General features: G+C 48.0%; 6 protein-coding genes, 2 long non-coding RNA genes and 3 pseudogenes across 18 annotated transcripts in view; 6 read left to right on the top strand and 5 right to left on the bottom strand.

Annotated features, from left to right (window-relative positions):
- Positions 1-12250: 12250 nt before the first annotated feature.
- On the bottom strand, positions 12251-13680 carry LOC109572385 (etoposide-induced protein 2.4 homolog; annotated as a pseudogene).
- Positions 13681-14084: 404 nt separating this feature from the next.
- LOC139177288 (uncharacterized) lies at positions 14085-17958 on the bottom strand. Of its 2 annotated transcripts, XR_011561780.1 has the most exons (4): positions 17902-17958; positions 16715-16825; positions 16172-16317; positions 14085-14515 (listed from the first exon to the last, which is right to left on the bottom strand). It is a non-coding gene; the product is annotated as an uncharacterized lncRNA (long non-coding RNA). The 2 variants fall into 2 exon arrangements; XR_011561779.1 differs by lacking the exon at positions 14085-14515 and having other exon boundaries at positions 16130-16317.
- A 13343-nt stretch (positions 17959-31301) lies between these two features.
- On the top strand, positions 31302-34512 carry LOC109572386 (hypoxanthine-guanine phosphoribosyltransferase pseudogene; annotated as a pseudogene).
- On the bottom strand, positions 31345-31670 carry LOC109571698 (small integral membrane protein 10-like protein 1; annotated as a pseudogene).
- Positions 34513-55078: 20566 nt separating the features above from the next.
- On the top strand, positions 55079-56053 carry PMIS2 (PMIS2 transmembrane protein). Its single transcript, XM_070772152.1, has 2 exons — positions 55079-55396; positions 55609-56053. The coding sequence occupies exons 1-2, from the start codon at positions 55181-55183 to the stop codon at positions 55735-55737; spliced, it is 345 nt and encodes a 114-aa protein (XP_070628253.1). The 5' UTR covers positions 55079-55180; the 3' UTR covers positions 55738-56053.
- An 11516-nt stretch (positions 56054-67569) lies between these two features.
- LOC109572403 (uncharacterized) lies at positions 67570-69100 on the top strand. The gene is made up of 3 exons (XR_011561782.1): positions 67570-67697; positions 68041-68297; positions 68673-69100. It is a non-coding gene; the product is annotated as an uncharacterized lncRNA (long non-coding RNA).
- Positions 69101-90290: 21190 nt separating this feature from the next.
- On the top strand, positions 90291-103188 carry ATP4A (ATPase H+/K+ transporting subunit alpha). Its single transcript, XM_019978219.2, has 22 exons — positions 90291-90302; positions 90395-90535; positions 90631-90690; positions 91072-91275; positions 92586-92699; positions 92904-93156; positions 93450-93718; positions 94377-94575; positions 94948-95057; positions 95161-95295; positions 95766-95958; positions 96975-97150; positions 97634-97770; positions 97858-98008; positions 98104-98272; positions 98364-98518; positions 99705-99828; positions 100262-100407; positions 101749-101882; positions 102293-102394; positions 102486-102577; positions 102786-103188. Exons 1-22 carry the CDS (start codon positions 90291-90293, stop codon positions 102812-102814), a joined length of 3105 nt encoding a protein of 1034 aa, XP_019833778.1. The 3' UTR covers positions 102815-103188.
- A 2550-nt stretch (positions 103189-105738) lies between these two features.
- On the bottom strand, positions 105739-107634 carry TMEM147 (transmembrane protein 147). The gene is made up of 7 exons (XM_019979159.2): positions 107442-107634; positions 107294-107363; positions 106679-106738; positions 106456-106592; positions 106231-106315; positions 106019-106140; positions 105739-105936 (listed from the first exon to the last, which is right to left on the bottom strand). The coding sequence occupies exons 1-7, from the start codon at positions 107516-107518 to the stop codon at positions 105813-105815; spliced, it is 675 nt and encodes a 224-aa protein (XP_019834718.1). The 5' UTR covers positions 107519-107634; the 3' UTR covers positions 105739-105812.
- Positions 107635-107663: 29 nt separating this feature from the next.
- On the top strand, positions 107664-126192 carry SBSN (suprabasin). 8 transcript variants are annotated; one of them, XR_011561771.1, is made up of 9 exons: positions 107664-107851; positions 108170-108382; positions 108883-109021; positions 112913-113339; positions 113914-114047; positions 120950-121036; positions 125016-125081; positions 125199-125243; positions 126103-126192. XR_011561771.1 is itself a non-coding variant. In XM_070772163.1 (5 exons), the coding sequence occupies exons 1-5, from the start codon at positions 121571-121573 to the stop codon at positions 126124-126126; spliced, it is 1728 nt and encodes a 575-aa protein (XP_070628264.1). In that variant the 5' UTR covers positions 121061-121570; the 3' UTR covers positions 126127-126192. The 8 variants fall into 8 exon arrangements, 1 of the variants encoding a protein (XP_070628264.1); XR_002182788.2 differs by lacking the exons at positions 112913-113339; positions 113914-114047; positions 120950-121036; ... (1 more) ...; positions 125199-125243; positions 126103-126192 and adding exons at positions 110040-110159; positions 111789-112731; XM_070772163.1 differs by lacking the exons at positions 107664-107851; positions 108170-108382; positions 108883-109021; ... (1 more) ...; positions 113914-114047; positions 120950-121036 and adding exons at positions 121061-122875; positions 122930-123217.
- On the bottom strand, positions 107851-116779 carry GAPDHS (glyceraldehyde-3-phosphate dehydrogenase, spermatogenic). Its single transcript, XM_019979197.2, has 11 exons — positions 116620-116779; positions 114348-114510; positions 113229-113325; positions 112938-113044; positions 110691-110781; positions 110492-110610; positions 110045-110126; positions 109604-109755; positions 109280-109442; positions 108167-108264; positions 107851-108076 (listed from the first exon to the last, which is right to left on the bottom strand). Exons 1-11 carry the CDS (start codon positions 116684-116686, stop codon positions 108004-108006), a joined length of 1212 nt encoding a protein of 403 aa, XP_019834756.2. The 5' UTR covers positions 116687-116779; the 3' UTR covers positions 107851-108003.
- Positions 126193-132176: 5984 nt separating the features above from the next.
- DMKN (dermokine) overlaps positions 132177-139713 on the top strand; it is a 14757-nt gene continuing 7220 nt past the window's right edge. For 2 of the 3 annotated variants that reach the window (XM_019979099.2, XM_019979098.2), the window contains exons 1-10: positions 132211-134563; positions 134832-135023; positions 135135-135188; positions 135460-135504; positions 135878-136156; positions 136833-136868; positions 137006-137068; positions 137261-137299; positions 139269-139319; positions 139472-139519. In XM_019979099.2, coding sequence (XP_019834658.2) covers positions 134162-134563; positions 134832-135023; positions 135135-135188; positions 135460-135504; positions 135878-136156; positions 136833-136868; positions 137006-137068; positions 137261-137299; positions 139269-139319; positions 139472-139519 — 1209 coding nt within the window. In that variant the 5' untranslated portion in view covers positions 132211-134161. Of the gene's footprint in view, positions 134564-134831; positions 135024-135134; positions 135189-135459; positions 135505-135877; positions 136157-136832; positions 136869-137005; positions 137069-137260; positions 137300-139268; positions 139320-139471; positions 139520-139713 lie in introns of all 3 variants that reach the window. The other variant, XM_070772085.1, reaches the window with a different exon arrangement.

The following is a 139713-nucleotide window of genomic DNA, read 5'->3' as shown; positions in this document are numbered from 1 at the left end:
GGTTCAGGGTCAGGGCCAGCATGGAGAGGGAGGGGAGGGTGAGGACTGACACGATGCACATTCCCACCTGGAAAGAATAGTACAAGGCTGCAGTGCCTAAAGGACAGCACAGGAGATAGGCCAAGATCGCCAGCAAGAGGTGGTCGCTTGGGGGCTTGTTAGACCTAATTTCAAAAGCCTGGGGAGAAGGAGTGGGTTATGGTTCAGTGTGGCTCCTGGACTCTATGATTCCCAATACCTCCTACCCTTCACCCTGCTTGGCTTCTATAAAATCTTTACTGGCACTCTTTAAAAACGTCTTATTGACCCCCACTAGTTGTGCCATACCCCCTTTAACCTTACTATAGTACCTTGATGTTCCCTAGAACTCATTTACCCCCACCCCACCCCTACACCCTCTAATCCCTCTCTGTTCTCTATAACCCTTTCTCTGCCTCCTACAACCTCCTCACCATCTTCTCTAACTGCCTTGCACACCCCTACAGCATTCCTCACTTGACCCCTTCCACTGTCCCCACAAAACTGTTCATTTTATTTTTGTGGCATCTTGTCTGAGTTTGAGAGGAGAGGCAGAACGGGAATAGATGAGCTTATAAGGGTTACTGAATGGGGGTGAGCCATTGGGAGTGTACAGACCCAGGGTGGGGGTCTGAAACCAAGAAGGAAGGACAAGGAAGAAGGTGGTTCAGGGTCACAGCCAGACAGAGGGAGGGGAGGGTTTGGATTCGCAAGATGCAGATTCCCACCTGGGAAGAGTAGAACATGGCTGCCATACATAAGGGACAACACATGAAGCAGGCCACGGTTGGCAGCATGATGTTGTCCTCGCTGGGTGATGCCTCTGACATAATTTCAAACACCTGGGGAAGGAGTGGGTTATGGCTCAGTATGGCTTCTGGTCTCTCTCTTTTTACACCAACACATCTCTCTGTGGCTCCTATAAGTTCTTCACTGACCACCCCCTTAGCCCTTGCAAATTCTCACTGTCTCCCCCTAACATCTCCCTCTCTCTTTTGATACCTCCCTGACCACTAGACCTGGTAGCAGCCTCCCACCCCACCCCCATGCCCTAGAATCCCTCTTTGTTCTCTGTAACATTTCCCCCTTCTCCTGTAAGCTCCTCTCTGTCTTCTATAATTGCTTGGTGATCACTACAGCTTGTCCCACGTGACCCCTTCCACTGTCCCCCTAAATTCCCTACTGATTCTGATGACTCTCATTTGGCCTCCCTGTACCTCAACTGACTCACTGTCATGCTTTGTTTCCATTAACACTCTCATAGTCCTCCAAGCAACCTTCTCTTTGCCCCTATAAACCACCCAACTAAGAAGACCCTCACTCAACACCTTTCATGTGTAAAACCTCCATTGTCCCCTTAAAATCTTTCACCCTATAATACTTTGAATGTCTTTTTAAAAACATTTATTTATTTGGCTGTGCTGGGTCTTAGTCGTGACACTTCAGATTTTTGGTTGCAGCATGTAGGATCTTGTTCCTTGACCAGGGATTGAACCTAGGCCCACTGCATTTGGAGCAAGGAGTCTCAGCCACTGGACCACCAGGGAAGTCCCTATAATACTTCTCATGTCTTTAATAATTTTCTGCTTGTCCCCTTTATAGCTTCCCTGCTGGCTCAGACAGTAAAGAATCTGCCTGTAATGCAGGAGATGTAAGAGATGCAGGTTTGAACCTTGGGTCGGGAAGATCCCCTGGAGAAGAGTATGGCAACCCACTCCAGTATTCTTGCCTGGAGAATCCCATAGATGGAGGAACCTGGAAGTCTACAGTCCATGGGATTGCAAAGAGTTGGACATGAATGAGCAACTAACATTTCATTTCATTGTCCCTTTTATAATAATACCACTCATTTTGTCCTTGTGAATGTGTCATGATCCTGTTATGACCCTTATATTCATCCATAAACTTCTCCCTTCTCCCCCTCACACCATAACTTTTCACTTGGCTCCTCTGTTATTTGACCAACTGTGAACTAAAGTTCCCTCCATTTCCACTTACAGCCTCTTCTCTATCCCTTTATAAAGACTTGCCCTGTCCCCCACTGAAACCTTCTACTTCTGAAACCAACTTGGTGATCCTTTGAACTCTTTTTCCCACCACTGATTACAACCTCCATGCTTTCCTAAACTTGTGCTCCCTCTAGATACTTCTTTACTTATAAAACTGTCTCTGTCCCTTTTTAAACCTCCCCACTTTATTCCCCCCACCCTCTCTAACTCTCTTCCTCCCATCTGTCACCCCATAAATTCTCTCCCTGCCCTTTCAAACACCCCATTAGAGCAACTGGATCTGGTACTACCAAGGCTACATAGAGCCTTTCCTTCACTATCCAGAGATTACCATGGAGACCAGGCAGGCCCCGCCTCCTAGTCTATCTTTCTACTTCTATTGGCTGATTAGAGGTTGTGTGTGATGACTAGGGTAAGCCAAATACTCAGGAGGCTGCTGATTGGTCTGAAGGAGCTCAGGCTCTTCCTACTCTCTCTGGTGACTGATCAATTGCAGGAGTGCCTTGAGGGTCCATCTAGTCAAAGCTATGGTTTTTCCAGTAGTCTTGTATGGATGTGAGAGTTGGACTAAAAAGAAAGCTGAGCAGCAAAGAATTGATGCTTTTGAACTGTGGTGTTGAAGACGACTCTTGAGAGTCCCTTGGACAGCAAGGAGATTCAACCAGTCCATCCTAAAGGAAACCAGTCCTGAATATTCATTGGAAGGATTGATGCTGAAGCTGAAGCTCCAATACTTTGGCCACCTGATTCGAAGAGCTGACTCATTTGAAAAGACCCTGATGCTGGGAAAGACAGAAGGCAGGAGGAGAAGGGGACAATAGAGGATAAGGTGGTTGGCTGGCATCACCAATTCAATGGACATGAGTTTGAGCAAAGTTTGGGAGATAGTGAAGGACAGAGGAGACTGGTGTGCTGTAGTCCATGGGGTCGCAGAGGGTCAGATGACTGAGCAACAGAACAACAGCAACAACATTATATCCCAGTAATTATTTGTCTTATAACTGGAAGTTCATACCTTTTACCACTTTCATCCAATATCCCCTCCCCGATTCCCTTCCTTTGGTCACCACAAATCTGGTCTCCCTTTTTTTTATGAGCTTGTTTAAAGTATAATTGACCTATCCCTGGTGCACAATATTATGATTTGATATTTCTATACAGAACAAAATAATCACTGTGATGTCTAGTTATCATCCATCACCATAAAAAATATTACGTTACTACTAACTATATTCCCCATGCTGTACATAAATGTGATTCATTTATTTTTTAACTAGGACTTTGTACCTCTTGGTTTTCCCTTACCTATTCCACTTATTTCCACACCCCCTTCTGTATCTATGATTCTTTTTCTGTTTTGTTATGATTGTTCATTTGTATCATGTTGGTAGTAAAATTATTACCATAATCAAATTAATTAACACATCTATCAGCTCACACAGCTACCTCTTGATTGTTTTGGGGGAGTGTTGAATGCTTAAGATTTACTTTCTTAGCAGATTTTAAGTACAAAATGCAGTATTGTTAACCATAGTTAGAATGTTATATATTAGACCTTCAGACAAAATTCACCTTACAACTGAAATTTTCTACTTTTTTTTTTTACCAGCTTGTCCCCTACCTTCCAGCCCCTGACAACCTTCATTCTATTTTCAGTTTCTATGTTTTTTAAAAAAATATTCTATATATAAATGATCGGAGAAGGCAATGGCACCCCACTCCAGTACTCTTGCCTGGAAAATCCCATGGACCGTAGAGCCTGGTAGGCTGCAGTCCATGGGGTCGCTAAGAGTCGGACACGACTGAGCGACTTTCCTTTCACTTTTCACTTTCATGCATTGGAGAAGGAAATGGCAACCCACTCCAGTGTTCTTGCCTGGAGAATCCCAGGGATGGGGGAGCCTGGTGGGCTTCCATCTATGGGGTCGCACAGAGTCGGACATGACTGAAGCGACTTAGCAGCAGCAGCATATATAAATGATACCGTACAGTATTTATATTTTTCTGATTTGACCTATTTCACTTATAGTAATTCCCTCAAGGTCCATTTGTGTTGTCTTAATTGGAAGAATTTCATATTTCTCAAGGCTTAATAATATTCATTTCTGTACATATAACACATCTTCTTCATCCATTCATCCATTGTCAGACACTTGAGTTGTTTCCTTATCTTGCCTATTGTGAATAACGCTGCAATGATCAAGGGAGAGCAGATATCTCTTTGAAGCAGTGATTTTATTTCTTTTGTACATATGCCCAAAAGTGAAATTGCTGCATCATATTATAGACAATCATAGTTAATATTTAAATTATATTTTTGAGGATCCTCAATTCTGTGTTTTATAGTGGTTGTCCAAGTTCACATTCCCACCAACAGTGTACAAGTGTTCACTTTCAGGCCAGGGATTTAAAAAAGCCAGTGGAGGACCTCTATGGTGGTCAGATGATTAAGAATCCACCTGCCAAGATCGAGGACATGGGTTCTATCCCTGGTCCAGGAAGATCCCACAAGCCACAGGGCATCTCAGCCTGTGCTTTACAACTACTGAAGGCCGCATGCCCTAGAGCCCCTACTCTGCAACAAGAGAAGCCATTGCAATGAAAAGCCCACACACCACAAGTAGAGAGAGCCCATGTGCAACAATGAAGATCCAGCACAGGCAAAAATAAATAAAATTAAAAAGCAAATGTCTTACTGTCTTATCTGCCTGAGTTCAAAGGATTCTGAGCCCTCTGGATATGGTGGAATCACCAGGCAGAAGGAGATGGGATTTGTGAACTATAAGTGGGTCACTTGAAATGCCCACATTTTGAGGTTGTGATAATGTGAAATAAACTTGTATCTTGTGAGCCCTTGATTTGAGGGGGTTTATTTGTTACAGCCTCTAGCATGACTCTAAACAGTATACTTTCTAGACCTTGGTGCCCACTAGCCCAGTGCATCTCAAACTAGTTTTGATTGTGGCATTGAATCTGTTTCATATGTCTCCAGTCTGTCATGTATTGATCCTTTTGGGTAATACTTTGTTCAAGAGGACAAAACTCTTGATCTTGTACTTGGAGGCCATGACACTGTCAAATTGCTGTAAATTTCAATGCACCTACTGTAAATTTCTGCCTAGCTTGTTGTAATTAACATTAACAGTCAGTGGACCAGTACTGGCACTGCTCTAGCTTATTACACTGTGTTATTTTTCTCCATAGCATTTACATTCCCTGTAACTATCTTGTTTATTTAGAGCTCTGTCTGTAAGCTCCATCAGAAAGGAGTATGATTTCTTTTGCTCTTTTGCATTCCTAGTTCCTGTTATCATGGCTGATAAATAGTAGATGCTCAGAAAGCATTCGGAGAAGGCAATGGCACCCCACTCCAGTACTCCTGCCTGGAAAATCCCATGGATGGAGGAGCCTGGAAGGCTGCAGACCATGGGGTCGCTAAGAGTCGGAAACGACTGAGTGACTTCACTTTGACTTTTCACTTTCATGCATTGGAGAAGGAAATGGCAACCCACTCCAGTGTTCTTGCCTGGAGAATCTCAGGGACGGGGGAGCCTGGTGTGCTGCCGTCTATGGGGTTGCACAGAGTCGGGCACGACTGAAGTGACTTAGCAGCAGCAGCAGCAGCAGGAAGCATTTTTGAATGATGCCTAAATCACAAGCAATGGTGTTGGTGGAAAAAGGAGGAGGCAACCGTAACTGTTATGGGAACTCTCTACAATCCTACCTGACTTGAATTCTAGCCAGTTCACTCACAGATGCTTGATTCCCTAGTTTTCTGATAGACGACAAGTACCCGGATTAAGTCCAGCCTCACTTATCCCCTACTAGATTTCCCTGATTACAGATAGGTCCACTGTGGATGGTCACTATCTGGTGATATGTCTTCCCCCCTGGTTTATAAGTTCTGAGAGGGTGGGGATTTGATTTGAAGTTGACTGCTGTATCCCCAAAGTTAGGCAGCTCAGTCAAGGCCCTTGGTGGACATAAACAAGTTTGTGGCATGTACTTGGGCAGGAGGGGAGACTGCCCTCGGGAAGCAGTGCCCTACACTGTCTCCCATGAGCCCCACCCCTCAGCAGGGTTCCAGGGTTGGTTTGAGCTCTGGCCTGACTTATCACTTCCTTTCTCCGTCAACCACCTCAAGGTGCTTCAGGTTAAAACTACTGGCACAGCAGACATTGGCCCATATGGATACTGAGAGCCTAGGTTAATAACTGTTGTATATTTTGGCAGTTTTCTTCATGAGCTGGAGATGAGGTCACCATTTAAAAGTGGCTATTATTAATATAATCCAGCTGTTGAGTGCAGTGATGCATGCCACAATAATTCCCGCTAGTGCAAAACTGAAGACTTTGTGGGAGGTCTCGGCTGCCAAGGCTCGTTCATTCCTATGGTTGTGGCGCCTTGTCTGAGTTTGGGAGGAGAGACAGAACAGGGATAGATGGGCTTAAAAGGGTTACTGTGGGGGGTGTGGAGGGGTGAAGGCGCTGCAAGGACTCAGGGTAGGGTCTGAGCCAACAGGATGGAGAACATGGATGAGATTGGTTCAGGGTCAGGGCCAGCGTGGAGAGGGAGGGGAGGGTGAGGGCTGACACGACGCACATTCCCACCTGGGAAGAACAGGACAAGGCTGCAGTGCCTAAAGGACAGCACAGGAGACAGGCCAAGATCGCCAGCAAGAGGTGGTCACTGGGGGCCTCGTCAGACACTTTCAGATTCCTGGGGTGAGGCAGTGAGTGATGGCTCAGCATGGTTTCTGGACCCTACCATTCCCTGTAACTTCTTTGACTGTCCTTGATCCCTATAAAATCTTCACTGACACTCTAAAAGTCTCACTGACTCCCTCTAACTCACACCATATTCCTTCAAACCTTATTACCCACTCTAATAAATACCTTTATGCCATAACTCCCAGACCCTCTCTCCTCCCCACCCCATGCCCTATAACCCCTCTGTTCTCTGTAACATTTTCTCCATCTCCTATAAGCTCCTCCCTGTCTTCTGTGACTACTTTGCTCCTCTCTACAGCATGTCTCACTTGACCCCTTCCACTGTTCCCCTAAAGTCCCTACTGACTCTGAGCACTCTCACTCTACCTCCTTGTACCTCGACTGACCCACTGTTCCAGTTTGTTTCCATTAACACCCTTATTGTCCCCCAAGCAACCTTCTCTTTGTCCCTATAAACCACCCTACTAAGAAGACCCTCACTCAACAGTAACACACTTTTCATGTGTGAAACCTCCACTGTCCCCCTAAAAGCTCTCACCCTACGACACTTCTAATGTCTTTAATAGCTCTCTGCTTGTCCCTTTTATAATAATACCACTCATTTTGACTTTAAGCATCTGTCATGGTCCTGTCATGACCCTTATTGTTCACCTATAAATTCCTCCCTTTCCCCCACCCCCATATCCTCTCACTTGGCTCCGCTAAGATGTTATTTGAGCAAATATAAACTCTAAGTCCTTTCCTTGTCCACTTATAGCCTCTTCTTTGTCCTCTTTTAAAGACCTAACCTGTTCCTCCTAATCCCTTCTCTCTGCCTCTAAAACGAGCTTGGTGATCCTTTGAATTCCTTCTCCCTCCACTAATTACAACCTTCCAGTTCTCCAAAATCCATGCTCCTTGAATAACTTTCTACACCCTCTCTGCCCTCTAATGAAGCCCTCCTTGAGCCTCCACTCCCCACTCCCTCTAACTCTCGTTCTCCCTCCTGTCACCCCATAAATTCTCTCCCTGCCCCCCTCACCTCCATTAGGGCACATGGGTCTGGCACTACTAAGGTAGCATACAGCCTGTCCCTCACGCCAATCTGCCAGGGATTACCATGGAGACCAGACAGACCCCACCTCCTATCCTAGAACATTCTATCATTCTACTTCTATTGATTGATTGGAGGTTGTGTGTTAGGGTTGAGGAAGCCAATTCTCATCTGGCTGCTGGTTGGTCTGAAGGAGTTCAGGCTCCTCCTAGTCTCTCTGATGATTGATCAGTCCCAGCAAGGGAGAGACACCGCTTGGTGCAAGAGTGATATGAACCTGGGAGTCTTAGGTTGCTTCAGACACCTTGAGAGGGATCATTTAGCAGTGACAGGTGGAGGGTGATCTTTGCAAGAACGAACAGCTTTTCACATGCTTATTTGCCACTTGTACATCCCCTTTGACGAAGTGTCAGTTCAGGTCTTTTTCCCATTTAAAAATAGTTTTTGTTTTTTTTTTAATTACAGTTAGGTTTGAGGGTCATATATATATTTGAATCCAGATATCAAATTTGTGACTTGAAAGTATTTTCTTTGGGTCTGTAGCTTAATCTTTTTATTTTCTAACAGTGTCCATTGCAGAGCAAAGTTTTTAATTTTGAGGGAGTCTAAATTACTTTTTTTTCTTTTATGGAGGTGTTTTTGGTATCATGTCTAAGAACTCTTTGCTTAACTCAGGAGGATTTTTTCCAATGTTTTCTTCTAAATGTTAGATTTACAATGTACATTTAGCTCTATGGTCTGTATTGAGTATATCTGTATAAGATATGAGGTTTTAGTTGAGATTAATTATATTTTGGTTATAGTGATCCAATTAAACACCATGAATACCCTTTTTTATTCATAAATTGCTTTTGGACTTCTTTTAAAAATAAATTGACCGTATTTATTGTGTGTCTCTTTCTGCATTCCTTATTCTATTCTGTTGGCCTATGTATTTATCTGTTTGCCAATACCACACTGTTTTATTAATGTAGCTTTATAATGATTCTTAAAATTGGGTAACATGAGTTCTATAACTTTATTCTTATTTTTCATAATTGTTTTGACTATTCTTGTCTAGATCTACAAATTTTGTTGGTCTTTTAATATGAATAGTATTAAAATTTCATATCTACTTGAGAGATGTTGAACCTTTCAACTAATGATTGTGGGAACACTTTTAAGTCTTCTTTTATTTCTTTCGTCAGCTGCTGTTGTTTAAATAGACAGTGCATACACATAATCTCTTAGATATACACTCTACTAGTTTTTTTTTTAAACTATTTAAAATGGTATTTTAAAAAGATATGCATTCTTATTGTTCATTGCTAGCATTTGCTAATATCTTAGATTTTTGCTTGTTGATATTGTACCCTGTGATCTTCTAAACTCATGTTACCAATTCCAGAAATATATATGTATGCATGTGTTTTTTCTTCCATTTTTATTGAGATATAATTGACATATAGCACTGCATAGGTTTAAGGTGTACAGCATGATGATCAGACTTACATACATCATGAAATGATCACCGCAATAAACCTAGTGAACATCCATCATCACATACAGATACAAAATAACAGAAAAAAATTTTTTTTGCCTTGTGATGATTTACTCTTAGGATTTAGGATTTACTCTCTTAACAATTTACATATAGAACTTACAGCAGTGTGGATTGTATTATCACATTATATATAATATTCTAGTAATGATTTGTCTTATAACTGGAAGTTTGTACCTTTTACCACTTTCATCCAAGTCCTCCTCCCCCTACTCCCATCCTTTGGTCACCACAAATCTGATCTCTTTTTTATGAGTTTGTTTGAAGCATAATTGACCTATGCCTGGTACACAATATAGTGATTTGATATTTCTATACATTACAAAATAATCATTGTGATAAGTCTAGTTTCATCAGTCACCATACAAAGATATTTCATTACTACTGACTATATTCCCCATGATGTACATAGATGTGATTCACTTATTTTTTAACTGGAAGTTTGGCTCTCTTAACCTCCCTCACCTGTTCCACTTATCCTCCTTTTGGCAACTATTTGTATCGATGACTCTGTTTCTGTTTTGTTATGATTATTCATTTGTATCATATCTGTAGTGAAATTATTACCATAATCAAATTAATTAACACATCTGCTAGCTCACACAGTTACCTCTTTATTTTTGGGGGGGGGGTGTTGAATGCTTAAGACTTACTTTCTTAGCAAGTTTTAAGTTCACAATACAGTATTGTTAATGGTAGTTACAATGTTATATATTAGACCCTCAAACCTTATTCACCTTGTAACTGAAATTTTCTACTTTTTAAAAAGTTTTTACCAGCTTGTCCCTTTCCCTCCCACTTTCCAGCCCCTGGCAACCATCATTCTACTTTTAGTTTCTATAAGAATATATTTTAAAAAGTTACATATGTAAGTGGTATCATACAGTATTTATCTTTCTCTGTTTGACCTGTTTCATTTATGGTAGTTCCGTCAAGGTCCATCTCTGTTGTCTTAATTAGCAGAATTTCATATTTCTCATGGCTTAATAATATTCCTTTCTGTACATGTATCACATCTTCTTTATGTGGATGATATTCATCCTTTATCAGACACTTGAGTTGTTTCCTTATCTTGCCTATTGTCAATAATGCTGCAATGATCAAGGGTGAACAGATATGTCTTTGAAGCAGTGATTTTCTTTCTTTAGGACATATGCCCAAAAGTGAAATTGTTGCATCAGTTGATAGACAATCATAATTAATCTATAAATTATACTTATGAGGGTCCTCCATTCTTTTTTCTATAGTGGTTGTCCAAGTTTACCTTCTTACCAACAATGTACAAGTGCTCACTTGCAGGCCAGGGATTTTTAAAAATCAAGTTGGGGATCTCACTGTCTACTTCAACCTGAATTCAAAAGACTCAGTCCTCTGGGGATGGTGGAATTACCAAATAGAAGGAGACGGGATCCCTGAATTATTTGTGGGTCAGTTCAGTTCAGTTCAGTCGATCAGTCATGTCTGACTTTTTGTGACCCCATGAATTGCAGCACGCCAGGCCTCCCTGTCCATCACCAACTCCCGGAGTTCACTCAGACTCACGTCCATCAAGCCCGTGATGCCATCCAGCCATCTCATCCTCTGTCGTCCCCTTCTCCTCCTGCTCCCAATCCCTCCCAGCATCAGAGTATTTTCCAATGAGTCAACTCTTCGCATGAGGCGGCCAAAGTACTGGAGTTTCAGCTTTAGCATCATTCCTTCCAAAGAACACGCAGGACTCATCTCCTTTGAAATGCCCAAATTTGAGGTTCTGGGAATGTGAAATACACTTCTATTTTGTGAGCTAGTATATTTACTATGGCCACTAGCATGACCTGAAACAATGTACTTTCTAGACCTCAGTGTCTACTAGCTCATTGCATCTCAAGCTATTTGTGACTATAGTATAGGATCTGTTTTTGCTATCTTCTCCAGTCTGTCATGGATCGATACTTTGGGGCTGTACTTTTTTTTTTTTCAGGTTTAATGGGTTTAATAAGTTTACCCATTCACTTCCTATTTGCAGCACCCAGTATTCCTTTGAAATACCAGACAGACCTGGCAGTGGCCAACAGTCAGGTTCTCTGAGCATTCCACGTTGCTGTGGCACTTGTCCAAAATTGGTACCTCCCTGTCGTCAAGCGAGCTTTAAATGTACCAGTGAAAAAAGCTTTTCTCCTTCACGGGGAAGAAAGAAAATCACTCCTCAAAACCCAGCAGATCTGGCTGTGCAGTCTTTCTCCCTGTCCCATCTCTTCAGGCTTGTTTCTCCTTTTTTTTTTGCAGTGGAGCAAGAGACCAAAATCTAACTTGAGTTAAAGAAACAAGACAGTGATGGCTATAAAAGGGAGTGACCAGGAGCAGCAGAGCCTCCTGTCCCTCCCACAGCCAATATATGTGCATCACAGAAAAACAAAAATAATAGATCCACAAAATACAGCAGCCAGAATCACAAAAATCCATTCATCCAAGGGTGGTGGGAGGCAGGAAGGGTAAGTGGAAGGGGAAATGGCACAGGGAGAAAGAGTATTCAAATCAGTCCAGGCATGAGGCTGGCAAATGTTGGAGAAGAGCTGCAGAAAAACCTGAGGTCCTTTCAGACCCACCAGTGCTTAAAGTCCGTAGTGGTGTCAGGAAGAGTCTGCCTTACGTGCACCAGAGACAAAAGTCCGGATTCCTCAGAGAGAAGGGAATGTATCTAGGGCCTTTGGCATGGTGGGCCCCAGCTTCCCTGGGAGGGGATGGAAGTGAACCAGGAAAAGAGCTGCTGCAGCATCCTTCCAATCCCTCCCATCTCCTCCAGATGGCAGGTGATGGACTCAGGGGCCCACAGCAGCCTTCAGTTCAGGCAGGAGATGGGTGTGGTGAAGAAACTCTGCAGAAGTGGAAATTACTGCAGGTTCACCCATCTTGTGGAAGAGTCTGCTGCTTAAGAAAATTACTAAGGAGAAGAGCTGCAATTTGAAAAGGTTTGCTTTGCCAGGGATCTTTGCTTCATTGGCATTGATAAGGAATAAAGGGAAGAGGACAGAGAAGGGTCAGCCACTGACAATGTTGGAGACTGCCTTGCTGTGAGGAAAGCCAGGGGCAAACCAAATCCAAAGCAAGGCCAATTCCTTTCTGTGTTTGACAACTGCTGGTGCATTTCAATTCCTTTATGGAACCATCCATTCAAGCAATATAGTGAGTAGAGCTTCCCTAATAGTTCAGTTGGTAAAGAATCCGCAGGAACCCCAGTTCGATTTCTGGGTCAGGAAGATCTGCTGGAGAAGGGATAGGCTACCCACTTCAGTATTCTTGGGCTTCCCTTGTGGCTCAGCTGGTAAAGAATCCTCCTGCAAAGCAGGAGACCTGGGTTCAATCCCTGCGTTGGGAAGATCCCCTGGAGAAGGGAAAGGCTACCCATTCCAGTATCCTGGCCTGGAGAATTCCATGAACTGTGAGTAGTGAGTAGAAAAGAGACATATGCAGAAGACTAACCAGACTAACCAGCCAGATGGGAAAAAGACTCACAAACATCCCCTGGAGGAAGAAGAGAGCCTGCAAAGAAAGGCTGAAGAGCATGTCAGCAATTATTTTGCTACACTAGGGAATGTGGGTGGAGAAGGCAATGGCACCCCACTCCAGTACTCTTGCCTGGAAAATCCCATGGATGGAGGAGCCTGGTAGGCTGCAGTCCATGAGGTCGCTGAGAGTCAGACACAACTGAGTGACTTCACTTTGACTTTTCACTTTAATGCATTGGAGAAGGAAATGGCAACCCACTCCAGTATTCTTGCCTGGAGAATCTCAGGGACGGGGGAGCCTGGTGTGCTGCCGTCTATGGGGTCACACAGAGTCGGACATGACTGAAGGGACTTAGCAGCAGGAGCAGCAAGGAATGTGGGAGGCTTCCTTCCTGATACCTCGGATGCCAGGTCAGCTATATCATGGAACCAAATTGAGCTTACGACTTTGGTGAGCGCAAAGAGAGAGTGCACCGAGAGAGCTCTGAAAGTTGACCCAGGGAAAATCTCCAGCCATGACCAAACATCCCTGTGTAGTGATGGGATCACCAATAATCTGGGCTGCTACTGACTGAAGCACAGGAATAAACACGTGATGAAACAAGAGGAGATTGAACCAGAAAACTCCACCATTCCAAGTGCAGCACTGAAAAATTCTCCTAACAACATGTGGTTCACGCTCCTGCTTCCTCTCAGTGCTCTGGGCTCTCCTCTGAGCCAGGACACTGCTTGCCTTTCTTGGACACTGCTCTTCTCTCTTTTGTTGAATTTGAGCATCTAGCTTTGAGATGGTACAAATTCCCCAGATGGAGGTTTTGATTCCCCTGGCAGGGTCCTGCAGAAAGGTTTTGATACTGTAAGCCATTTCCTCACTGCTCAAACTATCAACTACACAAAGGATAGAGAGTTGTCCCCAGACCTTTCATCGTGAGGGACACAGCTGCTTTGCCCCCGGGGCTCCAGATCTAGTCAGGCCTCTCACCCCATGTGGACCCACTCAGCACCTCCCAGCCCAACCTGCCTGGCCACCCACTCCTGCCCCCGTGCTCCGGGGCCAAGGCCGCTGCACCCGTACTCTGGCCTATACTTGGTTCAACCAGACAAGACTCTTTCAGTTCAGTTCAGTTCAGTCGCTCAGTCGTGTCCGACTCTCTGTGACCTCATGAATCGCAGCACGCCAGGCCTCCCTGTCCATCACCAACTCCCGGAGTTCACTGAGACTCACGTCCATTGAATCAGTGATGCCATCCAGCCATCTCATCCTCTGTCGTCCCCTTTTCCTCCTGCCCCCAATCCCTCCCAGCATCAGAGTCTTTTCCAATGAGTCAGCTCTTCGCATGAGATGGCCAAAGTATTGGAGTTTCAGCTTCAGCATCAGTCCTTCCAAAGAACACCCAAGACTGATCTCCTTTAGAATGGATCTCCTTGCAGTCCAAGGGACTCTCAAGAGTCTTCTCCAACACCACAGTTCAAAGGCATCAATTCTTCAGCACTCAGCTTTCTTCACAGTCTGACTTTCACATCCATACATGACCACGGGAAAAACCATAGCCTTGACTAGATGGACCCAAGACTCTTTATTTTTTAATTTTTGATTGAAACAAGATTCTTGACCTTATACTTGGATGCCATGACAATGTCAAACTGCTGTAAGTTTCAACGTATGGCTTCCCTGGTGGTTCAGAAGGTAGAGGATCTGCCTGCAATGCAAGAGACACGGGTTCAATTCCTGGGTTGGGAAGATTCCCTGGAGAAGGGAATGGCAACCCACTCCAGTACTCTTGAGTGGAGAATCCCATGAACAGAGGAGCCTGGTGGGCTACAGTCCATGGGTGTCACAAAGAATCAGGCCCAAAAGACTAACATTTTCACTTTCAACATGAGTGGGTGTGTGAAGTCGCTCAGTCGTGTCCAACTCTTTGTGACCCCATGGACTCTAGCCCCCAAGGCTCTTCCATCCATGGGATTCTCCAGGCAAGAATACTGGAGTGGGTTGCCATTTCCTTCTCCAAGGGATCTTCCCGACCCAGGGATCGAACCCAGGTCTCCCGCATTGCAGGCAGACGCTTTACCGTCTGAACTGAAGGGTTTAGAGGCTGTCAAATGGACATGACCTATAAAGGCAATTTTGATGGTTTTACATAGAAATGACCTCTAATGGAAGAGAACACAAATTGGAACTATTTGAGATACATTTCTATGTAAAATGTAGTTTGCACATAATTCAGCATTTTAAATGAGCACTCTGCAACTGAGACCAAATATCAATCACCTCTTGAGGTTTTCTACTATGTACCAACATTAAATCTACATAGGAACAAATGTTACTCCTGCACTTTCAACATACCTACTGGCAATTACTGGTGATGGACAGTGAAGCCTGGCGTGCTGCAGTCCATGGGGTCGCAAGGAGTCGGACACGATTGAACGACTGAACTGAACTAAACTGGCAATTTCTGCACCTATCTTGTGTAATTAACGCTAACACTTGCTGGACCAGTACTGGCATTGCTTTAGCTTATTACCCTGTGATATTTTTCTCCGTAGTATTTATATTCCCTGTAATTACCTTGTTTACTTAGAGGTCTATTTGTTTATGGTTTTCTTCTCACTGGAGCATAAGCTCCATTAGAAAGAGGTCTGATTTATTTTGCTCTGTTGCTTTCCCAGTTAGTGGCCGAGATATAGTAGGTGCTCATAAAGTATTGTTGAATGATGCCTAAGTAACAAACAATGGTGTTGGTGGGGAGAGGAGGCAACCATAGCTGTTATGGAAACTCTACAATCCTACCTGGCCTGAATTCTAGTCAGTTCACTCACAGCTGCTTGACTCTCTGGTTTTCTGTTAGACCACAAGTACCCCAGATTAGGTCCAGATTAGGTTCAGCCTCCAATACCCAGCACTGGATTTCTTCAATTACAGATAGTTCTAATGTGGACGGTCACTATCTGGTGATATGTCTTCCCCCCTGGTTTATAAGTTCTGAAAGGGTGGGGATTTGACCTGAAGTTGACTGCAGTATCCCCAAAGTCAGGCAGCTCAGTCAAGGCCCTTGGTTGACATAAACAGGTTTGTGGCATGTATTTGGGCAGGAGGGGAGACTGCCCTGGAGAAATAGTGCCCTACACTGTCTCCCATGAGCCCCACTCCCTTGGCAGAGTCCCAGGGTTGGTTTGAGCTCTGGTCCAATAGGCTGCCTGAGTTACCACTTCCTTCCCCCATCAGCCACCTCAAGGTGCTTCAAGTTAGAACACCTGGCACACCAGACACTGGCCCAGATGGATACTGAGAGCCTTGGTAAGCAATGCTGTTGTATATTTTTGTGGTTTTCTTCATGAGCTGGAGATGAGGTTACCGTTTAAAAGTGGCTATTAGAAATACAATCCAGATATTGACAGCAGCGATGCATGCCAGAATAATTCCCGCCACTGAATAACTGAAGACTTTGCGGGAGGTCTTGACTGCCAAGGCTCGTTCATTCCTGCGGTTGTGGCGCCTTGTCTGAGTTTGAGAGGAGAGACAGAACAGGACCAGATGAGCTTAAAAGGGTTATTGGAGGGGGTGAAGGCACTGCAAGGGTGGGGTCTGAACCAACAGGATGGAGAATATGGATGAAATTTATCCAAGGTCAGGGCTTCTGTGGTAGCTCAGATGGTAAAGAATCTGCCTGCAATGCAGGAGACCCAGGTTTGATCCCTGGGTCGGGAAGATCCCCTGGAGAAGGGAATGGCTACCCACTCCAGTATTCTTGTCTGGAGAGTTCCATGGACAGAGGAGCCCAGTGGGCTACAGACCATGGGGTTGGAAAGAATTGGATATGACTGAGCAACTAACACACACACAGGGCCAGGATGGAGAGGGAGGGGAGGGTGAGGACTCACACGACACACATTCCCACCTGGGAAGAATAGTACAAGGCTACAGCGCCTAAAGGAAAGCACAGGAGATAGGCCAAGATCGCCATCAAGAGGTGGTCACTGGGGGGCTTCTCAGCCATAATTTCAAATGCCTGGGGAGAGGGAGTGGGTTATGGCTCAGCTTGGCTTCTGGACCCTACCATTCCCTGTAACTTCCTTCCTTGATTGTCCTTGATTCCTATAAAATCTTCACTGACACTCTTTAAAAGACTCACTGACTCCCTTGAATTCATGCTGTATTCTCTTAAACCTTACTATCCATTTTAATAAATCCATTTACCCCATAACTCCCAGACCCTCTCTTCTCCCCACCCCCATGCCCTATAAGCCCTCTGTTCTCTGTAACATTTTCTCCATCTCCTGGAAGCTACTCCCTGGCTTCTACAACTGCTTTGCTACTCTCTGCAGCATGTCTCACTTGCCCCCTTCCCTTGTCCCCCTAAAGTCCTTTCTGACTCTGAGGACTCTCACTTGACCTCCTTGTACCTCAACTGACCCACTGTAATACTTTGTTTCCATGAACACCCTCATTGTCCCCCAAGCAACCTTCTCTTTGTCCCTATAAACCACCCTTCTGAGAAGATCCTCACTCAGCACTAACACATTCACTTTTCATGTGTAAAACCTTCATTGTCCCCTTAAAGACGTTCACCCTATAATACTTTAATGTCTTTAATAGCTCTCTGCTTGTCCCTTTTATAATAATATCACTCATTTTGCCCCTAAGCATCTCTCATGGTCCTGCTATGACCCTTATTGTTCACCTGTAAACTCTTCCCCTCATCTATCCCCCACGCCCATATCCTCTCACTTGGCTCCTCTAAGACCTTCTTTAAGCAACTGTAAACTCGAAGTCTCTTCTTATCCACTCGTAGCTTCTTGTCTGTCCCTTATACAGACCTGCCCTGCGTCCTCCTAACGTCTTCTTTCTACCTCTGAAACCAGCTTTGAACTCCTTTTTCCTCTACTAATTACACAACCCCCCTGTTCTGCTAAACTTGTACTGTCTCTAAATACTTCTCTTCTTAATAAACCCTCTCTTCCGGCTCATGAAACTCTCCTTCCGCCTGATTCTCCCCTACCCCTCCTAACTCTCTTCCTGGCACTTGTCACTCCATAAATTCTCTCCCTACCTCTTCTAATCCCCCACCTCCCTCCTTTAGGGCACCTGGATTTGGTACTACCAAGGCTACATAGAGCCTTTTTCCCACTCCGCCCTGCCAGGGATTACCATGGAGACCAGGCAGGCCCCGCTCCTGTAGTTCCACTTCTATTGGCTGATTGGAGGTTGTGTGTGCTGGGCAAGCACTCAAGTGGCTGCTGGGGAAACACTCAAGTGGCTTCTGATTGGTCTGTAGGGGTTCAGGCTCCTCCTACTCTCTTAGGTGATCAATTCCCGAGGTGCCTTGAGGGAAAAAGCGCCGCTTGAGCAAAGAGTGATATAAGCCTAGGAGTCTTGGGTTGCTTCAGGTAGCTTGAGAGGGGTCATTTAACGATTTGAGTCTGGTTCTGCAGCAGTGGCGGCTGCTGTGTGTGAGAATTAACGTCTTTTCATGTGTTTACTTAACACCTACATATCCCCCTTGAAGAAGGGTCAGTTCATCTCTTTTGCTCATTTTAAAACAATTGCTTTGTTTTTTATTACAGTTAAGTTTGAGGGTCTTTTATAGTCTAACTTCCATGGTGGCTCAGACGGTAAAGCGTCTGCCTACAATGCGGGAGTCCTGGGCTCGATCCCTGAGTTGGGAAGATCCCCTGGAGAAGAAAATGGCAACCCACTCCAGTATCCTTGCCTGGAGAATCCCATGGACAGAGGAGCCTGGTAGGCTACCGTCCATGGGTTTACAAAGAGTCGGACACGACTGAGTGACTTCACTTTCACTTTATATATTTTGGATACAAGTCGTTTGTCAGATGTAAGATTTGCAAATATTTTCTCTGATTCTGTAGTTCATCTTTTCATTTTCTAATAGTGTGCACTGCAGATCAAAAGTTTTTAATTTGGATGGTATCTAAATTTTTTTTTTTTTTATGAAGGTGCTTTTGGTATAATGCCTAAGACTCTTGCTTAACCAGGGCCAGAAAGATTTTCTCCTATGTTTTCATCTTAAAGTTTAATAGATTTATAATACAATTTACATTTGAATCTATGCTCTATATTGAGTTTCAAATGTGAAGTTTTAGTTGACATTATGTTTTGCGTGTGGTGGTCCAATTAATCTAACACTGTTTCTGTTTCTTTGGTAAATTACCTTTGCACTCCATTCTAAATAAAATGGCTGTATTTATTGTGGGTCTCTATATGCACTCCTTATTATGTTCTGTTGACTTATGTGTTTATCCATTTGCCAGTACCGTACTGTCTTATTCATGTAGCTTTATAATGATTCTTAAAGTTGGGTCATGTGAGTACTTAATTACTTAAAATTATTCTTAATTTTCAGAATTTCTTTGACTATGCTTGTCTAGATCTACAAATCTTTTTTGTCTTTAGGAATTTCATAATCTCAAAAATAATATATGTGTATATGTATAACTGAATCACCTTGCTGTGTACCTGAAACATTGTAAATCAACCATACTTCAATAAAAAATATTTATTAAGGAATTGCCTAAAAAATTTCAGAATGAGTTGAGAGAGGTGTCAAACCTTCCAGTTATCAACTGTGGGCAAACTCTCCATTTGTTTAGTTCTCCTATTTTTTTCATCAGCCATCTAGTTACACACACAACTTATACACATGATACATTAGGTTTACACCCAATGTGTGTATGCTCAGTTGTGTCTGACTCTTTGAGACCCCACGAACTGTAGCACGCCAGGCTCCTCTGTCCATGGGATTTTCCAGGCAAGAATACTGGAGTGAATTGCCATTTCCTACTTCAAGGGGTCTTCCCAACCCAGGGGTAGAACCCGCATCTCTTGTGTCTCCTGCATTGGAAGGCAAGTTCTTTACTACTAACGCCACCTGGGAAGTCTCGGATTTACACCCAACTACTTGCCTATTTGGGAGCTACTGGAAATGGTATTTTAAAAACATTTTAAATTTTGGTTTCTGATTGTTTATTGCAAGCGTATGGAAATACAGTAGATTTTTGAATATTGATTATTGCTACCTGCATCTTGCTAAACTCATCAATTTTAAGAGTTTTATTTCATTTTATTTTATTTTTTCAGATTCTTTGGGCTTTTCTACACAGAGAATCATGTCATCTGCAAATAAGGTAGCTTTAATATCCTTTTGTATGCCCTTTTAAAGTTTATGTATCTGACTGCACTGGGCCTTTGTTGCTGCATGAGGGCCTTCTCTGGTTGTGGCAAGCAAGGGCTCCTCTCTAGTTGTAGCGCACAGGCTTCTCGCTGAGGTGGCTTCTCTTGTTGCAGAGCAAGGGCTCTTGATGCACAGGCTTCAGTAGTGGTGGCATGTGAGCTCAGTAGTGGTGGCACATGAGCTTAGCTGCTCTGCAGCATGTGGAATCTTCCTGGACCAGGGATTGAACCTGTGTCTCCTGCACTGGCAGGCAAATTCTTTACTACTGGACCACCAGTGAAGTCCTCTATGCCCTTTCCTCACCACCCCCCGCCTTTTTCTGACTTATTGTGCTAATTAGGACTTCCAATCTGATGCAGCATAGGGGTGATGAGAGTGAATATCCTTGCCTTGTTGCATATATGAGGGAAGAAAGCTTTCGCACTTTCACCACCACATATGATGTCAGCTATAGGTTTTCTGTAGACACTATCAGGATGAGGAAGTTTCCTGTTCTGGTTTGCTGAGTTTCTAATCTTAATGGATATTAACTCTTCTCAAATGCCTTTTGTGTATCGATTGATCATGTGGTTTTCCTTTTTTTAGACAGTTCATATAGTGGATTACATTGATTTTCTAATATTGAACAAATTTTGCATTCTCGGGAGAAACCCCAGTGGGTGATGCTGTATTCAATTTATATACTTCTGTTTTTGGTTTTCTATTATTTCTTTGAGAATTTTCATATCTATATTCATAACAGATATTGATCTGTAATCTTTGGTACATTTTTTTTTCTGATTTTAGTATCATGATAATGCTGGCTTAATGAAATGATTTTGGAAATATTTCCTCTAATTTTTTCTTTTACTGGAAGAGCTATTTTCTGTTTGATGGTGATGGATATTTTCATTTCCTTGATTGTAGTAATGGTTTCATGGGTGTATACATATGTCAAAACTTAGCTATCTGTATACTTGAAATATCTATACTCTTGTGAATTATACCTCAATAAATCCCCCCCAAATTAGTAAAGAGTAATAAAGTAATTTCTGAAAGAAAGGAGATATCAAAGGCAAGATTAAATTTCTTTCTTTAGGGCTTAAGAAGCTAAATGTCTAATATCCAGTCTTCACCTGGATATTAGACATCCAGGTGAAGACTACAGCTCTGAGTTTCCCTGACCCCAGATTGTAAATGATTCATCCTGTACTTAAGAAACACAGACACTGACTCAATATTCCAGATATTCCTCTGGAGAAGGTAACCCACTCCAATATTCTTGCCTGAGAAATCCCATGGACATGTAGAGCCTGGCGGGCTATAGTCATGGGGTTTTAAAGAGTCAGACATGTCTTAGGAACTAAGCAACAAGTTAATTAATACATCTATTACCTCTATAGTTATCTATAGATAGTTACCTCTGGTGAGGATACTTACCCTCTTAGCAATGTTAGTACTGATATATACAAAGGTACTGTTAACCATAGTCATCGTGTTACACTTTACATCCTCAGACCTCATTCATCTTACAACTGAAAGTCTGGATACTTTTACCAGTCTGTCTCCATTTCCTCCATCACCCAGCTCCTGGAAAACACTATTCTACTCTCTGTGTCTGTGAGTTTGGCTTTTTCAGATTCCACAGAAGTGATATCATACATTGTCTTTCTCTGTCTGACTTATCTCACTTATCATAATGCCCTCAAGTTCCATTCATGTTGTGGCAAATGGCAGGATTCATATTTCTCATTAATTTCTCAAATTAATAATTTTTATTTGTATATTGCCCACTAGCCCAGTTGTGAAGTAGTTATCTGTTTTTGATATCTCCAGTCTGTCATGGACTGATCCTTTTGGTCTACACCTTGTTAAACAAGACAAGACTCTTGATCATATACTTGGATGTGATGATGTCAGATTGCTATTTCTGAGCACCTCCTAGCAATTTAAGTACTTACCTTGTTGCGCACCATTAGCAGGCCACTAGCAGTTGGTGGGGAGAAAGCAATGGCACCCCACTCCAGTACTCTTGGCTGGAAAATCCCATGGATGGAGGAGCCTGGTAGGCTGCAGTCCATGGGGTCGCTAAGAGTCGGATACGACTGAGCGACTTCCCTTTCACTTTTCACTTTCATGCATTGGAGAAGGAAATGGCAACCCACTCCAGTGTTCTTGCCTGGAGAATCCCAGGGATGGGGGAGCCTGGTGGGCTGCCGTCTATGGGGTCGCACAGAATCAGACATGACTGAAGTGACTTAGCAGCAGCAGCAGCAGCAGTTGGTGGACCAGTACTGGCACTGCTTTAGCTTATTACCCTGTTTTATTTTCTCCAAAATTACAGCATTTTCCATTCACTATAATTATCTTGTTTATTTAAAAATCTTTTTGTTTATGATTCTCTTCCTACTAGAACGTAAGCTCCATCAGAAAGGTGTCTTGTTTATCTTGCTCTTGAAAGTTTCCTAGTTCCCAGCACAGTATCTGGTAGATCATATGCCCACTCAGTATTGTTGAATAATGATTAAATCACAAGCACTGGTGTTGGTGGGGAGAGGAGGCAACCAAAGCTGTTATAGAAGCTCTCTACAATCCTAATTTGACCCTAATTTTAACCAGTTCACTGATAGATGTTTGACTCCCTGGTTTTCTGGTAGGCCCCAGGTTAGGTCCAGACTTTTAGAACCCATTTCCCTATGTTTCCCCCATTAGAGATAAAACCACTCTGGAGTGTCGCTGTCTGGTTAACAGTTCTGAGGGGTTGGGGTTGAGTCCGTAGTGATGACTACTGTGTCCTGAGAGTCATGCAACTCAGTCAAGTCCCTTGGATGGCATAAGTAGATTTATGGCATGAATGCATGCATGTAGATAGGAGGGGAGGCTGCCCTGGGGAAAGAGTGCCCTCTCTTGTCTCCCATGGCCCGTGTCCTGGTGGGGTCCAGAGTTGGTGTTGAACTCTGGTCCAGTGAGCTGTCTGACCTCCCACTTCCTTTCCCCATCAGCCACCACAAGGTGCTGGATCAGGCTGGCAACACCTTTTACTTCCAACCATGAGATGGTGTGGGCTTCCCTGGTGGCTCAGCTGTAAAGAATCCTCCTGCAATGCAGGAGATGTGGGTTCAATCCCTGGGTCAGGAAGATCCCCTGGAGGGGACGTGGCAGCCCACTCCAGTATTCTTGCTAGCAGAATCCCATGGGCAGAGGAGCCTGGTGGGCTACAGTCCATACGGTCGCAAAGAGTAAGGAACGACTGAAGTGACAGCACACACGAATGCACGAAATGATGTCCCATTTGGCCAAATGGATACTTAGAGCCACGGTAAGTCACACTTAAATATATTTGGTGTTTTTCTCATGAGCTGGAGAGGAGGTTACTGAGAAATTATGAATAGTAGGACTGCAATTGAGATGAAGACTAGGACGATGCAGATCAGGCAGACAGATGCTATAACAATTGCTGAGACTGCAAATGTGAAGGCTTTCCGGGAGGAGTTGGTGGCCAAGGCAAGTTCATTGTTATCGATGTAGTTCCTTGTCTGAGTTGGATGGGAGAGGTGGAGCAGGAATAGTTGGACTTAAAAGGATTATTGAATAGGGGTGAGCCATGGGTCTGTGGGGGCACAGGGTAGGATCTGAAGAAACAGGAGGGAGGACATGGATACAATTTGTTCAGCATCAGGGCCAGGATGGAGAGGGAGGGGAGGGCGAGGGTTGGCATAATTCGAATTCCCACCTGTAAAGAGTAGTACAAGGCTATGGTGCCTAAGGGGCAACACATTTTGCAGGCCAAGACCGACAGCAAGATGTGGTCACTGGGGGTCTCAGACACAGTTTGGGATGACTGGGGGCAGGGAGTGGGTTACATAGCTTAATATGGCTTCTGAATTCTAATGTCTCCTCTGACCTCTCAACACGTCTCTTCTTGGTGCCTATAAAAATTTCACTGACCCCCTTGAAAACTCTCACCAACTCCCTCTAACTCCCACCATGTCTCCTCTTAGCATCTCCCTGTCCTCTTTAATACCTTCCTGTCCCCAGAACTCTCAGCCTGTGGCCCCTGCTTCATGCCTTATAACCCCTCTCTGTTCTCTGTAAGATTTCCCCCACCTCCAGTCGGCTCTTCTCTGTCTTCTATAACTGGTTTGTTGGTCCTACAGGATGTCTCACATGACCCCTTCCACTGTCTCCACAAAAATCCCTACTGATTCAGATGACTCTCACTTGGCTTCCTTGTACCTCAACTGACCCACTGTTATACTTTGTTTCAATTAACACTCTCATCATCCTCCAAGCAACCTTTTCTTTGTCCCTATAAACCACCTTACTAAGAAGACCCTCACTCAACACTAGCACACTCACTTTTCATGTATAAAACCTCCATTGTCTCCTTAAAAACTTTCACCCTATAATACCTGTAATGTCTTTACTAGCTATTTGCTTGTCCCTTTTATAATAATATCACTCATTTTGCCCCTATGAATCTGTCATGGTCCTGTTCTGACCCTTATTGTTCACCCCTAAACTCCTGCCTTCCTCAATAACCTCTCACTTGGCTCCTCTCAGACCTTCTTAGAGCAACTATAAACTTTGAGTCCTCTCCTTGTCCACTCATAGCCTCTTCTCTGTCCCCTTTTAAAGACCTGACCTGTTCCTCCTAACACCTCTGCCTCTGAAACAAGCTTGGTGATCCTTTGAATTTCTTCTCCTTCCACTAATTACAACCTTCCAGTTCTCCAAAATCCATTCTCCCTAAATAATTCTCTACACCCTCTCTACCCTCTAAACTCTTCTTGCCCCTTCATTCCCCACTCCCTCTAACTCTCCTTCTCCCTCCTGTCACCCCATAAATTCTCTCCCTGCCCCCTCACCTCCATTAGTGCGTATGGATCTGGCACTACTAAGGTAACACAGGGCCTGTCCCTCACGCCAATCTGCCAGGGATTACCATGGAGACCAGACAGACCCCGCCTCCTATTCTATCATTCTACTTCTATTGACTGATGGAAGGTTGTCTGCTAGGGTTGAGGAAGCCAATTCTCATCTGGCTGCTGGCTGGTCTGAAGGAGTTCAGAATCCTCCAATTCTCTCTGATGATTGATCAATCCCAGCAAGTGAGAGACACCACTTGGTGTGGAGAGATATGAGCCTAGGAGTCTCAGGTTACTTCAGACACCTTGAGAGGAATCATTTAACAAGTTGGTACTTCAGCAGTAAAGGGCGATCTTTGCAAGAATGAACAGCATTTTATGTGCTTATTTGCCTCCTGCCCTGCGTCGGGAAGATCCCCTGGAAGAAGATATGGCAACTCACTCCAGTATTCTTGCCTGGAGAATCCCATGGACAGATGAGACTGGTGAGCTATAGTCCATAGGGTTGCAAAGAGTTGGATACAGCTGAAGTGACCTAACACACATATCCTCTCTGATGAAGTGTCAGTTCAAGTCTTTCTTCCATAAAGAAAAGAAATTGGGTTTTTTTTTATTGCAGTTAAGTTTGAGGGTCATTTGTATATTTTGCGTAAAAATTCTTTATCAGATGTATGATTTGCAAATATTTTCTCTGGGTCTGTAGCTTAATTTTCTCATTTTCTAACAGTATCCATTGCAGATCAAAAGGATTTAATTTTGATGTAGTTTAAAAGTGAAAGTGAAAGTTGCTCAGTCCTGTCCAACCCTTTGTGACCCCATGGAATTCTCCATGGAATTCTCCATGGAATTCTCTACAGTCCATGGAATTCTCCAGGCCAGAATACTGGAGTGGGTAGCCTTTCCCTTCTCCAGGAGATCTTCCTAGCCCAGGGATTGAACCCAGGTCGCCCGCATTGCAGGCAGATTCTTTACCAGCTGAGCCACCAGGGAAGCCCTTGGGGTAGTTTAAATTACTTTTTTTTTTTTTTCTTTTCTGGAGGTGTTTTGGTATCATGCCTAAGAACTCTGCTTAATTCAGGGTTTTCGCTTATGTTTTCTCCCATAAGTTTGATAGGTTAAAAATTTACATTTGGATCTATGATCCATGTTGAGTTTATACTTGTATAAGGTGTGACGTTTTCATTGGGATTAGTTGAGTTTTACATATGGTGGTCCAATTAAACACCATAAAACATGATTATTTCTTTGATAAGTTGCCTTTGGACACATTTCTAAATAAATTGACCAAAGACGGCCAGTAAATAAATTATGGGTCTCTTTCTGCACTCATTCTGTTCTGTTGACCTGTGTTTATTCATTTGCCAATACCACACTCTTATTAATGTAGATTTATAGTGATTCTTAAAACTGGGTAATGTGAATACTCTGACTTTATTCTTTTTTTTCAGAAGTGTTTTGACAATGCTTGTCTAGATCTATAAATCTTGCTAGTTTTTTTTTTTTTTTAAGTGGGAATTGCATTAAAATTTCCTATCAGTTTGGGAGAGATGTTGAGTCTTCCAATTCATGACTATAGAAAGGCTCTCCATTTATTTAAGATTTCTTTGATTCTTTCTTCCTTTTTTTTTTGGCCATGCCACACAGCTTGTGGGATCTTAGTTCCCTGACCATGGATCAAACCTGAAACCTCAGCAGTGAAAGCATGGAGTCCTAACCACTGAACTGCCAGGGAATTCTCAGACATCTTTGATTTCTTTCAGCAGCAGCCAAAGTTACACACACAGCTTGTAAATGTAACATTTTAGATTCACATCCAATTAATTGCTTATTTGGGGGCTAACTGAAAATGTATTGCAACCTGAATCTTGCTTAACTCATTTTACCAATTCTAACTTTGTGTGTGTGTGTGTGTACGGATTCCTTGGGATTGTCTACTTAGACACTTATGTCATCTGCAAATAAGGGTAGTTTTTATTTCTTCCTTTACTATTTGTATGCCCTTTCTTTTTTCTTTTTCTGACGTACTGTGCTGATGAGGACTCCCAGTCTGACGTGGAACAGGGATGGTGAGAGTGGACATCCTTACCTGTTGCATATATTAAGGCAGAAAGCCTTCCCACTTTCATCACCACATATAATATTAGCTAGAGGTTTCTGTAGATGCCCTTTTCAGGATGAGGACGTTTGCTTTAGTTCTGGTTTGCCACTTTTATTGTAGATGTATGTTGACTTTCCTCAAATGCCTGTTCTGCATCACTTGATCATGTGGTTTTCCTTTTTTCAGTAGTTCATAGAGTGGATTACATTGATTGACTTTCTAATATTGAACCAGCTTTGCAGTCTTGGAGAAACCTCAGCTGGTGATGGTGTGTTCTATTCATAAACTTCTATTTTAAATTTTCTAATATTTCATCAAGAAATTTGCATCTATATTCATAAGAGGTTTTGGTCTGTAGTGTTCTATTCATAGTCTATATGTGGTTTTAATATCAAGACAATGCTGGCCTCAAAAAATGAGTTGGGAAATACTCTCTCCTCTTCTATTTTTCTGGAAAAGATTGTGTGGAAATGATGTTATTTGTTTGGTAATAATTTACCAGTGAAGCCATCTGGATCTAGAGATTTTTATTTCAGGAGATTATTAGTTACAAAACAAATTTCTTCTCTTTTTAAAAAATATTTATTTGGCTGCGGCAGGTCTTAGTTGACGCACATGGGATCTTCGGTCTTCGTTGTGGCATGGGGGATCTTTAGTTGTGGTATGCAGGATCTAGTTCCCTGATCAGGGATGGAACCCCTTGTCCCCTCTATCCCCACTGCATTGGGAGCGTGGTGTCTTAACTACTAGACCACTACGGAAGTTCCAAGGGTCGACTTTTAAATGTGAATTATTGTGTTATTGAAATAGACTGCAAAACATTGTGTTCATTATGCGATGATAATGTGACTATGATGAAAGATTACACTATATGTTGACATTATCAAACTAAGTACTCAATGCAATATCCCTAGCTCACAGGAAATAAATATTCAGAAAAATTTAAAAATGAAAAAGAGAATATCTCATCACAGTAGAATTTCTTCACAAAAAAAGGAAAACATGAAAATGAGGCTGCAACCAAAGTAGGTTTCTGAATGGCTCATTTGTGAGTCAAGCAAGGAAAGCATTTACCAATGGTGCGTTAATTAAATTATGTTTGATGGCAGCAAAAAGAAAATCTGTCCAGAGGAAATAAATTTATCTAAGAGTATTAGCCCTTCATGAGAAGGGTTGCTAGAAGAGTAGAAGACATTGAAAGCAGCATCACTGTCAATTACTAAAACAAGACATATTCAACAGCATACAGAACAAAAGTAGAAAAGCAGTTGCCACAAATCAATAAATGGTATAGACTAAATGAACAGAATGAAAGAAAAAAATCATATGATAATCTCAAAACATGGAGAAAAAGCATTTGACACAATACAACAGTCTTTCATAATAATACTTTCTTTTAAAAAACCTCTCAATAAATTGTGTATAGAAGGAGTAACCGCAACACAATAAACGCCATATATGACAAGCCCACAGCAAACATCACATTCAGTGGTGAAATGTTGAAACTATTCCTCTAAGATCAGGAACAAGAAAGGGTGACCACTTTCACCACTCTTATTTAACATAATGCTGGAAGTCCTAATAGAGGAATCAAGGAATGAAAAGAAGTAAAAGGCACTCTTACACATAAGCCTTAGCAATATTTTTTTAAACTCTGTCTCTGCAAGCAGGGGAAACAACAGCAAAATAATAAATGGGACCCAATCAAACTAAAAAGCTTTTGCATAGCAAAGGAAACAATCAATGAAATGAAAAGGCTACTTACTGAATAGAAGATAATCTGCAAATAATATATCTTAAAAGGGATTAATATCCAAAATATATAAAGAACTCATATAACTCAATATAAAAAGTTTAAAAATGGGCAGAGGGCCCAAATAAGCCTTTTTCCAAAGATGTACAGATGGCAAACAGGCATGTGAAAAGATGTTCAATATCACGAATCACCAGGGAAATGCAAGTCAAAACCACAACGAGATATCACCTCACACCTGTCAGAATGGCTGTCATCAAAAAGACAAGGAATAACGAAGGTTAGTGAGGATGTGGAGAAAAGCAAACCCTAGTATAGTGTTTGTGGGAATATAAGTTGGTACAGTCACTAAGGAAAACAGTATGGAAGTTCCTCAAAACATTAAAAATATGACCCAGCAATCCACTGCCGGGTATATAGTCAAAGGGAATAAAAAGAGGCTTTGGAAGAAAGATCTTCACTCCTGTGTTTACTGCAACATTATTCACAATAGCCAAGATATGGAAATAAGAAATAATAAATGTCTGTCAATAGATGTTGCTCAAAAGGACCAAATTTCAAGTTAGAAGATGAATAACTTCTGAGGATTTAATGCACAATGCAGTGATTACAAATAATGATATCATACTACGTACTTGAAAGTGGCTAAGAGAATAGATCTTAAATGTTCTCTCCACAAGAAAGAACTAATAATTATCTGTTGTGATGCAATTGTTAGCTACACTACAGTGGTAATAATATTAACACTACAGTATAGAAAGGATATCAAACTAACACACTGTACACTTTAAAATGACACAATTTCATCGCAATTATATCTCAGTAAAGCTGGAGGGGAAAGTAGTTGCCAGAGACTATGGGGAGGGGGAAAGGAGGATTTACTACTTAAATGGGTACATTTTCATTTGGGATCTGTAACTTCTGAAGTTGAGCAGCAGTGATGGTTGTACAGCAAAGTAAATGCACAAAATGCCACTGGATGTTTCACTTGAAAATGATTAAAATGGCAAATTTTATGTGTGAAAGTGTAAGTCATTCAGTCCTGTCTGACTCTTTGCGATCCCATGGATTATACAGTCCATGGAATTCTCCAGGCCAGAATATAGAGTGGGTAGCCTTTCCTTTCCCCAGGGGATCTTCCCAACCCAGGGATTGAACCCAGGTCTCCCACATTGCAGGTGAATTCTTTACCACCTGAGCCACAAGGAAAGCCCAAGAATACTGGAGTGGGTAGCCTATCCCTTCTCCAGCGGATCTTCAGGACCCAGGAATCAGACCGGGGTCTCCTGCACTGCAGGTGGATTCTTTACCAACTGAGCTATCAGGGAAGCTCTAATTTTATGTGTATTTAACCTCAAATTTTAAAAGGTTAATGATTTCTAATGATTTTTTCAGCTTTTACATGATCATGATTATTTAAATGTGACTCAATATATCACAATGCTTTGTGCTATGACTAGATTTCCTTCTCGTTGGCTCCAAGGTCTAGAACTGCATGCTACTAGTTGGGACCCTAAAATAGAGTCCACTTTCATACATTCCAACCCTCTGCTCAAAATTTTGCAACACTTTACATTGTTTGGTATTTGAAGGATGAGTTCCTGTACAGTTGTTGTTTTATTTTTGATTTCCTTGTTATTTTTTCACTGAAAGTTTCTGATTATCATTGTTTTCACTTGTGGAATGAAAAACTATATGCCTTCCACAGTATATCCTTAAGATCTCCAGCTTCTTACTCAATTAACGCCCAGTTTATAATCCAGTCTCATGTTCCCAAAATCTACTGATTTATTAAACTAATATGTACCTTGAGCTTGTACATTTTTGTCCTGAAAATTTTGGTAGCCTTCTCTTTTATAACACATCCTGTTCATTCTGTTTTTGTTTTAAGGATGTACAGTTTCTTAAATATGGTTGTGGGTCTTAATTGGGGAAACAGTGGCTGACTTTATTTTTCTGGGCTCCAAAATCACTGCAGATGGTGATTGCAGCCATGAAATTAAAAGACGCTTACTGCTTGGAAGGAAAGTTATGACCAACCTAGACAGCATATTAAAAAGCAGAGACATTACTTGTCAACAAAGGTCGGTCTAGTCAAGGCTATGGTTTTTTCCAGTAGTCATGTATGGATGTGAGAGTTGGACTATAAAGAAAGCTGAACGCCGGAAAATTGATGCTTTTGAACTGTGGTGTTGGAGAAGACTCTTGAGAGTCCCTTGGACTGCAAGGAGATCCAGCCAGTCCATTCTAAAGGAGATCAGTCCTAGGTGTTCATTGGAAGGTCTGATGTTGAAGCTGAAACTCCAATACGTTGGCCACCTGATGTGAAGAGCTGACTCATTGAAAAGACCCTGATGCTGGGAGGGATTGGGGGCAGGAGGAGAAGGGGACGACAGAGGATGAGATGGTTGGATGGCATCACCGACTTAATGGGCATGGGTTTGGGTGGACTTCGGGAGTTGGTGACGGACAGGGAGGCCTGGCGTGCTGCGGTTCATGGGGTCGCAAAGAGTCGCACGAGTGAGCAACTGAACTAAACTGAACTGGGTCTTAACTGAAGTCGTCTCTGTTCTCGGAATCGCGTCATTTCCTCTACCTCATTCTCTCTCGGCCGTGTCTCAGTGACAGCCCAGGAGCTCTGCTAAGAGTGGAGAGCGCAGCCGCAGAGGGAGCCCAGGCACTCTGGCGAGACAGCGGGGCTCATCGCTCTCAGCTCTCCACTTCTTGGGAGTCGGCCATAACGGTGGTTTGAAATGTTGGCGGCTTCATCAGGGTTCTGAAAGCGTAACTGCAAGCACATGTTGAGGACCACGGAGCCAGCGAGGTAGAAGTACGGCAAGTTCTTGTGCAGACGCCAGGGTGGGCAGGGTGCGGCAGGTCCCCTCGCAAGACCCCGTAGGAGCTGGGGGCCGCCGCCAGACGCGAGGTCCTGAGAACCAAGGATGACGGAGACGCGGCGGAGGCCATGAACCTGGTGTCGCCACGCACCCCCGATGCGGTACCTGGAGCCGAGGGTGACCACGGACCCGAGGACCCCCACCTGGCGGCAATGACCGGAAGGGGCAGGTGGGGGGCGCTAAGCGGCCACCGAGTTCACACTCGCTCCCCAACAATCGCCACTTCAAACCCTCTTAATGATTTTTCTTTGACGCGATGTTGTCTTATGTTACCAATACTCCTCGGCTGATACTTCTTCAAGAAGGCAGTTCTGAGTTTGAAGTAACTTGATAATAGACTTTCTTGAATAGTTTGCTTGGAGTGACAAAAATTTAAATGAAATGGCTTATCAGAAATCAGACTTTCAGCTCCTCCCCATACTTCCTTCAGCCCTTGTGCCAGCTGGCTGCGTTACCGCGACCAGCAGCCCCAGCGTCATGATTAGTGATGATGAACCAGGTTTATTTTGTATACTCAGCCATTATGCTGAGGATTTGAAAAGGGTGTTTATTCCTTGTGGACTAATAACGGACATGACCGAACGGCTTGCTCGAGATGTGATGGAGATGGGATGCCATCACATCGTGGCCCTCTGTGTACTCAATGGGGGCCTATAAATTTTTTGCTGACTTGCTGGATTACATCAAAGCACTGAACAGAAATAGTGACAGATCTATTCCTATGACTGTGGGTTTTATCAGACTGATAAATCCTGTAGTTACCGTAATGACCAGACAACAGGTGACATAAAAGTCCTTGGAGGAGATGATCTCTCAACTTTAACTGGTAAGAATGTCTTGATTGTTGAAGATTTAATGGACACAGGCAAAACAATGCAAACTTTGCTTTCTTTGGTCAAGCAGCGTAATCCAAAGATGGGCAAGGTTGCAAGCTTGCTGGTGAAAAGGACCCCTCAAAGTGTTGGATATAGACCAGACTTTGTTGGATTTGAAATTCCAGAAAAGTTCCTTGTGAGATATGCCCTCGACTATAATGAATACTTCAGGGATTTGAATCATGTTTGTGTCACTAGTGAAACTGGAAAAGCAAAATACAAAGCCGAAGGTGAGCGTTCAAGCTGAGTTTGGAAACATCTGGAGTCCCACTGAAATCACCAGTGAAATTAACCAATGTTCTAGTTCTGTGGCCAGCTGCTTAGAAGAACTTACTGTGTGTCTCCTAAGAATTTTGTCTGTTTCCTGTTTTAGAAATGTCAGTTGTTGCATTCCCAAACTCTTCATTTGCACTGTGAGCCTATAGACTATCAGTTCCCTTTGCGCAGATTGTTGTTTGGCTCGTGAATGAAAAATCTCTGAAGCCACACTGCTATTGACTGAAAATATGGAAATTGTATCTGTAACATTTAAAGAGAAGACTGTATTAGTTTTTTAATTGGTATTTTAATTTTTATATAGTCAAGAAAGAACAAAAGTGATTGAATGTTGTTAACTATACTGCTGTGTGTCTAGAAGAGCAGTCAGTTTCATATCTGTGACAGTGCTTAAGAGGTATCATTGTGTCATAGAAACCATATGTCCTGGAATTCTTTTAGTAGGTTTCAGTAGTATTAACCGTATTTTCTTGCTTGTTCAGATTATTTCTGGTGAATATTTGTCAACAGTTCCTTTTAAGTACAGGTCAATCAGTTCCAGAACTTACCACATTTTGAATTCTTCAGTGTAAAAATATTTCAAATAAAGGCTGTCTCTTTAAAAAAAAAAAAAAAACAAAAAACCAGACCTTCAGTAGAAAGAGAAACATTATTTATAAGTGCTGAGAGAAAAGAACGGTCAATCTAGAATTCCATATCTGGGGGAAATGCCCTTTGGGAATAAAGGTGAAATAAGGATAGTTTCAGATGAAAAAAGCCAACACCATACATTGGCATGGACCTGCTCTGAAAGGAAAACCAAAGTTAATTCTTTAGTAAAGGAAAACTTGGAATGTCAGGAAGAAGTAGAAGCAATAGAAATGGTGAAGATCTGGGTAAACATGATAGACTGGTTGCCTTTTAATTCTTGAAACTGTGTATTACAGTTGAAAGCAAAAATTATAACACTGATGAGATTTTCATTGTATGTAGATGTAATACATATGGTTAACTTTTTAAAATATAAAGGAGAGGGAGTGAAGGGACCAACATGGTGGGAGGTTGCTATATTCCACCTGAGTTGTGAAATATTTTGGTTAGGCTAGCATGTTTATTGTATTCCCTACAGCAACCACGAACAAAATTTGCAAAGACATATACTCAAAAATCACGAGATCAATTAAAATGGAGTAGTGAAATAATACTCAAACAATCCAAAAGGGAGCCAGAAAGGGAAAACAGAGGAACAAAAAACAGAGGGAACAAATAAAACAAATAATAAAGTGGTAGACTTAATGCCAAACATACCAGCCATTACATTAAATGCACATGTGAGAAACACAAAAATTATAAAGATTTTCAGAATTCAGTTTTTAAAAAGATCCAATTATATCCTGTCTATAAGAGTCACATTAAAGATGCATATAGGATAAAAGCAAAGATTTGGGGGAGGGAAGGTATGCAACACAAACACAAAACAGAGATGTGTGGTTATATTGATGTCAGGCAAAGTGGAGGTTTTAACTCTTTCATCCTCTGCCCAGACTCAAAGGACTCTGAGCCCATAGGAGATGGTGGAATCACCAAGTAAAAGGAGCATGGATCCCTGGCTTAATCTATGGGTCACTAGAAATACTCACATTGAAAGGTTGTGATAGTGTGAAATAAACTTGTATCTTGTGAGCTGCTGATTTGATGAGGGTTTATTTTTTACAGCCTCTAGCATGACTCTAAACAATATACCTTTTAGACCTCAGTACCCACTAGCCCAGTGCATCTCAATCTATTTGTGACTATGGCATAGATTCTGTTTTTGGTATCTCCAATCTGTCATGGAGGGCCTCCCTGATAGCTGAGTTGGTAAAGAATCCAGCTGCAATGCAGGCTTGATTCCTGGGTCTGGAAGATTCAGTGGAGAAGGGATAGACTACCTAGTCCAGTATTCCTGGGCTTCCCTTGTGGCTCAGCTGGTAAAGAATCCACCTGTAATGCAGGAGACCTGGGTTTGATCCCTGGGTTGGGAAGATCCCTTGGAGAAGAGAAAGGCTACCCACTCCAGTATTCTGGCCTGGAGAATTCCATGTATTGTATCGTCTATGGGGTCACAAAGAGTCAGACACGACTGAGCGACTTTCACTTTCATCCTGCAAGGAAAAGAGGATGGCCTCAGTCCCCAAACCACAGGGAACTGAGTTTAGCCACAACAACATGAGCTTGGAAGAATGTCCTGAGCTCCAGAGGAGACCACATTTCAGCTGACACACTGATATATCAGCCTTGTGAGAACCTAACCAGAGAATTCAACCACACTATTCCAAGATTTTGAACCAGTAGAACTGTGAGTTAATGAATGACTGTTGTTTTAAATCACTAAGTGTATGGTGTTTGTTACATACACGTGGAAATTTTTTTCCAATTTTATTGCAAAATAATTATCACTGTATAAGTTTAAGACATGCAAGTTAACAATTTGATTAATATGTATTGTGAAATGATTACCACAGTAGGTTCAGCTAACATTCATCTTCTCATACAGATATCATAAAAAGAAAATAGGAAAAGAATAAAAAAATCCTTGTGATGAGAACGTGTAAGATTTAATGTGCTAACCTAGTAAAAGTAAACTAAAATCTTAACAAAAAATTTTTCCAAATACTTGGAAAATAAACCATATAAGTCAGAATAACTCATGAATCAAGGGAAATTAGACAATGTTTTTAACTGATCAAAAATAAGGTATAGAACATAGCAGAATATATAGGATGCAGCTAAAGCAGTGCTTAGAAATGTACAACTTCACATCTTATATCAGAAAATAAAAATGTCTCAAATTAACAATCATGGCTGCTAATCTAAGAAACTGGAAAAATGTAAGAGCAAAATAAAGCCAAGGCAAGGAGAAGGAACATGGTATAAGACTAGAAGTAAATGAAATTGAAAAGGGAAAAAAAGTAGAGAAAAGCAATGAAATGAAAAATGGTTTCTTTGAAAAGAGCAAAAACTGATAAATCTCTTATAAGACAGGCAAAATAAGGGAGAAGATACAATATTAGAAATGAAGGAGAAAATATCTTCGCACATAAATTGTATACCTTTGGAATAAATTGTCCCATTCTTGAAAAACAAAAACTCAGTTCAGGGACTCACAGGTTACTCAAAGATTATTTGAGTAACTTTGTATCTATTGAGGAAGGTAAGGGACGTTCCTGGTGGTCCAGTGGCTAAGACTCAGGACGGAGACCCTAAGAATATAGAGGTAAAGTTTTCCATTCCCTATGTTCAGGACCCTCAACTCCACTCAGTCACTGTTTGATCTGAAATTTGTCTTTCTCATTCCCTGGGCTTCATTCCTTAGTCTGCATAAATGGAAACTATGGACTGGTAATGGAAATTCACAGGGTGTTAAGAACAGTGGCTGAAGTTCCTCATACTGCATGAAGAAGAAAAAGTAGTCAAAATTTACTTACTGGAGAAAGGCCCCAGACTCAGGAGATTCTGCAGGCTTGTTCCAGCTTTAGGAAGCAAAGAATTCCCACTGTAATAGGAATGGTTTCAGAGCACAGAAAAACCGGGAATGCTCTTTAACCCATGTGATATTGCCAGCACAGCCCCAATGCAAACTTGAGAGATTGGCCCCAAAATGGAAAGTAATAAATTCGTTTACAAATAGAGGCACAAAATGAGATATAAGTAAATAATATCCACCATGCATTAAAAGAATATAATTTACACTTGAACAGCATGAGTTTGAACTGTGCAGCTCCACTGATATCCAGGTATTTTTCAGTAGTAAGTACTACAGTACTACATGGTCCATGTTTGGTTGAATCTGCAAATTGGAGGAACTGCAGATACGGAGGCTGCTGCTGCTAAGTTGCTTCAGTTGTGTCTGCCTCTATGTGACCCCATAGACGGCAGCCCACCAGGCTCCGCCATCCCTGGCATTCTCCAGGCAAGAGTACTGGAGTGGGTTGCCATTGCCTTCTTCGGCAGATATGGAGGACTGACTCTTAAGTCATACACAGATTAACCTCCTCCTTGTTCAAAGGTCAACTGCAATGGATAGTGAACCAGTAAGCCATGAAATTAAAAGGCGCTTGCTCCTTGAAAGGAAAGTATGACCAACCTAGATAGCATATTGAAAAGCAGAGACATTACTTTGCCAACAAAGGTCCATCTAGTCAAGGCTATGGTTTTTCCAGTGGCCATGTATGGATGTGAGAGTTGGACTGTAAAGAAAGCTGAGCGCTGAAGAATTGATGCTTTTGAACTGTGGTGTTAGAGAAGACTCTTGAAAGTCCCTTGGACTGCAAGGAGATCCAACCAGTCCATCCTAAAGGAGATCAGTTGTGGGTGTTCATTGCAAGGACTGATGCTGAAGCTGAAACTCTTATACTTTGGCCACCTCATGCGAAGAGTTGACTCACTGGAAAAGACCATGATGCTGGGAGGGATTAGGGGCAGAAGGAGAAGGGGACGACAGAGGATGAGATGGCTGGATGGCATCACCGACTCGAGACATGAGTTTGGGTAAACTCCGGGAGTTGATGATGGACAGGGAGGCCTGGCGTGCTGCAATTCATAGGGTCGCAGTGTCGGACACAACTGAGCAACTGAACTGAACTGAACTGAAGGTTTTTTCAGGAGTACAAGGATGGTTTATAATTTTGTTAATGTGCTGAATTAAATTTTAATCAGTGCTGGAAAATGTTTGATATAATCAACAAATTTTTATTTTAAAAAATCTTGGCAAGCTGAGATCAGAAGAAAATGTTTTGAACAGATGGAATTTTTATTAGAAATCTATATCAGTTATGTGACTGGTAAAACATTAGAACAATTTCATACAAAAATAAAAATGCAATTAGGATGCTTGCTTATACTTCATATTGTACCAGATAGGTTAGCCAAGGAACTAAAATAAAAAATATAAAATGAAGTATTAAATTGTTAAAAAAATTCAAATTTTACATAGAAAATTCAAGGTTCTTAAATGATGGGTTATTACACCAAAAAGTTCAGTAAGATAGCCAAAATGTCAACATTAAAAACTCAGTTCCTTTCTCCTACCCCAGTAATAAGTTAGATTATACAATAGAAAGAAAAGTCCATTTATAATAAAACTAAAGTTCTATAAGTCCTGTATGGAATACCATGTTTATGAGTAAAAAGACACTGTAAGCCTCAACATGTTGAACCACCTCAACTGATAACTAGATTCGTTATAATACAAATGAATTCAGATAGGAATTTTTCCTTTATCTTTTAAAATTGAAATATAGCTGATTTACAATATTATATTAGTTTCAGGTGCACAACATACTGATTCAAAATTATTATAGCTTATACTCCATTTAAAGTTATAAAATATTGACTATATTCTCTGTGCTATAAATATATCCCTGAAAATTTTCCTAATTTTATACCTAGTAGTACCTCTTAATTCTCTCCTTCTTGCCCCTCCTCTTCCCTCTGGTAACCACCACTGGTCTGTTTGCTCTATCTGTGAGGCTGGTTTATTATAATCATTCAGTTGTTTATTTTTTAAGATTCCACATATAAGTGATGACATACACTTTTCTTTTTTTTGTCCGACTTACTTCACTAGGTGTAATACCCTCCAAATCCATCCATGCTGTTGCAAGTGTCAAAATTTCATTCTTTTTTAGGGCTGAGTGGTATTCTATTCTCTCGCTATATATATATTTGAAGGAAATGACAACCCACTCCAGTATTATTCTTGCGTGTTCACACACACAGACAGTGGAATACCACTCAGCCATATGTGTGTGTGTATAACACCACCTCTTCTCTATTCATCTATCTGTTGATGGACACTGGGTTGCTTTCATATGTTGGACAACAAAGAAGGCTGAGTGCCAAAGAATTGGTGCTTTCAACTTTGGTGCTGGGGAAGATTCTTGAGAGTCTCTTGGACTGCACAAACTAGTCAATCCGAAAGGAAATCAACCCTGAATATTAATTGGAAGGACTGATGCTGAAGCTCCAATACTTTGGCCATCTGATCCGAAGAACTGACTCATTGGAAAAGACCCTGATGCTGGGAAAGACTGAAGGCCAAAGGAGAAGAGAGTGGCAAAGGATGAAATGGTTAGATAGCATCACTGACTCAATGGACAAGAATTTGAGCAAACTTTGGGAGATAGTGGAGGACGGGGGACCTGGTGTGCTGCAGTCCATAGGGTCACAAAGTCACGTGGACATGACTTAGTGGCTGAACAACGACAACAACAATCAAAAAAGCAAGAGAGTTCCAGAAAAACATCTATTTCTGATTTATTGACTATGCCAAAGCCTTTGACTGTGTGGATCACAATAAACTGTGGACAATTCTGAAAGAGATGGGAATACCAGACCACCTGACCTGCCTCTTGAAAAACCTGTATGCAGGTCAGGAAGCAACAGTTAGAACTGGACATGGAACCATAAACATGGTTCCATAAGTTTTTGGAACCATAAACTTCCAAATTGATAAAGGAGTACATCAAGGCTGTATATTGTCACCCTGCTTATTTAACTTATATTCCCATCATGAGAAATGCTGGGCTGGAAGAAGCACAAGCTGGAATCAAGATTGCCGGGAGAAATATCAATAACCTCAGATATGCAGATGACACCACCTTTATGGCAGAAAGTGAAGAGGAACTAAAGAGCCTCTTGATGAAAGTGAAAGAGGAGAGTGAAAAAGGTGGCTTAAAGCTCAACATTCAGAAAACTAAGATCGTGGCATCTGGTCCCATCACTTCATGGGAAATAGATGGGGAAACAGTGGAAACAATGAGAGACTTTATTTTTTTGGGCTCCAAAATCAGTGCAGATGGTGACTGCAGCTATGAAATTAAAAGACGCTTACTCCTTGGAAGGAAAGTTATGACCAACCTAGATAGCATATTAAAAAGCAAAGACATTACTTTGCCAACAAAGGTCCATCTTGTCAAGGCTATGGTTTTTCCAGTGGTCATGTATGGATGTGAGAGTTGGACTATAAAGAAAGCTGAGCGCTGAAGAATTGATGCTTTTGAACTGTGGTGTTAGAGAAGACTCCTGAGAGTCCCTTGGACTGCAAGGAGATCCAACCAGTCCATTCTGAAGATCAGCCCTGGGATTTCTTTGGAAGGAATGATGCTAAAACTGAAACTCCAGTACTTTGGCCGCCTCATGCAAAGAGTTGACTCATTGGAAAAGACTCTGATGCTGGGAAGGTTTGGGGGCAGGAGGAGAAGGGGACGACAGAGGATGAGATGGCTGGATGGCATCACTGACTCAATGGACGTGAGTCTGAGTGAACTCTGGGAGCTGGTGATAGACAGGGAGGCCTGGCGTCCTGCGATTCATGGGGTCTCAGAGTTGGACACAACTGAGCGACTGAACTGAACTGAACTGAATGACAGCATGCTGGCTGTTGTAAATAAATCTGCTGTGAACATTGGGGTGCATGTATCTTTCTGAATTAGTGTTTTAATTTTCTTCAGACATATACCTAGGAGTGGCTGGGGCCCTGGAGCTGGCTTGCTGGTGTGTTAGCTGGGTCCTGACAAGGCAGGATGTGGAGTGGCAGTGATCCTGGGACTGATGTTCAGACACCCCATGGGCTGAACTGTGTCCCAAGGTCTTTGGCTTCAGGGACACGGGGTCCAGGGGCTAGTGCCAGTGTACTGGTGTAGGCTGCGTCCTGGGCCTTGTGGTGATCAGGGCCATGTCTTCAGGGTGGCTGTGGGCTCAGGAGATCTTAAGGCAGCCAGCCTGGTGGTGGGTATGGCTCATCCTGCTGCACTATTTGCTTGGCCTGAGGCATCTCAGTACTGGTGGTGTGGGCAAGATGGGATCCTGGTGCTACTAAGCTAGGAGGGTTCCAAAATATCTTCTGTCAGCAGCAGTGGCCACATGGTAGAATGAGCTCCCCCAAATGGCAGCTGGCAGTGTCTGGGTCCCCAGGGGGAGCTCCAGTTGCCTCCTGCCTCTCCAGATGGCTCCCTAAGATTAGCAGATGAGTCTGATCCAGGCTCCATTCAATCTGCTGCTCTTGCCCTGGATTCCAGAAAAGGTGAGATTTTCTGTGTGCCTTTTAAGAGGGGAGTATCTATTTCCCACAGCACGTTGGCTTTCCCAAAAGTAAGCCAAACATTCTTTCCATCCTACCAAGCTTAGCATATCCCAGTCTTAAGTAGAACTGCTGATTACTGTCACATTCCTCTGTTTCCTTTGTAGGGCTTAACGCTATCTGAAACTATTTACGTATATTCTGTTTATGTGTTTGTCTTGTGTGGAGAAGAAATAAGTTCTTTTCCTGTCTTGTTCAGTGCAGTGTTCCTGGGCCTAGAACAGTACCTGACACACAGTAGGTACTCTGTGATGTTTATTGAATGAAAGAATGAATGAACCCCAAGGGAACTCGAACACACAGGAAAAGAATCACCCAGCAGGCAGAAATATCCTCATATGGTTTATTGTCCTTGAATGTGCCAGGAGAAGGGAGACTTTGTCCAAGGGACAGAGTTAAGACATGGACATCTGAGTCCACAGGGTATGCAAGGAGAAAGGAGGGCCCCCATCCCTGACACCTTGAGGGAGAGGGGACCAGGGCATTCTCAGGCTCTCCTGGGTTGTGGGGGCATCTGTCACGAGGCACAGTGGGGAGAGAAAGTGAAGAACATGAACAGCCACCACACGATGATGCTCGTGATGCCTGTGGCCAAGAAAAGGTTTAAAGGTTGAACATAGAGAAACCAACTTAAACATGGACATGTAGCTTGGCTTCATCCATCCTCTGATGGGTGGGCATCACCCATCAGTCTCACGTGTTGTACTTACATATATATCCCAGATGGATAGACCTCCTTCCTTCATTTGAAAGAAAAAAGTGGAAATCCATTCTGGAGGAAAATAATATTACCCTAGGCCTCAAATTATTTTTAGAGATACCTTCAAATACAATGCCAAACTCATAACCAGACCCATACGAAGATAAAGACCTGTGAGAGAGAAAACAGAAACAAAATAGAGAAACATAAAGACTTCAAATATTGGCATTATTAGATATAAGCCTGCAAACCATATGCAGAGACATAAACCTAAGTTTGAAAATTTTAGTGAAGAAATTGGAAACTCTTTGAAGCGACAGAGATTGGAGAGAAAACCAAACAAATTCTAGAACTGAGAAATATTGGGAATTGATATTAAGAATCCCACGGATGAGATTAGCAGGGAATTAGACATAGACAAAGAGAGAAATGGTGACCAGAAGATAGGTCAGGAAAAAAACTATATCGACCATAGTATGGAGGGGAAAAAAAGGAAGAGGTTCTGTCGTAAATATGACTAGAATCCCAGAAAGAAGAGAAGAGAATGGCACATAGCATACATTTGAAGACATAATGACAAGGAATTTTCCAGACCTGATGACTGACATCAGACTGTGGACTGACACAAGAAGTCTGATGAACCCCAAACAGAATAATTACAATCCACCCCTAATTATATTTTAGGAGAACTGCAGAAAACCAAGGCAAAGAGAAAATATTAAGAATGGTTCCTTCAGTGAAATGACAGATTGATGGCTGATTTTTAAACAGCAAGGAAACAAAGCTTAGAAGATGGTAGAATGATATCATCAATGTCTGAAATACATTAACTGCCAGCAAAAAAAAAAAAAAAAAAATTCAAGCACAGCAAAAATATTCTTCAAGAATGGAGAAATTGTGTGCCTGTTGTGAGGCTCTACAGCCGCAGGAATGCACATGGAGAGCCAGGGCTCCCACAGCTGCTTGTCAGCCCAGTCTGCTGAGCCCTGTCTCTTCTCACTGGCCTGCATGGCTGACATCCCCTGTGGCAGCCCCTCCAGCCAAGTCAGTGCATGCTGCTGGCTCAACCCCATCCCCAGTCTGCACTGCCATGCACTTGGGGCAAGACCTGGCAGCCACAAGTGCCTGCCAGGAGCCAGGAGCCCGGAGCCCTGCAGCTGATAGTGTGCCTAGAATCAGCCCTGGCACACAATCTCTTCCTTTTCTTTCCCCTCCATACTATGGTCTATTTTTTCCTGACCTGTCTTCTTCTCACCATTTCTTTGTCTATGTCTAATTTCCTGATAATCTCACCCATGGGATTTTTCATAACAATTCCCAGTTCAGTTCAGTCGCTCAGTCATGTCTGACTCTTTGTGACCCCAAGGACTGCAGCATGCCAGGCCTCCCTGTCCATCACTAACTCCCGGAGTTTACTCAAACTCATGTCCATTGAGTCGGTGATGCAATCCAACCATCTCATCCTCTGTTGTCCCCTTCTCCTCTCGCCTTCAGTCTTTCCCAGCATCAGGGTCTTTTCCAATGAGTCAGTTCTTCGCATCAGGTGGCCAAAGTATTGGAGTTTCAGCTTGAGCATCAGTCCCTCCAATGAATATTCAGGACTGATTTCCTTTAGGATGGCCTGGTTGGATCGCCTTGCTGTCCAAGGGACTCTGAAGAGTCTTCTTCAACACCACAGTTCAAAAGCATCAATTCTTCGGTACTCAGCTTTCTTTATGGTCCAACTCTCACATCCGTACATGACTACTGGAAAAACCATAGCTTTGACTAGATGGACCTTTGTTGGCAAAGTAATATCTCTGCTTTTTAATATGCTGTCTAGGTTGATCATAACTTTTCTTCCAAGGAGCAAGTGTCTTTTAATTTCATGGCTGCAGTCACCATCTGCACTGATTTTGGAGCCCCCCAAAATAAAGCCTGTCATTGTTTCCACTGTTTCCCCATTTATTTCCCATGAAGTGATGGAACCAGATGCCATGATCTTAGTTTCCTGAATGTTGAGTTTTAAAAAAGCTGGCTTTTTCACTCTCCTCTTTAACTTTAATCAAGAGGCTCTTTAGTTTTTCTATTTCTGCCATAAGTGGTGTCATCTGCATATCTGAGGTTATTGATATTTCTCCAAGCAATCTTGATTCCAGCTTGTGCTTCATCCAGTCCAGCATTTCTCATGATATATTCTTCATATAAGTTAAACAAGCAGGGTGACAATAAACAGCCTTGACGTACTCCTTTCCCGATTTGGAACCAGTCTGTTGTTCCATGTCCAGTCTAACTGTTGCTTCTTGACCTGCATACAGATTTCTCAGGAGGCAGGTCAGGTGGTCTGGTATTCCCATCTCTTGAAGAATTTTCCACAGTTTGTTGTGATCCACAGAGTCAAAGGCTTTGGCATAGTCAATAAAGCACAAGTAGAACAATTCCTGATATTTCTCAATTCTAGAATTTGTTTGGTTTTCTCAAATCTCTTTGACTTCAAATAGTTTCCAGTTTCTTCACTAAAATTTTCAAACTTGTTTGTGTCTCTGCATATGGTTTGCAGGCTTATATCTAATAATGCCAATGGTGATGTTTGGCCCCTGCCCCTTAGTGTGTCTCTCAATCTGATCCCTGTCACTACACAGGCACCTGCAGCTAGCCTGCCAAATCCATGGGTGTGCACACCACTGGCTTTGGTCAGCACAGATCCCTACTCTGGTACCTAACCACTGGACACACAGGTGTCGCTGAGAACTGCTGCAGTACTTGCACTGTAAATGCCTCCCTCCCGCCCTGCAGGTGTTGATGTGGGCACAGTGGCCCACCCCCACACCACCCCACTGCCCCCATATGCTGCCTCAGTGTCCTCTATTGATATAATTCAGTTAGAGCTGTCTGATCTCTCTCCCTTCTTGATTTCCCCTTCTCATCTCCCACAGTCCTTCCCAAGACCCAGTGACCCTATCCGTGTCCTCCGTAACACCGTTTCTGCCCCTTGTGAATTTTAACTTATCCCTGCCCTCTAGAATGCTTTATTGTTCCCTGATGACCTCTAGACTTTTGCAGCTATAAAGACATCTATCTACTTGAAATACCCGCATCCTTTACTCTGTCCCCCTTCATGACCTTCCCATGAAATCTGCAGCGTGTCCCCCTAACAACTTTCATTTGCACCCTTTAATCCTCTGCATTCTCCTGTGCAGGTCCTCCCTTAATTTTAGCCTGGTCCCCTACCAGTCTTTTTTTTTTTCTACATTCCCTAACCAATTCTCTTCCTTCTTATCCCCTTCTCTGTCCAAACTGGATCCTACTAGCTCAATCCCTTAACTTACAGCACTCTTTCTAGATAGCACTCCACTTACCTCATTAAAGCCAAAGGGCCATGCCTCCAATTCCTCAGGACAGGAGAGAACATCAGGGCGTGATGCCATCAGGGCGGGCTCTAATCACTGATATTGACTTCGATTGAAATATAAAGGGCAGAGTCCCAAATGTTTAGTCCAGATTTCTGCTCTATTAGAGGAATATTGGGCTCTGTCACCTAGGAAACTTCTGAATGAATGAATGAATTGGGTGGGATTTCAGTTATTGGCATTTATCCTCCAGTTGGAACTCCTAACTGGTTCAGCATATAGAAAATGTGAGTCTAAGTCACAAGTATGTTCCTGATTGAACCTCTGATTGGTTGCAGGCATGCGGAAGGCAGGATTTATTAATTCATTGAACATATTTGTGGGTCTTTAAAAAGTATTTATTTATTTTGGCTGCATCAGATCTTAGTTGCATCACGTGGGAACTCCACTGAGTCATGTAGGATCTATCCTTGCGAAACATAGCTCTCTAGTTGCGGCATGCAGGCTCAGTAGTTGTGGTTCTGGGGTTTAGCTATGAGTAGCTATGAGGCATGCGGGGTATTAGTTCCCCTTTTTTGTTGTTGTTTAGTCACTCAATCCTGTCTGATTCTTTGTGACCCCATGGACTGTAGCCTGCCAGGCTCCTCTGTCCATGGGGTCTCCCAGGCAAGAATACTAGAGTGGGTTGCCATTTCCTTCTTCAGGGGATCTTCCTCACCCAGGGATCAAGCCCACATCTCCTGTATTGGCAAACAGATTCTTTACCACTGAGCCACCCAGGAAAGCCCCATTAGTTCCCCTGCTGCTGCTGCTGCTGCTGCTGCTAAGTCACTTCAGTCGTGTCCGACTCTGTGCGACCCCATAGACCACCAGGCTCCCCCATCCCTGGGATTCTCCAGGCAAGAACACTGGAGTGCGTTGCCATTTCCTTCTCCAATGCATGAAAGTGAAAAGTGAAAGTAAAGTCGCTCAGTCGTGTCCGACCCTCAGCGACCCCATGGACTGCAGCCTTCTGGGCTCCTCCGTCCATGGGATTTTCCAGGCAGGAGTACTGGAGTGGGGTGCCATTGCCTACCAGGGATCAAACCTGCATCCCCTGCATTGCAAGGCAGATTCTTAACCATTGGACCACCAGGGAAGTCCCCATTGATCATATTTGAATTTAGGAGCTTACTGTGTGCCCGGCCCCATGTTCAGCCCCCAGGGAACAAGTGGTGGCCAAGGGAGACAGGACTGTGGCTCTCCTGGAGTTCACAGTTCACAGGGGAGATGGAGATCAACAGCCGAATAAACAAGGTGCCTTCAGGGTGGACCGATGACTGTGAAAGGAATAACTAGAGAGGCACTGAGGACAAGTGGAAAAAGAGAAAGTTCTCAGCAGAGGGGCCACCTGAGCTGAGATTTGCTGGGTGAGATAGCCGTGAAGAGATCTGTGGGAAATGAAAGGGTTCCAGGCAGGGAAATAGCAAGTGCGAAGGTCCTGAGTTGGGAGTGAGGTTTGAGTGGCTGGAGTCAGGGAGGCCTGAGGGGAGGGTGTGAGGGGGGTGGGGCAGAAGCAGACCAATCAGGGCGTGGCCATCAGAGTGCGAGATTGGAATTTCATCCTGTGAGCCATGGCAACCTATGGGAGGATGTGAACCTGAGAGATGTGTCGCATGATTTAGGTTGTGGAGAAACTCTGGCTGCCCTGTGCAGAATGGAGAGTGGGGAGCAGCAGTTCTTGATTTTCCAGGAACCTCAGACCCTCCTAAGGCAGACCCTGGGGCTGAGGATGAGCAGAGCAGGCCTCAGAGAGGTGTCCCCTCACTTCCAACCTTTACAGGAGTATTCTCTGAGATAAGGCATGACTGGCTGTGGCCTGTCTGCTTTCTGCCCTTGGGCTAAGCTGGGGACCTCTTCTTCCCCTCTCCCAGCCAACTTAAGTCTGTAAAGTTCAGAGTCCTCCCCAGGAAAAGCCAGCATTACCTTGGCCAGATGATCAAGGTTAACATTATTTGTGACAAATCATGTTGATACGACGTAGTCTTTGATAATATGTGATGAAGGGTACACTCACCTCTGGATGTTCTTCCCCAAACCTATAATCTCCAGCTAAGTGTGATGAAAACATTAGACCAACCTGAAGTACAAATTAAAGGACATTATCCAAACACCTGACTCCAAACAGGTTTTTAAATTTTAGCTATGAGTGTGTAATGACATTATCACTTTGATTGCATTTTCAAATTAGCATGCAGTAAAGCTGACTTAGTATACAGTTCAATGACATTTATACACCTAGATATAGATTTAACTACCATCAGAATCAGGATTCATCACCCCCAAAATATCTCCCTTGTGCTCTCCCTTCACAGTTATCCTCCCCTTCCTCTACCCCTGGCCACCACTGACCTGACAATATAGTTTTGTCTTTGTGAGAGGACCCCATCAAGGGAATCACACAACATTAACCTTTTATTAGTCTATGCCCTGACCAATAATGCTGAAGAAGCTGAAGTTGAATAGTTTTATGAAGACCTATGACACCTTCTAGAACTAACACCCAAAAAAGATGTCCTTTTCATTATAGGGGACTGGAATGCAAAAGTAGGAAGTCAAGAAATACCTGGAGTAACAGGCAAATTTGGCCTTGGAGTACAGAATGAAGCAGGGCAAAGGCTAACAGAGTTTTGCCAAAAGAATGCACTGGTCATAGTAAACACCCTCTTCCAACAACACAAGAGAAGACTCTACACATGGACATCACCAGATGGTCAATACCGAAATCAGATTGACATATTCTTTGCAGCCAAAGATGGAGAAGCTCTATACAGTCAGCAAAAGCAAGACTGGGAGCAGACTGTGGCTCAGATCATGAACTCCTTATTGCCAAATTCAGACTTAAGTTGAAGAAAGTAGGGAAAACCAGTAGACCATTCAGGTATGACCTAAATCAAATCCCTTATAATTATACAGTAGAAGTGACAAATAGATTCAAGGGATTAGATCTGATGGACAGAGTTCCTGAAGACTATGGATGGAGGTTCGTGACATTGTTTAGGAGGCAGTGATAGAGACCATCCCAAGAAAAACAAATGCAAAAAGGCAAAATGGTTGTCTGAGGAGGCCTTACAAATAGCTGAGAAAAGAAGAGAAGCAAAAGGCAAAAGAGCAAAGGAAAGATATACCCAATTGAATGCAGAGTTCCAAAGGATAGCAAGGAGAGATAAGAAAGCCTTCCTCAGTGAACAATGCAAAGAAATAGAGGAAAACAGTAGAATGGGGAAGACTTGAGATCTCTTCAAGAATATTAGAGATACCAATGGAAATTTTCATGCAAAGATGGGCTCAATAAAGGACACAAACGGTATGGACCTAACAGAAGCAGAAGGTATTAAGAAGAGGTGGCAAGAATACACAGAAGAACTATACAAAAAAGATCTTCATGACCTAGATAACCATGATGGTGTAATCACTCACTTAGAGCCAGACATCCTGGAATGCGAAGTCAAGTGGGCCTTAGAAAGCATCACTATGAACAAAGCTAGCGGAGGTGATGGAATTCCAGCTGAGCTTTTGCAAATCCTCAAAGATGATACTGTGAAAGTGCTGCACTCAATATGTCAGCAAATTTGGAAAACTCAGCCGTGGCCACAGGACTGGAAAAGGTTAGTTTTCATTTAATCCCAAAGAAAGGCAATGCCAAAGAATGCACAAAGTACTGTACAATTGCACTCCTCTCACATGCTAGTAATGCTCAAAATTCTTCAAGCCAGGCTTCAACAGTACATGAACCGTGAACTTCCAGATGTTCAAGCAGGATTTAGAAAAGGCAGAGGAACCAGAGATGAAATTGCCAACATCCGTTGGATCATCAAAAAAGCAAGAGAGTTCCAGAAAGCATCTATTTCTGCTTTATTGGCTATGCCAAAGCCTTTGACTGTGTGGATCACAACAAACTGTGGAAAATTCTTCAAGAGATGGGAATACCAGACCACCTGACCTGCCTCCTGAGAAATCTGTATGCAGGTCAAGAAGCAACAGTTAGAACTGGACATGGAACAACAGACTGGTTCCAAATCGGGAAAGGAGTACGTCAAGGATGTATAGTGTCACCTGCTTGTTTAACTTCTATGCAGAGTACATCATGAGAAATGCTGGGCTGTATGTAGCACAAGCTGGAGTCAAGATTGCCAGGAGAAATATCAATAACCTCAGATATGCAGATGACACCACCATTATGGCAGAAATTGAAGAAGAACTAAAGAGCCTCTGGATGAAAGTGAAAGAGGAGAGTGAAAAAGCCAGCTTTTTTAAAACTCAACATTCAGAAAACTAAGAATGGCATCTGGTCCCATCACTTCATGGGAAATAGATGGGGAAACAGTGGAAACAGTGACAGACTTTATTTTGGGGGGCTCCAAAATCACTACAGATGGTGACTACAGCCATGAAATTAAAAGACTCTTGCCCTTGGAAGAAAAGCTATGACCAACCTGAACAGCTTATTAAAAAGCAGAGACATTACTTTGCCAACAAAGGTCTATCTTTTTTTTTTCCAGTAGTCATGTATGGATGTGAGAGTTGGACCATAAAGAAAGCTGAACACTGAAGAATGGATGCTTTAGAACTGTGGTGTTGGAGAAGACTCTTGAGAGTCCCTTGGACAGCAAGGAGATACATCCTAAAGGAAATCAGTCCTGAATATTCATTGAAGGACTGATGCTGAAGCTGAAACTCCAATACTTTGGCTACCTGATGCAAAGAACTGACTCATTGGAAAAGACCCTAATGCTGGGAAAGATTGAAGGCAGTAGGAGAAGGCAGAGGATGAGATGGTTGGATGGCATCACTGACATGAATTTGAGTCAACTCTGGGAGTTTGTGATGGACAGGGAGGTCTGGCGTGCTGCAGTCCATGGGGTCACAAAGAATCGGGCACAACTGAGTGACTGAACTTAACTGAACTGAAACTTTGAGACTGGCTTTTTGTCACTTGGCATAATGCCTTAGAGATTCACCCAAGCTGATGCATGTATGATGTTCATTCCTCTTTTTTAAACCTTTGTTTTTAAAAACAATTTTTATTTATTTATTTTTGGCCATGCTGGGTCTTCATTGCTGTGTGGGCTTTTTCTAGTTGTAGAGATAAAGGCCACCTTCTCACTCTGTCCTCATATGGTGGACAGAAAGGAAGCAAGCTCTCACAGTCTCTTCTTATAAGGGCACTAATCCCACCAGGATTACCCCACCCTCATGACCTCATCTAATCCTAATTATGTCCTAAAATTCCTATCCCTAAATATAATCACACTAGCGGTTAGGGTTTCAACACATCAATTTTTTGGGACACAACTCCATCCATTGTAATGATCAAACTCCCTACTCATCTCTTTCTTCTTCTTTTAGACACTGAGTTATGTCCAACTCTTATGCAACTCCATGGACTGTAGCCCGCCTAGGCTCCTCTGTCCATGGGATTTCCCCAGGCAAGAATACTAGAGTGGATTGTCATTTCCTTTTCCAAGGGACTTTCTTGACCCAAGGATTGATCTCCATGCATCTCCTGCATTGCAGGTGGATTCTTTACCACTGAGCCACTTGGGAAGGCCCCCTATTCATCATAGAAATGTAAGTTAAAGCAATACAGAGCTATTGTATAACTTTTCACCCACTCAGCACATTGCGTGCTGACAAGAAGAAAAGAACAATCATTTCACACGCTGGAATTGGAAGTGTGACTTAGTGAAGCCTTTGCAGAAGTCATTATAGTATGATGACCACAAAGTCCTTATACTTTGACCCTACAATCCCACTTCTTGGATCTATTTTTAAGTGGTACTTGCTCACTTGCACAGAGAAGCATGCCCATGGGTGTTCTTTGCAGGATTGTTTGTGGCAGCCAAAAGATGGAAATCACCTTTATATCCACCTGGAGGGTCCCCATAGTGAAGTTTGTAATTCCTGATGTGACCCCCAAAGCAGTTATTAAAAAGAGGAAGAGAAAATTAGGGTGTAGGTTCTCATCTGTGGGAAGTAACTGGAAGAGGGCATGGGGGGGTCTTTGGTCTGGGCCTTGTTTTCAGGAGCAGGTTCCATGGGTATGCTGTGTGTGAAAGTGTATTGGTATACATGTATGATTAGGCATGCTTATGCACTTCCATAAAATTATTTTTAAAAATAGGAGATTCAGTGTACTCTTGATTTCAGTGAGCCTTGGATTCCCAAACTCTTCATTTCAATAAGAAATCTAGGTCTCTCAAGGGTTCTTAGGGAGTATTTCTTGAGTGGGAGAGAACTGGTTTTCTCTTCTTAATTCACATATCTGTGAGAAAAGAGGAACCATGCGTACAGTTCTCCTTCTGACTTGAAAATTCAAAAGCATCTCTCGTTCAGGAAATGAAGAATATCAATTCAAGGATTGTGAAGTCACTTGAAATAAGTATTGTTAATACACTTGAAATAAGTTAGATGTGTTATCAAAACTGAACACTGAAGTTAAAAATCACAGTCATAGGACATGGTAATAATGTTGCAGTCTGAGTGTCTTAAAGTTTGTTCAGTTTTCTGGGGTTAGATATAAACTTGGATGAGGCCAGCTCATGGTATGGAAGAGAATCTGCTTTCCTGCAGCTGCTTATTCTTTTGCGATTGTCCCTGTTATCCTTCTAATAGTTTTTTCACCAGAAGGAAGAAAGGCACACAGGTTCATGCCAGTTGGAATCACACCCTCTCCCCTTGTTGCTCAGATGAGAGAGAATCGGCCTGCAATGCAGAGACCCGGGTACAGTCCCTACATTGAAAAGATCCCCTGGAGAAGGGAATAGCTACCCATTCCAGTATTCTTGCCTGGAGAATCCCATGGATATAGGTGACTGGAGGGCTACAGTCAGTGGGGTCGCAAAGAGTTGAACAACTGAGTGACTAACACTTTCACTTTCCTCTAAAACCAAGGGAACCATTAATATCAGCTAAAACCCAGTGGCATTAGCATCCATTGATGGTTTTCACCTGAGTTAGTAGTTACTATGGTGTTTGAATGATTGTCAGTTTTCTAATGATGCATAAGAAATTTCCACAAACTTAAGTTTGTTAACTTAGAGTTCTGTGTAGGTCAGAATGGCTGGGTTCTCTGCTCACCATTTTATAAGGTTAAAATCAAGGTATTGGCTTGCATTCTCATTTGGAGCTAGGACACTCTTCCAAATGAATCATGGTTATGTAAGGATTCAGATCCTTATTGTTGTGAAACTAAAATCCCCATTTCCCTCCTGGCTTTTAGCTGGGGGCCAGTCTGAGTTAAAGGTTGCCTGCATTTCTTGCCACGTGATCCTTACTGAGTTAAAGCCAGCTGGGGAGAGTCCTCCTTGCCTCTAAGCTGCCTCATGCCTGGGAATCTTTGCCAGTAAAATCCAGTCCTTTTTAGGAACTCATCTGATAAGGTTAGACCCTTTGAAGATATTCTCCCTATTTTACCATTAACTGATTGGGGACTTTAATTACAGATACAAAATCCTCTCACAGCAGCACACAGATTGGTACTTAATGAACAACTGGGAGCAGGTACATATGTACCAGAGAGCAGGAATCTTGGAGTTATCTTAGATTCTGCCTACCACAATGGTGATTTCTTATTTCCATCATTCCATCAATATGTATTCAGTTCAGTTCAGTTCAGTCGCTCAGTCGTGTTCGACTCTTTGCGACCCCATGATTCACAGCACGCCAGGCCTCCCTGTCCATCACCAACTCCCAGAGTTTACTCAAACTCGTGTCCAACAAGTCGGTGATGCCATCCAGCCATCTCATCCTCTGTCGTCCCCTTCTCCTCCTGCCCCCAATCCCTCCCAGCATCAGGGTCTTTTCCAATGAGTCAACTCTTCGCATGAGGTGGCCAAAGTATTGGAGTTTCAGCTTCAGCATCAGTCCTTCCAATGAACTCCCAGGACTGATCTCCTTTAGGATGGACTGGTTGGACCTCCTTGCAGTCCAAGGGACTCTTAAGAGTCTTCTCCAACACCACAGTTCAAAAGCATCAATTCTTCAGTGCTTAGCCTTCTTCACAGTCCAACTCTCACATCCATACCTGACCACTGGAAAAACCATAGCCTTGACTAGATGGACCTTTGTTGGCAAAGTAATGTCTCTGCTTTTCAATATGCTATCTAGGTTGATCATAACTTTCCTTCCAAGGAGTAAGCGTCTTTTAATTTCATGGCTGCAGTCACCATCTGCAGTGATTTTGGAGCCCCCCAAAATAAAGTCTGATACTGTTTCCACTGTTTCCCCATCTATTTCCCATGAAGTGATGGGACCGGATGCCATGATCTTTGTTTTCTGAATGTTGAGCTTTAAGCCAACTTTTTCCCTCTCCTCTTTCACTTTCATCAAGAGGCTTTTTAGTTCCTCTTCACTTTCTGTCAAAAGCGTGATGTCATCTGCATATCTGAGGTTATTGGTATTTCTCCCGGCAATTTTGATTCCAGCTTGTGCTTCTTCCAGCCCAGCATTTCTCATAATGTACTCTGTGTATAAGTTAAATAAGCAGGGTGACAATATACAGCCTTGACGTACTCCTTTTCCTATTGGGAACCAGACTGTTGTTCCATGTCCAGTTCTAACTGCTGCTTCCTGACCTGCATATACGTGTCTCAAGAGGCAGGTCAGGTGGTCTGGTATTCCCATTTCTTTCAGAATTTTCCACAGTTTATTGTGATCCACACAGTCAAAGGCTTTGGCATAGTCAATAAAGCAGAAATAGATGTTTTTCTGGAACTCTCTTGCTTTTTCCATGATCCAGCAGATGTTGGCAATTTGATCTCTGGTTCCTCTGCCTTTTCTAAAACCAGCTTGAACATCTGGAAGTTCACGATTCATGTATTGCTGAAGCCTGGCTTGGAGAATTTTGAGCATTACTTTACTAGCGTGTGAGATGAGTGCAATTGTGCGGTAGTTTGAGCATTCTTTGGCATCGCCTTTCTTTGGGATTGGAATGAAAACTGACCTTTTCCAGTCCTGTGGCCACTGCTGAGTTTTCCAAATTTGCTGGTATATTGAGTGCAGCACTTTCACAGCATCATCTTTGAGGATTTGAAATAGCTCAACTGGAATTCCATCACCTCCACTAGCTTTGTTCGTAGTGATGCTTTCTAAGGCCCACTTGAGGATGTCTTGCTCTAGGTGAGTGATCACACCATTGTGATTATCTTGGTCGTGAAGATCGTTTTTGTACAGTTCTTCTGTGTATTCTTGCCACCTCTTCTTAATATCTTCTGCTTCTGTTAGGTCCATACCATTTCTGTCCTTTATCGAGCCGATCTTTGCATGAAATGTTCCCTTAGTATCTCTAATTCTCTTGAAGAGATCTAGTCTTTCCCATTCTGTTGTTTTCCTCTATTTCTTTGCATTGATCTCTGAAGAAGGCTTTCTTATCTCTCCTTGCTATTCTTTGAAACTCTGCATTCATATGCTTATATCTTTCCTTTTCTCCTTTGCTTTTCGCTTCTCTTCTTTTCACAGCTTTGTAAGGCCTCCCCAGACAGCCATTTTGCTTTTTTGCATTTCTTTTCCATAGGGATGGTCTTGATCCCTGTCTCCTGTACAGTCACGAACCTCCGTCCATAGTTCATCAGGCACTCTGTCTATCAGATCTAGTCGCTCAAATCTATTTCTCATTTCCACTGTATAATCATAAGGGATTTCATTTAGGTCATACCTGAATATTAGATGGCATTAAACTCAAAAAAGACCTTCAGTTGTGGCATATGGATCTAGTTCCCTGACCAGGGATCAAACCCAGGTCCGGAAGTCTTAGCCACCAAGGGAAGGCCGCGCCTAGTTTTCTTACGAGGTTTATCTACTTCCTCACTCCCACAGCTCTTGGGTGCAGTCCCTGATACTCCCTCCTGCCCTGAATGCAGATAGGGATCTGCAGGAAGCAGGAGCCGGAATCCAACCTATGGCTTGCAACTAATTCCTATCAGGGTGGGCGGAGTCAGTGTCCCGACTAAGGATGGAGCACCCTGTGAAAAGTGAAAGAAGCCTGGCAGGCTACAGTCCAGGGTCGCAAAGAGTCGGACTGGACTGAAGCGCCTCAGTACGCACCCAACAACCTCTTGAATCCTGGAGGAGCTGAGTAACGTGGGACCACGCCCCCTCACACGGGCAGCCAATCAGGACCTGCTCTGATTTCTCCATTGTGAAGTACTGGCCCTTGATGGTCTGGGGTCTGGGTCTTGGGATTCTCGATAGAACAAGGGGAGGCGTAGCGGGTTTGGCTCCGTTTTGAAGATACTTGGAGTCTTTTAGGGTATAAAAATCATGACCCCTATACCCGCCGACGCCGGCGCGCCGCCCCCCGCCCCAGGCCAGCCACCCGCGGCTCCAGGGGAACCGGGTGCAGAGGCTCAGCCACCAGTGATTACACAGACGAAAGAAGAATTGTTATTTTATGCCCCGGATTACCTGTGTTTGACCCTCGTGGCCGTAATTTTATTCCCTCCCCTGGGAATAACTGCACTCGTATTCAGCGTAAAGGTAAACCAGTGCCTAAACCTGGGCCCATCCTGTCCTCTACCTGCCCCCTTTGCTGTCCTCTACGTGCCCCCTTGCTGTCCCCATTGCATCTGCTCCTGTCCTGGGATATGGGTAGGGGTTTCCCCTCCTGACCGGAGAGGTGTCTAGCCATTACCCAGGGGTGTGACAAGGCTGGACTCAGAAACCCAAATCTAAAGCTCCCATTCCTACAGACCAGACAGGCCAACAAGAAAAGCCAATGGGAAGAAGCTTATATCAACTCGGGCCGAACTGGTTGGCTGGATGTATTCGCTATACTCATCGGTTTAGGCATCATTTATTTCTTAGTTCTATTTGTCTGAAGTCCAGGCCCAATAGCTGACAGGTTCACCCACCCCAACAGGACGGGCTCACCAAGACACTAACCAGCCAGATCAGCCACCATGCAAGAAAACAACAGCTGGATATCCCCTAGCCAGAAAACCTACCAGCCAAGGAGCTCAACATCCAAGCAACCCTCTAGCCCAAGAAAACACTACTTTATGCTCTTGGCGTCCAGCTCCGTCGTTATCCATCTTGGACATATTCATTTCGATGCTCTAGATGCCTTAAGCGCCTTGATACTGGGCTGCTCTTTCAGGAAAATATTTATTTAAACCAATAAAATCGAAGGGTATGTTCCAGCTTCTCCTGTGTGTACGTGTCTGTGTTTCTCTAGGGCTATGTGTTTCCCAAATCAGGTGAAAATCAGAATGACCTAATGGTGAAGTACAGAGACATAGAAATCTGGCAGATGTAGGTCTACATTCCACTTCTGACACTTTAAAAACTGTATATCCTTCAACAAGATAATTTTCTGGAAACTGATTCCTTTGTAAAATAGATATAATAATTGCCCATGTAGAATGATATTTAGGAATTTGAATTAATGTTCTCTAGGTTCATTCAAACTGGAATTCCAGGCTTCCAGTGTCTCAGAGAAGGGAGGGAAAATAGAAACTTCCTCCAGCTTTTGAGATTTAAAAGCCAAACTCTTAGGAAAGAAAGACCTCAAGAACTAAATAGTCGAATTGCCAGCAGAGCTGATCAGGACTGCCTCTCCCTTAATCCTGAAATGAAAATGGCTGCCTATTTACGGAATGAGGAAGTAGAGAAAGACTCAGTTCAGTTCAGTTCAGTCGCTCAGTCGTGTCTCTGCTGCTACTGCTGCTAAGTCGCTTCAGTCGTGTCCTACTCTGTGCGACCCCATAGACTGAAGCCCACCAGGCTCCCCCGTCCCTGGGATTCTCTAGGCAAGAACACTGGAGTGGGCCGCCATTTCCTTCTCCAATGCGTGAAAAGGAAAAGTGAAAGTGAAGTCACTCATTCGTGTCCGACTCTTAGCGACCCCATGGACTGCAGTCTACCAGGCTCCTCCGTCCATGGGATTTTCCAGGCAAGAGTACTGGAGTGGGGTGCCATTGCCTTCTCCAGTCGTGTCTCTAGATGCCAGTATATCCATCAGAATTTCCCTAATAACATTCATCTCAGGAAGGGGCAGGGTGTCAAAGACCCTGCTTAATACTTATATTCCCACTGCACATACAAATCCTAGAGAGGCTTTAAGATTTCAAAGAAAATATGCTGTATGGTGTGGAGGTCTAGGAAGAAATGGTCTCTGACAGCCAAGTAGGATATTTCATGTCCCAGCTTGGTGAGGAGGAGGTGGAGGCTTACAGAATGCCAAGTGCCTGAGTGACAATGACTGTCAGAGGGAAACCAGGGACAACACAATCACCATCCAGAATGAATGAAAATAGAGATCAAGGATGATCCCATCGACAACACTCAGGGGTTTCTTCTGGGGCCCTAGCTTCACGGACAACCCTAAATGCACAAGAAACCTTAGGCTTAGTGGAATTAAGTTTCCACAGTCAAGGGGAATGGGAATTATCAGTAGAAACAAATTGAAAAGCTAGGGGAAAGACCGCTAACTCTTTCTCCATGCCCATCTCCTTTTCTTCATGGGAGCATGACTCAGTCACATTTCCTAGGTTCCCCTGCGTGGCCATGAGATTGTCTTTGGTTTCATGGTATGTGATCACAAATGATGTGTGCTACAAATAACCCTGGCCTTAACCCATCTCCCGCACAGGCACTCTGTCTTTTTCTTCCTCCCCTAGCTGATTGGGCAAATGATACCCCTGGTGATTTGAAGGTCACGTGTTATAGAGATGGAAGAGCTCCCATCTGCCTCAGTCCCTGAATCTTAGGGACTACCACTTTAAGATTACCTCCCTAAGATTACTACTGCCCTACCGCCTCCCATGATGGGAGCAGAGAATAAACTACTATGTTGTTCCATGTTATATATGATCCGCCTATTTCCATAACTTAATCCACCCTAACCTGTGTAAATGCAGGAAAGTAGAGTTACATTGCTTAGACATCTGGGGTTACAGCTTTAAAATCATACCCAACAAGAGACTCGTCGTGGAAGGTTTATGGAAAATAACGAGTGAAGGAGAGAATGAAAGTGCTAGTCTATGGTTAACCTTGACCTTAGCTGTTACAATGCTGTTGTGCAATACTGCTCCATGTTATGGGTGTGTCTGGGAAAGGAGATTATATCTGCTTGTCTGTTGTGTCAGTGGCTCTGGATGGTCAGGGTCAGCCATCCCTGTCGTTCCCCAGACCAGCCTAAGCTGGGGCTGTCACATTCATCTGCAGAGCCATGTCGAGTCAGGATGGCCTACGTCAGGGTGAACAGCCAAATCCAAAAAAGTCATATTGTGCTATAATACTTGGAAAGCCAACCAGTCTTCTCTGCTTCAGCTCGTAACTCCCCCCAACCTGCATTCCACTCTCAGGCATTCATCTGGTATTTACCAACATGTAATGTGAAAATGAAAGTTGTGTCGTGTCTCTTTGCGACCCCATAGACTATGCAGTTCATGGAATTCTCCAGGCCAGAATACTGAAGTGGGTAGCCATTCCCTTCTCCAGGGGATCTTCCCAACCCAGGAATCAAACCCAAGTATCCCGAATTGCAGGCGGATTCTTTACCAGCTAAGCCACCAGGGAATAAACCCCAAATGTCTATTCTATCTTGAGACATCATCAGTTGAATTATTATAATGAAACACACAGATATAACACCTACACATTTTTCTCTCCCCTCTACTTCCTGCAGAATGGGACTACCATTTTTATTCAATTTATAGGGATTATATTTCATTAGGCCTGTGTAAGTATGCTCCATTACTGAGCATGGTGGTTCATGGTGATTAAAAGCGAAAAAAGTGAAAGTGTTAGTCACTCAGTTGTGTCCGACTCTTTGCAACCCCATGGACTGTAGCCCGCCAGGCTCCTCTGTCCATGGAATTCTCCAGACAAGAATACTGGAGTGGGTTGCCATTCCCTTCTCCAGAGGAATCTTCCTGACCCAGGGATTGAACCCACTGTCTGAGCCACCAGGGAAGCCACTTATGGTGATTACATACTCTGAACTAATTTTTAAACTCAACAGCCAAGCAACCCATCTGCCTGGACTCCTTCAGATTTTTTTCTTCTTCTTTCTCCTCCGATTTTTGCTTCTCTTCTCCCTTGTCCTCCTGCTTCTCCTCACCTTCCTCCTCCTCCTTCCTCCGTTGGTTCTGTTTGCTCAGTTATCTATGTGCCCCTTCACGAATTGTTCCCAGACTCTCCAGAACTCTCTAACTGCTCTCAACAGAATTCCCCCATGGCCAAATCGGCCAGGTCATTTTTTATTCTCTTTTTCCTCTGGATCATTAAAACTGTTTCTTTACCTGAGATTTTAAAATTTAATTTTACTTATTTTTGGCCACACCATGTGGCAGTGCCTTGGCATGCAATATCTCAGCTCCCCATCCAGGGATCGAACCCCCACCCTCTCTTCCCTGCATTGGGAGCTTGGAGTCTTAACTACTGAACTGCCTGGGAAGTCCCATAGAATTTTTTTTTTTTTTTTGCACAACTTCCACACAAATATATTCTCACAAAAAAGCTCATGTTATGGCTGGTCCTGGTATCACTTTCCCCCTCTCGTAGGTTGCTGTTTAGTTGCTCAGTCATGTGTGACTCTTTGGGACCCTATGGACTGTAGCCTGCCAGGTTCCTCTGTCCATGGGATTTCCCAGGCAAGAATACTGGACTGGGTTGCCATTTCCTTCTCAAGGGGATTTTCCTGACTCAGGGATCCAACCCATGTCTCCTACATTGGAAGGTGGATTCTTTACCACTGAGCCACCAGGTAATTGCTGACAATATTTTATTGTAACTCTTTCAGTTGCTGCTGCTACTGCTAAGTCGCTTCAGTCATGTCCAACTCTGTGCGACCCCGTAGACAGCAGCCCACCAGGCTCCACCACCCCTGGGATTCTCCAGGCAAGAACACTGGAGTGGGTTGCCATTTCCTTCTCCAATGCATGAAAGTGAAGTCGCTCAGTTATGTCCGACTCTTAGAGACCGAATGGACTGCAGGCTCCTCCATCCATGGGATTTTCCAGGCAAGAGTACTGGAGTGGGTTGCCATTGCCTTCTCTGAACTCTTTCAGTTACCTTTATGCATTTCCATGTGCATACGTATTCAAACACTTTGATACCACACTTCTTCTTACCTCTAGGTCTTGAAAATGTGTTAATACTGAAGATTTTCAACACCAAATGCCCTGCATTCTACTTGTCAGTAACTCCCCTCTGTGAACTGATCATGGTGATTTCCAATTCCTAGTCCATCTTGTTCCAATAATTCGTCTCTGAGGACACAGGTGTTGAGTTCTAAACGTTGGGAGGATTAGCTGGGTTTTCTAATTGTGCAAGTAGAGGTGAATTTTAGGAGGCAGCAGATGGCTGAGCCCCGAGAGAGAGTCCTAGGCATGCTTACCACTAGTTTCTGTCCCCCACTCCTCTGTCCCCCAGCAGGAAGAGCAGCACAGAAGGAGGTCACCTCTCTGAACTGTAATCATTCAGTTCTGGAAGTTTGAAAGCAGTAGGCTGGAGGAGTGAGTGAATGTTCGAAGGTGAGGGGTTTACTCCCTAACTCTTCCATGAACACCACCAGCCTGGACTGTTGCTGCGGACTTCTAAAGGTACAGCCGATGATGTCCTCAAGGCAACTACATCAAAGTCAAGAGCAGGATCTGAAAAGCATCCTTCTGGCAACCCAGCCATTCCATCCACAGATTTATACCCAAAGAAATGTGTACATATATTCACCAAAAGATGTGCTAGAACAGCTAACACACCAAAAGATGTGCTAGCCAGTTTCATGGAAGACAATTTTTCCATGAACTTGGGCAAGGGGAGGGGTTGGTTTGGGAATGATTCAAGCATTATATTTACTGTGCACTTTATTTCTATTATTATTACATCAGCTTCATTTCAGATCATCAGGTATTAGATCCCAGAGGTTGGGGATCCTTGTGCTAGAATATTCATAGCAACTTTATTCCTAAGAACCCAGATTGGAAACTACCCAAATGCCCATAAACAGTAGAATGCCAGAATACACTGGGTGTGTATTCACCCAGTGAAGGAGTTCCCTGGTGGCTCAGAGGTTAAAGCGTCTGCCTGGAATGCGGGAGACCGGGGTTCGATCCCTGGGTCAGGAAGATCCCCTGGAGAAGGAAATGGCAACCCACTCCAGTACTCTTGCCTGGAGAATCCCATGGAGGGAGGAGCCTGGTAGGTTACAGTCCATGGGGTCGCAAAGAGTCGGACAGCACTGAGCGACTTCACTTTCACTTTTACTTTCACCCAATGAGTTCAGTTGGAAAAGATCTGAGCTGTACCTTTCTGATACGTGCACTTTTCAGTGATGCGTTAGTTGCTCAGCCATGTCTGACTCTTTGTGACCCCATGGACGGTAGCCCGCCAGGCTCCTCTGTCCACAGGATTTCCCAGGCAAGAATACTGGAGTCTGTAGCCATTCCCTTCTCCAGGGGATATTCCCAACCCAGGGATCAAACCTGGGTCCTCCTGCATTGCAGGCAGATTCTTTGAGTCACAGTGGACCTATCATACTTCAATAAATTGTTTTTAAAACTCCAAGATTACCCTCTGGTGCTTCCATTGCATGGACTGTGGATTCAGTCCCTGGTTGGGTAGCTAAGATCGAGCATCCCTCATGGTGCAGCCAAAAAGTTAAAAAAAAAAAAAGAAGAAGAGAGAACTTGAGATCCCTGGTGGCTAAGACTCCTCGCTCCCAACGCAGGGGCCCAGGTTCAATCCCTGGTCAGGGAGTTAGATCCCACATGCTGCAACTAAGACTTAGCATGCCGCAATCAAAGATCCTGCATACAGCAATGAAGATTGATGATCTTGAGGGCCACAGCTAAGAACTAGTGCACCAGATAAGTAAATAAATACTTTAAAAACTTCAAAGGTTACCTTTAGGAAACAAAAACTACACACACACACACACACACATACACGCTCACTTTTCCTTCAATTTATTAAGCCTTGGCTCCTCCATGCATGCTGACCTTTCCTTCAATTTATTAAGCCTTGGCCCCTCCAGCCACTTTCTGCTCCATACCACCTGTGGCCACCTGTGCACATTATGAACACTCCACACCAGCTGGAGGCAGCCTTCAGTCTTCCTAGGGTGTCACACTTTTTCTTATAGTTGTTAGTTCCTGGAATCCATGTTTTTCTCTCCCTTTTTGTTTTAGCGGAGAAATGACAGAGAACATATCTCTCTGATTTAAAAAATAGGAACACAGGTTACAAATGTCCAGTTTCACCATCAACATGAACCCATTTGTTTTGATTATCTATACATTCCCTGGTGGCTCAGTTGGTGAAGAATCTTCCTGCCATTGTAGAAGACCCAGGTTCGATCCCTGGGTCTGGAAGATCCCCTGGAGAAGAAAATGGCAACCTACTCCAGTATTCTTGCCTGGGAAATCCCATGGACAGAGGAGCCTGCTGGCTATAGTCCATGGGGTTGCAAAGAATCGGACACAACTGAGCAACTAACACTTTCACAACAGCTTTCAAAACATACACAAACACACCTTGCTTACCACTGTTCTGTCTCCTTTCTGTCTTGTATTTTGAGATGTCTTAATTTTTGTTGGGTTAGAGTTCCGGGACTTCCTATGGTATGATACATGAGTGGTTAACTTAAATCCTGGATAAAATAAAAAGATTTCATAACTGGAACACATGAACAATCTTACTAGGGATAATATTTTTGTGTCACTGTCTCGATGGTCTGTAGCCATTTTCTCATGTCCATGCTCAGTGATGGCAGTAAGTCTGGTGCCAGCCTAATTCTCTCTCCTTTTTTTAAAAAAAATTTTTGTTTAGGCCCCATCTCAAGGCTTTCAGGATCTTAGTTCCTCAACCAGGGATTGAACCTGTGCCCTCTGTAGTGGAAGTGTGGAATCCTAACCATTGGACCACCAGGGAATTCCCTGCCTCTCCATTTAAGGAACTGTCTAGGACTTCCTGGGATGTTTGTCTTACTCTTAGAATTCAGGAACTTCACCAGAACAAGCCTAGGAGTGTGTGTGTGTGTGTGTGTGTGTGTGTTGTGCACCGTTCTGTCAGAAACTGTGAATTCTTTCCACGAGCAATATTTGGTCCAGCTTGGGAAAATTATATCTTATTATTACCTTGTTACTTCCTTTCTTTTTCTGAAGATTCCTACCTATTATCTATTAGATCTCCTGGACCTTTTAAATACTTTTTTCCTTGTGTTGTTTTCTTGTTTTTCTCTGAATTAAATTTTCTATTTAATTATATGGACCAACAAATTTGTTGTTTATTTCGATTCTTCCCAGGTGGCACTAGTGGTAAATAACCAATGCAGGAGACATAATAGACTCGGGTTCAAATCCCTGGGTAGAGAAGATCCCCTGGAGGAGGAAATGGCAACCTATTCCAGTATTCTTGCTTGGAGAATCCCATGGGTGGAGGAGCCCGGTGGGCTACAGTCCATAGTGTTGCAAAGAGTCAGACACAAGTGAAGCAACTTAGCATGCAGCATGCATGCACTGTATATCAAGTTTAGATTTGTTGAATATTTTAAAATTATTGATATATATAAATAATTTAAAAAATCATTTAATTTAACTAATAAATTTTGTAGGGTTCAGTTCAGTCGCTCAGTGGTGTCCAACTCTTTGAGACCCCATGAATCACAGCACACCCGACCTCCCTGTCCATCACCAACTCCCAGAGTTTACCCAAACCCATGTCCATTGAGTCAGTGATGCCACCCAGCCATCTCATCCTCTGTCGTCCCCTTCTCCTCCTGCCCCCAATCTCTCCCAGCATCAGGGTCTTTTCCAATGAGTCAACTCTTTGCATCAGGTGGCCAAAGTATTGGAGTTTCAGCTTCAGCATCAGTCCTTCCAATGAACACCCAGGACTGATATCCTTTAGGATGGACTGGTTGGGTCTTCTTGCACTCCAAGGGACTTTCAAGAGTCTTCTCCAACACCACAGTTCAAAAACATCAATTCTTTGGCACTCAGCTTTCTTCACAGTCCAACTCTCACATCAATACATGACTACTGGAAAAACCATAGCCTTGACTAGATGGACCTTTGTTGGCAAACTAATGTCTCTTCTTTTAAATATGCTATCTAGGTTGGTCATAACTTTCCTTCCAAGGAGTAAGTGTCTTTTAATTTCATGGCTGCAATCACCATCTGCAGTGATTTTGGAGCCCCAAAAAATAAAGTCTGACACTTTCCACTGTTTCCCCATCTATTTCGCATGAAGTGATGGGACCAGATGCCATGATCTTTGTTTTCTGAATGTTGAGCTTTAAGCCAACTTTTTCACTCTCCTCCTTCACTTTCATCAAGAGGCTCTTTAGTTCCTCTTCACTATCTGCCATAAGGCTGGTGTCGTGTGCATATCTGAGGTTATTGATATTTCTCCCAGCAAATCCAGCTTGTGCTTCTTCCAGCCCAGCGTTTCTCATGATGTACTCTGCGTATAAGTTAAATAAGCAGGGTGACAATATACAGCCTTGACATACTCCTTTTCCTATTTGGAACCAGTCTGTTGTTCCATGTCCAGTTCTAACTGTTGCTTCCTGACTTGATCAGTTAGAGACCTCTCTCTTTAATAAAGAACTCTTCTCTTCCACAAATTCAATGGAAGCCCCTAAGCTAATTAGATGGTCAATTAGAGAACTTCTGAGGTCTCTTGGGAGAGTCACAATGTTCTTTTGCAGGCTGCTGGTGGCAGGTTCCTTTCACAGGCTAGATAGGAGGTTCTTGGGAGCAGCAGGCAACAAACTTATGCTCCTGAGTACCCATTATGAAGAGAATGGCAAATGTTTCCTTCTGTTTTGGACACAGTGCCAGAATGAGCTTTCTTGTTGTTGTTCAGTCACTCAGTCATGTCTGACCCCACTGAAGCATGCCAGGGTTCCCTGTCATTCACTATCTCCTGGAGTTTGCTCAAACTCATGTCGATTGAGTTGATAGTGCCATCCAACCATCTCATCCTCTGTTGCCCCCTTCTCCTCCTACCCTCAATCTTTTCCAGCATCAGGGTCTTTTCAAATGAGTCAGTTCTTCACATCAGGTGGCCAAAGTATTGGAGCTTCAGCATCAGCCCTTCCAATGAATATTCAGAGTTGATTTCCTTTAGGATTGACTGGTTTGACTACCTGGCTGTCCAAAGGATGCTCATATAAAAAGTTTGAGTCACAAATACACACGTACACAAATTGGCTTCACAATTATTGACTGAATATTTGGAATTCATAAAAATTCAAATAAATCTCATAATAATGTAACCAATGTCATCACTGTTAAATTTTGTCAGCTGTTAAATTTAGTATTCATAAAAAGTGTAGTATCCATTGAATAACAACTTGGATGTCAGACTTCCCCCACTCCAAGAATTCTCTAACATGCAAAATGGTTGCCAACAAATCTTACCCAGGCTTCCCTGGTGGCTCAGTGGTAAAGAATCTGCCTGCCAGTGCAGGAGCCACAGGAGACACCAGTTCGATCCCTGGGTCGGGAAGATCCCCTGGAGGAGGGCATGGCCACCCACTCCAGTATTCCTGCTAGGATAATCCCATGGATAGAGGAGCCAGGTGGGCTATATAGTCCATGGGATTGAAAAGAGCTGGATACAACTGAACATGCATGAAAGGTAGAATCTTGGTGTATTTAATCTGTTGCTCTGCTGGTGGGGGATGTAGAAAACCTACCCTGTCCTTGGTTTTCCCTAGGTCCAACCTCAGAAATTGGGAGCCCTGCTTCTTTTTTCTCTTCCCCAGGCAACCTAATGAAAGAGGTTGCTACCAGAGGGGAATCTCAACTGGCAATTTCAGGGTCAGAGGCATAACAACTAGGGGTCTGTTAGAAATGAAAATTCATTGGTCCTATCTCAGACCTGCTAAATCTATCTCTGGGGATGTAGCTCAGAAAACTGTTTCAAGAAGCCCTCCAGAAGATTCTGATGGCATTCCTTCACTTCTACTGCCCCATCAACTGCTGGCTGACCTCTCCCACTTCTTAGAGCAAAGCCGAGGAGATTCTTCCAATGGCTGATGGCCACACCCTTGAAACTATTATGTTATCCTTTTCCACTGTTTTTGGACATAAAACCCTAAGCTGAAGAGCCTCTGTACTTCCAGAACCCAAAGAACCTCCTAAAGACAAAGTCCGGAGTTCAAAGTGAAGATCTCAGAGGGTCCTTGGCACTTGCACACTTTCTCATTCATTCCTCTAGTCTGGTATTTCTCAAACTTTAGCTTGCATTGGAATTGCATGGAGGGTGTATTAAAACAGATTTCAGGCACCACCGGGGTTTCATACTCAGAAAGTCTGGGGGTGGGCAAGAATTTGCTTTTTAATGAGATTTCCAGGTGATGTTGGCTCCGCTGGTCAGAGGACCATGCTTTAAAAAACACTGTTTAGGTCCAATTCTTCCCCTGGAGATTCCATCTCTGGCTTTCTCTATCAAGGCTGATCATTCTTTGAGCTCCTGCCACTCTCCTGTGTCATGCTTTACTGACAGCGCCCCCCCCCCCCCCCCCCGCATCTCTTCCATACTATGACATTATGGGCTGTCACTGGAAGGCTGTCACTCTCAATCATGGCTTTGGTCCCATCCCCAAAGTTCTCCCAGAGCAAACATCGTGAAGGCACATTTCCCTTCCATCATCACAGACCAGGAAAGCTGACGAGAACAAGTGGGTCACAGATGAGACCTTTTCAATATGGGTCACTCTGCTGAATATGGAATCATGAGGGTTCTCAACATCTTACAATTTTCTCAGCTTTATTTTCTGATGGCCTGGAAAAGCCAAAAGAAACACTCAACCTAAGAATCTCTAAGCCAAGGAACCAGCAACTGAGGCATCCTTTGATCATTCAGCCTCTGTTCAAGGGGATGAGTGCAGGCAGTTCACTTTCTCGCACCAGCGCCACACACAAGGCTATTAATTCAAAGGAAGCCGTCAAAGTGAAAAACTCTAAGGAGGACTTGCTGGCTTGCAGACTGTGTGTGTGTTTGAATATGTGCAGTTGTGTGTCTGTTTATGCATCTTGATCTATCACTGAGTCCAGCCTCATGGCCCTTGTTTCTGTTCCTGTTCTTACCAACCTCCTTCCTACCCCAGGACCTTTGTATGAATACTTGCTCTTCCCCCTGCCTGAAACTCTTTCCTCCGAATATTCTAGGGAATGGCTCTTCTTGTACTTCAGGTCTCAGCTTAGATGTTCCTTCTCAGAGGGACGTTTTCTGCCTATTCAACCCCACCCCACAGTCCCGTGTGGGCCCTGGGAGTCCCTCTCCCTCCCCGTTCTAGTTATTCCTCGTAGGTCTTAATCTTCCATTAAATCGTTTAATCTATTTGTTTGGGTGTTTTTCCCCTTCTCTTCCAGCGACTGTAAATTCCAGGAAAGCCATGGTCTTGTCTGATTTAGTTACTACACCGTCCTCAGTGCCCAGCCTAAGTCTAGTGTTCAATAGGCTCCTTGTAGGCATATCAATAGGCCTTTTGCACTCAGATTCAATCTGGAAGTAAGACCCACACACTGTATGTTGAACCAATCAGGAATTCAAGTTGGGAACGACAACATAAAGGGCGAATACCTAGTCCAGTTTTTCACGGAATCAATTAAGAAGTCAAGAAGAAAGGGGATTGGCTAGGTAACATCACTTACCTACACTGAACCAATCAGAAGCCGGATCTGAGCACGGGCGGCACAACTATACGGGAACAGCCAATCATAATGCAGTGGTGGTCAGTAGGGAAACCACGCCCAGTAACTCAAATCCCCGAGGCTGCCTCCGGGACTGAGAGGTGAAGGGAAGTCCTAGACACGTTAACTAGGTTTGTGATGGGTTATCAGAAAATTTAAGTGTGTATATGTGGAGGATGTTGGGAGAGTTAAGCGGAGGAAAGTAGTTAGAGGGAGATACGGAGTGGGTAATGGGGCAGGGTACAGAGGAGTTACCAGAGGATAGAGGAGGGTTGAATCGTGCTATAGGGCCAATCGAAACTGTTATATAGGCACATATATGGTATGGCGGGTTCTGGTTTGGTGTGCTGCCCCCTGGTTTGGGGCAGTGTCTCGTTTTCAGTGCCTGTCTGGGTAGAGGGATTGGTTCGGACAGTCTTCATTTCTTGGGAACTCAGATATCCCCTCTTTGGGTCCCATTTCCCTCGTCTACAGATTGCACCTGCTCAGCGTCTCCTCCTCTGGCCAAGGTCATGGCTACTGAGACTGACCCCAAGGACCGAGAGTCCAAGATTGCTCCAGTGCAGGTTATCCCACTGCAGCAGGTCCACCCGATGCAGAAGGTCTACCCGATGCAGCCAGTCATCCTGGTGCCCTTGAATCCCCCGGAGAAAGATTATTTGTTTCTCTCCATCACTTCCTTCTTCTTCTTCATTCTGCTGGCAATCCCGGCCCTCTTGTTCTCCTTCAAGGTGGGCACCACTCAGCTACCACCAACTCCTGTAGCCCCCAGATCTGCCTTCTCTGTCCCATCCCACCTTCCTGCTCCTCCCTAACAATCCCCTTTTCTTCCTCCTGGGGGATTTACTCCTGCTTCACTACGTAGCTGCCCTTGTTCCTCCCCAGGAGCCCCCTCTCTGCTCCCCACTCCTGTGTTCTGCCCAGACCCACACCCTCATCCTGGCTCCCTTCTTTCTTCCTTTTTCCACTGAGGTGCTGACCCCTGCACTTTACACCCCCACACCGCTGTTACTGGTCTTTCACACCCCACCTCTCCCCAGGGATGCCCTTCCCTCATCCCCTTTCTCCTTGGAAACACTGCCACCAGCTTGCCTTCATCCCCACAGACCCGTGAAGCCAACATCCTTGGGGACCAGAGGAAAGCACAGAGAAATTCCAGACTGGCCTTGGGCTTCAGCATCTCAAGCATCCTGGTGGGCTCCACTCTCATTATTTCCTCCATTGTTATCAGAGCCATAAAGCAGCAAGAATGAGATCATCCTGAAAGTTCAGTTCCCTCAGAAAGTTATGAACTGTACCTCATGGGTCCTCTTGGAGCCTTTGAACTTGAACATCAGTAGCCTACCTATACTGGGGGGAAGTTCCCCACCGTTGGGTTTTTGAGAGCAATAAAGTTTATGAGGAAGTTTCTGCTTTCCTTTAATCTGTATGTATGTGTGTGTGCACACATGTTCTCATGCCCCTGCATGTCCACTTCAGAGTTCCAGGGGGCTTATTTACACATTCAGTGAATAATGCAAATCATTTATTAGGCAACCACTCTACTGTGTCAGGCAGTTTTAGGCCTTAGTGATTCAGTGCTGATTCAAGAGATGAGGGATCTACCTCCATAGAACTTGCTCTATTTTGAGAGGACACAGAAAAAAGGGTAAAATGTAAAGCAAGAAGATGGTTCTGGGTCCACTCTGTCTAACAGAACATTTGGCAATGATAGAAGTGCTTTGTAATCCGCTCTGTCCAATATGGTACCTACTAGTCACAGGTGACTATTGAGCACTTGAAATGAGGCTAAGTGCAACTAAGGAGCTCAATGTTTAATGTAACTTAATTATAATTAATTTAAATTAAATTTGACACACATGGTTAATGGCCACTGTCCTGGACAACACAGTTCTAGGTAGTGTTAACATTATGAAGAAGAAAAAAATTGGGAGAGTAGGAAGAGGGACTTATGACAAGGAAAACTCTCACTGGAGAGCTGATATCTGAGCTGTGGTCTGAAGTGAGAGGAGGGGAGAGCCTTAGAAAGTTCTGGAAGAGAGTTCTAAGCAGAACAGCAAGTGCAAAGTCCCCAGGGCAGGAAGGAGCCTGACTTGTCCCCAGAAGACTAGTGGGACTGGGGTGGAGCAATGGGAGTGCTACGGAATAAGTTCAGAGGGTGGGCAGGAGGCAGGTCACAGAGAGGCTGGAAGGTCACAGGAAGAAGGCTGGATTTTAAATGTGAAGTGAAGCTATTACAGGTACTAAACAGGGAGAACACAGACTCTGGATTCTGTTTTTAAAAGAGTTCCATGTCTAAATTGAATGTAAAATATCTTTAAATAGGTTCGGTTACCAACTCCAGTTTTGGAGGGGTGATCCCCACACTTAATAAGCTACTGTCAGACACTAGCTGGATGTCCTGTGTGCATGCGTGCTCAGTCACTCAGTTGTGTTCAACTTTTTGGGACCCCACAGACCATAGCCCACCAGGCTTCTCTGTCCATGGAATTTTCAATGCAAGAGTACTGGAGTGGGCTGTCATTTCCTTCTCCAGGATGTCCTACAATTAAACTCAATTCTGACACTGCTTGGTGCTAGCACCAAATTCCACAGTTTGAGGGCTCAGTCAGTCCTACAAGGCAGCTCCCACCCTCCCCAACCACTTCAGATGCCAGTCACAAGCCTGACCACCCAGGTACAGATTGAAGTTTCCTACAACCTCTTCCTGAGACTTCAGACACCAGTCCTCAGTCTGGGTTGTTACCTGTATGTCTAACTGACTGATTGTAAATCAGAGGTTCGTACAATCTCCTCCTCAGGACTGATTAATTAGAGTGGCTCATAGAATTCAGAGAAACAACTTACTCAGTAGATTCAGTTCAGTTCAGTTGCTCAGTCGTGTCCAACTCTTTGTGACCCCATGGGCTGCAGTATGGCAGGCTTCCCTGTCCATCACCAACTCCCAGAGCTTGCTCAAACTCAACGTCCTTCGAGTCAATGATGCCATCCAACCATCTCATCCTCCATCATCCTCTTCTCCTCCTGCCTTCAATCTTTCCCAGCATCAGGGTCCTTTCCAATGAGTCAGTTCTTCACATCTTTGAAGTGCCAAAGTATTGGAGCTTCAACTTCAGCATCAGTCCTTCCAATGAATATTTAGGACTGATTTCCTTTAGGATTGACTGGTTTGATCTCCTTGCTGTCCAAGGGACTCTCAAGATTCTTCTCCAATACCACAGTTCAAAAGCATCAATTCTTTGGCACTCAGCTTTCTTTATGGTCCAACTCTCACATCCATACATGACTACTGGAAAAACCATAGCTTTGACTAGATGGACCTTTGTCAGCAAAGTAATGTCTCTGCTTTTTAATAGGCTGTCTAAGTTGATCAGAGCTTTTCTTCCAAGGAGCAAGTGTCTTTTAATTTCATGGCTGTAGTCACCATCTCCAGTGATTTTGGAGCCCAATAAAAGAAAGTCTGTCACTGTTTCCATTGATTCCCCATCTATTTGCCATGAAGTGATGGGACCAGATGCCATGATCTTAGTTTTCTGAATGTTGAGTTTAAAGCCAGCTTTTTCACTCTCCTCTTTCACTTTCATCAAGAGGCTCTTTAGTTCCTCTTTATTTTCTGCCATAAGGGTGGTGTCATCTGCATATCTGAGGTTATTGATATTTCTCCTGGCAATCTTTATCCCAGCTTGTGCTTCATCCAGCCCAGCATTTTGTGTGATATACTCTGCATATAAGTTAAATAAGCAGGATGACAATATACAGCCTTGACGTACTCCTTTCCTAGTTTGGAACCAGTCCATTGTCCCATGTCCAGTTCTAACTGTTGCTTCTTGACCTGCATACAGATTTCACAGGAGGCAAGTAAGGTGGTCTGGTATTCTCATCTCTTTAAGAATTTCCCACAGTTTGTTGTGATCCACACAGTCAAAGGTTTTGGTGTAGTCAATAAAGCAGAAATACATGTTTTTTTCTTGAACTCTTGCTTTTTCTATGGTCCAACGGATGTTGGCAATTTGATATCTGGTTCCTCTGCCTTTTCTAAATCCAGCTTGAACATCTGCAAGTTCTCAGTTCATGTATTGTTTTAGCCTGGCTTGGAGAATTTTGAGCATTACTTTACTAGTGTGTGAGATGAGTGTGAGATGTGTACGATAGTTTGAACATTCTTTGGCATTGTCCTTCTTTGGGATTGGAATGAAAACTGACCTTTTCCAGTCCTGTGGCCACTGCTGAGTTTTCCAAATTTGCTGATGTATTGAGTGCAGCACTTTCACAGCATCCTCTTTTAGGATTTGCAATAGCTCAACTGGAATTCCATCACCTCCACTAGCTTTGTTCATAGTGATGCTTCCTAAGGCCCACTTGACTTCTCATTCCAGAATGCCTGGCTCTAGGTGAATGATCACACCATCGTGGTTATCTGGGTCATTAAGATCTTTTTCAATAGCTCTTAGTAGATTACCAGTTTATTATAAAAGGATGTAACTCAGGAACAATCACATGGAAAAGATGCACAGTGCAAGGTCTGGGGAAAGGTCACAGAGCTTCCATGTTCTCTTTAGGGGAAACACCCTCTTAATACCTTCAGATGTTCACCAGCCCAGATACTCTCTGAATCGTCCTTTTGGGTTTTTATAGAGACGTTTGTTAAGACTTAAAGAAAAATGCATAAGAGCTGTGAATTTAGGTTTTGTTGAGGGAAATTACTGAGAATTATATCCCAGGAAACAGTCTCTCAGTAGCTCTGAGGGGACCATTTGAGGGGGCTTTCTTGGTGGCTCAGTGGTAAGGAACCCGCCTTCCAATGCAGGAAACATGGGCTCAATCCCTGGGTTGGGAAGATTCCCCAGAGGAGGAAATGGCAACCCATGCCAGTATTCTTGCCTAGGAAATCCCCTGGACAGAGCATCCTGGCAGGCTAGAGTTGGCTGGAGTCCTAAAAGAGTTGTACACGAGAACTGTGCTAGCTACAAAATTAATTCAGGATGACCACAGACCTAGATATGAAAGCTAAAACTTAATATAAAGCTTCTATGAGAAAGCACAGGAGAGTCTTTTTTATAACCTTTGCATAGGTAGACAAAGATTTATTATGTAAGACAAAAAAAACCTAAGCACAATAATAAAAATGACAGTTGGATTTTATTAAAATTTAATACTTCTGCTTGTGAAGACACCACTAAGAAGGTGAAACGTTGTTTCAAATTGAAAGAAAATATTTGCAATAAGAAAAAATAAGCAGTTCAGCTTTTTTAATGAGCAGAAAACATGAACATGCATTTCACAAAATGTAATTTCCACACGGCCATAGCATATGCAAAGTGATTAACATCCTTTGTCATTAGGGAAATTCAAACTGAAACCAAAATTAAAAAGACTATTGCCAGCAAATTTTGGCAAGAACGCAGGGATCCATCTGTAGTCATTGGCTTCAAGCAACAGAGAAGCAAACTGATCCTTTTACAGAACAAGCACACAGTAGTGTTGACCTGAAAAAGTAGACTGCCAGATATTTCTCCAGCAAGTGTTAGTCACTCAGTCATGTCTGGCTCTTTGTGATCTCATGGACTGTAGCCCTCCAGGCTCCTCTGTCCAAGGGGTTCTCCAGTCAAGAACCCCGGAGTGGGTACATTCCCTTCCTCAGGGGATCTTCCCAACCCAGGCATCAAACCCCAGTCTCCTGCATTGGAGGCAGATTCTTTACCATCAGAGTCACCAAGGCAACCCCCAGCTAAGAGGGGATCTTTCTTCTTCCTGTAGGACTCTGCTGTTGCTGCAAGGTACCAGAGTGCCCCCTTCTGGTATCCTAACTACTTGATTGACATTTCTTTTTATTAATCTTTTACCGTAGGCAGGTTGAAGGCACAAGTACCTAGCTTTATTTACAGCTTTTCTCCTAGTCCTGCCCTTATACCTGGTTTTGTGGACAAAGGAAACTCTAGAATGTTAATTCAAGGGAATTTCAGAAGTTGGGTGAGCCCCTGGAGAGAGTGGCAGGTGGGACAGCCCTTGCAGTTCACTCTCACTTGCGCTGAAACCCCACCAAAGAACGGCTCTGGTCAGAGTTGCACATTAAACCCTTAGTGAGACACAGCACTGGGAGCGATGGCCTTCCTGGGATGTAGCCCACTGGCTAAGAGACACATGACCACCAGCCATGGGATCCACCTGGCAAGAAACATACCAGCCAAGGGACTCTCAGCCATGGATGAGGGTTCTCTTTCTTTCTTTTTGCTTGCACTGGGTCTTCGGTGCTGTGCTCGGGCTTTCTCTAGCTGCAGCGAGTGCGGGCTTCTCTTCATTGCAGCGCACAGGCTTTCTCACTGCAGTGGTTTCTCTTGTTGCGGAGCATGGGCCATAGGCACATGGGCTTCGGTCGTTGTGGCACGCGGGTTCAGTAGCTGTGGCGCACGGGCTTAGTTGCTCTGCAGCAGGCAGAATCTTCCCAGACTAGGGATCAAATCCGTGTCCCCTGGATTCTTATACATTGGACCTCCAGGGAAATCCTGGGGCGTTCGTTCTTATCAGTCTGTGTTGATGATTTCTCTGGTAGAAGGTGAGAAGCAATCTTTGGCAACATGCTTTCTGCCTACACCTGTTCTGCCTGCACCTTTCGGCTTCCATGCTTCCAGGGACTGGGGAGGGTGACAGCCTAAGATGAGGAAGGCATCACTGAGTCCTCATCTTAGGAGACAGACATACACATGTTCAGACAGACACTCTCAGGTCCCACATGGCTATTGCTGGCTGATGTTTCTGGCTCATTCTCTCTGCCAGATACTCCTTTTTTCCATCCCCAAGTCCCACCATGTTCAAGGGATTCAGGGCTCAGGGCACTGCGCCATTCTCCCTAAGAATAAAACTGCCAGACACTGTCTTCAGGCAAAACAAAAACCTTCTGCTTTCCACTCTCCATTCAGCTCGGGGCAGCTGGAGAAACTCCACAAGGTAAGCCAGATTCTATCCCTCCCTGGATTAAACCCTCCATATTCCCACGGCTCTTGGGATCAAACCCAAATCCCTCACCCAGGTATTCAGCTCAGCCTTGGTCAGCTGCTCTCTTCCTGCCTCTCCACACTCTACCCACACTGTCCTTGCTTCTGTTGCTGGAACACACAAATCTCTTTCTCACTTCAAGACCTTTGCACTTGCCATTCCCCCTGCCTGGAACTCTTTCCCCCCGATCTTCACATGGCTGGCCCTTCATCCACGGTCTCAGCTTGGATGTCCTCTTCCAGGCAGGCCATCCTTGACCGCCTCACTACTCATCTGCCCTCCTGCACCCTCCTGGGTTCCTCGCCCTTGTGTCCTATTTATTCCCCATGGCCCTTGGTCATCTCTGAAATCATTTGGCTTATTTATCCAGGTTTTTCCTCTCCATCTCCCCACCTCCTGCATGGTCTCTGAACGCCGGGACAGCTGTGGCTTTGCCTTTCTTGGCTTTCACTTGGCCCTCAAGAGCAGAGTGCTGGAGCACCCTAGGCTTCTGATATTTTCATTCTAAAAACAGCAACGACGACATTACACCTTGCCCTTTGCACTTATGGAGCTTAACAAAGAATCATTCCAGAATTTAGTAGCCTGTACTTGAGGTTCATTCATTGAGTCAATCAGGAGCTCAAACTGGGAACAACAAAAAGGCAAATAGTTGAAACCCTACCTCTTTATTCATTGAATCAATGAAGGGGACAAGGCAGAGAAGAGGGGTGGGGAGTGCCTAAGTAATGCCTCCTTAAAACACTGAACCGACCAGAATCTGGGTCTAAACCCTTTTGAGACATCATCATCTGACCCTCCGCCACCTCCTCCATATCAGGGCAGCCAATCACAATGAAGTGGTAGCCAACAGAGGCCATGCTCCTGTGACTCAACTCTCCAGGGCAGCGCCAGGGCTAGGTTGAGCAGTCAGTAGTGGCATTAACTGGGTTTGTGGATGATGATCCAGAGTGGGGAGTTTAAGGGCACCAGGAAGGGGTCAAAAGAGGATAGCCAGAGCTAGTATGGGATAGACAGGGGGATGATGGATGTCTGGGTGTCCAGGATGGAATTGTAAACTCACAGGAAAGTTTTTCTTGGGTGGAAAGGAAATAATTTGTGTGGGAAAGAGGCTGGAGGTTAGAAAGGAACAAGAAAAAGTTGTGAGAGACGAGAAGATTATAGGGGTCAAGGAGAGGGTTACATGGGATAAGAAGGTTCTCATGGGACAGGGAGAGGGTTAGGAAGGGATCTGGGAGGTTATGGGGTCTTGAGAAAGGGTTTGAGGAGAAACAGGGAGGGATTTATATGAATAAATTGAAGGGTTTATAGAGGCAGGGGGAGTATAAGACAGATAAGAAGTTGTGGGAGGGGATTATAGGGGTTTAGGAAAGGGTTATGGGGAGCAGAAAGGGAGTTCTAGAGGACAGGGAGAGGTTATAGGAGGAGGGTGGGTTATGGGAGGTGTTAAGAGAGACAGGAAGGTTGTTACTGGATCAGGGAGAGGAGTGTAGCAGGATGAGGACAGAGTTGCAGGATGGGGAATATGGGGTACACAAAAAGGATTACAGAAGTGACCAGAGGGTTAGAGGGGTACCGAGAGTAAGTCATCATTTAAAGCAGTGGTTCTCAAAGCCTGGTCCCTATCCTGAAGCAGCAGCTTCACCTGGGAAATTGTCAGAAATACACATTCTTTTTAAAAGGTTTTTTTTTTTTTTTTAATTTACTTTTTTGGCTGCACCAGGCCTTAGTTGCAGCATTTGGGATCTTTAGTTGTGGCATTCAAACTCTTAGTTGCAGCATGTAGGATCTAGTTTCTTGATCAGGGATTGAACCCAGGCCCCCTGCATTGGGAGCATGGAGGCTTAGCCACTGGACCACCAGGGAAGTCCCAGAAATGCGCATTCTTGAGCCCTGCCCCAGACCTACCGAATCAGCAATTTTGGGCACTCAGTTACCTGTTCCAGTAAGTCCTCCATGTGACTCTGTTGTATGTTTAAGTTTTAGCATCACTGGGCTAAAGTGACCATTCCATTTAACATCCAAACTGAGGATTTTCTAAACTAAAAGGGAAGCTCTCAGTAATTTGGTAGGACCAGGCTTAACTAACTGGACTGCACAGCAAACCAGGATGGAGAATGTTATTGGAGAGCAGGAATGGGTGTAGGAGGACAGGAGAAGCTTGCAGGGTTTCTGTTTCTTGAAGGGTGTTATATAGGGCCAGCAGGAGTATTATATGGAACCACTGGGATGTCGCAGGGTCTGTTTTCCCATAGTGGTTGCCAGGGTCTTTGTGGGGCAAGGACTTCCAGCACTCTCCTGTTGGCGCTGTTGGTTCTATTGCTGTGGAATCCGGAATTACAAAACACACCTCGGAGGACACTCAAGACAGGGCAGTACAGTTTATTACGCCAGCAGGTCCAAGGGGAATCAGTTCCCAACAAGGACCCTGATGTTTCTGAAAGGCCCAGTTTTATACCCACTGGCGGGTATAAAAACTGATTCCCCTTGGACCCTCTGGTGTAATAGACTGTACTCCACTGTCTTGAGTGTCCTCCGAGGTGTGTTTTGTAACTCCAGATTCCACATTTCTGGTGCATTGGCCAGGAAGCCCTTGGAGAGACAGGCCCATTGAGCCTCTGCCTATGGATTGGCTCTTGTTTTAGCAACTCGTCCTTACAGGCGGACTTCACAAGACTGTGGATGACAGAAGGGAAGTGCACAGGTAGGTCCCACTGTAATAGTGGAAGAAGGGGCCTGATCAACCCCTCGGGGCTGGATGAGTCTGTGGCGGCTGTGTCCTCCTAGGCTCAGTGGGAAACTGTTTACCGAAATAAGTGGTACTCTGTTCACTAGGCCTGTACTGATTGTTTGTCAACATAGCTTTTAGTTTCCAAGGGACTGTTCCCTTTGCCACGACACTCTTCCATTCTTAGGGACTCAGGGACCTCCCGAGCATTGCTTGGGGCCAGATTGGGAAGTGTGGCTTTGCATGCACGTTTGGCTGCACCAGCCAGTGGTAAGGTGGTCTTGGATTTAGCAAGGATCAATCAGACTTGTGCAAAGAAGAGTACGTGGAAGCCTTAATTGACTGGATCTGGCTGGCTGCTGAGAGAGCAAGAGGAGCACGAGAGGCGTTGTAGAAGGAAAGTGAAAGCGGGGTGGGTAGCGGAGAATCCAAGCCGGCTGCTCTTGGATGCATGATTAAAAACTTGAGAAAGGGCTTTGGAGGAGACTTTGGCATAAAGTTAACCCCTGCTACTGCTAAGTCACTTCAGTCGTGTCCGACTCTGTGCAACCCCATAGACGGCAGCCCACCAGGCTCCTCTGTCCCTGGGATTCTCCAGGCAAGAATACTGGAGTGGGTTGCCATTTCCCTCTCCAATGCATGAAAGTGAAGAGTGAAAGTGAAGTCGCTCAGTTGTGACCGACTCTTAGCGACCCCATGGACTGCAGCCTACCAGGCTCCTCCGTCCATGGGATTTTCCAGGCAAGAGTACTGGAGTGGGGTGCCATTGCCTTCTCCAAAGTTAACCCCAAACAAGCTTAAAACCTTTTGTGAGGTAGACTGGCCATCCTTTGGGGTAGGATGGTCCTCAAAGGGAACCCTAAAATTGGACAAAGTTTGTGCTGTGTACTCTGGTAACCAGGCAACCAGGCCACCCAGATCATTGACTCATGGCTACTAATTGCACAAAACCCATCCCCTAGCACCTGGGTATGTTACCTTGAAAAAGGAGAAAGCAAGATTTTGCTAGTGCAGGCAGAACCCAGGCAAGAAAAGCTGGGGGGAAAAAAAAAATCATGATCCAGAGGAAGAGGAGCTCCCACTTCCTCCCCCATACTGGGGAACACTACAGGGACTCCCAGAGCAGGAGGAAGAAGTGAGAAAAGAGGGAGATTTTCTCCCCACGTCCCCCGATTGAGGAGGCTCCTTTCCCTCTTACTGCGCCACCGAGTGTGATGGGAGAGACTTCGCGTTATACCCGCCCTACCCAGTTCAGAGGAAGGGAAAAAGGGAGAGCTGAGTGTTCAGATTGGCTGAGGTCTACAAAGAAACCTCTAGCGAGAGGTTTTGCAGATGCTTCTTAGGAAAGTCCAGGCGGCACTGCAAGTGGGGTCAGATGGGCACACTCATCCTGGCCCAACTGTTCTTTACTACCCGCTGTTGTTCTCCATATATAAGGAAAGGGGGCTATTAACTGCAACTGACAAAGAGATAAAAAAATAAAGAGAAAATTCTGCTGCTGTTGGAAGCAGTGTGGGAACCCGCTACAGTGGCAGTAATGCCCTGTAGGAGCCACCAGGGGTCGGACCCACCTCAGGCGAAAGGGAGCTGTCTGGCTGACCGAGCAGCAAAGCAAGCAGCCGCCCAGGACAATATAGCAACCAAACTTATGGTGATGCCTGTGGTGTCTAGCCTCCTAACCGCTCAAGTGGTCCCAATCTATGACAAGTAAAAGAAACCACCTGGGCATGCACTGAGCAAGGAACACTACAGGAGGATGGATGGTGGGAACTCTCAGATGGGATGCTTTTTGTCCCCTCTAGGGCATTTCAACTGGTTACAGATTTCCATCAATCTACACGTTTAGGGAAAACAAAGACTTATGAGATTTTAGCTTGCTATTTTGTCATGCCACGTCTAATAGCCTTGTGGGCAAATGCAAGCCACCTGTAACCTGTAACCTGTGCCAAGAATAATCTGCCTCCCAAGGAGACTGCACCTCCTGGAACACAATTAAAGGGGACAGCTCCATTTGAACATCTAGAAGTAGACTTCACTGAGGCAAAGCCATGCTGAGGCTATAAATATTTGCTGGTAACGGTATGTACTTTTACAGGATGAGTAGAAGTTTACCCCACCAAGGCTGAAAAAGCAAAGGAAGTGGCCTGATTCTTGCCGAGAGACATTATTCCTAGGTTTGGGTTCCCTCTGAGTATGGAATCAGATAATGGGCCTGCATTTGTGGCTGAATTACTCCAACTGGTCTGCAAAGCAGTCAATGTTAAATGGAAACTACATACAATGTATAGGTCACAAAGCTCAAGAATGGTTGAGAGAATGAACTGGACCATCAGGGTGACTTTGGCAAAATGGGTGCAGGAAACTGGTGCTCCCTCCCGGATGGACGTGATGCCGTTAGTGTTAATGAGGATCAGAATGACCCCCCGGGCATGGGTATTCCCTCTATGAATAATGTTCAGGAGGCCTCCCCCACTTATTAGGGAAGTAAAGGGAAATTTATTACAAAGAGGAGGGAGGGAGGTGTTGCAGCAACTGGAACAGTTGGAAAAGGTGATCCATGACGTCACCTCTTATGTTCAAAAAAAATTCCGTTTTCTCTAGACACTATTGTACACCATACTCACCAGGAGATTTAGTATGGGTAAAGGATTGGAAGTAACCGGTGCTGTCCACCCCCTACTCCCCTGAAAGGGCCATATACAATTGTACTAACCACTCCCACTGCAGTTAAAGTTGCAGGTATTACTCCCTAGATTCACCACACACCAGCAGCAGAGGAAAAGGGAAGGGACCTTGGACTGCCCATCCTAACCTGGAGGAACCATTAAAGACCTGACTTATCTTCCATCAGCAACCACAGGTTCAGTTTGGAGCCGCTGCAAATAATTCTGCTGTTCCTGATCAGCATGATAACCCTACCGGGACTGCAAATTCAGGATAGTGTGTTCCTGTCTTGGGCCCACTCGGATACAAACTTCCAAAATACTTCTAACTGTTAGGTGTGTGGCCATACCTTTGTCAGTGCTGCATGGACCTACTTGGTGGGTGTCTCCGCTATGCAGAGGGGACTTTAGCTCCCTCTGCTCATTTCTGAGACAGTAACAAGAGGCATTTGCTTCCTTGGTAACTCACAACCTGTCGTGTCTTCCTTGGTGTAACCTGGACTTTAACCAAATTGGTCAAGGCCATGGGGTGACACTTGAGGTAAATACAAGCCTTACAAAAGGGACCAAAGCCTATACCTTTTACTTAAAAAGTAAAAAGAATGAGAACTCAATAGCCAGTGAGAAGGGCCAATCCATCAGGTGATTTGAACAGTTTTAACAGATATGGGATGAATATTTTTGGATTACCCCAGAAAAAGGCCAACCTATTGTCCCTGCCCCTATCTGTTGGGGACACAGGGAACAATAAGTTGGGTTTGGTGACCATCCCATAGATCCAAAAGAATTAAAATATGTGGGATACTTGTCCTCTGAGCAGTGTGAACAAATATTAGAGGTCACTTACCGCCCAGATTTACCAGCTCGTGGGCCTGGCTCAGATTGGAAGTATAACCCTGGAATCTGATGGGTGGCCCCTAATGGCACCCAATGGCCGTGTGGATCGAATTTATGGCCTTGGCTTCCAGTCGGTTGGGTTGGCTACTGAACATTAGGATTTGCCTTTGCTCATGGAAGTATTAAGCCATCCTTACAACAAGCCCTGGTAAATTTGCCTTATTTTACATGCACGGTGAGCAAGGTCTGTGATGATTAAAATAAAAGCTCTAACTAACTTCACGAAACGGCCCTCCTGGACAATGCAAAGGCAATCCAAGACAACGAGAATGGCAATGATTCAAAATCGGATGGCTTTAGACTGACTTACAGCCACCCAAGGAGGGACCTGTGCTATAATTAAAATTGAATGTTGTATATATATCCTTGATTTATCTGGCAATATATCAGCTACTCTAGATGACATGAAAAACCAGGTAAAAGCTGTGTCTAATGATAATCCTCCTTTTTAGACGTCGGTATTTTCTTGGATCAAAGGTGATAGGTGGAAAATCTTTTTGTAACTATTTTGTTAATCATATTATTAATTTTGGGGCTTTGTATTCTCCAGTGTATAACTCGATGTGTAACACAGTCCCCGTGTGCAGTTTTACCCATGACTGATGCCCATCATTAAAGATAAGATGAGCATCAAGAGGGGGGAATATTGGGGCCAATGTGAGGAAAACAGAGAGATTCCATCTTGAAATCTGTCATCCGTTTTAAAGACAGGATGTAAACTGGGCCTGAACCCTGCCCAAGAGTGAGGAAACCATTGCTAGTGAAAACCACTTCTCCTGGAGACTTCCCTCCCTACAGATGGCAAACGGAGATTATAGTTGAGGTCAGGCTGCCCCTGGTAGATTAACCATGGAGCCATCCTCCCTTGATGTATAATCTTTGTTTCCCCCCTCTAACCTTAATTGTTTGTTCTCCTAGCACCTACTTGTTGTAAAACTCAATCATGTACAAGAAGGAGGTTGCTAACATGTAACCAGTCATGTAGTGGGGGGTATAAACCTGGGCCTCTCAGAAACATCAGGGGCCTTGTTGGGAAATGATTCCCCTTGGACCCGCTGGCATAATAAACTGTACTCCACTGTCTTGAGTGTCCTCCGAAGTGTGTTTCCTAACTCTGGATTCCACAACACCATGAATCCCGGTTACTCAGCATTTGCTGACCCTTCTCAGTCCCTCTGTACATCCCATCCCCTCTCCTGGAGTCATGGCTGAGAGTTCCGGGCCCCAGAGTTCAAGTGAAATGGAGCAGGACCCCATTGTCCTTGCCCCCTACCGTGTCCTCTGCCTATCTTTTGTCCATGGAAAGCTTTAGTCAAAGAATAAGCTTAATCAGAGAAGTGAGAAATGCAGATACAAAGGAAAACAGCCAAAGGACACTAAATAATAGTGATGTAGTCATTAAGCATAGTCAAGGACATTTGGTTCCTTCTCAAGGGCTATAGAGAATATTCTGAGCCACATCCTATGAGTTGTCTTATAGATACCAAAACACCAGGTGGAAAAGTTAACTATATGATGACCAGACTGTACCCAGGACATGAGCTGCCACAATTCTGAGAACTGGCCTCAGAGAAATGGGAACAAATGGACCCTGGAACTGAAGATGAACTACCTAAAACAACCAAGACCAAGATGCTGCTGCTCAGACCACTGGTGACCAATCTGAAGATGACTGTCGGAGCTGACTGTGCTGTTTCTACATGTAGCAGCTCCCCACCCCCACCCTGTCTCTAAAAGCTCTTGTCCCCTCCTTGTCGAGGGGTGGGGTGGGGTGGGGGAGTCGGCCTTTGGACAGATGTATGCCACCCTCCCCACCAAGAAGCCAGCATCTGAAGTGAAGCAAACTTTCCTTTCCACCAGCCTGGCCTGTTTATTGGCTTTTGAGTGGCCAGCAGCCAGACCCCACACATATTCTTTCGGTGACACAGGGTCACTGGGATGCAGTCAGTCTACAAGACAGCCTTCCCCATTCCTGTGAAGAACTATGTACTGCTGTCCATGTTTTCAGTTTTCTGCTTCTTCCCACTAGGGGATACCTGCAAATGTTCCGCTTGGTGGGTGGAGATCAGCTATAGCCCTGCCTCTGCAGAACACCCCCACGTGTTCCCTGTCCAGAGGAGTTGGCCCCTGCCCAGCTCCCCCTCTTCTCTAGTTACTAACCTCAGCTCCCTCTCCACCCAACCCTCCCGGCTACCCTGGGGCTTGTCCCCACCCTGTTCACCACCTTGCTTCTTCCCACAGATCCCTGTGGCCCCCCTCTACCTAGTCCTGCCCAGACCTCACTCCATGGCTTCCAGCTCACTCCATGGCTTCCTCCTCCCATCCACCTAACTCCCTCTCCCCTCATCCTAATCACGGCTTTCAGGTTCTCTCCAGGGGCCCCTTCCTCCATTTTGCTCCTTTTCAGAAAAACATCAGCCTGTCTTCACCTCTGCAGGTGTGGAAAGCAAACAGTTTGGACACCAAAAAATTTTTTAGAGCAAAGAAAAATTCTAAGCTGCCCTTGGGCTTCAGCAATGTGACCATCATTCTTGGCCTGTTGGTGCTCCTGTCCATCTTTATGCCCCAAGACAGCTCAGAAGACCTAGCAGAACCGGGAGCCAGAGATCTCTTTGGCAACCCACTCCAGTATTCTTGCCTGAAGAACTTCCCTGGTAGTCTGGTGCTAAGACTCTGTGCTTTCAGTGCAGGGGGCCTGGGTTCAATCCCTGGGTCAGGGGATTAGTTCCCCATGCCACAATGAAAATAGAAGATCCCTCATGCCACAACTAAGACCTGGGGCAGCCAAATAAATAAATATATTTTTTAAAAGTTTCTACACTGACAACACCCTCATCTCAGTCCCCAGTTCCAGACTCTCCTGTAAGCTCCAAGACTTGGTTGTTCTGAAGCCGCCTGGTCATCTCCCCTGTATGTCCCTGGCTCCTACAATGTCTGAGCACTTCCTCAAGTCTGCCTCTCCTCCCAGGCCTCATCTCCGGGGCGGCCTCATCACCCTGGGCCTCACCTGGACACTGCCTTCTCCAGTCCCTATCCCCACAGGGGACCTCCTGAGCACCCCTCCTCCTGGCTTCCCCCTTCTCCTTTCCCCCAGGCTCCTTCCTCAGCCTTCTCCCTTGGCTTCTAATCTTAGTCTCCTCTGATTCACTCTCTATGTAGCAGCCAGGGGCAGCTTCCTAAAACTCAGTGCTGATGGAGCCCCTCTCTTGATCAAACCTCAGATGCCTCCAAAATCCTAGCCCCTCAGGGACTTCCCTGGTGGTCCTGTGGTTAAGAATCCACCTTCCAATGCAGGGGACTTAGGTTTGATCCCTGGTGGGAAAGCTAGGATCCCACATGCCTCGCAGCAGCTAACCTGTGAGCTGCGACTACTGAGCTCACATGCTCCAGAGCCCACGCACTACAACTAGAGAATATGTGCACCACAACCAAAGACCCAACACCACAAACACAATAAACATGACATAACGAAGATCCAACACAGCCAAGAATAAATAAATACTAAAAAAGAGAGAAAGATCCAGTGGAGGGAGAGAGGGAGCCATGCAGGATCTGGGAGAAAATCATTCCAGGACATGCATGCGTACATGCTAAGTTGCTCAGTCGTGTCCAACTCTTTGCAACCCCATGGACTGCACCCCGGTAGACACCTCTGTCCATGGGATTCTCCAGGCAAGAATACTGGAGTGGGTTGCCATGCCTTCCTCCAATTCCAGGATGAGGAAACAGCAAATACAAAGGCCAGGAGGCAGGACTCTGCTCATTGTGCTTGAGGTACCGTGTGGCTGGGGTCAGGAGAGTGGTGTGGGGAGTGGGGCGGGGGAGAAGAGATGAGCACAGGGAGGCAACAGGACAGCTCACCAGGACCTCAGGCCCCAGCGTGAGGACTTTGCTTTCAGCTGGAGTGAGGTACAGCCCCGGGAGGGCTCTGAGCCAGGATGGCCCTGCTCTGACTCAGGGGTTCACCGGCTCCCTCTGGCTGCATGTATGGGGACAGGGATGGGAGCAGGGGGATGAAAGCAGGGAGACAGAGGCTGAGAACCCAGGCAGGAAGGGATGGAGGTTGAACCCGAGAGGGAGCAGAGATGGGAGAGATGGCTGGATTTGAGGACATCTGACCTTCACACATCTGTACAAAGGTGGGAGGGGAGCAGAACCCAGGAGACCAGGCTGGTGGCTCAGCTGGGCTGGGGTGACCTTGTCCTTCCCTCGCTGACCTACTGCATACTCCTCTGCCAGCTGCAAGAAGAAGGGGAAGCCAGGTCCCTGCCTGCTAGGCCCCTAACATCCAGCTGGAGGCGGAGGTGCAGGTGGGGGAAGGGTGACCTGCCCAGGAAGCAAAGGGCATTGCTGAGTCCACTATCTTATCGGAGACCAAACACAGAAAACCAAGGTCACAATGAACTTTTTCACTCCACAAACACTCTCTGAGGCCAGCCGGGGTGACTCTGGGCTGGGTGGTGCAGGCATACAGTGGTGACCGAGACATCTGGGACTCTATCCTCTGGAGGAGGAGGGGAGAGGAAATGTCACCAGACAGGGACAGCCCAGGGTGGTCAGGCTTGTGAAGAAGGAATTAAGCATCAGATTGGTCTTGGGCTAGTATAGGGAAACCTAGAGGTCTGTGGGAGCCCAGGGTGGATACCTGATCCAGCCTGGTGGGAGGTCCCAGAAGACTTCCTGGAGGAAGGGGCATCTGTGCTGGAGCAGGATAGATGAGGGGTAGTTGAATGTGGGTAGGATGAAAGGTGAGTGTCTCAGGCAGAGAAAACTGTATGTTTCAAGGTCTTGAAATGATCTTTTTTTCTTTTGGCGTGCAGGACCTTAGTTCTCTGACCAGGGATCGAATCTGTAGTGAAAGTGTGGAGTCATAACCACTGGACTGCCAGGGAATTCTCTTGAAATAACAAATTTGATAAGCAGACATCTTAAAACATGAAGCAGAAGTGGCACATGGGACGAAGAAGGGACAGCCAGAGGTCTGCTCCCAGCAGGTCTTGTAGGATGCAGAGTCCCTAAGAGTGTGTGCGGTCACAGTTCTAGGAGACTCTTGTTCAAATTCCCCTGAAAGTGAAAGCTGCACAGTCATGTCCACTCTTTGCAACCCCGTGGACTGTTGCCCACCAGGCTCCTCTGTTCATGACTTTCTCCAGGCAAGAATATGTAGTGGCTGCCATGCCCTCCTCCAGCATACCTTCCCAACCCAGGGATCTAACTCAGGTCTCCTGCTTTGCAGACGGTTTCTTTACCATCCGAACCACCATGGAAGCCCATAAAAACCCATTCAAATGTCTGCCATTCATTTAGCAGTCTGTCTTCTCTGATAGATAGGAAAAAATGTTCAATTCTGAACGTCAATCATTCTCAAAAAGTCTCTATTGCCCCGTGTGCCCCAGGTTCAGGGAAATCTTGCTCCCTGTGCTAGATGGATTGTCACGCTTTGTGACATTCTTGAGAGAAGTCTTTGCCCCTGAGTGGTGCTGGGAGTTGCCTGTCCCCTCCCCACATGGCACAATCTGCCTGGGCGCTGCTCCAGGTGCCAACAGTTGGTACACTTCCCACTTTATCCAGATCCTGCCTGGGGCACCCGCCTGTCCACCCTGGAGATAGGGTTAGGATTGCTTGAACACACAAGGAAAGAATAAACGCACAGATGCAGAACTTGAGTACCAGCTGAAGACTGTGTAAGCAGGGAGCTTGTGGGGAAAAAAAATTTAACGGGGCACTGACTAGTCAGAATGCACAAAGCCATGGGGCTGGAGCAAGGTCAGGCTGGGATGGGTGTGGGAGGTCTGGGGGCTCAGAGAGTGGCTGTTTCCATTACTTGAGTCACTGGTCCAGCTGAGTGCCAGCCCGCGACTGCCACAGTGTTTTAAAGAGAAAATAAAAAGACCATAGAACAGCCCTCTGGTCATTCCCTAAGCCTCTGATATCCCCCAAATGTCTGACTTGTTCCAGGCTGCTTGAAAACTCCAAAATAAAGCCCGCCCTAACATGATACTCAGAGAACACAAACGCAGCTGCGGTGCTCCTGCCAACCACGAGGAACCATCGGCCGACCCAAACCAAGGGAAATTCTGCAGAATAACAGAGTTGCTCTCCCAAAATGTGAAGGTCACGAAAGGCGAGGAAAGACTGGGGGAATGTCACAGACTGAAGGAGAGTGGGGAGCCAGGACTGCTAAATGCAAAGCCTGATTCTGGATTGGGTCCTAGACCAAGAAAGAGACATCAGCGGGAAAACTGAGGAAATTCAAATAAATTCTCTAAATCGGTTAATAATGTTATATCCATATTAGTTTCTGAATTTGACTGGGGACTGTGGTTATGTAAGAAAGTGCCCTTGTTCATAGAAGACGCATGCCCAAGTATTTATAGATAAACAAGCATCCTGTTTCCAACTTACTCTCAAATGAGTCAGTGATTCAGCCAAAACTTTAAAAAAAACCTATCATCTATCTTGTTGTTCAGTTGCTCAGTCGTGTCCGACTCTTTGCGATCCCATGGCCTGCAGCATGCCAGGCTTCCCTGTCCTTCACCATCTCCAGGAGCTTGTTCAAACTCATGTCCATTGAGTCAGTGATGCTATCCAACCATCTCGTCCTCTGTTGTCCCCTTCTCCTCCTGCCTTCAATCTATCCCAGCATCAAGGTCTTTTCTAATGAGTTAGTTCTTCGCATGAGGTGGCTATCTATTTATTAATACCTATGGTTTGGAAAGACCAAAGCAAAAGGAGAAAAGGGCAGCAGAGGATGAAATGGTTAGATAGCATCACCGACTCAGTGGACATGAATTTGAGCAAACTCTGGGAGATGGTGAAGGACAGGGAAGCCTGTTGTGCTGGAGTCCATGGGGTTGTGGAGAGTCAGACATAACTTAGCAACTGAACAGCAATAACAAATCTATCTATCTATCTATCTATCTATATCATCTGTCTAGCGCAGATATGGTCAAGTCATTAAATTTAGGGGAAATGTAAGAAATTCATTTTACTATCCCTGTGACTTGTTAAGTCTAAAATATTTAAAATCATTGAAAATGAACATAATACAACTAAGAAATGAGAAATACAAATGAGGTAGGGACCAGAGAAAGGCAGTCCCTGAGTTTTGATGGGGGTCTGCACTGTATCTCGGCTCAGCCCTCTGCTGCCAGTGATGGCACCTTGTCTCTTCACCTGTGACTTAGGTTGTGGGCTTCCCTAATCTATACAGACGAGCCTGCCTACCTGCTCCCAGCCCTGCACACAGCGAGGGGACACCAAAGGAGTTCCCAATGACGAGACTTCCTGAGAGCCTGGCTGGTGCTCCAGGTTTGTTAGTGAATGTTCCCAACCACTCAAAGAGAGAAATCCTGTTCAGTATCCAACAGTGTCTATTGAGCATCTACATGGTGTCTGAGATCACCTTTCTGGGTGCTGTGCATACAGCAGCAAACATGGCCAAGTCCCAGTCTTCCTTCCACTGGGACACTAATGACACCAAACAAATAAGATACAAGGTCAGGTTGGGTTAAACGTGTGAGTAAACAGGGTAAGGAGGTGGAGTCTGGTGGGGATGCCGTGTTAACATGTGAGGACTCTCTGAAGAGGAGACATATGATTTGAGACCTGGAGGGGAAAAAAAGCCAACTGATACTTGAGGAAAAGGAGGGCTTCTCTGGTGGCTCAGATGGTAAAGAATCTGCCTGCAATGCAGGAGACCCAGGTTTGATCCCTGGGTCGGGAAGATCCCCTGGAGAAGGAACAGCTACTCACTCCAGCATTCTTGCCTGGAGAATCCCATGGACAGAGGAGCCTGGTGGGCTACAGTCCATGCAATTGCAAAGAGTCAGACCTGACTGACTGACTGATTGAAAGAGAGTACCAGGGAGAAGGAACTGCAAGTGCAAAGGCCCGGGGGCAGAAATGACCTTGGCCTGTACAAAGCACAGCAAGGCCAGTGTCAACGGCTCAGCAGTAGAGACTGAACTGGGGGAGGTGATCTGGGGCTAGGTATTACAGGAATGATTTCAGAGTTTAGTCTGAGTGTGAAGGGAAGCCCATGGCAGGTTGTAAGCAGGGGAGTAGTAACATAAGCCATTTTATACGTGTGACTCAGAGAGAAAAGTACCCGGTTAGTGAGTGTGACTTTGGCCTTGCCTCCTCTCTTGGGGTTTCCTGCAGCCAGGTGGGGGGAGTGGCGGTGAGGGGCTCCTACTGCTCCCAGGTGACCCGCCCCAGAAGAGAAGGACATCACCAAGGCAGTTATCAGATATACCCACACATGCCCCTGGAGACACTGTGAGGCTCAAGCAGGAGAATATCAAGGACCCGCCATCCTACCAGGGCAGCCATCATGGCTTCCCATGGAAGTCCCTGCCTAGGGAGGTTTCGATGGGGGTCTCCAAACCTCACACCTGGTACCAAGCACCAAGTTCAAAAAATCCCTTCCCCACTTTGCACTGTGGTTCCCACCTGGGCAGGTTGGGGTGGAGACAGGGCAATGATTGAGGGCTGTGATGGCTGTAGCTGGAGGGTGGCATGCCTCTGGGGTCCTCTGAGCCTCAGTTTCCCCCTCTGTATGATGGGAATAATACTATCGCTTTCACAGGAATTTCTCGCAGGGACCCATGTGCTCAATACTGGCCCATGCTTAGCACTGCTGCTGTGAAGTTGGGGTGTTTTCACTGGTGAGCGCTTATGAGAGTCAGGCTCCAGGGTCAAGCTTGGGCTGGAATCCGGTTCCTGTTACTCAGTCATTGCAACCTCAGGCAAAGTCCTTGATCTCTCTGTGGCTCAGTTTCCCCACCGGTACAATGAGGGCTAATAAGAGAACATAGCTTCATAGGGCAGTTGTGAGGAGCTAAGGAAACATTCGATATACACAGGATAAGTGCTCCCTGAATGACAGCCATTACAGCCACTGTTGTGACCCCCACACACCCAGGGGTCCAGCGCCTGCTATTCGGTTTCAAATAGGACAGACACTCTGCAGTCAAGCTGCCTGCTTCTGAGTCCTATGTCTCACATCCTGTGGGATGTGGGGACATGTGACTTCACCTCCCGTGCCTGTCTCCCCATCTGTAAAGGGGGGTGGGGGCAGGTGAGAATGGCACTCACCTCAAAGGGTAGTTGTGAGGTTAAACAAGCTAATATGTGAAAGCCCTTAGCACAGTGCTGGGCACATAATGAGCACCTTATGTTCTTACTATTCCTCTTTTTGTCAGGACGGCTTTTCCCAGTGGGCCCCTGATCTCAGGAACAGGTTGCAATGGGGTCTGGGCTGGTAGAGCAGCCTAGTAGGAAAGGCCTGAGCTGCCCAGGCCTGGAGGTCACTCCAAGGAGCCCCGTAATCAGCTGTAATCAAGCCTGTCCTGCTCCACCCTCCTACCTCCCTGGGTATATCAGGGCTGGTCCAGACCCTGGGCTCGGTCTCAACGAAGGAGGGCACTGCACTGGGCACCATGGGGAAGGCAGTGAGTGCGGTCAGGGATTGGGGAGGGGGGTAGAGGTTGGAGGCAGGGGCTCTAGTGGGATCTGATGCCTTCTCTGTCCCCCCCGCCCCCAGGAGAATTATGAGCTGCACCAGGTAGAGCTGGGTCCTGGCCCTGGTGGGGACATGGTGGCCAAGATGAGCAAGAAGAAGGCGGCCAGTGGAGGGGGCAAGAGGAAGGAAAAGCTGGAGAACATGAAGAAGGAGATGGAGATTGTGAGCAGGGGCTGGGCGGGCCTGGGCGGGGCTGGGCGAGGGCAAGGGTAGGGGCCCAGGAGACAGAAAGTGAGTGTGGTGCTCCATCCATGCAGAATGACCACCAGCTGTCAGTGCCGGAGCTGGAACAGAAATACCAAACCAGTGCGACCAAGGTGAGCTGGGGCAGACAGAGAGGTGGGTGCAGCGAAGGAGAGGGGGAGAGAGATAAAAACATTAGAAAGGGCCAAACAGGGGCTTCCCTGGCAATCCAGTGGCTAAGACTCTGTTTTCCCAATGCAGGAGGCATGGGTTTGATCCCTGGTCGAGGAACTAAGATCCCACATGCTACAAAGTGCAGACAAAAGAAGAAAAGAAAAGGCCAAACAGAAAGGGACAAGTAAGAGAGGCAGATAAAAAGAAACAGAGAGACAGAGACAGCAAGAAGAGACAGAGAGGGGGCAGGAGGCGGGTGAAAGAGACAGAGGCAGAAGAGCTCTTGTTAATGAGAGGAGAGCCCTTGGTGACCACCACGACCCCACCCCGCCCATCCCCAGGGCCTGTCTGCCAGCCTGGCTGCTGAGCTGCTGTTGAGGGATGGGCCCAATGCTCTGAGGCCGCCGAGGGGCACCCCCGAGTACGTCAAATTCGCGCGGCAGCTGGCGGGTGGTCTGCAGTGCCTCATGTGGGTGGCCGCTGCCATCTGCCTCATCGCCTTTGCCATCCAGGCCAGCGAGGGCGACCTCACCACAGACGACAATGTGAGTGACGGGTGCTGGGAGCCAGATCTGGGACACAGAGACCTGGGGGACAGAGGACATTAAGCATGCAACTCTGGATATGAGTGATGTAGGATGGAGATCTACAGACGTGGAAAAACAGCTTTAAGACGTGGGTCATGTGGGCTGAAGGACACTGGGCTAAGAGACAGACCCAAGATCACAGGGGATGCAGGGGAGTCTGTGTCGCAGAGATGGAGGACATAGGGAGGAAGACATAGACATGCAACACTTAAGATATGGTCCTGGGAAGGGACTTCCCTGACAGTCCAGTGGTTAAGACTTCACCTTCTAATTCCAGGGGTGCAGGTTCGATTGCTGGTTGGGGAGCTAAGATCCCACATGCCTCAGGGCCAAAAATCGCAAACATAAAACAGAAGCAATATTGTAACAAATTCAATGAAGACTTTAAAATGAAAAACAAAACAAAACACAGTCCTTGGAAAACAGAGGTCATGAGGACATGAGACAGACCAAGGACAGAGGGCACAGGGGACACTGGGACTCAGACATGGGGACACAAGGGCATGAGGACACAAGACTCAGGACACGGCGCATGGAGGCACGCAAGCTATTAGCCACAGAGCACCCAAACATGAAGGATATTGAGATGCAGGACAAGAGAACACTGGATACATGACAGGGTCAGGACAAGGGACATGGGGGCCCTGGGACATGTGACATTGGACAGAGGATTGAAAGTCATAGGGCATGTGACACAGGATGGGGACTCAAGGGTACATAGATGTGTGGAGGGACCTGGAATTTGGGACCTGGGACACTGTGGGCGACACAGAACATGGAGCATGAGATCGACAGCACACGTGGAAGTGGCGACAGGAGGGCATAAGACTGTTGGGCACAGGGGACAAGGAGGAGCACACAGATTTTGAAAATACGGACTATGAGCCTTGGAACACAGAGAACATAGGACATGGAAACATGGGGCAGAGGACAGTGCAGAACGCAAGACTTGGGGGGCACAGGAAAAGGGGACACGTGCCACCAAGCTGCACAGTGATGTGCGGCACGGTCACAGGGCATGGGGCCACAGGGCCAGGGAAGTGGATCTGTGCCCACAGCGAGCACAGGCAGTTGGATGTGGGATGTGACGCTCATGGGGACAGGGACACAGGTCACAGGACATAGTGCCTGAGGCTTCCTAGTAGAGTGGGGAAAACCATGGAGGTGACCCTGGAGGAAATCACCAGGGGGACCAGAAAGCGGGCAGTGGCCTCAGGCAGGGAGCTTCCAGCCCCTGGTCATTCCCCACCCCTCTCTGCCTCCCCTAGCTGTACCTGGCGCTGGCCCTCATTGCCGTGGTCGTGGTCACCGGCTGCTTTGGCTACTACCAGGAGTTTAAGAGCACCAACATCATTGCCAGCTTTAAGAACCTCGTCCCCCAGGTGGGTCACCAGCCCCCAGCCCCCAGCCACTGGCATTTTCTGTGGCTCCTCCCATCAGGCCCAGCCAGCCCTTCATCCCCTGGCCCCAGCTCTCCCCACAGGTCCTCACCTCTCCCTGCTTTCACCTCCCCACCTTCCCACTGCACGCGGCAACTTCCACCCCTGCTCCCTGCCCCCCTCAATTCTAGTGCTCTGGTTCCACAGCAAGCAACTGTCATCCGAGACGGGGACAAGTTCCAGATCAACGCAGATCAGCTGGTGGTGGGCGACCTGGTGGAGATGAAAGGTGGGGATCGAGTGCCGGCCGACATCCGCATCCTCCAGGCCCAGGGCTGCAAGGTGGACAACTCCTCGCTGACTGGAGAGTCTGAGCCGCAGACCCGCTCACCCGAGTGCACCCATGAGAGCCCCTTGGAGACCCGCAACATCGCCTTCTTCTCCACCATGTGCCTCGAGGGTCTGTGAGGTCCCCACCCACCCGTCCAGATGACTACGCTGCCTCCGCGCTGCTCTTTGCTGCCTCCACTGCCCCCTTCTGCTTCATTCTGAGACCCACTGACTCCCCCACTTGAGGTGATCGCTGCCTCTCTGGGTCACGCCGCCTCTCTAGCTCCCCCTACTGCCTCCAGTGCCTTCCATGACTGTCCCTCCTCTGGTTCACGCTGCTGCTGTGCAAGCCGCCCGCCACCCCCACCGCCCCCGCCAGTGCCGCTCACCTGATGCTGAGTTACCCTCTTGGTCCCACTGCAGGCACCGCCCAGGGCCTGGTGGTGAACACGGGCGACCGCACCATCATCGGACGAATCGCATCACTGGCCTCAGGAGTAGAAAATGAGAAGACGCCCATCGCCATCGAAATTGAACATTTTGTGGACATCATCGCAGGCCTGGCCATCCTCTTTGGTGCCACATTTTTCATAGTGGCCATGTGCATCGGCTACACCTTCCTGCGGGCCATGGTCTTCTTCATGGCCATCGTGGTAGCCTATGTACCTGAAGGGCTGCTGGCCACTGTCACGGTGAGCTGGGGACACAGAAGAACCGTGCAGTGAGCTGAGAGGCCTGTCCATCCATCTTTCCGATCATCCAGGCTTCCCTGTATCCTCTCCCTATCTGTCCATCCATCCTCCATCACCTTTTCTCCTCCTCCCCACCCCCATCTCTCCACCTATCCCATCCATTGAGCAAACACCCACTGGGGCTGCTCTGGGCTGGGTCCTGTGCCACACATCCAACACTCAGAGATGAACAGGGAAGGGCTTTGGCAGGAGGAGGCTGAGGTTGGGTGTTGAAGGCTGCTGTGGGCAGCCTTCCATAGTGAGCACCCAGTCCTGGGCCAGTCCAAGAGGAGACTTAGGGAATGTTAGTTTTCTTACTTTGATTGTGCTGATAAGAAATTACAGAATCTCAGCTAGGACAGCTAAGAGAGGGGACTGACTACATTTATCTGGACAGATTGGGGAGGCATCCCAAGTGGAAAGCAGAGTGGACTAGAGTTTGGAGGCAAGAAAAAGCCTAGTCTTTGCAGGGGGGTGCTGTGCACGCAGTTCTGTGGCAGCTTAATGCTGCATATTGTGGCTGGGGTAAAGGATCCCCAGTGCTGAGAAAGGAGGGAGGTGGGGGGGGGTGGGGAGCAAGGCTTGATCCCCATGCCTACATTCCCCACCCTTCCCCCAGGTGTGCCTGTCCCTGACAGCCAAGCGGCTGGCCAGCAAGAACTGTGTAGTCAAGAACCTGGAAGCAGTGGAGACACTAGGCTCCACCTCGGTGATCTGCTCTGACAAGACGGGGACCCTCACTCAGAACCGCATGACTGTGTCCCATCTGTGGTTCGACAACCACATCCACTCGGCGGACACTACAGAAGACCAGTCAGGTGTGGGGGTGGGGGTGGGGGACAGTGGCTGGGCAGAATCTGGTAGATGGTGGAGATCTAGAAGGGAGCTCTGAAGTTAATGAATGAAGTCTGGGGAAGGCTTTGCATTAATGGAGAAGGGGCTCCAGCAGTCATCAGGCAAAGGCTAGGTCCTGGGTGGCTAAGCTCCGGGTCTGTGAAGGGGTTTGATATTTACTGGGTCTCCGAAGAGACTTGATACTGGGTCTGGAGAGAAAGCTCTGCCCCGGGGTATGTGGAGGTGTGTGGGTCCCACCCAGGCCGGGATTCAGTCTTGAATCTAGGGGGTTGGGGGACTCGATTCTGGTACCGGAGAGCCCCTTCGCAGCCCCAGCCTGGATGCCCGGCTTCCAGGGCAGACATTTGACCAATCCTCGGAGACGTGGCGGGCGTTGTGCCGCGTGCTCACCCTGTGTAACCGTGCTGCCTTCAAGTCGGGCCAGGACGCAGTGCCGGTGCCCAAGGTGAGAGCAGCGGGCGTTCAGGGGAGTCGGGGGACGAAGCCTGGGGATCCCGGGAGCCTGGTGGTGCAGCCCGGCTCGCCCCTGACACCTCCCGCGTTCCCAGCGCATCGTGATCGGGGACGCGTCGGAGACAGCGCTGCTCAAGTTCTCCGAACTGACGCTGGGCAATGCCATGGGCTACCGCGAGCGCTTCCCCAAAGTCTGCGAGATCCCCTTCAACTCTACAAACAAGTTCCAGGTGCGCACCCGCCGCGGCCGGCCCCGCCCACGGTCCAGTCCCGCCCACCACAAGTCCCGCCCACCGAAGGCCCCACCCACATTCCGGGCTGGCGTGCGGCCGGCCTTCACTCTCAGGCCCCTCCCTCCACACAGCCAAAGCCCAGCGTGGGCCCCGGCACTCCGCCCGCTCTCAGCTGTCAGGCCCTCGGTGGGGAGAAGCTGTCAATCCAAATCCCGCCCCAGTCCAACTCCGACCTAAATTCTTCCCGTTCCCCACGCCCAGGCCCTTATCCAGGCCGATAGGTCCTCCCCAACGCCTCAGCCTCTACCAAGGACCTGCCCAGTAAGCAAGCCCCTCACGCTCAGTCCCTCCCTGACCCACCCAAGGCTGCTCCCGCAGCGCCTGGGCGCTGTCAGCCCCTCAGTTCCCCAAGCCCCGCCTCTCCCCCTTGATCTCGCTCACAACCCCGCCTCTTCCTCGGCCCACAGCTGTCCATCCACACGCTGGAGGACCCGCGAGACCCGAGACACGTGCTTGTCATGAAGGGTGCCCCCGAGCGCGTGCTGGAGCGCTGTAGCTCCATCCTCATCAAGGGCCAGGAGCTGCCACTGGATGAGCAATGGCGCGAGGCCTTCCAGACTGCCTACCTCAGCCTGGGAGGCCTGGGCGAACGCGTCTTGGGTGAGACCCCATACCCTGCCCAACCTTCTGGGCCAGCCCCAACCTGACCTTTCCCATCCTTGTTCGACAGTTGACCTGCCCCAATCTACACACTCAACTTTGACTTTCCCTGTCTCAGTCCTGATCCCTGCCGTCAATGCCTACCTCCACCCAACCTGTCGTTACCTGGATCTTACCTCACCTGACTCAACCTGTGATCCCTTGATTTTCCCCAACTCTTGCCCCCACCCCCACCCCAATGCCCAGTCCTTGTTTTCTTCCTCGTCTGCCTTTCAGCATCCTCCTCCAGACTTTTCGACTTCCTCCAGTCTCTGCCTCAACTCAAGGTTTTCCCCAATCCTTGTTCTGACCTCTGACCCCCTCCCAAGTGTTGTCTTGCTTCCTTAAGCTTCCATAACCCTTGCCTCGATCTTCCACTTTGCTTGGTGTGTGACCTCTGGCAAGAAGTGTCCCTTCTCCAAACCTGTTTCCTCATTTGGAATATGAGGATGCTAGTAACTCCCAGAGTGGTTGTGGGGATAAATTCCAACACAGTCGTCTTTCAGTGTCCATAGGGGACGGCTTCCAAGACACCCACCACATTCCCCCCACACCCTTATTACCCCACAGATACCAAAATCTGCAGGCGTTCAAATCCCTCATGTAAAATGGTGTAGTATTTGCATATAACCTGTGCACTTCCTTTTGTATACTTAAAATCATCTCCAGATTACTTGGCGTGCCTAATGCACTAGGTAAGATGTACCTATGCAGGTAGTTGTCATTGTGTGGCAAACTCAGGTGTTTCTGGAATTTTCTGGAGATTTTTTTGGGAATATGTTTGATCTGCAGTTGGTTAAATCTGTGAATGTGGAAGTTGTGGATACAGAGGGCTAAGTGTAATAATGAAGGATTCAGCACAGGGTCAGGCATTCACGGATTCTTGGTGCAAGATGTGGTTATTTTACTCATCATTTGGTTTTGCTATGGAAGGGTTCACCCAGGCCTCCTGTTTGACTTCCTTGTTTTTTGGTCAGGCTTCTGCCAGCTCTACCTGAGTGAGAAGGACTACCCACATGGCTACGCCTTCGATGTGGAGGCCATGAACTTTCCAACCAGTGGCCTGTGCTTTGCGGGACTCGTATCCATGATAGACCCACCCCGGGCCACTGTTCCTGATGCTGTGCTCAAGTGCCGCACAGCAGGCATCCGGGTATGCCCCTGGGGAGAGTATCAGGCAGGGGTGAGAACAGAGGATGACAGTATTTGAGGATGAGCCACCCTGTGACAGAAACTCACCTGAAAACAGCTTGAACCACAAAGGAACACATTGGTTCAAGAACTGAAAAGTTCTGGGGAATGAAGGTTTGGGTATAGCTGGATCCAGGAGTTCAGTGTCTTTAGGAATTTGGCTTTCTCCACGTCTCAGCTCTACTTTTCTCTCTGCTGGCTTTATTCTCAAGCAGTCCTCCATTTTGGTGGACAAAGATGACCACCACCCAGCAGCTCCAACTCAATAACATCCCACCTGTTTAGCCATCACACCAAAAAAAGAATGCATCTTTGGCCGTTATTCCACATTCGGTTACATGTTCATCCTTAAACTGATCACTGTGGCTGAGGAATGTCCACTGGGGCAGACAGGGACAGGTGGGTTAATCTGAAGGGGTCAGGGGTCTGCTGGTTCCTCCTTCAGGTGATCATGGTGACAGGTGACCACCCCATCACAGCCAAGGCCATTGCAGCCAGCGTGGGCATCATTTCAGAAGGCAGTGAGACAGTGGAGGACATCGCTGCCCGCCTCCGTGTGCCCGTGGACCAGGTTAACCGGAAGTAAGTGCCCTTATGTCCTCCTTGTAGTTCTTCCCACACCCCACATGGACTGAGGCCCCAGTGATGTCCTCCCACGTCCCTGTCTAGGGATGCCCGTGCCTGTGTGATTAATGGCATGCAGCTGAAGGACATGGACCCATCAGATCTGGTTGAGGCACTGCGGACCCACCCTGAGATGGTGTTTGCTCGTACCAGTCCCCAGCAGAAGCTGGTGATTGTGGAGAGCTGCCAGCGACTGGTGCGACCCTGATGATGCTGGCGGGCAGATGGGCTGGGCCGGCCCTGGGCTGCCCTGTCACTGACCACCCTCCCACCTGTACTCACTGCCTGCAGGGCGCCATCGTGGCCGTGACAGGTGATGGTGTGAATGACTCCCCAGCCCTGAAGAAGGCAGACATCGGCGTGGCCATGGGCATTGCTGGCTCGGATGCTGCCAAAAATGCAGCGGATATGATCCTGCTTGATGACAACTTCGCCTCCATTGTGACAGGCGTGGAGCAGGGTCCGGGCCAGATCTGAGATGGGGGCCAGCAGTGTGGGTGGGGGAGGAAATGTGCTAGGGGAACACTGAGGTGCCTGCTGTCCCCCCACAGGCCGACTGATCTTTGACAATCTGAAGAAGTCCATCGCCTATACGCTGACCAAGAACATCCCTGAGCTGACACCGTATCTCATTTATATCACTGTCAGTGTGCCCCTGCCTCTCGGATGCATCACTATCCTCTTCATAGAACTCTGTACTGACATCGTGAGTCTACGGCCCCAGTGCCCCCACCCATATAGTGCCCAGAGACATATGCCCACAGGCAGGCATGATAGACAGAAACCATCATGGACAGTCTTAGACTCAGAGTGATACAGATGTGTGTACAACAGACAGCCAGATATGGACACACAGGCAGGCTGGAAGCTAGCCATGGACAGAATTACAGACATGGACACACAGGTGGACACTCGGGTAGGCACAGTTACACTCGAGGATATGCAGGGACTCAGATATGGACACTCAGACAAACAGATTTTAACAGACACAGCTATCTGGCTAAGCTTGGATTGCAGACATTCTCCAACAGACATGGACAGATAAACAGAGTCAGATAGGCCTCAATGCAGACAGACAGAAAAGAGCCTCAGATACAGCCAACGAATACAGCCAGATGCATGGTCATGTCACAGATTTAGTCAACAGCACTTACACAATGTCTGCTCTGGGCCAGGTATATGTTAATTACTTCATTTTGTCCTCATAACTACTCTGTGAGATGAGTTTTATTTCATCACCCCCATTTTACCGATGAGCTAATTGCAGCTTAGACAACTTGACTGGCTTGCCCCAGGTCACAGAGCTAATTCAAGCCCAGGCAGGCTGGTGCCCAGAACCTCTGTCCTCGGTCAGTACACTCTGCCGCCACAAACAGACGGGTAGGGGACAGGGCGGAGACCACAGGTACCCAGAGAGACAGAAGAGATGCAGAGATAGTGACAAAGAGAGATAAAGAGACAGGAACACAGAGATGCAACAGTAGAGACATAATCACAGCATGAGACAAGAGACAGGAACAACAACAATAAGAAAGAAACAAAGAAAGTAAGGGGGAACATGCAACAGGGAAAGCTGTCAAGACCAGAGGAGCCCAGAGAAGAAACAGAGAGGAAGAGTAAGGGAGAAAGACAGAGGCCGAGAGAACACACAATAGCAGAGATAAACACAGACGTTCCCATGGAGATGCACACCGGCACAGATGTGGACACACACGTGGAAAGGGCCAGCTGGCCTCAGGCTGTCCAGGCAGGTGTGACTGTGTGACCATTGTGGGTCTCACCTCCTTACCTCAGTTCTGTCCCCGTCCACTGCAGAGGTGGAGGGGGGCCAAAGAGTCAGGGACAGGGGCCCGGGCCAACTGCCAACCCTGGTTCCTTCCACTCCTGGCCAGTTCCCGTCGGTGTCCCTGGCATATGAGAAGGCTGAGAGTGACATCATGCACTTGCGCCCACGGAACCCAAAGCGGGACCGACTGGTCAACGAGCCCCTGGCTGCCTACTCCTACTTCCAGATTGGTGCGCGCCTGTGGGCGTGGGGTGGGGCGGTGCAGGGCTGTCCTGCAGGACTGCTCGCCCACTGTGGGGTCTCTCCCTGGGACTTTGCCTTGTTCTGGATCTTGGTGTCTGCCTTTGATCCTGGGTGTCTGTTGTTCTCTGAGTCTGTCTGCACACGATGGCCTCTGTGGGCCCCTGGGTCCCTCCTCTGTCTCTGGCCTCTTTCTCCTTGACCCTGCCTCTGGGTCATTGCCTCTTGTCTTTTTTGGGTCCTCTGGGTGTGTGTCTGTCCCTGCCTCTCCCTGTGTCCTGTCTCGTGTCACTGTCGATCTCTCTTGGAGTCTTTTCTCTGTCTGTCCACTGTTTGTGTTCCTGTCTGTCTCCATGCTACTATTTCTGTGTGTTCCTGACTCTCTCTGTCTGTCCATCTCTGTCTCCCTGTCTTCTCACCCAGGTGCCATCCAGTCATTTGCTGGCTTCACTGACTACTTCACAGCCATGGCCCAGGAGGGCTGGTTCCCTTTGCTGTGTGTGGGACTGCGGCCGCAGTGGGAGGACCACCACCTACAAGATCTGCAGGACAGCTATGGCCAGGAGTGGGTGAGCCCCTGCCCCCATCCCTTGAGTTTCCAGCGCCACCTTCCTTGAGTGTGGCCCACACTCACTCCTCCATGCATGACTGAGCTGAGCCAGAGCCTCCTGGACACCTAAGCTCTCTGCCAGTTCTGTGGTAAGGGGTCTTTCCCACCACAGTCTCGAGCTCCAAAGTCTCGTTTCCGATGACCCTAGCTATAGATGGGTCCTCTCTCCACCTTGACAGCAAGACATCATCTCAGGTGTGGAATCAGGATCCTGCCCCGCTCCCCAGTATCCTGTTATTTTCCCTGCAGCAGCATGACTTACACGGAGTATTTGCATGTGTGTCTGACTCAGGTGAAAGCTGGTGCACAGAGAGGCTAGATCTGGCTGGCAGGTGTGTTTAGTTTGCCCTGTGGAGTGACAGATCGGGACATTCCCCTTGAACATTTACTGTTGTGTTAAGAAAATAGATCTTGGAACCAGACTTCTTGGGTTCATTGTCTGCCACTGCTCCTCACAGCTGTGTGATACTGGGTGAAGTCATTTGCCTCTCTGTGCCTCAGTTTTCCCACCTCTAAAGTGGATAGCATACTCACGTCTTATCTTGGTGACTTTCACCTTATTGATTTTTACAGTGTGGTCCCTAGACCAGCAGCTTCGGCAACACCTGGGAACTTGTTTGAAAATCTCAGTTTTCCCCTCAGACCTCTGGGGTCAGAAACTCTAGGGGTGGGACCTGCATTTTAACCAATTCTTCTGGGGATTCTGATGTATGTCAAAGTTTGAATACCACCAATCTACCTCATAGGATTATTGGGAGGATTTAATGAGAGAATACATGCAAAACACTTGGTACCTGGAGCATAGTGTTCCTTACACAATTAATGGTATGTATAGAAATAGTTATACTGCAGACACGGATTGAACAGTGGCTGCCCCCTCTAAATGTGGTTTGTGCCGCATTCCTCAAAGGCCCATCTGGCTCATGTTTGCCATCTTCTCGGGTCCTGGAGTCACCGAACTTTGTATACCCTGCCTCAGGATTCGAATTCCCTTTGCCCAGGTGCTCCCTTTAGGGTGCCCAGGAAATCCTGCATCCCTCCTTTCATTATGAAGGCAATTGACCTGACCTACTGATTGGCCAGGCACTGACATCTAAGCTCACTGGACTAGGTTTCTAGGCCCTGCACTCTGGGGTCCTGCAAACCTGGCAGACCGTGCAACTCCCTTTGTCCCCGCCCTGGCGTCTGACACAAGGGATAGAGTATTGAGGGGCTCGTGGCCCCAGGCCCTGTGTGCCCAGCTGGCTGCAGAGGCTCTCCGCCTGGGCTCAGGCTGCTTTTGTTCCCTCTGGGTCCACAGACGTTTGGGCAGCGCCTGTACCAGCAGTACACCTGCTACACTGTGTTCTTCATCAGCATCGAGATGTGCCAGATTGCCGACGTGCTCATCCGCAAGACACGCCGCCTCTCTGCCTTCCAGCAGGGCTTCTTCAGGTGTTCCCAGCCGGCCGCAGCCCCACCCCTACCCTGCCCTCCGAGCCCCAGCAGGTCTTGACCAGGGCTTACTGCAGCCAGCAGACCCCAACACTGGATGTGCCAGGGCCAGATGCTAATGTTCCTGATCAATAGCTGGCCAAGAGCTCCTACCCCGTGCATCTCAATTGGCCCCTCCATGTTTCATCAGCTAAAGGGGTGATACTGACCACTCCTGGTGTAGGGCCAGCGTCCATTGGGGGAGAGGTGTGAGCTACGCCAGGGTTCGGTGTTTAGAACATCTCCCTTCAGCTTCTATCTGATGCCCTCTGACCCAGCACCCTGATGTCCATCCAGTCCCCATCTCCTCCTGGCCTGTCTTTGTCCCGAGTCCACCCGTCTGAGTCTGTCCCACCCCACCCCACCCGCAGGAACAGGATCCTGGTGATTGCCATCGTGTTCCAGGTCTGCATTGGCTGCTTCCTGTGCTACTGCCCTGGCATGCCCAACATCTTCAACTTCATGCCCATTCGGTGAGGGGCTGTGAGCTGTGGGCATCAGGTGGGCCTGTGGGACACAGACCTGGGGGTAGCCTTGACCTTGCCATCTCACCTGTGCCTTCAGGTACCAGTGGTGGCTGGTCCCCATGCCCTTTGGCCTCCTCATTTTTGTCTATGATGAGATCCGGAAACTTGGAGTTCGCTGTTGCCCAGGAAGTGAGTGTGGAGCCTGGAAGCCGGGGGATGGAAGGCTAAAACTTTCTTAGAGCTGCTGCCTTGACATTTGATTTCCAGTACTTGACCTCTAAGCTCTTGACCTGCCGTATGAAACCACCACTGAGCTATCACCTTTGAGCCCCCGGCTCCCACATACTCACCCGAAACCCCCAGCACTGAGTCTCCTTTCTCTCTCTCTCTCCCCTAGGCTGGTGGGACCAGGAACTCTACTATTAGAAGGACCACTGCCTTCAAGTCATCCTTGCACCTGCTACAACAGGGGTGGAGGTGGGGGACACTGGGGACCCTCTGAACAGCCGCCAAAACATCTGCACAGTTGAGTTCCAGCCCCATCTGTGTCTGTTCTTGTAGCCCGCAACAACTCAACCTCGGAGAGGCCTTCCCCACTCCCCTTCCCCACTCACCCTCCCTAGGCCCAGTTCTCTGAGCTGGCCTCAGGGAAGCCCCCACCTGAAGGGTAGGGGGCGCTTTGAAGGGGAGTGGGAGTTCACAGCTCCTATGAGGTGGGTCTCTCCTTAGGACTCCAGGCCAACAAGAGTCTTTAAAAACACTTGTGTCTGCATGATAGTAATAAACCAGCTCACACTGACTGTGCTTTTATTCGGTGCTGGGCATTGTCATCTTGTTTTTTTTTTTTTTCATGAGCCCCTTTGTTGCCTACAACTCAGGGGCTGTTTGTTCCAGGATATTATCTCCAGTTTCTAGAACACAGCCTGGCACATAGTAGGTACTCAGTAAACGTTGCCTGGGAGAAGGAATTCCCAGTTCTTTGGCGAGAGTGACAGCATTTCTGGGCAAGCTGGTGTGACTGTGGGCACGCTCCAGAGTAGTGCCTTTTAACTGTACCACTAGCTAACCACCACCTCTGGGTTCTCCTTTCTCAGTACCCCTTTCCATCTCTGGAGGCTCCTCAGCAGGTGTCAGAATCGTTTCTGCCTGAAGCAGCCCCTCCCAGCTCACAGGAGTTGCCTGATTGCGCTTATACCTTTGCAGCTGCAATGGGCACCCTATCGCTGCTTAGTCCCAACCGACTCCTTGAGGCTAAAAGTCACAGGTCCCCTTCTCACACCCCTATCACCTGAAAAGTGAATCCTCCAACTGTTGGAAACTCCCTTGTCCACAGTCTGCCCCCCTACTTTTGCCACTCCTTTCCCCAGTCCTCTCCTGTCTCTCTTCCCTGTTCTTTGACAAGTCTCTCTGGCTGGACCCCAGGCTTCTCCTTCCTCATCGGCAGTCCCCACACCCCTACCGGCCTCAGCTGTCTCTACAGTGATGCCCACATCTGCCCCCAGCCTCCCCTGGCATGTTCAAGGGGCCTACACTGGCCTCTGCATCATCCTCCAAACCTGCTCCCATCATTCTGGCTCCTTCTCCCTGGAAACGTCGTGAGCCCTCAGGGGTGCTCACAAACACCACACTTCTATTACCCTGGACTCCTTCCTTTCTCACAGGTCATCTCCCTACTCCCCACCCCCAGCCCACTTGGCAAGATAAACACACACAGCTCCCTGAACTCATTCCAACCAGTTCTTGTTTCACTGGAAAGGCCAGGCGCTCTCTCTTAACTTCAAGGACTTTGCTCCTTGAAAAGCAGGGCCTTGACACCTACTTTCTCCTCTTTGCCCCATGAAATCATCCTCTTAAGTCTCAGTTCACACACTTTCTCCTCCAGGAGACAGATAGCCACCTTTTCCCTTCCCAGCCCTTATCACTGTAGTCTAGCCCACCAGGGCCACCATCCCGGCCAGGGTTCACCATCAGTCCTGATCCGTCTGGCTTGAGTGCCCCTATTCAGTCCCTGAACCCCATGAAAGCTGGGACTACTTCACAGACAGATGGCCACCAGTAGGAGGCCTGGACCAGATCCCTGCTCAGCAGATAGGTTGAATAGTCATTTCTGCAACCTTCCCTCTATGTGCTCAGGGCCAGGTGGGGCATGGGAGGGGGATACGGGAGAAAGCAATGCCCTTATATATCCATGTATGTGGTTTTGGGGAGCCCCCCATCCACTCCCTTTTCATATCAAACTCATGGTGACCTCTCACTCACCTCCCCACCCCATCCCAAGGCCCCTGGGAACCCTGTCTTGACTATGAGCAATGAGGAGGAGGTGGGCTACATGGTGGTTGCTCCATCTGAAGGCAAATGCTGCCTCTGGAAACACCAAGACTCAGAGTAGAGCTGAACAGATCTGTGTTTGGTGCTTTTCTAGGCCCTGGGTCAAGTAACATTATGGCAGGACTTGGAGAGCCTAGTGGAGGGAGGGAGGCAGGAAGGGAGGGAGGGAAGGGGCACGTGCTCTATCTCATGTCCTGGGGGATCCCACTGATAACAGCAGGGCTGGGGTGCACCTTCCCACGTGGTCAGGGTTTGCAGCTGGGTGGATGTTGCGGAAGCCATTCAACGCCTTGCTTCTAATCAATCCCCCTTAGGGAAGGGAGAGAAAGCGGCAGAAAGCTGGCCTCACTAGACCAGGGAAGGACTGGGATGAGCAGGGTGGTATTCAGGGTAACAGCCACATTGGTGGGCTCTGCTCCTGGGCTGCAGCTGTCTCTGTTCTCCACCCTAAGAAGACTCAGGCCAGGGTTTAATCTGAGGGCCAGAGAAACGAGTCAGCGCACTGAGAACCTCAGAATCACAAAACAGATGCTCAAAGACAAAACCAAGGGTCCAGTGGACTGCTCCAGTGTGAGGAGCCCTCGATGGTTGTAAGCAGAGAAAGGCAAACTGTAAGACGGGGGTTTCAGATAGATTCCCTTAGTTCCCATACAAAAGGTGGATGGGGGGATGGTTTGGGACCAGGAGCTGAGGAGGTGACGAGCCAGGGAAGGGCCACGTGGGAGAGGGCCAGGTTATGGCAGTGAGGAGAAGCCCTCAAGAACCACCTCTTGGATTCTAGCTCCCCTCTGTCACCTGTTCCCTGAGGGCCCAGGCTATGCCACTGCTCAAAGACTGTCTACAAGCCCTCAGCCAACTCAGGGAAACAGTGAGCAGAGGAGCTGGTCCAGGAACATAGGACAAATCAATGCTGCCTAGTCTCCCGGCTTGTCTACCTGGCTCCGAAACCAAAACGAGGGCCGCTGGGACCCAGGTGAGCACAGTATTAGTAGACAGTTCCAGAGAGAAATGGAGGCAGAAACAACTTTCCAAATACTGTTTACTTCACTGAACCTGGGGATGGGGAGAAGGTATGTGAGAGTCTGGGATGCCAAGCCTAGGAGTGCACGTTGACAACGGCGACATACAGGGCCAAGGTGCTGAGGGCCAGCAGCCCCGTCACCAGCGCTCGGGCCAGCAGTGCTGTCCAGCTGCCCAGGGAACAGAGGTGGACGAAGGTCCTGTGAGGAAACAGCACAGTGAGGGAGGGAGAAGAGAAAACCTGGCCCATCTGGACCCGGCCTCCAACCCCACCCCGCTCACTCCATGACAAAGGCCTTGTAGACGCTAAGGAACATCAGGAGGAGGACTGCTGGCCGGTAAGTGTGGTACAGGTCGTAGCGAGTTATCATCCACACCTGGGCAGAGGCGACGATGTAATGGACCTGGAGGGAAGCGGGCAGTCAGGGCTGGGCCTCAAGAGGAGTAGAGCCACCAGCAAAGGAGATGTGTGTGGGGTAAGCAGGACTGCGTACCAGGCTGATGTTGGAGTCGATGCTCATCTGGATGTATTTCCAGTCAAACTCAATGCCCCGAGCTCCAACCCAAAGGGGGATGCAGCTGAGGAAGGCAAAGGGAGGGATTCTCTAGTGCCCAGACACCCTCAGCACCCAGAATCTGAGTGAGCCCCCGCCCTCCAGCACCCCCTGGAACCCAGGTGTCCCTTCTCAGGAGTCTGGGCTCCAGGCTGCTGCACACACCGGGACATAATGAGCTCGGCGGTGGCCCAGCCCAGGGCAGCAACCATGATCTTGTATTCCCCCTTGCCGGCGTTCCGGGACATGACAAGGTTTAGGCCTATCAGGTCTGCCACGTCCACGCTGGCCTTCATGAACTCCTGTGGGTCAGGTTGAGGCTTGAGTAAGCACAGGTGCCAGGGGCCCCCACTCCTGTACTCCCTCCCCCTCCCTTGCCCCCACTCACCCCAATGAAGTCATAGATGCCGCCTTCCCAGGTGGGAAAGAAAGTGGCCAAGAACAGCATCTGAGACCAGAACACAGAAAGGTCACCTCAAGGTGAGGGAAAGCAACCACGTGGATTGGGTGGGAAGTTAGTACGTGGAGGGGAGTACATTGGGGTTCTGGTGGCGGGGGGTGGGGTGGGGTGGGGGTCCATGTGGAAGAAGGATCACCAGAGAGCAGCAAGAAGGCAGAAGCTGGGGTGACTGAGGGCAGGGACTTGGAAGTCTGGGTTTTGTGGTGATCAGAGGGGATCGAGGTCAGGTCTGAGGCGCCGCGGCTGGTTACCCACCAGGGCAGTGGTAGCAGTGTTGGTGGGAGTTGGGGTTGTCAGTGGCTCTTAGTAGTTAGTATCCAAAACCCTCTTGGCCATGTAATCGAATGTTCTCAGTTTTACTAAAAGTGCTATACAAAAGTTGCTCGGGGACCTCTCCTCGGGTTCCAGCCTTTCCAAGCCCGGCTTCCCCAGGCATTCTGGAGCAACCAGTTGGGGTGCGGGAGTGGCCCCACCTCGGGGGTCCGGGCGGGGGCAGAGACGCGGGTCCTCCGAGCCCTAGCGCGGCACCGCTGGCGCCCTCACCTTGCACAGCTGCACGAACAGGTAGGTGACCCCGGCCTGGACGCACTTCCAGAAGGCGTTGTACTCCGACCTGCGAGAGTGGGCGTTGAGGGGTCGGCTCGACCCGCGGCACCCCCTTCCCACCGCCCCGCGGCCTCCCCGCACTCACAGGCCGCTGCACTTGTAGGTGATGAAGTAGGGGAAGTAGGCCAGGGCGAAGCAGTTCCCGAAGTGGAAAAGCGTCATGACGCCGGCCGCCCGGCCCGCCGGAGCGCGCCTCTCTGCCTCGGCGGCCTGGCGCCAGAGCCCGGGCCTGGCGCCCACCTGCCTCCGCCGCGGCCCGCGCGGCCTTCTGGGAGCCGGAGTCCGTGGCGCGGCGCGCTGACGTCATCCGGCTCCGCCGCCGCGCCCGGGGGCGACGAGCAAGGAGCCCAGTCCGGAGCTGGACCCCGCGCCGTCCCGGCCTCTCGGGAGCGGCTCTCGGGGTCCGGTCGCCCGGATCGAGCGAGCGCGTGCGGCGCGGCTCTGGATCTCGGACCCGATCCCGTCGTGACCGGCGCAGAGACATGGCGCGCAGCTGTGAGCACTCTGGGTTTTTATTTTACCACTGGCCCAGCGGCACAGGCCCCTCGCGCGGGGACGCCCACCTTTCCCCGGGGGGCCGAGGACGGGGATAGGAGAAACAGGTTCCGGCCCGGGAGCACTGGGAAGCAGAGGGGGGTCAGCCTGCTTCACTTGTCTCTGCTGAACATGTAGCGGACGAGGTCCACCACTCGGTTACTGTAGCCATATTCATTGTCGTACCTGGGGAGGGAGGGATGGAGGGGGTTCAGGGGATCCTTTCCGGCCACTCCCACTCTGCCCACCACGGTCTCTGACACCTTCCCCCTTTACCAGGAAATGAGCTTCACGAAATTGTCGTTGAGCGCGATGCCGGCCTTAGCATCGAAGATAGACGAGTGGGTATCGCTAAGGAAGTCCGTGGACACGACCTGAAGATCAGAATTTCAAAGATAAGCCTGGGTCGCAGAAGAAGGACCTTCAGGAGCTCAGTCTCTTGGGCGCACAGTATTTGATGGAGCCCCACTTTGTCCAGGTTCTGGGGACAGGGTATGAGGGAGACTCATGGGGGCATTGCATAGGGGCCTCATAGGGGCCAGGCTAAAGGATATAGACTGCAAACAGCCTTTGATGCTGCACCAATAGACATCTCTTCCTGGGAATCCTGCAAGGGGGATGAGTCGCCAGAGGCCCTTGAGGGAAGGTGGTGAGCCTGGCTCTGGAGGACTAGGAGGATCTGGTCAGTTCCACCCCTCAGTAGGGTCTGAGGTGGAAGGAACTGGAGCAGGAGGGCCCTTGGGGGTTTGACCCTAGCACGGTGGAAGGCTACAGGAAGGTTTCCAGCTCTGAGGATGATGTGATCTGATTTCTTTAAGAGATCCCGGCAGCTTTGGGAGGGTGGACTTGAAGGAGCTAAAGCAGGGAGACAGCACCAAAGTGGACTGATGGAGCAGAGGGAGGTGATACCCATTCCTCACAGGGAAGGCCATGGGCTGTGGCTGGCCCAAAGCAAGTGTTGAAAAATGGGAATCCTTGTCTTGTTCACTAAGCATGTGTTGAGCACCTGCTGTATGCCAGGCCCTGGAAGATGGCTGGAGCTATGGAAGTGAAAAAGGAGTCCCAAGGTCACTACTGTCTTGGAGTGTTCATGCTAGCAGAGCCAACAGTGACCATGAAATGACATTTCAGGTAAGGACAAGGGCCACAAAAAGAGGTGAGAGGTTTAAGTAGTGACTTGGAGAAGGTGAAGGCACCCTGTGTGGCTACTTGAGGGAAAAGCAGTCCAGACCAAAGGGGAGCGAGTACAGAGACCTGATTTGGTGGGGAGAGCTGACCTTCCCAGCCCTGCAGGTCCTGTCTTAATACGCTGCAAACAACTCCTTGGTGAATGGAATACCATGCCCCCTCCCCAGAGGGCTCTTCCCAGGGTCCCTTCTCAGCTCCTACCTCATCTTCCGTGTAGGCAAGGATGCCAGCCATGGGCCCCTTGGCTGCTGCTTTGATGGCGTCCTTGATGGCTGAGTATGGGGTAGGCTGGGCCAGGCGGCAGGTCAGGTCCACCACAGACACGTCTGGGGTTGGCACTCGGAATGCCATTCCTGTCAGCTTCCTGAAGAATCCCACAGCAGGGGCAGGAGTCAGAACCCAGGGGCCCCGCCACCATTCCCCCTTGTCTCTGCTTTCCCCACACTGGACACCTCCAGGGTTGGGGGCCAGTCCAGTCCTCCTGGGGTGGGCCCCCGCCCCAGTTGCAGCCTCATGCTCTCATACCCTTTGAGGTCTGGGATGACTTTGCCCACGGCCTTAGCAGCCCCCGTGGAGGCTGGGATGATGTTCTGGTGGGCGCCCCGTCCGTCTCGCCAGGCTTTCTTCGATGGCCCATCCACTGTCTTCTGGGTGGCCGTGTAGGAATGGACTGTGGTCTTGGGGAGGAAGAGGGCCAAGGTGAGGCCTTCCCGGCTCCTAGGCTTCTTCTTCCCAGGCCCAAGGTTAGTGGTCCAAGTGTGGAGGTTGGCAGGGCCACAACCACCCATCCACAGGAGGAGCACATGCAGGCAGGATCCAGAGTTCAAAGGATGTCACCACTGGTGGGCTTCTCCCCTCCCAGAAAACCAGCCTCTCCCTGTTAACTCCACACATGAAGCAAGTACGGGAGGAAGAGGTACAGGTTCCCAGCTGTGTCTCCTGCCCCATCCCCTTTCCCCAGCTTACCATCAGCCCTTCCAGAATCCCAAATCGTTCATGGATGACCTTGGCGAGGGGGGCCAGGCAGTTGGTGGTGCAGGATGCATTGCTGAAACAGCCAGGAGTGCCAGGGCACCATGAGGTGAGCCGCAGAGCTGCCCCTCCCCCCTTACCTGACCTTCAGGGTTTGCACACAGACTTGGTTTGCTGAAAACGGGCTGGGGATGAGGGAGCAGTGGGGAGCGGAAGCTCCCCAAACATGTTCTGAGAACATTTCTAACTGATGGCTTTAGGGTAACATGAACAAGAGGGCTGCTAAGACCTTGGGAAGGAGAAGTGGAGTGAAGTGAAGACAGCACCAGGGGGCGAGGGGCAGTGGTGAGGGTGAGACGGATTCCTGTCTCCCCCACCCCCCACCCCCAGGCTTGTCCTTCAGGCACACCCTGCAGAATATTGCTGCCCATACGTCGTTACCTGACGATTTTCATGGAGCTGGGGTTATATTCCTTTTCGTTCACCCCCATGACAAACATGGGTGCATCTGGAGAGGGCGCACAGATGACCACACGCTGGGCACCTGCCTCGATGTGGGCCTAGAGAAGAAGCAGAGAGTCATGAGACACTTCGAGTGCCACCCCACCCAGGCAGCCCCGGGTGTCTCCTCCCAACTTACCTTAGTTTCCTCTAAGGACAGGTACACACCAGTGGCCTCCACCACAAAGGGGCTCCCGACAGACTTCCAGGGGATTTCTTTGGGCTGCTTGCTGTGGAGGGGCGACAGCGCCATCAGTCAGTCTCTCCGCTGCCTGACCTCCCCTTCATAGTCCCTGGCCTTCACCATTTGAGAAAGGCTGACCCGAGGCCTTCCTGCCAGGCCATCTGGCAGGAATGAGTGTCTTCCTCGTCTCCCTGGGCACCACGCATGGCTCTCACTCTGTGGTCATCTGGCAGGTCCCCCTTTTCATCATCTGACCCAAGCAGCTCTTCTCTTATATCCCCCTCCCCTTTTTCTGCCTTCCAAGTTGGGGAAAGGGCCCTTCAACAAATTTCCTCTGCAGCAGTTGGGAAGCTGGCATGCGGCAGTCAGTGACTCTGGAGACCCCAGCCCCCTCCCCTAGCTTGTCATGGGCCCTGCCCTCCTGCCCAGGGGCCTGTTTTGAGGATTCTATTCATTCGTTCTTCAAGAAGCACTGAGTCTACCCAGGGGGCCAGGGCCTGTGCCCACAGGTGCCAGAGCAACAGTGGTACTGCAGACTGACAGGGCCCTCCCTGCGGGAGCGCTGCATGAGGCTTTGTGGGAGGAGGACCTTTCTGGTGCTCCCCGCACACCTCTGGCCCTTCTCCCTGCTCCGGCTGCGGTGGGTATGATCAGCATCCCCATCAGATACACGAGGAAACCAAGCTTCATGCCCTTGCCCAGGGTCATGCAACAGGAAGTGGGGGAGCAGGATAAAGTACACACATAAGCCACACTGCTTGTGCAGACATGCCAGAGGGCATCCATGGTGCTGTGATGCAGAGCAGTGGGGAAGGGAGAAAAAGGACTGCAGTCACCAGAGAAGGCGGCCCCCAAGTGGGGCACACACGGGGTGGCTGTGTGGGGGCGGAGCAGCACTGGGAGGGTGCCCTAGGGGACAGGGATCATGGTGCCCGGGCCCAGGAAGGAAAGGACTCTGTGTCTGAGCAACAACTGCTCTGCTGGAATCGAATTGTTTTTGTTGTCATGACTTCAAATTGGGGTCGGACAGCCTCTCTCATTCTGACTTTCCAGTCCTCACCTCCACCCATACCTGACCACTGATGGACAGCGGGGCTGAGAGTGGACCTGCTGGGAAGAGCACTGGGAAGGCCGTGGATCTTGCCTGCAGCTGGAGAGGGCTTGCAAGTGTGCATGTGTGAAAAATGGAAGGCAGCCATAGGGCCAGCAGTGGCTAATTTACCTTAGATAAAGTAGATTTACTGATTCCCATTTTATAAATTTTAATTTTTTTTTTTTTTTGGTATTTTGAAAATGTATTTGAAGCTTAGTAAACATCTAGTTGTTACTGATTTTGACTTACTAGATTCTAAACATTATCTTTAAGGGACTTCCCTGGTTGTCCAGTGGTTAAGAATCCACTTTGCAATGCAGGGGACATGGGTTTGAGTCCTAAGGTAGGGAACTAAGATCCCACACGCAGCAGGGCAACTAAGCCCGCGTATGGCAACCACTGAGCCCATGGGCCGCAACCAAGACCTGAGGTAACCGAATAAATATTTAAAAAACCACAAATACATCTTTAGATGAAGGATGAGTGTTTGTATCAGTGAGAACTGGGTGAAGTGGGTTCTAAGAGGTGCTGGAGCAGGGTTCCAAGAGGTCGATCGCCAGTGTGTCTTTGGTGACATGGGGCTGGGGCATGGGGCACATAGTTGGTGGGGAACCCCGTCAGCAGCTGGGATTTTGTTTGTGGGGTGACGGGAAAGCCACTGGAGGATTTAAGTGGGGATGGGGGGTAACCAGTCCAGCTGTTTAAGAAGGCTTCTGTGGCTGCTGTGTAGGAACTGAATGGAAGTAGTTGGCTAGATGGTGATGCCGTTTCCTGGGCAGGGGGATAAATAGATTGAAGGGTTGAAGGATAATCAAGAGTTGAATTTTAGACAGGTTGAGCTGATACGCCTCAGAGAAAACACACACATGTGTATTAAATAAAAGTATTTTGAGTACAGGCGGACATGTTTCTAGATTACTGCTTCCCCATTCTAGGGGTCAGGGGCTTCTCCAAGATCGCCTCTCCAAACCAGTACCTGGAAGCATATGCACATGTAGTTTGGGGGGTTACAAATTGAACCCTACATGAGAGGCTGGAATCCCCTTCTAATCACCTCTACAACCCCTGCATTAATATGTTGCAGGTTGGCATCAGACAGCTGCCCTTACCACTGGAAGACACTGATTTCATTGTTATCGACGACCAGTTGTCCATTCTTGTGTTCCACGTTCCCCTTGTATCGACCATGGGTGGAGTCATACTTAAACATATACACCTGCAGGAGACAGAAGGACTTCTAGTCCTGGGGTGGATGGGGAGTGAGCATCTCTCGGGACCAGCACCCCCCGCCCCCCGTGAGGGGTCCACAGGGCAGCTGGGAGCCTTCCACAGAGCTCCCCCGAACCCCTTCGCCACTCCGGTCCCACCGTCTCCCACCCTGCCTTTTGTCTGCTGCTCACCATATATTCCAGGTCAATGAATGGGTCGTTCACTGCTACCACCTTAACGCCCTTCTCCATGCAGGCACGCAGCACTAGACGACCGATGCGTCCGAATCTGCCAGGGAGAAGGTTAGGGGTTTGTCCTCAGAGTCCCCAGTTAGCAGGCAGGGGCGGGGGGCGGGAGGGAGGGGTTAAAGAGGCCTGCTCGAGGACTGGGTGGGATGTCTCAGTCCGGGGAAGACGGTCCCATCCCTGTGCGGGCCAGTGTCATTTTGCTCACACGATCTCGCCCATTTCCACCGCTTTATGTGTTTCTCTGCCCCTCCGTCCTCTCACCCCTATTCCTCACTTCATAGCTGGATGCATCCTGTAGAACTTCAGGTCAGATTATCGAGCTGAAAAATGAAAACCTCTATCCCCGTCTATCAGTAAAACCAGATCCGAACGCCTCACCATGGTCCTTCAGGCCCCTGTGTGGCTTTCCACCATCCTCCGTCCTCTTCTCCCTTGCTTGTGCCACCCCCCACTAGCTGTGCTGAATTCCTGCCTGTCCTTAGAACACTGAGCTGCCCCCTACACCCCTTAGCCATTGCTTGCTGCCCCATTGTCACTCAGAGCATGGTCGGACTCCAGTGTCACTTCCCAGAGGCCTTCCTTGAGTCCCTGGCTAACATAGCCCTCTTCAGTTTTGCTCTTCCCCCAGGTTCCACACTGTTCACCACTGAGCTGCCGTGTTCCGTATTCATTGACTTTCTACCCAAATGTGAGCTCTCTGAAGGTGGAGCCCTCTTGACTTTATCCCTGTGTTTCTCCAGGATGGGCAGGATGAAAGCATTGGTAAGATGTGAGGAAATGCCCCCTTTAGTAATAGTGTGTCGTTGTTTAGTCACTATGTCATGTCCGACTCTGTGGCCCCATGGACTGTAGCCCACCAGGCTCCTCTGTCCATGTCCATGGGATTTCCCAGGCAAGAATACTGGAATAGGTTGCCATTTCCTTCTCCACGGGATCTTCCCAACCCAGGGATCAAACCCAGGTCTCCTGTATTGCAGGCAGATGAGCCACCAGGGAAGCCCAACGGGGTAGAGCTTTAGGGGTAGGCCCTAAAGCTTTGGGAACCGCTCAGGGGTGACTCACCCATTGATGCCAACTATCAGCTCCCGAACCTTCTTAGGTGCAGGAGGGGGCGGTGGAGGTGGTGGGACTTCCTCCTTGATTGGCTCCGGCTGGGGCTGGGGCTGGGCCGGGGGCTCAGGCTCTGCTTCAACCCTGGGCTCTGGTGGGGGCGGTGCTCTGGTTACTGTTGGGAGCAGGGGAGAGGGACAATGAGCTAATGAGCTGTACCATCACTGCGACAGAACAAGCCATCTTTGCCACTCAGGATCTGCTGCTGGCTTCTGTCGAGCCCAGTGTTCCTCAAACTACCCAATCCACAGAGAGGATAGGGGGTGGGCTTGCTTTAAAATAACAGTGCCAGGGCCTCTTCCCTGGGGATTCTAACTCAGTGGATGTGTATTTTTAACAACTGCTTGGGGTGATGGTCTGTGTGCCTCGTGTTCCTCCTCTGTAAAATGGAGATGATAATGGTACTTCTCTCAGAGGATCGCTGTAAGGATTAAATGAGGTGACACAGTAGTGCTTACAGGAGAGTCTAGGAAACATGCCACACACAATATTTTGAAGATTGTTTCCCAAACTTATCTGATAACTGATCTAGTCCAGTGGTCCCCAAACTGTTTTGGTAAGGATCATGGGAAGACCTCTTCCTAGGGAAATCTGACTCAGCGGGTCTGCACTGAGCCCCAGGAATCCTGTTTCCAAGGTGATTCTTATCCTCGGAAACATAAGTCCATCGTAACATATGAAGCGAATGGAAACCCCTATCAGCTTCTGCTTCTCCAAACATGCATGTCCACATCCATACTGTGTTTAAAACATGCTTGAAGCTGTGTTGTCTGAGCTACAGTTTGAGGGTTTGATGTGGGGAGGAGGGACCTGGTGGAGACAGCAGTCAAGGGGGCCTGGCTGGCAGAGGGTTTCAAGCTGGGGGTCAGGCCTGGATGTCAGCCCTGGCTCAGCCACCTGCCAGCTGAGTTGTCTTGAGCAAGGTAATGAAACTAGCCTGTTTCCTGGTGTCACACCTGACCCTTCGCCTGGGAGCTACTGTGAGGACTCAGCGAGATCTCAAGGCACAATCGGTGCTGGTTTTAATAGAGGGGAGAACGTCTGACACTAAGTGTATTCATGAGGGAAGGGAAGGGAAGGGATTGGAGAGAGCCTGGAGGATGAAGGTTGGAGTTGTGTTTGGCACCAGAATCAAAGGGACTTTGGAGGGGGTGGGATTAGGAGCTGGGGGTCAGCTGACCTCTCTTCTAATCTCTCCAGTCTGCCAAAGACCTTGTGACCTGAGGCTGGGCTGTGTGTGTTTCCAGTACCGCTACAAGTTCATAAAACTATTGGTCAGTGTTTATTGGTGACCTTAAGAATGTCGGTATTCCTGGGGGTTTTGTTTCTGCCCTCGTGAAAAGGGGGCATTTCTTCATATGGTGAAGAGTAGGGATTTGAGCCTACTCTGTGACCTTTCAGGAGAAACCCTAGCTGGTCCTTTTGCAACCTGCCCCAGGCTTGCCTTCTTCCCTCTGCTCCTGGATCGGGTACATGGGCTGGGAAGGAAGAGCCTGGGGCAGCTTCGGTGATGAAGCTTCACCCCGTAGGTGAAACACGGTACTGGGCGCGCTATCAATTATTTACAATGACGCTCCCATTTCCTGGTGCCACCAAGGCTAGGTGCTGTGCTGAGCTCTTCACGTGCATCAGCTCACTGAATCCTGTGAGGTATGCGCTGTATATCCACTTTGCCGAGGGGAAACCCACGACTGAGATCACTGAGCGAGTGATAAGCAGGGAGGGGGGTTCAAGGCCTACAGGCGCGTTCCAGGGTCTCCAGGACTCTGGAGCCCCGCCCAAGCCCCACCCACCGCGGCCCTGCCCACCCCTCAGGTGCGGAGGCTGCGGGCGGCCTAGCCTTCAGTCGGTAAGGGGGCGGGGCGGGAAGGGGGTGAAGATCCCGGGTGCCCCCTCGTAGACCCGGCTCCTGCCTTCACCCAGGACGGTTTCTACCCTTCCATGGCGCTACGGGCGCAAAGCCCAGCCTGGAGGCGGGGGTCCCCTTTCCCTCCACCACCGTCATAGAACGCACTTTGCCCGCAAACTAGGTGGTGAGGAGGGTGGGGCTGTGGGGAGCGAGGGCAGCGGCTCCGGATGGAAGAGCCCCGACCGGCAAGTGGTCCCTCACCCCGCACCCCCTGTCCGGCTCCTGGTGGACGCTACCAGGGCGCCTCCCGCCGGCAGGGGCTCGGACCCACCGCCCTTTCTTCCCTCCCGGGGGTCGCTCCGCCGCCTCCCTCACCAGGGCACGGCTGTCGCAGCAGCTGGACAACGGTGACATTGGTGAGGACGATGTCGCGTTTCGACATGGCCTTCTAAGGTTTCATGGCCCAGCCAGCCGCCCTGGCACTCGCCGCGGTGTTACTGCTTGACGGGGCTCAGGGCTGGAGGGACCGGAACTTCTTTCCGTGACGTCCTGTGACGTCACAGAGGAGCCGGTGCGAAGCCCCAGTCCCAGTCGAGGCACGTGGCTGCGGCCATGTACCACCCTTCCAAGACCATCCCTGGCGTCTCGAATGGAATCCAACATTTTGCACTGATCTTCAAAGCCCTTTCTCTGTTCTTTCTTCTCCTTGGGCACACAGGCTGTATGCTCTTCTGGACCCTCCTCTGGATAGTTATCCTCGCTATTTCTTTTTGCCTGGAAGTCCTGTATTTATTCATTCGTTCTGGTACTCATTCAAGTTCTTCCCTTGGCAGCCTCTTGGTTTCCCTCAGGTGCTACGCTCTAAGAGAGTTCCTCCTAACTCCACATCTAAAGTTCTCTCCTTTCTCAGTCACTACCTGCCATGACCATTAATTACTCCTGTCATCCAGGAATCTTTGTTTGACTTCCCATCCTGGGTTACATATGAAAATGTGCCAATCTGCTCTAGGTTTATTCTCTATAATTTTATTTTCCTCCCGGCATATGTCTCTCTCTAAAGATCATTTTATTTATCCTTTTTTTTTTTTTCTTGCAAATTGTCTCTGCCCATTAGAGGGCTTGTCTGCCTTTGTAACTTTTATATCCCATTGACTAGAAGAATGGTACTTAAAAGGTGCTTGCTCAAAAAATAATTCCAGGATGAATGAATAAATGTAACCTCCTGAGGTTTCTTCTGATGCCCAATCTTGAGTCCTGTCCTGTCACACATGCTCTTCTTTTCCTGATGGCTTTTCATGTATTTAGTTTCCCATGATGCAGTTACTCCTTTACTTGTTCATTGTCTCCCTGTTGGGCCCATTGTTTTCTGTTTTGTTCATCACTGGTCCTCCAGCTCCTGTGCCTGACACAAAGCAGGCTTTCATTAAACATTCTGGGAAGAACACATGGACTGATGGCTCCCTTCCCCCAAAGCATGGGGTGTGGGGGCTTGCTTGCTCATCTGTGACTCACAGGCAGGCACCTTCACCTGTAGGGCCAGTTGACACACAGTTGTGACCAAGATTTCGGGGGGATTTGGGCCAGGAGGGAGTCATCGTCCCAGAGAGAGGTGTGGAAGCAAGAAAGGGCAGAATGACATAACCTCTTCCTTCCCCTAACCTCCATAAGGACTCAGTTTGCTAAGCATCTGCCATGAGACAGAGCAAGGGTGAGGCCTTCCTGCTTGGATGAGAAAGGTGAAACTGAAAATAAGTTGAGTGAACAGTTGGGGAGATGTCAACAAACCCAGACCAAAAAGGAGAACAGAGGTGGGGGGGTACCAAATTTAACATGTATAGTCAAGGTGGAGGAAGTGTGCACAAATAAAACCAGGACTGAAAAGGGACTGATTTTGTATGCCTTTACAATAATAGATATGAAAAACTAGATGCAGTTAAAATGTTCTTAGAAAATACGAGGAATCAAAACTGGTACAAAAAGAAATGGTGGGACTTCTGTGGTCTGGGAAGATCCCACAAGCCTCGGGACAATTAAGCCCATGCAACGCAACTACTGTGCACAGTAACTTGAAGCCCACGAGCCCTGGATATTGAGCTCCACAACCAGAGAAGCCACCACAATGAGAAGCCTGCACACTGCAACTTGAGAAAACACATGCCCAGCAACACAGACCCAGTGCCACCAAAAAAAAAAGAAATGGCAAATCTGCGGAGGCCAATAACGAGAGAAGAAACAAGGAGTTAAGATCTGTCCTCCCAAAGGGTGACTCAGATCCCAATGATTTTATGGGCAAGATGTGCTGAGGCCCTGGGAACAAATATTCGCCATTCTACAGGACCTAGTGCAGAGCCTAAGTGAAGCTGGGAAGCCTAGTGGCAGCTCCTGTGCTGAGGCACTCCGGGTAGGGCCTGGGCTCTGAGGCCCCATGGAGTGGCAGGCACACTGTGTGTACCCACATTGCACACTTCATGGGAGTGCTGTGGGGGTGCTGTGACAGCTCAGCTCCTGAAACCTCCACGACTCACTCTAGGAAACAGCAGAGAAAGGACAACTCCAGGTTAATCTCATACATGGAGATAGATGCCAAAGTCCTGAGTTAAATAGTGCAAGTGAGAATGAATGATTTTTCCAGTAATCATGTATGGATGTGAGAGTTGGACCATAAAGAAGGTTGAGCATGAAGAATTGATGCTTTTGAACTGTGATGTTGGAGAAGACTCTTGAGAGTCCCTTGGGACGTAAGGAGATCAAACCAGTCAGTCCTAAAGGAAATCAACCCTGAATATTGATTGAAAAGACTGATGCTGAAGCTGAAGCTCCAATACTTTGGCCACCTGATGCAAAGAGTCGACTCATTGGAAAATACCCTGATGCTGGGGAAGATTGAGGGCAGGTGGAGAAGGGGGCGGCAGAGGACGAGATGGTTGGATGGCATCACCAACTCAATGGACATGGGTTTGAGCAAAGATAGTGAAGCACAGGGAAGCCTGATGTGTTGCAGTCCATGGGGTTGCAAAGAGTGGGACATGACTGAGTGGCTGAACAACAACAATGAGGACTATGCACTGAAGAGAAGGATGGAGACTGACAGAAGGTGGTAGGATGGAGGGTGGGGGAGAGAAACGGAGTACATTTCCGAAGGAGAAACCCCACCTCTCAGTCTCGGGGCAGATTAAGATTCTGAAGCTCACCCTTCCCCACCTAGCAACCTCCCAGCCTGGGGAACTCCCTCATTCTGGTGCGGGACAAGGGCAGGAAAGCCACACCTGAAGTTGCCCAGAGATTTGACTTTATCCTTGGACTGTGAACCCAACTTGGTAAGCTCAAGCTTGGAGAGGTGGCACAATTAATCATGGTCTATGGGCAGAACCTAGAGAAGAGAAGGCAGAAACTCCTGGCTTTCTGGATCTGGATCCCTGGATCTGAGATGGAGCCCTGGGTCCTCCAGGGGAAGTGGATCTTGTCACCCTTGTTGAGCAAAGCCTGAAAACACGTGCAGATTCTCGCCACACCTGGGCACCCACACGCATAACTCCGCCGCCCCCACCTGCTCACACCCAGCACATTCCTTCGTGCCTGGACTGCCCACCTGCAAACCCACCTTCACCCCCTCTCCCAGGCTCTCCCCTTGGCACCAAAACCCAAATATCTTTCACCCCGACACCCAACTGTACCCACCCACTGGCCATCATCCTTCTAGTCCCTCCAAACCAGCTCTACAGACCCACCAAGGACAGACCTACCACCGCCCCCTGCCCTTTGCTCGATGTCCCACTCCACACTGAGGCCAAACTCTCAGCTGTTTCTGTCTCCAGCTCTTGCCATTATGTCAACACTTGGGACTTCAGGTCGGGACTTAGGAGGCCTCAGGGGGAGGAGGGAGGAAGGGATGAGCTCCTGGCCCCCAGCCCAGGTTCTGGCTGACTGGCTCCTGCTGCCCTGGGTCTTCGGCTCCTCCCTGTGGCTGCCTCAACCGGCTTTTCAGGAGACACTACGTCCTGTCCCAGCTAGTGGCAATCAGTCCTCTGCCCTTGCCCAAGGGCTGGGAGGTAGGGCAAGAATGTGTTTCTGGTTCCAAAATCTTCCACCCTCACCAAGGGACCTGATGCTGCTCTGGGGACACATACAAACTTCCCTCCATCACGCTCTGAGACCCAGGCTCAGGCCTGGACTCTCTTCTAAGCCATCCATTGTTCAACCTACAAATGTTTACTGAATGTTCTCGAAGCTCAGGATATAGCATGACCAACACAGACAAAGGTCCTCTGGAAGTCTACAAACTGATAGGGATGTGTGTGTGTGTGTGCACGTGCTCAGTCATATTTGACTCTCTGTGATCCCATGGACTGTTGCCCCCCAGGCTTCTCTGTCTGTGGGGATCCTGCAGGCAAGAATCCAGTGAGTGGGTTGCCATGCCCTCCTCCAGGGCATCTTCCCAGCCCAGGGATCGAACTGAGATCTCCTGCATTGGTAGGTGGGTTCTTTACCACTGCACCACCTGGGAAGCGTACAATCTGATAGGTGAGACAGACAATAAAAAATAATTTCAGATTGTGGTAAGAGCTTATAAAAAGTAAAGGATGACATTACAGAGTATAACTGGGGGAGGGCCAGGGAAGGGTGTTTTGAGAAGGTGACATCTGAGGCAAGAAGAGAGTGAGGAGGAACCTAACCTGTGAAAATCTGAGTTCTTCATTCTGGGCAGAGAGAAGAGCAAGTGCCAAGGGCATGAGGCAGGAATGAGCTCGGTGTGTTTGAGGACCAGAGAGAAGACCTGTGTGGCTGGAGCATAGTAAGTGTTGGGGTTGGGGGTCAACAACAACAATCAGAGCAAGGTCTAATGATTGCTTCCACTCCCTGGGGGGTGCTTCTGGCCCCTGCTCCCCATCTTTTCAGACCCTTGTTTCTGGGGAAGCTGGATCCTTAGATCCCCTGAGAGGAGTGAAGATGCTGAAGAACCAGCCAGGGTCCTAGGGATGGAGGGTGACTGAAGATGGGGTTGGGAGAGATGAAGCCTGGATAGTGACAGGAATGAAAAAAGCAGGTGATTGAAAGGGCAGACATATGGGCTCAGGGGTGGAGGGTGAGAGCTGGGCAAGGAGCAAAGATGCCGTGTGAGTCTTCTCCATTCATGACTCACCCTCTCTTCCTCCTCTTCTCATTGCTCAACCCCAGATCTCCCTGGGAAATACCTCCCTGATCGGGGACTAAGCACCTCACAGGGTAATTGAGTCATGAGGGGTGGAGAAGAGCAAAGGAGGCAGAGGATAAATAGCAGCTTTGCCTCCCTGGCTCTTCTCTGCATCCTCCCCGCTTGCCCAACAATATGCATCTTGCCAGTTTGCTCAGCTCCTGCTCCCTCCTGCTGCTACTGGGGGCTCTGCCTGGATGGGCGGCCAACAATGATCCCATTGAGAAGGTCATTGAAGGGATCAACCGAGGGCTGAGCAGTGCAGAGAGAGAAGTGGGCAAGGCCCTGGAAGGCATCAACAATGGAATCACTCAAGCTGGAAGGGAAGTGGAGAAAGTTTTTAATGGACTCAGCAGCATGGGGAACCAGGCCGGCAAGGAGCTGGAGAAGGGTGTCCAGGGGCTCAACCGTGGCTTGGACAAGGTAGCCCATGGAATCAACAATGGCGTCGGACATACAGGAAAGGAAGCAGAGAAGCTTGCCCATGGGGTCAACCACGCTGCCGGACAGGTTGGGAAGGAGGCAGACACAGTGATTCAGGGGGTCCCTCATGGGGTCAACCAGGCGGGAAGTGATGCAGGGAGGTTTGGCCAGGGGGCCCACCATGCCACTGGGCAGGCTGGGAAAGAGGCAGAGAAGTTTGGTCAGGGGGCCCACCATGCCGCTGGGCAGTTTGGGAACGAGGCAGAGAAGTTTGGTCAGGGGGCCCACCATGCCGCTGGGCAGTTTGGGAACGAGGCAGAGAAGTTTGGGCAGGGGGTCCATCATGCGGCTGGGCAGTTTGGGAATGAGGCAGAGAAGTTTGGGCAGGGGGGCCACCATGCTGCCGGGCAGGCTGGGAAAGAGGGAGAAAAAATAGTCCAGGGGGTCCAGCATGGAGTGAATCAGGCTGGGAAGGAGGCAGAGAAGTTTGGGCAGGGGGTCCACCATGGTGCTAGGCAGTTTGGGAATGAGGCAGAGAAGTTTGGTCAAGGAGTCCACCATGCTGCCGGGCAGGCTGGGAAAGAGGGAGAAAAAATAGTCCAGGGGGTCCAACATGGAGTGAATCAGGCTGGGAAGGAGGCAGAGAAGTTTGGGCAGGGGGTCCACCATGGTGCTGGGCAGTTTGGGAATGAGGCAGAGAAGTTTGGTCAAGGAGTCCACCATGCTGCCGGGCAGGCTGGGAAAGAGGGAGAAAAAATAGTCCAGGGGGTCCAACATGGAGTGAATCAGGCTGGGAAGGAGGCAGAGAAGTTTGGCAAGGATGTTCATTATGCTGCCGGGCAGGCTGGGAAAGAGGGAGAAAAAATAGTCCAGGGGGTCCAACATGGAGTGAATCAGGCTGGGAAGGAGGCAGAGAAGTTTGGCAAGGATGTTCATTATGCTGCCGGGCAGGCTGGGAAAGAGGGAGAAAAAATAGTCCAGGGGGTCCAACGTGGAGTGAATCAGGCTGGGAAGGAGGCAGAGAAGTTTGGGCAGGGGGTCCACCATGCCGCTGGGCAGTTTGGGAAGGAGGCAGAGAAGTTTGGGCAGGGGGCCCACCACGCCGCTGAACAGGCCGGAAAGCAGGCGGGTAAAGTGGCTCAAGGGGTCCATGATGGGGTCAACCAGGCCGGCAAGGAGGCAGAGAAATTGGGCCATGGGGTCAACCACGCTGCTGGCCAGGCTGGAAAGGAAGCGGAGAAACTTGGCCAAGGTGTCCACCATGCTGCAGGCCAGGCCGGGAAGCAGGAGGACAGGTTGCAGCAGAATGTTCATAATGGGGTCAACCAAGCCGGCAAGGAGGCCAACCAGCTGCTGAATGTAGGTGAACAGGGGTGGGGAAGTGGGGAGAAGGGTGTTGGGGGAGGGAGAAGTTCAACCCTTGGGACATTTTGGGGAGCCCACGTCACCATCATTTGGTGAAAGAAGTTTGGGCAGCTAAGCTTGGGGGAAGCTTGGGCTTCCCACTCTCCATCTCCCTTACAAAGGAGCTGGTGGCCAACAGGTCAGACTGATTAAGCCATCTTATCTGCAAAGCCCTATATGGACAGGACCCCAGCCCCACCTCCAGGGAGCTGTCTTCCCAGTTAAGGCAATCGGTAGGGAGGAGCACTGCCTCCCCTGGGGAACAGGAAGTAGTTACTGAGGCCAAGATCTATTATGGAGCAAAGAGAATGAGTGTTGAGAAAACCCAGAACGTCAGCATGAACTTTAGGACTAGCTCTGGGAGATAAGCCCACTCTGTTTAATTTTCATAGCAAGCCTCTGAGGTAGTCAGGTAAGGATGCTGACTCCCTGATTCTCAGATAAGGAACCAGAAGCTCAGTGAGGTTTGAGGGACTTGCTAAGGTCACATGGCTAGCACACAGCTTTGGTGAATTGCAAGTTAGGCTTTTTTCTCTTCTTCCACACTGCCTTGTCAGAGGAGGCCTTCCAAAGGATCTTTCTTCCTTTCTTCCTTCCTTTGTTTGTTTGTTTCTTTCTCCGTGCCATGTAGCATGGGCTTCCCTGGTGGCTCAGATGGTAAAGAATTTGCCTGCAAGATCAAAGACCTGAGTTCAATCCCTGGGTTGGGAAGATTCCCTGGAGGAGGGCATGGCAACCCACTCCAGTATTCTTGCCTAGAGAATCCCCACGGACAGAGGAGCCTGGTGGGCTACAGTCCATGGGGTTGCAAAGAGTCGGACATGACAGAGCAACTAAGCATAGAGAGCATAGCCATGTGGCATATGGGATCTTAGTTCCCAACCGGGGATCCATGTCCCACCTCCTGCATTGGAAGTTCAGAGTCTTAACCACTGGATCACCAGGGAGACTTCCTGGGGGATTTCTGATCCCCACTTACATAGAGGGGAGAGATACTGGGAGGCAAGCTGCACCACACACGGCATTACGGGCACCAAGGAGGAGCAAGAGAAGGCTGACTCCTGCCTGCCCCAGTTCCCCACTCCCCACTCTCCATGCAGAGTCTTGGGATACCAGCTTGCAGACTGGCCCAGGCCTCGAAAGCTGCCAGCCACGGAGCCAGGGATGGGTGGGTGCGGAGAGAAGAACTATGTTGAAAGTGTGCAGGGTAAGGGAGAGGGCTGTGAGTCAGGTGCCAGGATTCACTGAATAGAGCCCAAGAGTGGGTGGTTTGTTTGGGAACTCAAGGCTAGCAGCATCAGTGAGAGGCAGAGGCGCTGCTGAGAGTCTGGGGAGGGTTCAGGGTGGGGATCAGCCCGAACTAGTGATCAGGATGGAGTGTGTGTAGAAGAGTGTATTAGAGGTCAGGGCGGAGATTAAACTATGGTCTTGGTATTTGTGTGGCTCCTCTGGGCTCCCTTTCTAGTGAGGCCCCTTCTCAGTGACTAAGAACGTCTCATTAACCAGAACAAAAGGGAATTGAGGGAAGACTGACCAGCAAGGGCAGACATGGTTCCTGGCTTCTCCTCTCATGGAATTCCCACAGCCACGTGGGCTTTGGGTTTTCTTCCTGGACAGTGCGGGTCGGCGAGGGAGCTTATGCCTCCCACCCCAGTCCCAGTCACCCTACGGAAAACGGGCCACTGGGAAAAAAGAAGTTGGGAGACCCTCAAGGTCTGGGGGGTTGTAACAACAGTCTGGGCTTCGTCCACAGGACGGTCATCCAGGCGGATCCACCACCCAGCACGGAGGGGCCGCAACCACAACCTTAACATCTGGAGTAAGTCTCGAGCACACAGCATGGACTCGGAGGGTGGTGGTGCGGGGAGCGGAGGCTTTCCTCGGGTGGTAGGTGGGACAGATGCTGGGGACTGAGCCTCTTGTCCTTGAATTTCAGGCTTCGGTCAACAAGCCCTTCATGGCCTTGTCAGTCCTGTGGAAGGTGAGTGCCTAGGTGGTTTCTGGAGATGTTCTCATACCCTCTTCCATCACCTGTTCATTGAGAGCTGTGCTTCGGACAGACACTCAGGCTCTGCAGATGCCAGCCAACCCGTTTCCCAGCTCTGGTCTGCCTTGCCTCCCTGCTCTCTGCTCTTCACATCCTGCGCTCACCTTTTGGGCTCTTTCTATTCCCATCCAAGCAGAAGAGACCTCCAGGGGTCCCTATGCATCTAGGAGCCAGGGAGGAAGGGGCTGCTGAAACCTTCCCACGTGTGCCTGTCACCACGCCCCTCGGCATCTCCTATCACACCCGCTCTCTTCACTGTGACTCCCTTGGCTGTTTCGTTCCTGCTGTCTTGTGGCAACATCCTGGGTGGCGGGAACCCCAGCTCTGTCCCTGGTGGACAGCAAGTCCCTCCCCACCCCCACCCCCTACCAGGCTAAAGGCTCCTCTGGGATCCTGGGCCTCCCTCTAGACCCAAAGAGAAGTCCTGGGTCTCGTCTGTGCTCAGTATATTCAGCGGCCTGAAACTGGATCCAATGGGTGAGGGTGTAGAACAGCCCTAAGACTACGCCAGAAACTCAGAGACACACCCGTGTTTATTCCCGGGCTCTGGAGGTGGTGGAGGATCCTCTCAGGCAAAGCAGACAAGGCTTCTCAGTCTCTACCGAGGCTCCTGGCACCTGTGTCTGGGTGGACCGGCTCCCTGTTCTTCCTGAGTCTAGGTGCCGCCTTCCTTAAGATAGTCCCTGGAAAAGAAGCAACTCCTGGCCGGAGTAGCTAGTCTCCCTCTCATCTCTTTAGGGGGTGTGAGGGTGCAGGACTCTGTATCCACTCCCTCTCTCCTTCTCTCCTCCAGAGCGTCACCAGCATCATTCCCTAAGCTGATGAACTGGCCTGGTTGAAGACACTGACATTCCTATTGTCATATCCGCTGAAGTGACCTGAAGGAGCTGGGGCACGCAGGGCGGGGTTGGGGGGGCGTGGGGAAGGGAAGGGGGAGGATTTCTAGAGTCCCTTAGGGGTCAATACTGAGACTTGTGAATAAATACAATACACTATACAACATCATGGTCCATTGTTCTCCCTAAGCGGGGGATTCATGGGAGGAGGCTTGTCTTTCCTCCTCTTGCTGCTGGAGGAACCGGGAGTCTGATGCACAGGATGGGTGGAGCTGGAGATTTTGGGCTGATCTGATGGAGGAGTGTGGTTACAGGGACAGGTTATACTTCACTAGTGCAAAGTTCGTTCTTGGCACCGAGAGGAAATCCATGCAGGGAAAGCCCCGCCGGGCCAGTAGTGCGGGGAGGAGCACCCGGGGGAAAATGGCAGGAACCTTGGTGGAGCCCAGAAAGTTAGCATCCTCCTTCAGGGGTGTGGACCCAAAGGAATACCAATAGTAACCCGTGTGTATCATGTAATTAAGGCATGCTAGGCTCCCCGGGTGTTACATGCATGACCTCGCTGAATCGCCTCAATTGACCAGTTAGGTAAGAGGTACTGCTATTGCCCCATTTTATAAAAAATCACATGGAGGTTCAGGCAAGTTAAGAAACACAACCAAAGTCACACAACAAGTGGAGAGAGAAACAGCCACAAAGGATATTCTGTAAACCCAGAGGTCTTTTGCTGTTTATTTATTTATTTTTAACATTTAAAAAATATTTTTGGTTATGCTGGGTCTTTGTTGCTGCGAGCAGGCTCTCTCGTGGTGGAGAGTGGAGGCTACTCGCTCATCATGGTGGGTGGGCTTCTCATCGCGGTGGCTTCTCTTGTTGCGGAGCACAGGCTCTAGGGTGTGCCAGCTTCCAGAGGTGCAGTTCATGGGTTCAATAGTTGTGGCTCCCGGGCTCTAGGGCACCTTCTCAGTAGTTGTGGTGCACGGGCTTGGCTGCTCTGCGGCTTGTGGGACCTTCTCGAGGACCAGGGATCGAACCTGTATCCCCTGCATTGGCAGGCAGATTCTTATCCACTGTACCACCAGGGAAGTCCTCTTTTGTTGTTTAGTATCAGTAGGGAGGGGACTCAGTGAATAAGGAGAGAGGAAGGAGGCACACGTGCGAGGTCTTCTCTCCGGTGGGACCACAAAGGGCTCAGGGGGAAGGACAGGAGGGAGGCCTCTTTATGGGAGGAATGGTGACACACGAGGCCCCGTTTTCAGATCTGTGGATGGCTCAAAGCCCGGAGCAACGATGCTAGCAACTACTATATACTGAGCATGCAGTAGCTTCCGGGTACCATATGAAAGATACTCTACAGCCCTTTAAGCTTCCTACAACCCAAAGGATGTGATCTACAGTGTGTGGAGGAGGAAGGTGAGGCTCCAAGGGGCCAGGCCACTTGCCTGGGGTAACCTGTGAGAAAGTAGCAGGCCTGTCTATTTCCAGAACCTGACCTTGCCCAGTTGCCTATAAAGTCTGTAGACTACTCACCTAGCATGGGTGGAGTGCTGGGAGACCAGGTGCCTGTGGGCCATGTCCTTCCCCTCCAGGGGCCACCACTTCCTCTCATATAAAGGAGGGCGGGGATCTGCAAGAGAGGACTACAAACATGGCTTCCAGCTCCAAAATTCTATCAACCGTGGGACCAGAAATAGAGACAGTGTTTTTGCCCTTGGGGAATTTAAAGGCTTCCTGGGAAGGCTTCCCCAGTGGCTCAGCAGGTAAAGAATCTGCCTGCAAAGCAGGAGACACGGGAGATGTGGGTTCGATCCCTGGGTCGGGAAGATCTCCTGGAGGAGGAAATGGCAACCCATTCCAGTACTCTTGCCTGGAGAATCCCATGGATGGAGGAGCCTGGCGGGCTGCAGTCCATGGGGTCGCAAAGAGCTGGACACCACTGAGTGACTAAGCACAAACAGAATTTGAAAACAAACACGAAGTGATGTATCAATAAAGATTAAATTTAGGACACACCAGGGAGGGGAGGGGCCTGATATGCACAGTAAAGGCAATGTTCTGGGCACTTCATATTCTCTGTGTTTTTCCTTGTTTGTAGAATACCACTATTTTATTTTATTATTTATTTATTTTTTGCCTCACTGCCTCCGCAACCACAGATAGAACCCAGGCCCCCAGCAGTTGAAGCTCAGAGTCCCAACCACTGGACCACTAGGGAAGTCCCTACTTAAACAATATATGCTCCTTTTTTTCCCTGGCAGTATCTTATTGCAAAAATGAAAGAATTTTACAGTGGATACCTGCATACTCACCACTTGGATTCCACCATGAACATATGACTATGCTTGCTTTATCACATTTCCACTCAACACACACCAAACCGTCTAGCCATGTACTGATACTTTTTCTTTTATTGCTATACAGTAGGTCCTTGTTGGTTATACATTTTAAATATAGCAGTGTGTACATGTCCATCCCAAACTCCCTAACCATCCCCTCCCCTGATTCTTCTGCTTGGGTATACTGATACATTTTCAATGCTTTTCAAAGTAAATCCCAGAGCTTTGTTTCTGGCATTTCAATAAACAGAAGCATTCATTCCTATTGGGTTGGCCAAAAAGTTCGTTTGGTTTTAAGTAACAATAAAACACATATTTTCCATTTTCACAAGAACTTTATTGAACAACTGTTCACTAACCAAATGAACTTTTTGCCCAACTCAATGCCGCATGTTTCCTACACATGTGGGAACAGAGAGTCTACTCTGTGTTGAACGTCCTTTCATCTGGTCTGGAAGAATCCCTTCTGAGTGGGGAATCATTCTTTCAGAAAGTAAAAGCTTTCATTGATTCTATTTGCCTCCATTTTCTTGCTAGGTTGGCTTGAATGGGGTTCCTGACGGTGCCAAAGAGATATAGGATAATGCTGGGGGTCAGTCCTGGGAGGCTTCTGGAAGAGGAGGGTTGAGCCAGATCTGAAGGTTACAAGAGGCATGGCTCAGTCCTTCCTCGATGCCTGGCGAGCTCTGCTTCCTCTGCTAGGGACGTTTGCCCTGCCTATCTGTCCTTTCCTGACTCCCCGGTTTGAACAAAGGTCTATCTCTGCTCCCATAGTGCACTGATCCTGGTCTTCAAGGTGTTGTGACAAACTGTAATTATATACTTGTGTGTGTGTGTGCATGCTCAGTCACTTCAGTCGTGTCCAACGCTTTGTGACCAAATGGACTGTAGCCCGCCCGGTTCCTCTGTCCATGGGATTCTCCAGGCAAGAATACTGGAGTGGGTTGCCATGCCCTCCTTCAGGGGATCTTCCCAACCCAAGGATCGAACCCATGTTTTCTGCATTGCAGGCAGATTCTTTACCCACTGAGCCACCTGGGAAGCCTGCAATTATCTCCTTACCTGTTTCATATCCATTTCTCCTAGACTAAGAGTTTCTGGAAGAGGGGTTGAGGCCGGGCACAGGTGTCTGGCAACTAGTAGAGAGGAGGCTACCGGCTGGAGCAGACCTGGGATGTATAAGCAGGAAGCCCGAAGCTGGGCCAGACAGGCAGTCAGGCGAGGGAGTCAGAAAGAGAGGAGGCCAGTTGCCGAGGCTGTGGAAGAACAGGGAGAGGAGGCTGGGTGGGACCGTCACCACCAGCACTTATTGGGTGTTCACTCTAGACTAAGCACTTACAGACATGATTCAGTCACCCTCATAACCTCCCCTGAGGCGGGTCCCATGATCACCCCCTTAGAGATGATGAAGCCAAGGCTCAGAGAAGGGACAGAGTTGATGGAGGCCACCCAGCTAGTAGGCAGTGATGGCTGGCTCCTCAACCCAAGCACTTTCCTGCTGGGCATCTCTGCTCGAGGGGCAGCGGCGGGCTTCCTTGTGACCCTGGGTTGGGGGAGGGCTACTTCCAAATAAGTTCCCGTACCAAGTTGTTTCTTGTCGGGGGTAGGGGAGTGGGAAGCACATTGCTTACGGATCTTAGTTCCCAGACCAGGGATTGAACCTGTCACCCCCGCAGTGGAAGTGGGGAGTCCTAACCACTGGACTGCTAGGGAATTCCCCAAATAAGTCCTCTTTAAAAATAAATTTCTGCCTTTGGCCCATTCAGGGGGTACTTGCGTGCCTGTGTATGTGTCTCAAAATTAAACAGCTGCCAGGAAATTATTCCAACATCGGTGATGTGTCTGACACTAGCAAGAACATATTTCGAGTGTTCTTATGTGCCAGGCACCGTGCTAAGCTCTTTGCTTTGTGTGTTACCTTGTGTCATCCTTGTATCTACACCTCTTGCAGTAAGTAATCAAGTCAGGATTTGAGCATGGGCTCCAGGAAAGGATGAGGTGAGCCAGCAGCTGCCAGTCTGAGGCCCAGGACCCCGGAGAGGGGAGCAGAGATGCCACCGAGCCCTGAGCCCCATGCCCGATCCATCCTTGATTTCGGCCTCCCCCAGAAGCTTCCTCCCTGGCCTCCGTACACCTCAGGCCCACCCCCACCCCCGTCTGTTGTCAGTTAAACATCTGAATCAGGTCACAACCTTCTTTGGTTCCCAGCCCTTGGCTGGTTCTACCTCATTAGCACAACCCTCCTTGATTCCCAGCCCTTGGCTGGTTCTACCTCATTAGCAGTCAAAGTCCTCACCACGGTCCCCAAAGTTCAACAATCTGGCCTAGTTGTGTCTGACTTCAACTGCTCGCATTTCCCCTCTGCACAAGCCACAATGATCTTCAAACAGAATAAGCAGGCTCCTGCCTCAGGGCCTTTGCCCTGTTTCTCTGCTTGGAATCTCCGGGCTCCAGATATTCTCATGGCTCACTCTCACTTCTTTTCAGTCTTGGGTCATAGATCACATCTTAAAGAGCCCTTTCCTGACCACGCTATTTAAAACACTATGAGGGGGTTCCCTGGTGGTCCAATGGTTAGGACTCTGCGCTTTCACTGCTGTGACCTGGGTTCAATCCCTGGTTGGGGAACTAAGATCCTGCCAGCCAGGAGGCACAGCCAAGAAAACAAAAAACCCAAAACTAAAGCAAACCCCAAACTCCGTCTTGTCTATTTCCTCACCCCCTTGTATCTTTCTTTTTAAGACTCTTCATCACCTGATATGTTCATTGTCCAATCTCCCCTTAGTGAATGTGAGCTCCCCAAGGAGGGAGATTTTCATGATCTTGTTCCATGCTGTACTCCATGCCTAGAATAGGCATGACACAGAGTAAGCACTCAATAAACACTTGTTGAATGAATGAAGTAGTGAATTAGAGAGAAAAGCTGAAATCAGAGGGTCTGGGCATATCAGATTTGTGGATACTGTTATGCATAAAAGAAGAGAAGAGGCACGGAGCTGTAGGAGAAAAGGCTGTTTGGAGTCAGACAGATTTAGGTGATTCTGACAGCTCCATTTTGCCATGATCTTGTATATGATTTTGTATGTGTGTTAAACAGCTCACGACCTCAGTTACCTCATCTGTAAAATGGGAATAATATCTATCTCTCGAGATTATAGTGAGGACTAAATGAGATCATTCATGTGAAAGCACTTAGTCTTCTGTTTATTAAATACACAACAGGTATTTAATAAACATGCCTTCAGACTGATTTGAAGTGACCCCTCAGGTCCACAGATGTCTGAGGGCAGTATTTTTCCAGAAGGTATAAATGGTGGCATGGGAGAATTTAGATGGCTTGTGAACATGGCTTTGAATAAGTCTGAATCAAAAAGTGAGAAACTTAACTGTTTTCTTAAAATGTTTAAGAAACTTTTGATTAGGTGAAGAAGGAGATTCCATTTCTGTGCTTGTGTGCTCAGAACACCTCTCTCAGATGTGCTAATCTTTATTTTTTAAAACAAAAATGATACAGGAACTGCCGCCAGCTATAATGTGATACAATTGCTTGCTTCTCACTTTGCTTTTTTGTACTTTTTGTTTATGGGCCAATGATCCTGGCTTTCTACTTAGTGATATAAAGTATTCTCTTAAAATATACTTAAGAAGGTAAGCTGGCTCCAAGAAGGAGAGAGAAAGAAGAAAGAAGGAACAGGGCAGCTCTATGCCGTGGTGAGGATGTCCCATGAGGGAAGTGTGGGAAGGAGTCTTGGAGTTGCCGAGCATGTGTGCCACCTCCTTCCCTGAGGTCCTGTGTGGGTGGGGAGCAGCGAGTCCCGGGGGGTGTGGGGTGTCCATCACTAACCCCGGAGGCCTCAGATTTATGCTCTCTGCCCCTCACATGGCCCCGGAGCAAAACGCAAACCAATTCTACCCAGAGAAGAATGAAGGTTCTGAAAACCAGGAGAGGGTCTCAGGCACCAAGAAGACAGAGTGCGCTGGGAACCAGGCTCAGGAGCGAGCCAGCCTGGGCTGGGCTTTGCCACTGCTGCTGCTGCTGCTGCTGCTAAGTCGCTTCAGTCGTGTCCGACTCTGTGCGACCCCATAGACGGCAGCCCACCACTATATCCTCTCTGAGCACCAAGTTCTCTGTACCTAAATGGGGGTAATAATAAGACCGATTCTTCCAGGGCTGTCTGAGCCTTAAAGTGCTTAGTCCAGTGCTGGGCACAGATCAACTGCAGCTACAAAGATGATGACGATTACTATTGTATTACCATTGCCACTATTATTATCATTAAAGAGTCAGCGATGGAAAAATAGGGAAGTAGGAAGGAGCAGCGGAGGACAGGCAGTGTTTACATTGTGAGAGGTGATGGATGTTACAAGTTGGGGTGCGGGTGCTGGGGTGGAGAGAGACTGATTGAGAGACATTGAGAAAGGCAGATGGAAACTGGCCCCTCCTAACTGGGCGATGAGTCCCAGCAATACAGGCAGTGCCAAATGGGAGGACCTGGGGTTCATGGGAGTGGGAGAAGCGGCCACACTTGCTGAGCAGCGAGCCATGAGCCCTCTGGAGGATGCTCGAGTTCTGCATACTGAGCTGGGCCCAGGGGAGAGGACCACTGTGCTGACCCCTCCTCCCTCGCCAGTGCTGTTCTGGCTTGTTGGGGAGCAGCTAGGGGCGGGGTGGGGTGAGCTGGTGTAGTCCCAGCCCTCACAGCAGGCTGTGAGCTCACACACATGCCCCCTCCAGGCCTGGCAAACAGGATAGGTGCCTGGGTCAGGCCTGGTAAACAGGATAGGTGCCTGGGTCAGCTGCACCCTCCCTAGGTCTTTCCCTCCCACTTGTTCCCTGGGGGTGGCCGGCCCGCCCAGCTCCCCTGCTCCACACCCAGCTTTCTCAGCCCAGATGCTAACTGACACGCCCTGATGACCACTCTGAGGGTCACGGCCACTTCCTTCCCTGACTGCTGCCTGGGGTCCCAGGCTCTGTGGCTGGAAGGCACGGCAGTGTCAGGCTCTCACCTGTAGGTGGCAGTATGGGAGGCGAGAGAGATGGGAGAGATGAAGGCTGGCGAAGGTCACCTGCACCCATCGTGGTGCCCTGGATCCAGGCTGGCTTACACCTAGGATGGGTCCTGTTCCACTGGGCTCCTTACCCTCGCTCCCTCTGTTGACATCCTGTCTGATTCCTCCCTCCTAAGTCCCCTCCACCCCATCACCTTTAGGAGGCACCACCAGCCTAGCTCCCCAGATGCCCCCACCCCCACCCCGCGCCCCAAATTCCTGGAGTTGGGAAATCAGAACACTTTGGCACCGAACTCATCCCATTTCTCCCTCCCTCCCTGATGCACAGACTCCCTCTCTGTTTCAACACAGACACTCAGACTCACAATTACAGCTCATTACCCTATCGGGTAGTTGGATCTGAGTCACTGTGGGGAGGGACCCTGAACCGCCCAGCCCTGCCACCTTCTCCCAAGCTACACTATAAGGAGTAGCGGCGTGGAGGAGGACTTTGGGAAGACAAGGGCATTTGGGGAGGGAGAGAGCAGGCTGCAGACCCAGAGGGAGGGTGAACAAGAAGCCAGAAGGAAGGAGAGAAGGGAGGAGGGCCGGCAGACATCAGGGAAGCGACAGGGCCTGAAAGGGAACCTGGGTGGAAAGAAGACACTCAGGGAGAGGAAGTGAGGCAGAGATGAAGCTAAAGGGGTCTCTGGCCTGCCTCCTGCTGTTCCTGCTCCTGGGCAGTGGGGAGGCTAGCCCGCTGCAGAGTGGAGAGGAGAACACCAGAGAAGAAGTTGGGGAAGCCATTGGACACGGGGTGGGAGAGGCCTTGGGAGACGTGCTGGGAGAAGCTGCCATCCACGGAATCGAGAAGGCCATTGGCCAAGGTACTGGAAAGACAGAGGGCTTGGGAATCAGGGAGGCCAGGGACCCCCACTTGGGGGATGCTCTTGCCCACAAGCTTAAGGAAGCGAGCCACGCTCTTAAAAACACTGGGAGTGAGGCCGACAGACAGGCTGAGAATATCATCGGACACGGAGTGGACCCTGCCCACAAGTCCTGGCAGGGGACGCCCGGCAGCAACGGAGCTTGGGTGAGTAGCTGGAAGGCCGCTGCGGAAATGGGAGGCTATGGGCAGTTGGGCTGAGGATCCCGGGAAGCAGCTGAAAGGAGGGATGCCTCCTCATCGATGGCGATCCTTCCACGTCAGGCCTCCCTCCTCCACTGCCCTGGGTCTCTCTCCACCTGCCTGCCCCTGTGTCCTGCTCCGGTTCCTCTCTCTCTGAGTTGCTCGGCCCGCTCTCCTCCACCCCAGAGTGAGGAGGTCACACACACTCAGTACAGCCATGTCATTCTTTCAGGGAACCAATGGGCAGCCTCCATCCGGAGGCCATGGCATTCCTGGCTCTCAGGGCAGCTCTGGAGGCCCAGGGGACACCCAGGACCAGGTGTTCTCTGGAGGCTCAGGTGGAAGCTTTGGAGCTAATGCTCAGGGAGGCTCCTGGGGCCAGGGAGGCCACAGAGGGGCATTCAACTTGGGGGCCAACTCTCAGGTAAAGTAACCATCAACCCTGATGCTTGCCCCCTCCGTGCCCTCAAGCCCACACTCTTGGCGCCTCCCCCGTGTCCTTCCTGATCCCAAGCTCATCTCACCCTTCCTGCAGGGAACCTCGCCCAAACCTGGTTCAGTGAGAAGCAACAACAACAGAAATACAGAAGTAAGAGGAATAGCCTGGAGAGGCAGAGGTGTCTGGATGCATGTGATAGAAACTGGGAGAGACACAGCGGAGAGAAAGATGGGCAGGGGAGGGATGGAAGGAAGAAACAGACTAGTTGGGGAGAGACGGGTGTGGGGACTAGGATGAGAAGAGTGAGCTAGGCTTGCGGGGAGAGAGGCACCGGGACAGGAAGCCAAGCCGAAGATGCAGGACAGCCTGGCCCCGGGGAACAGCTTCGGCTGGAACCCCACCCGTCCCCTTCCCTCCACAGTGCACCACCCCCCCTGGCTCAGGTGGAAGCTCTGGCAACTCTGGGGTAAGAGGACGGGGCAACCTGAAGCATTTTTGCACGGGGAGGAGACAGAGAAACTCTACTCAGCTCACACTGGGCGGGAAATATTCCTGAGGGAGGAGGGAGAGGGAGGAAAGCCTTCTCCCTTGGTGTTCTCATCTTTAGACCTCATTCTGGTCTCTTGGCTCAGATGGTAAAGAATCTGCCTGCAATGAGGGAGATCAGGGTTGGATCCCTGGGTGGGGAAGATCCCCTGGAGAAGGCAATGGCTATTCACTCCAGTCTTCTTGCCTGGAGAATCCCATGGACAGAGGAGCTTGGCGGGCTACAGTCCTTGGGGTCGCACCGAGTCGGACAGGACTTTAGTGACTGACGCTGGTCTCTTCCTGCTCCTCAGGGAAGCAGCAGCAGTGGCTCCAGCACTAATGGTGGCGGCAGCAGTGGCGGCAGCAATGGCGGCAGCAATGGAAGCACCAGCAGTAACAGTGGAAGCAGCAATGGCGGCGGCAGCAGTAACAGTGGAGGCAGCAATGGCGGCGGCAGCAATGGCGGCGGCAGCAATGGCGGCGGCAGCAATGGCGGCGGCAGCAGTAACGGTGGAGGCAGCAATGGCGGCGGCAGCAGTAACGGTGGAGGCAGCAATGCAGGCAGCAGCGGCAGCTCCGGGTCCAGCTCGGTATGTTCTACTCTTTTGTTGAAGGCAGAGATGGGGCCCCCGGTGGTCCCTGCTGAGGACACTCACTCCAGGGTCTTCCTGAAAGCTGCCCGCCCCAGGGTAGCTGGCGTCAATGGAGTTGTCATCCCAGGCCCCCCAGCTCATGTTGCCCACCTTCAAGCCCCACCAGGCGGTGCCACTGACACGTGCCCTCTAATTCCAGAAGAATTTACTGGAATTAGTTTACTGCGTTTACCCTAGCCCCTTGCCATCCACTTGGTGATGGGGGATGCTGTCTCCTGTCTAACCTCTGCTCCTGCAGGCATGTCTACTTGATGAATCTGACCAGAGCTGGGGTGGTGGATGGAGCCAGAGAGGTGGGCCCAGGGAAACATGACACTTATTTGGGAAGCTCCCAGGAGGACGGGGACAGGACCACATGTGGAGACTTAAGGACACTTACAGAACTTCGGTGTAGATGCTAATAATAATGTCCCCACAGGAGGGATGAGAGGGTCAGTCGGGGACCATGACCTGGGAGCTGGATGAGGGTGGAGCTCCAACCAGGGGGCCTGCAGAGAGGGGGCACAGCTGGCTTTTTTGGGGTTCTGGGAAAGGTCTCAGGCAAGAACAAGCCAGGTGCTGTAAGCTGCCATAACTTACTGCTCTCTGTACCACCCGCTTTCCCTCCATCTAGGACACTAGAAATTCTGATCATGGTGGCTCCTCCCAGGTAAGGATTCTAGGGGTCCCTTCTCCTCTCTAGGTTCCAGGAGAGGGTGAGGGGATGGGGACAATCCCTACTTCGGGAACTCTGGGCCCTTCCAAGTCCTTTGAAGCCCCCACACGGACTCTTGCTCTCCCTTGTAGGGATACAATCCCAGCCCCTCCTCGGGGAGCAGAGTTGGAAGTGGTGTCAGAAACAAACCCGAGGTGAGTGTGAAGAGGCATGGAAGGTGGGCAATGGTGGGAGAGGACAGCTCCCTCAGTCCCCACAGGGAACGAGGGCGGATGCTGACAGGGTGATGGACCCAGGCCAGCCTTGGGGTGCGAAGGCTGCAGTCTGCAGGGCTGGACTAGGTGTCTGGGTGGGGACCAAGAGTCTTCTCTTTGTCTCTCCCACAGTGTGACAACCCGCACGTGTCCGGGGGATCTGGGGGTCAGGTGAGAGCTGAACCCGCAGCAACTGCAGTTCATCCTTGCAGTGGTGCTCCCTCCTCACTGCAGCTCCTCTCACCCCTCTCCTAATGCGAGCCTCTGTCTCGACCCTGTCTGTGGGGAATTTACAATCCAGGGGGAGGAAACCATGGGCGTGCTCCTCAAAAGACTAATTAGCTCCCAAGTAATAATTAATTGTAGGTCCTTACATGATCTATCTCACGTTAGACCACAGACTGGGGCTGTGAACAATGGAACGAAAACCAGTCCTTTTAGAAACAGGATTGTTTCAAATGTCCTATACCTGACCAGTGAACAGAATTCGGTGATGAGTTTTGAAACTCATTTTGAAAGCGTACCTTTCCCTCCTAGTTATCCTGGAAATCTGGCTCTCTGTCAGCACCTGCTGAGCTGACAGAGGAGGTGTTGCGCTAAGGTCCACAGGCAGCGCCCAGAGGTCTTGTGAAAATGCAGATTCTGATTCAGCAGGACTGGGGTGCGGCTGAGACTCTGGTTTCCAACAAGCGTCCTGCCGAGGCTGCTAGCCTATGTGAGAGGACGAGGAGCATGCCCAGTGGGGAGGAGGGCACTACAGCGAGAAGGCTCTGTGAAGAGCTCCTCACATGTCAGGGACACTAACCTTTTATGGGTAGGCAGGTTTTAAGAAACCTCCCAGTTTGTAATTCTATTTTTAGTTTTCTTTTTGCACACCAAAATCTTAAATACGTAGTGAGGTGGAAAAACAGACAAAAATAACAGAATAATCAGTCAGTTCAGTTAAGTCGCTCAGTTGTGTCCAACTGTTTGTGACCCCATGGACTGCAGCACACCAGGCCTCCTGTCCACCAACTCCCGGAGTCCACTCAAACTCATGTCTATCGAGTCGGTGATGCCATCCAACCATCGCATCCTCTGTCATCAAGGGGATATTTATTTTCTTTTCTTTATTTACTTTTTGGACTTGCCCCACAGTGGGATCTTAGTTCCCCGTGCATGCATGTTAAGTTGCTTTAGTCGTGTCCAACTCTTTTCGGTTCTATGGACTGTAGTCCACCAGGCTCCTCTGCCCATGGGGATTCTCCAGGCAAGAATACTGGAGTGGGTTGCCATACCCTCCTCCAGGGGATCTTCCTGACCCAGGAGTTGAACCCATGTCCTTTATGTCTCCTGCATTGGCAAGCGGGTTCTTTACCACTAGCGCCACCTGGGAAACCCCTTAGTTCCCTGACCAGGGATCAAACCTGCACCCCCTGCATTGCAAGGAGGAGTCTTTTGGGCCGCAGGGGAAGTCCCAAGGGGATATTTTTTAAAACCAAATGTAAGAAGACAGAATTGACAAGTGGAAAGGCAGTGAATTTTGAGTTAAAAGATGGAGGTTTGAACACCAGCAGTATCTCCTGTCATCTGTGTGTCTCCAGGCAAGTCAGTTGACCTCGCTGAGCCTGGGCTTCCTCTTGTGTCAAACAGGGACAGCGAAGCTAACTTGTTGACCCCCATCAGTTACTGCAGAGCTTTCTGCATCGTAATCACACCAAGGTGGTTCAGAGTCCTGGCACTGGAGTCTAACACGGAGACAGGAGCTGAGAAAAGCTGCTGGACAGCTCTCTGCTTCAGTTTCCTTCTGTAAAGCAAAGCTGTTTCCACATGGGAAAGTGGTGGAAAGAGGCACAGTGCCCCGTGCACAGTGGGACTACATGTTGGCTACTAGTGGTGTTTGGAGAGCAAGGAATGGGGGGAAGAAAGAATATGGATTTGATTCAAGGGACTGGGTAGGGTTAGTCTGGAGAGCAAGCAGCAAGTCAGTCCAGGAAGGCTTTCTGGAGGTGGCGGCTCTTAAGTGCTGTGGAAAGAAGTGGGGTGGATGGCTTGACAGAGAGTACACAGTACAAAGGCTGAGAAGAGAGAGGTGATAGGCGCCATGCATGACAGGATGCATGGAGCCTTGAACATCATCAGTCCCCTTTTCCCCACCCAGGGGCAGGGCTCCAGTGGAGAAGGCGAAGCTGTCAGTGGAGTCAACACCTTGGTGAGTGAGAACATCACTCCTCTTGGGTCGGGACCGTGGTGTCAAGCACCCCTGCCTGCCCTCCCCACCCCCCAACACCCGTGCCTCCCACCCCTGCCTCCAGCCCACAGAGTGGGTTCTTACTCTCCTTCTGTTTCTCATTGGTCCCTTAGAACTCTCAGACATCTTCTGAGCCCTTCAACTTCGACACTTTCTGGAAGGTGAGTTCAGCACGAGTGCTCTGCTCACTCTTTTTTGGAAACCAAACCTGTGTCTCTTGGTCCCACAGGCTGAAGTCTTTGGGCTATTGGGTTGGCCAAAATGTTCGTTCCAGTTTTTCCATACCATCTTTGGGAAAACCCAAACAAACTTCTGGCCAACCCAATAAAATGATTGTCAGCAGTGGCCCTTGACC

This window comes from Bos indicus, chromosome 18 (assembly GCF_029378745.1).
Source record: "Bos indicus isolate NIAB-ARS_2022 breed Sahiwal x Tharparkar chromosome 18, NIAB-ARS_B.indTharparkar_mat_pri_1.0, whole genome shotgun sequence".
Classification (NCBI taxonomy): domain Eukaryota; kingdom Metazoa; phylum Chordata; class Mammalia; order Artiodactyla; family Bovidae; genus Bos; species Bos indicus.
The sequence above is the reverse complement of the archived record's forward strand: the minus strand, read 5'-3'. Positions and strand labels throughout refer to the sequence as shown.

What these genes read in the sequence shown, in the direction of transcription:
- PMIS2 (XM_070772152.1), top strand. Translation starts at nt 55,181, where the DNA reads ATGACCCCTATACCCGCCGACGCCGGCGCGCCGCCCCCCGCCCCAGGC. An exon ending in CACTCGTATTCAGCGTAAAG is followed by an intron (nt 55,397 to 55,608) that starts GTAAACCAGTGC and finishes CCATTCCTACAG; the next exon opens with ACCAGACAGGCCAACAAGAA.
- ATP4A (XM_019978219.2), top strand. An exon ending in TGAAGAAGGAGATGGAGATT is followed by an intron (nt 90,536 to 90,630) that starts GTGAGCAGGGGC and finishes CCATCCATGCAG; the next exon opens with AATGACCACCAGCTGTCAGT. An exon ending in ACCTCACCACAGACGACAAT is followed by an intron (nt 91,276 to 92,585) that starts GTGAGTGACGGG and finishes TGCCTCCCCTAG; the next exon opens with CTGTACCTGGCGCTGGCCCT.
- TMEM147 (XM_019979159.2), bottom strand. Translation starts at nt 107,518, where the DNA reads ATGACGCTTTTCCACTTCGGGAACTGCTTCGCCCTGGCCTACTTCCCC. An exon ending in GCCGAGCTCATTATGTCCCG is followed by an intron (nt 106,316 to 106,455) that starts GTGTGTGCAGCA and finishes TGCCTTCCTCAG; the next exon opens with CTGCATCCCCCTTTGGGTTG. An exon ending in TACAAGGCCTTTGTCATGGA is followed by an intron (nt 105,937 to 106,018) that starts GTGAGCGGGGTG and finishes GTTTCCTCACAG; the next exon opens with GACCTTCGTCCACCTCTGTT.
- GAPDHS (XM_019979197.2), bottom strand. Translation starts at nt 116,686, where the DNA reads ATGTCGAAACGCGACATCGTCCTCACCAATGTCACCGTTGTCCAGCTG. An exon ending in TGTCCTTAGAGGAAACTAAG is followed by an intron (nt 110,611 to 110,690) that starts GTAAGTTGGGAG and finishes CTTCTTCTCTAG; the next exon opens with GCCCACATCGAGGCAGGTGC. An exon ending in AGCTCCATGAAAATCGTCAG is followed by an intron (nt 110,127 to 110,491) that starts GTAACGACGTAT and finishes TGGCTGTTTCAG; the next exon opens with CAATGCATCCTGCACCACCA.
- SBSN (XM_070772163.1), top strand. Translation starts at nt 121,571, where the DNA reads ATGCATCTTGCCAGTTTGCTCAGCTCCTGCTCCCTCCTGCTGCTACTG. An exon ending in AGGCCAACCAGCTGCTGAAT is followed by an intron (nt 123,218 to 125,015) that starts GTAGGTGAACAG and finishes CTTCGTCCACAG; the next exon opens with GACGGTCATCCAGGCGGATC. An exon ending in CCTTGTCAGTCCTGTGGAAG is followed by an intron (nt 125,244 to 126,102) that starts GTGAGTGCCTAG and finishes TCTCTCCTCCAG; the next exon opens with AGCGTCACCAGCATCATTCC.